At 53.7% G+C, this 139204-nt stretch overlaps 6 protein-coding genes across 22 annotated transcripts in view; 4 read left to right on the forward strand and 2 right to left on the reverse strand.

Annotated features, from left to right (window-relative positions):
• Nucleotides 1-875: 875 nt before the first annotated feature.
• Nucleotides 876-32098, reverse strand: SLC9D1 (solute carrier family 9 member D1). Of its 3 annotated transcripts, XM_022576689.2 has the most exons (14): nt 31908-32095; nt 30226-30305; nt 23476-23998; nt 21273-21452; nt 19553-19744; nt 18375-18503; nt 14712-14804; nt 11218-11404; nt 11020-11137; nt 5775-5970; nt 3005-3155; nt 2324-2403; nt 1474-1623; nt 876-1288 (listed from the first exon to the last, which is right to left on the reverse strand). In XM_022576689.2, the coding sequence occupies exons 3-14, from the start codon at nt 23917-23919 to the stop codon at nt 1175-1177; spliced, it is 2034 nt and encodes a 677-aa protein (XP_022432397.1). In that variant the 5' UTR covers nt 23920-23998; nt 30226-30305; nt 31908-32095; the 3' UTR covers nt 876-1174. The 3 variants fall into 3 exon arrangements, with proteins under 3 accessions (XP_022432397.1, XP_089755445.1, XP_089755444.1); XM_089899319.1 differs by lacking the exon at nt 19553-19744 and having other exon boundaries at nt 31908-32098; XM_089899318.1 differs by lacking the exon at nt 30226-30305.
• Nucleotides 31473-52946, forward strand: DCUN1D2 (defective in cullin neddylation 1 domain containing 2). The gene is given in 11 exon segments (XM_089899805.1): nt 31473-32401; nt 38274-38382; nt 38385-38489; nt 40869-40936; nt 40939-41002; nt 41005-41038; nt 41461-41513; nt 50701-50783; nt 51942-51967; nt 51969-52036; nt 52867-52946. Coding segments are annotated over 11 exon segments (783 nt in total). The 5' UTR covers nt 31473-32308.
• Nucleotides 52947-56476: 3530 nt separating this feature from the next.
• On the forward strand, nt 56477-80310 carry ADPRHL1 (ADP-ribosylhydrolase like 1). Its single transcript, XM_030762592.2, has 9 exons — nt 56477-56989; nt 59569-59733; nt 61825-61950; nt 63583-63723; nt 64701-64828; nt 66069-66201; nt 66664-66817; nt 76571-78174; nt 78250-80310. Exons 1-9 carry the CDS (start codon nt 56776-56778, stop codon nt 80202-80204), a joined length of 4620 nt encoding a protein of 1539 aa, XP_030618452.2. The 5' UTR covers nt 56477-56775; the 3' UTR covers nt 80205-80310.
• Nucleotides 80311-94387: 14077 nt separating this feature from the next.
• On the forward strand, nt 94388-116506 carry GRTP1 (growth hormone regulated TBC protein 1). Of its 8 annotated transcripts, none has more exons than XM_089899322.1 (9): nt 94388-94586; nt 94860-95011; nt 100078-100236; nt 101442-101507; nt 102695-102819; nt 104775-104871; nt 108579-108637; nt 108823-109008; nt 110574-114127. In XM_089899322.1, the coding sequence occupies exons 1-9, from the start codon at nt 94540-94542 to the stop codon at nt 110811-110813; spliced, it is 1131 nt and encodes a 376-aa protein (XP_089755448.1). In that variant the 5' UTR covers nt 94388-94539; the 3' UTR covers nt 110814-114127. The 8 variants fall into 8 exon arrangements, with proteins under 8 accessions (XP_089755448.1, XP_089755446.1, XP_089755453.1 ...); XM_089899320.1 differs by having other exon boundaries at nt 94389-94586; nt 108579-108751; nt 110574-114123; XM_089899323.1 differs by lacking the exon at nt 110574-114127 and adding an exon at nt 116281-116506 and having other exon boundaries at nt 94391-94586; nt 108579-108751.
• Nucleotides 116507-117670: 1164 nt separating this feature from the next.
• LAMP1 (lysosome associated membrane protein 1) lies at nt 117671-132274 on the reverse strand. The gene is made up of 9 exons (XM_022576693.3): nt 132073-132274; nt 126122-126243; nt 124059-124275; nt 123786-123944; nt 120290-120474; nt 119621-119743; nt 119025-119091; nt 118780-118950; nt 117671-118558 (listed from the first exon to the last, which is right to left on the reverse strand). Exons 1-9 carry the CDS (start codon nt 132122-132124, stop codon nt 118419-118421), a joined length of 1236 nt encoding a protein of 411 aa, XP_022432401.2. The 5' UTR covers nt 132125-132274; the 3' UTR covers nt 117671-118418.
• Nucleotides 132275-132326: 52 nt separating this feature from the next.
• Nucleotides 132327-139204, forward strand: part of LOC149746810 (uncharacterized) — a 7831-nt gene continuing 953 nt past the window's right edge. Inside the window, exons 1-4 of one of the 8 annotated variants that reach the window (XM_089899329.1) lie at nt 133315-134398; nt 136497-136572; nt 138329-138433; nt 138635-139204. The exon at nt 138635-139204 is cut by the window's right edge and continues 953 nt beyond it. In XM_089899329.1, coding sequence (XP_089755455.1) covers nt 134366-134398; nt 136497-136572; nt 138329-138433; nt 138635-138768 — 348 coding nt within the window. In that variant the 5' untranslated portion in view covers nt 133315-134365 and the 3' untranslated portion in view covers nt 138769-139204. The other 7 variants (XR_016388624.1, XR_016388623.1, XR_016388622.1 and 4 more) reach the window with 7 other exon arrangements.

The raw sequence follows: 139204 nt of genomic DNA on the forward strand, positions 1-139204 counted from the left end.
TGTAATCACACCTAACATCTCTGTCCCTCTACACCAAGTGTTCTGGACAAATCATTGGGCTCTTAAAGGCAGTATTTATAGGAAAACTCAACTTAGGTACCCCTTAGGGAAATGTGTGTAAGGATCAGATCTTCAGCTGTGTGGTTTTCTAAAATGGGGCACACTTTGGCCACAGCTGTGGCTGTCTTGCCAGAGCTGGGAGACAAGGAGGCTGTTGTAATTGCTGACCCCCCTGTGAGCATGTGAGACTGGATAATATATGGAATGCAAAAAAAAAAAAAAATCATCAAAAGTAAAAAAAAAAAAAGGGCACATAATCACCAACACACTTTTAGAATTCAGAGTCAGAACTCAGCCTATACAAATAGCTCTGCATTCATTTAGTCTCTATAAAAGTGAGGTAATAGGTGACACACCTTAATTTTCTTTTTCTTTTGTTTTTTTTGGCCACACCATGCTGCAAGCGGGATCTTAGTTCCCTGACCAGGAATCGAACCTCCACCCCCTGCAGGGGAAGCATGGAGTCTTAACCACTGGACCGCCAGGGAAGCTCCCGCCCACCTTTTTTTTGCATCTTAATTTTAAAATCTGACAAAGATTAGTTCAACATAAAAATCTAATTAAAAAAACAGGTTTTCAATAAATTTCAATTAATTATACTGATCATAAATGATTTTTATTAAGGAATGCATAGTCTTGTGATTCAAACCCAAATATTTTAAAAGAATGATTTACCTGATAAAAACTGACATGAAAGTATTGTTTAAAATTGTAATAAAAAGCAAAAGACATTTAGAAGAACTTGCCTCATTTTAGAAAACATAGACTTTAAGGATTAAAAGTAACTTTCCAAACACATTGTGAGAATTAAAAGCTCACGTCACAGAAACGTTTAATAACAAACATCGACCAACAGTTTACAAGTTGTACAATAAATAAAAAAGCCTCCTAGTTTTTCTCCTTACCAAAAAAACATGAACTGATGAAATAACAATAGAAAGTTGACATTAATTTCTGAAGAAAAGGCACATCCAGGCAAAGGAGTCAAGGCGATTTGTAAAACGCAGAGTTACATGTACACGGTGCATAATCACTGCGCGCAGAGGCAGGCTCCGGGAGACTCTGAGGTCCGGGAATGCGGTGCCAGCTCTGGCCAGTCACCTGGCCGCGGTCCTCAGAGGCTGGACCTTCTCTCGGGCCGCGGCGCACACCTGGCGACAGCCGCTCGCCAAAGCAGCGGGGCCAGGAGGAGGCTGAGCGTGGTCACACTCAGGATGAGGAGGTACACCTGCCAGGGGCGGGGCATCAGCTCGGCCGGGGGCGTGTCTCCACATCACGGTGTGCGAGCCTCTGGTGCCTGGCCTGGACGAGGGCACCCCCTTCCCCAAGAGGCCCCGGGGACTGGGGCACCCCCCCCCACCCCAGCCCTACTCCCCCTAACAACCCCGCTCCACCAGCCGGGCAGAGACTCACCTCCCGAGAGATGATACGTGCTCTGCGCGCCCGGCTCCCCAGGACCAGAGAGAACTCGCTGACCTGGGCCAGCCCCGCGGCCACGATCCACTTGACATACTGGCTGGTCTTGGGCAGCAACAGAGACAGGACCAGGGCTGCCAGGGCGAACTGGCAGAGCGGCAGGTCACGCTCTGCCAGGCCGGGCCCGGAGCACCGCCCGCAGGAAGCAGGGCGGGTCCGGGGTGGGGGGGGGGGAGGCCGCCCCAGCACCGCGTGGGAGGACGCACGGAGACACCCCAGGGAAAACCAAGGCCCTCCCGCCAAGCGAGTATCGTGCAGCGTTCAGAATGGAAACTTTGTTTTCAACGCAACGTAAGGAAAGCGCGGAGGAAAGCAGCCTGCGGCGGGCAGTGCAGTTTAGCCGCCATCGGGGCACCGCCCCTTCTCATCCGCAAAGCCAGTGGCCACTACCCAGGCCACGCCCACTCCCAGAATCCCACGCTGACATGGGCACCTCAACAATTTGTAGTCACAGAGATCAGACAAGTGGAAAGTGGCAAAATAGTTCTCAGTGGCCGTTAAAATGTACGTTTGAGTCACCAGAGCCGGGTTTGCGGTTCTTTAGACTCACTTAGAAGTCAAATTACAGAGCAAGGGTGTCACTGGAGGATCCAGAGAGCGGTTTCTCCAGTCCCAGCTTCTGAAACCCCCATTTTCAACACAAACTCTGAGACGAAGGGCCATCCCGATCCAAGAAGCCCCAGCTGCCGGGCTGCGCTGGGCGGGGGGTACACACAGGCAGGAAGGGAGGCACGTGGTGTGACAGGTGAAAGCAAAGGCAGGGTGGACTCGCAAGCAGGGGCCCTACCTTCATGGCCACCACCGAGAGCGTGAGGGCCAGCAGCACGGCGAGCTCGCGCAGCACGAAGGTGGGGAACACGTGAAGCCCTGGGGGATGGGCACGGGTGATCGTCTGGGCTGGGCGGCCGGCCTCCCTGCCGCCCCTACATCCACAGGCTCCTCCACCAGGACAGGAAGGGGCAGGGTGTCTCCCACCCACTCCACCCCGAGACCCCGAGCAGAGGGCCGGGTGACTCGGTGCTCCCCGCCCTGTTTCCACGGGCTTCAGAACCTGCCTCTCGAGGCACCCAGAGTCTCTGGGGCTCTTGGACCCACCGAGCAGTGCAGGGTGTGAGCGAGAGGCCAGATGGCCGTGCTGTGACCGCGAGCGGGACCGCCCCCCTCCACGGGGACATTCCCAGGGCAGCAGCCTCGACACACTAGTTTGATTTTTTGTATTAAAATTAGAATTTCTTCCTGCACTTGATATGGATGTGCTGAAGTGGGCCCGCCACTCTGCTGAGCGGTGGACCCTCAGGACCACCAGTCAGGAGCCGCCGTCCCTCAGCTCAAACCTTCCCTCCTTCTAAGGGAGAGTCCCTCAGACCCTAGCCGCCATGGGGACTGTTTCTGCAGCACAAGCTAAGTAGAAACACGTGTGAGCAGATGAGACCCAGTGGGAGCGTCACCCCTGGAGGAGGAGGGTCACCTATGGACGCGAAGAACACGATGGCCAGGAAGTCGCGGACGGGCTCCACACAGGACACAACCTCCTCAGCGACCACGTGGCCCTGGGAGGACACCAGGGCTCCGGCCAGGAAGCAGCCCAGCTCCATAGACACGTCCAGGAGCTCGGTGACCTGAGGGGAGGAGGACACAGGTCACGCCAGGTGCACCCGCCAGCGACTCTGCTGAGGACACACGAGAGGGCCTCTCGGACGCGGCGGGATGTCCCCATAAAACTGCGACAAGCCAGCTTCCCTGGCCCCACCCAGGCCCCTGCGGTGTCCCAGGAGAACCCTGCAGAAGGCACGGCAGGGGACGTCAGCTCACTGACCACGAGCGAGGGGAAACAGTCATACAGCAGTTGCAACCATCGTTCGTGTAGACTGCTGCGGACGTTTTGAGTGGGACTATTTTCCAAGATCTAAGAATTTGTGACACACTTTCTTTACCCTGAATCAATAAACAGCCCGACTCCCCTGGCATTAAACACGTGGCACACAAAACTATTCCCCCACCCCCACCCTGGCCAGCGCCTAGAGGAAGGAAGCGGACATGGCGTTTAACTCGGGGAGGTAAATCCAGTGACGAGAGCGGCAAAGACAGACAGACGATGTTCCAGGAAGCCCTGCTGACGACCGTGTCAGAGCCCATCAGATGCCTGGGAGCGGCTCCGACACAGCGCTCGCTGCCGCCACACACACATGACACACGCTGGGTAGCGCGGACACGGACGCAGGGAACCAAGGGCGCCTAGCATTACGGGAAGAGTCACAGAACTCCCTGTGCCTGGAAGCCGACCAGCCGAACCCATCCCCGTGACCCAGGAGACCACAACCAGACAGCCTGCGGAGAGGGGGCCGGGCTGGCCGCCCGCCCACCTGGAGACAGCAGGGCGTATGGGCCACCCATGCTCGGCCACGCGGCTTCTGTGCTGTGACCTTCGACTTCGACTTCACGGGGGTGAGGAGACGCTCGTGGAGAACAGGTCCTGACCACGGCCATCCACCCCGCGCTAACTCGCCTCCCGTGGATGGCAGGTCTCAGTGAGAAAAGAAAGCAGTGTGTTTCCAGAGGACAACACACAGCATCTCCGTGACCTGGAGCCGGAAAACACATGTCACGCAGGACCCTGAAGTGCTGCCCTTAAAGAACGATCACGGCACCACACTACAATTAGGAGCTTCCATTCAAAAACACGTCGTCAAGAGAGTGAAAGGCAAGTCACAAACTGCAAGATATTAGCAAAACTGTATCTGAAAAGGAATACTATTCAGCCGTGGAAAGGAATGAAGCACTGACACGGGCTACAGCTTGGGGTCAGCCTCTGAAACGTGCTGGTCGGGGAGAAGGGCACAGCCACCTGGGGAAACCAGCCGCGGTCACGCAGGCCCACACGGCCCGGGCCTAGACCCGCACGTCCAGCCTCATTCCCACGGCCCGGAACGTCTAAGTACAGACGGCGCGAGTGAGCGGCGGCCTCGGGCGCTAGACGCCTTCCCCAGCTCCTGGCACCCGCAGCAGGTGCTCCGGAGACACGGGCTGCAGAGCGAGGCGGCTTCGGCTCAAGTGCCGCTGGGTGGCAGCACGGAGCGCCGGGTCGGAGCGCTCTGCTGGGTGTCATTCCAGAGAGCACACTCCAGATGGGGTGGAGCAACGCACAAAACCGAAGTCGGTCACGTACGTGAACGGCTCTGAGCAAAAGCAAACCTGTCTTCTCCCAAGATTACGAGACACTAGCAGGCAACGCAGCTGTGTAAGGAAGTTCTTTTCCTCAGTGTCCTCTATAGGATTAAACTTTTCTCTTGACCTAACTGTAGGCTCACGTGCAGTTCTACGAAGTCATCCAGAGACCCCGGTACCTTCCCCCGGGCTCCCCCACGGCAGCATCTTCCGAGGTCACAGCACGAGTCCCGTGGATGTGACACCGTGGAGCCACGTGGGCCGCCCGTGACCTCCGGGGTCCTCCCCGCCGCCCTCCCTCCTCAGCACCCGGCCAGCGGCCTTCCCCCATCTCTGATCTGTCTTCACGAACTGCACGGAAGCGGAGTGACACAGCTCCTGACCTTGGGGACTGGCTTTTCGAGTCAGCACAGCTCTCCAGCGACTCACGGACCCACGGTTCAAAGCTGGGTGGCCGCCCTGGCGTGGAGGGCCGTGGCTGGCTGAACTATGCGCCTGAGGAAGGCCATCTGGGCGGTCTGGGCCGATGGGAGCACAGCTGTTGTCACGCTCACACGTCAGTTTCCACGTGAACACGGGTCTTCACTTCTCCGGCGCACGTCGAGGGGCGCAGCTCTTCCGTGCAGGTGATGCCCCCAGAGCTGGGACTGTTTACGGGGTCTCCGGCCCCTCCCCTGCTCTCCCATGAGAAGCCTGTCCCTTAACTGGGACGGCCGCCTCCAAAACAAGCCTCTATGGTGAGCTTTTCACGTTACAGAGAAAGAAGTTATGCTGCTCACTAGCTTGTTCTCATCAAACAGAACAAAAAGTCATTTTAAACTGTGATTCTTGCTTCGGATGCAAAGCGTCTAAGACACACTCGCACGGTTTCACACTCACAAACACCATCCCAGCAGAGAGCCTAGAGCGCGGGCAGAAGTGCCAGGCAGCACGACTGTGCACGGATAAAAACACCCACAAGTGTCTCACGTATGCCAACTGTTAGTAAAATGAAAGAAAAAGGACCGATCACAAGCTCTCGGTGAACAGGGGATAAGTCAGGCGATGTAAGTGGCGGGCATTTGGGGCCTTACCGTCAGCATGAGGAAGGTGAAAGCGGAGATTCCCAGGATGAGGACCTCCTTGTTCCCCTTGCTCTCCACGTGCAGCCTCCGGCAGTACGGTCCCACGAGGTAGGTCCTCACGACAAGACAGAAGAGGAGAACCGCAGCAAGCGAGAAGAGGACCTGCCCGACCAGGCCCAGGACCCGCAGGATCTCCATGGCGACGCTGGGAAAGAGAGGGAGACGCCTGATTCTCCTCAGAATACGCTCAAGTCCAACGAAATGACCTTTCATTCCTTTTTAACATTACAAAATAAATGACCCAAATCGCAGACATTTTCATTTCTAAATGTTAGAATAAAATCCATCAAACATTAACCTCAGAAATTAAGTTACTTAAATCGAATATAGAAGCTGAATTGTGTTGCAATTAATACTTTGGAGTAAGTACATTTTATAGGATGTAATGACTCGTGACTGACAGCTTATGTGTCTCCAGCAATGACAGAGGATAAAAGTCCTCACCAGGAATTAACCCCCATTTGAAATTCTTCATAAGGCAACAGTCGCTCTGTAACACAACACTGCAGGCTCCCCACCAAAGCGTGACTGGGGGATGCCAGCGACTTTCAGAAAAGCCTTCCCTCATCCCAAGCCAGAACTCTGAATTTTCTGCTACTTAGTCATGGAGAAAAGGCTTCTGCACGAAGCCCTTTTTAGAATATGCTACTCAGATCTCAATTTATTGTTAAGATCTCAACCTAATGACCTTCACAAGATAGGCATTATTGTGCATCTGTTGTGTTCATGGTAACATACACAGTTTTTAACCCCAGTTCCCCATCACATTTAGGAAACCCTTCAGTCCAAAATTCCGGTTTAAGAGCTCTTGATGGAAGAATATAAATCAGGTGGTGAGAGGACTCGCCCCTGCAGCCAGGCTTAGACCAGCAGCCCAGACACGTCCCAGGTGTGTGATGCCTCAGGGCGTCAGAGCAGAGCCTCTGTGAACACCCACAGCTAAGGCTCAGGAGGACAGCCCAAGGGAGAAGGCGGGGTCTGTGGCCTCGGCAGGAAGAGAAACCTGCGCGAAGTCCCAGCCAGGCCCCCAGAGCCCAGCAGCTGACGCCGAACTCCTCACCCACCGCACGCGGCGGGGCTCCACCGCCCGCAACCCGGACCCGGGCCTCAGGGCCGGCACCGGGCGCCCCTTCCCCAGCTGCCCTCTTCCCCCTGTACCCCAGTGACCCCTGACTCATCCCATTCAGTTGGCTGCAGAGGCCAAAGCAACACGTGGGGATGCGGTCTGACGTCCGCGACCCGAGGGCTGGGGCCACGTCTCCTGGGCTGGACCCGGGAATGGGTCGTCCAGGCTTAGCCACACTGGGGGCGGCCTGTGGGGGAGCTCGTGCGCCATCCACATCCACCCTTGACAGACGGCCCTGCCCAACAGGGAGAGGCGCCCCCGGACTTCCTTCCATGGGGGGCAGGGGCCGGGGTGCTCTCTCACCCGCTTGTTGCTGAGTTAGCCGCTCTCAGCGCTCACCTATCTGTTAACTGCGTTAGTCTCATTTTTCTCATTGATTTGTAGATCTTCATGAAATGAGAAACTTAACCCTCTGTCTTAAAATCAACTATACTTCGATTTTAAACAATAAGACAGAACGTGTACACATGTCTCTTTCCCATTTGTCTTTGGCCTGCTTACCTAATGTGTTCCTGTACATGTATGTGCACGTATACGTGTGTGCACACATGTATGTGTGCAGGTCTGTGTGTGTGTATCCATGCGTGTGCGTGGGTGGATGTGTGTTTGTGTGTATACAGACATGTGCGTGTATTTAAACATTCAAAGTATGAAACTTCAGTGACACTGATCGCATTTCTTGTCCTTTATGGCTTCTGGAATTTGTGTTCTGCTTGAACATCTTCAATATTTAGTAATACATTCATCCATACTTTCTTCTAGAACTTTCATGGTTTTGCAAGATTTTAATCCTAGTAAAATTTGCATTACTTTATTTTTTTATCATAGTCCCCGTGTTCTGTCCTTTACCTGTGAAATATTTGGAGGGAAGAAGATAGCTCTTTCCTTTAGGAAAGATCAAGACGAGTTCTGAATAAAGCTGAATTAACAGGCAAAGCTTATATTAACATTACTATTGATTTTATTTAATATTTTTTACTATAAATTTTCCCTGGTTATCAAAATTGGAAAAGAGGTTCTCCCAAATTATACAGAAAAGTAAATAAACAGTAAAATCACCATAATCTACTCCTCTACTGGACACTCTGTAATACACATTTCTAGCCCCCATCTTCTCCTTTACACAGTTAAAATAATATTGTATGTAATTTTTAACAGCTTTATTGACACGTGTCTCATTTCACACAATTCACCCGTTTAAAGTATACAATTCAACAGCTTCTAGTCACAGAGCTGTGCCACTACCACAGTCTCAGAACGTATTTCATCCCCGAGAGAGAGCCTGCACCCCTTTACACTCACTCCCCAACCCCAGCCCCCAGCACCACCAACCTGCTGTCTCCATGGATCTGCCTGTTCTGGACATTTCATATAAACAGAATCGTTTGTGGGAACCATGGTGTGGGCTTTGGCGTCTGTCCTCAGGGCTCATCCGCGCTGTAGTGTGTGTCAGCGCGTCATTCTTTTACGGCTGAATAACATTTCCCTGTATGTTTTATTCACCTGTCCATTAGCTAATGGACATTTGAGTTGTTTCCACGTCTTAGCTGTCACGACTAATGCTGCCATGAACATTCACGCACAAGTTTTTTTTATTGTGGTAAAATATTCGTAACATAAAATTTACCACCTTCCCCATTAGTGTGTAACTCATGGCACGAGGGGCATTCACGTGGCTGTGCTGCCTTCGCCCCCCAAAGGTGACACCTGTGGACAGGTGTTCCCTTTCCTGTAGGGTACGCACCCTGGAGCAGAGGAGCTGAGTCACGTGGCAGCTCCATGTTTCTCCTTCTGAGAAATACTATATGTGGTCTTGACTCTTTTTTACAACCTAACACAATGCAGGGCACTTTTCCACGTCATTAAAATTCTCGGTAAACATGGCTACTCATGACAAAACGGGAATTAAGTCAACAGGACCAGTACCAGTACTGGATGAAATTTTAAATTAGGAAGATAAAAAGAAAAGCTTTCCAAGTCTTCTGCCTGAGCCGTACCTGTCTACCTGGCAGGGGGCCTGGTTCCCAGGTGATACCCGTAGTTCCCAGGAGGCCCGGACACTCTTGGCCGCGGTTCGGATTCTGCCTGGGAAAGGGGGTTCCCGCCTCTCCCGGGAAGGACTTACTGCACATCCCAAACAGAACTCAATGACTTTCAGCTGAAGTTGCAAATCCTTTTTCTGCCTAAATGTTTGTTCAGTTACTTACCCTGAAAATCCATAGCCAGAAGGACTAATGCGACAAAGGTCGCTTTTCTGACAGTTAAAGACCTTTGGATCAAAGAAAAATGACAGACAAAGGGCCTTCCTGACCAACGGCCTTTAACAGCTGCACATACGAGGGGCGTGTCAAGTGCCTGACGAGTCTCTCCTGTTGACAGCCAGCACACTGTCCAGGTTCCACCTTGTTCCCATCCTACAGGTGAGAACACAGCCCACAGGGCTGGCAAATGGAGAGCTGGGGCTCCAAGGTGGCCACACACCAGGGCCGGAGCCTTCACCTCTGGGAATCTCAGTTAAAAACCATTCCCTCCTTCTACTTTCCCTGCCAGGCTGAGCTTCCTGAGAGCGGAGAAGAGATCTTGATCACTTTGGATTGCTGAAACTTATTACAATATCTGGCAAAAAGCAAATACTAACAATACAAAACGCTTCCACCCCGCCGGTCAGCAATGAGGCAGGCTGTCCACGCTCCCCAGACGGGGCTCAGCAGGAAGATGAACACACACCCACCCTCAACCACGCCTCAACATGGGGCTGCTGGCTTTAAAAAATAATGAAAGGATCCAGAGACTCATGTTATCAGATATAAAGTGTCCAGGATATGACTGGAAATCACTCAGCACACCAAGAATCAGGAAAACCACAACCTGAATGAGACTCCAACATCGAGGCCAGTCATCATTAGGGTTATCTGACAAAGATTTTAAAGAAGCCGCATCGTAAAAATGATTCAACAGCACTTAAAAAATTCTCTTGAAACAAATGAAAAAATAGAAAATCTCAGCAAGAAACAGAAGTTATAAGAAGAAGAATCAAATGGAAATTATACAACTAAACAGTACAATAACCCGAGCAAAAATCTTGCTGGATGGGCTGAATAGTAGAGAGGTGACAGAGGATGGGGCCAGTGGACATGAGGACAAACGGACAGAATTTACCCAGTCTGAACAACAGGCAGAAAACAGACCGAAAATGAAGTGTCTCAGAGCCCCGTGGGACAACAGAAGAGCCACGTGTGCATCACTGGGGTCCCAGGAGGAGGGGGCAAGCGGGACTGAAAAAAAACACCTGAGGAAACAATGGCCGAAATTCCTAAACTAGGAATAGACAAGAGACATAGAGCTACAGCTTCGAGAAGATGAACGAACGCCATACAGAACAAACCCAAAGGTATCACGGGCCGGAGGTGTGTGTCCCCCCAGAGTCATCTGGAGGTGGGGCCGGTGCTGGGACTAATGGCCTTTATAAGAGAGACCGGAGGGCTCTGCAGCCTCTCCACCTCCCCTACCGTGGAGACACAGGAGAAGACAGCTGCCTGAGAGGGCACCAGCACCCTAATCTCCGGCGCCCAGCCCCCGGGACTAAACGTCTGCTGTGTAAGCTGCCGCATCTGTGGTGCCTGCTGTAGACTAAGACCCCAAGACAGCGTAATTAAAGTTCTGAAAACTAAAGGAAAAGTCTTGAAAGCAGCCGGAGAGGAGCCGTGCGTTACTTGTGGAGAAACACAGATCTGAACGACAGCCGGTTTCTCACTGAAGCCGTCGGAGGCCAGGGAGAAGCAGCACAGCATTGCCAGGCACTGGAAGGAAGAAACGTCTGCTGCGGACCAACGCCCGGTGGCCACGTCCTCCAGCGGGAAGGGAGATAAGACTCTCAGATGAGGAAACCGAGAGAACCTGCCATCGGCAGCAGACTAACCATGAAAGAATGACCAGAGCCCTCCAACAGAAAGGAAACAGCAGAAGAAACCTTGTACTTGAGAAGGAAAGGAAGGTCGGTATTTCGATAAACAAATGATCTGAAGCCAGAAAAACAGACCGTGAACTGAAGTACAGCAGCAACCCTACCTGGCGTGCGCGCCGGCTCCCGCCTGGATGAGCGTGGGCAGGACAGCCATGAACAGTCCCAGCTGCACGTCCTGCGTCACCAGCATCCCCAGCAGCACCGCGCCGTAGTCGATGTCGCCTGCTTGGGGAAAAGTCACTAAGAGCGTGTGGACTCAAGTCGGTTAACCTTGGCACACGTCAGAACGCGCAGCCACCTACCTTCCTTGTCACTGCGAGCGCTGCCCACAAGGAACTTGGACACCAGGGGTGTGCTTGACAAGGAGAGGCAGGTGGAGATAAAGACGCTCTGGGTGGGTCTGATCTGTAGAAGGTGGCCCCACAGCAAGCCAAAGGCCACCATGAGCAGAGTCATGTAGCAGGGCCCCTGCAGGGAGATCTTCCACACCTGGGAGAGAGCACAGGGGCGTGCCACACCTCAGTGCCCGCGGCCCCAGAGAGCGCGTGCACGCCTGCCCCGGAACCGGCCGGCCCCGCAGCAAACACACCAGCGCAACACCACGAAAAGCGGGGGCGGTCACACGCAGTCACCGAGCGCTGGATGTGGTTAGGGACGAAGCACGCCCTCCACACTCCCCGCGTCGTGCACCGCCATCCTCAGAACACAGCTGGAGCTGGGGACCCCCTCTGCGCCCTCTTCCCGTGGAAACGGGACACACCTGAGCGGCCCAGGTGATACACGAATAAACGACAGTCGAGGGCGCGAGCATCCTCGGTGACAAGGCCCGGGAAGGATCTCGCAGACTCGGGCGTCTCTGAACTGTCTCTAATCAGGCCTCTAGGAGATTTCACAGAAGACTGAGAGGGGCCTGCCAGCAACTGCCGATACTGCAAAACCCCGCCAAGTAACCTCCCACCGTGACAGGGTCACACGGGTACCCCACAAGGCAGGAGAGCCACCGGTACCTCAGGGTGCGCTAAAGCTGTCAGTCACTTATCGCTGAGAAATGAAAGCAAAATAAACGTGGACTTACTAGCGTAGTTATCAATGGATATAAACTTTCTGCACACCGAGCCCATGGGCCTGCCTACGAAGGGGCGGGATGTGCTCCAGGTGCAGGTCAAGGGTCAGGGCCGCCAGGCGGGGAGCAGCCAGGTTCGGTGGCGCTCAGGGACATCGGAGCTAGGGGACATTAGAGACCCCAGCTCGCCCCAGACCCAAAGGCACCCAATAGGGGCCGGTCCCCGCCCAAGCCCCTGCCCTGACTTACGACACACACCTGCTCCCACGAGCCCTGACCCAGGCTGCATCCCCCGGCGCAAAATCCCCAAAGCATCACAAAAACGTATCACACTGATGCGGGCTCACAAACATCATGGTGAATGACGTTACTTCCTTACTTAACCCTGAACACCACAGTGCTGGGGAAGACAGCTGAGAGACTCTGGACCCAGAGGACACCTGAATCTTTCCAACCCCTCACAGCCCAGATGAGGACGCGCCGGCTGAGATGGCTGCACCCGGGACGCAGGGGGACCAGACGCTGCCCCTCCGCACTCCTAACCGCAAGGTAACACCGCTGCTTGCTGTGAACGTCTGAACGCACGTGAACACCGAGGGGTCCAGGCTGAGCTTTCACAGGGCTGCCTGGGAAGACCCTCCCGCTCCCGGGAGACCCCACAGGTCCTCGCCAGGCCCCTCTGGCCCAGCCACAACACACACCTCAACGGAATTAACAGGAAGAATTTGGCCACTTCCCTTAGGACCAAGAGAAGTGGCCAATTTTCTTTATAGTTTGGATTCAGAAATTAACACATGGAGGTGATTGTGCCCGAAGGATGAAAAAGATACCAGAGTACCAGGAGAAAACCCTGAACTGACTCAGGACACTGTATGAGGAGGAAAACTGACAGGAAGTGAGTCGTCAGTGGATGGACAAATGGAGCTTTAATAGAAAAAAAGGGGGAGGGACTTCCCTGGTGGCGCAGTGGTTAGGAATCCACCTGCCACTGCAGGGGACGCAGGTTCGAGCCCTGGTCTGGGAAGATCCCACATGCCGCAGAGCAACTAAGCCCGTGCGCCACAACTACTGAGCCTGCGCTCTAGAGCCCGCAAGCCACAACTACTGAGCCCGCGTGCCACAACTACTGAGCCCACGTGCCACAACTACTGAGCCTGCGCTCTAGAGCCCACAAGCCACAACTACTGAGCCCGCGTGCCACAACTACTGAAGCCCACGCACCTACGGCAAGTGTTCCGCAACAAGAGAAGCCATCGCAATGAGAAGCCTGCGCACCACAACAGAGTAGCCCCTGCTCGCCGCAACTAGAGAAAGCCCGCGCGCAGCAACAGAGACCCGACAAGGCCAAAAATAAAAATAAGTAAATTTATTAAAAAACAAAAAGAAAGAAAAAAGGAGGAACTGGGGAGAGGGGTGGGCAGGGCCGGGCACAGCTGCTCCCTGACGGCAGCGCAGGCTCAGGCCGAGCTTACTTCCCTTCCTGCAGGAAGCATGCTGGTGGTCAGAGAGGACTTGGAGAGCAGCATCCACGGGTGTCTGGCGCATTATTTCCTGGGCTCCTGGGCTCCTCCTGTGTCGCCGCAGTCACACTATGCGCTCACTTTGTCTTCGCAGGTTCAGCATTAACATTGTTTTCTTTGTCACTGCACATTCTTACAATACTTCTAGTGGCTACATAACAGACCATCCAACAGCTACATCCCAGCTTAACCTTAGACACTCAGGCTGCTTTGGATCTTTCATAAAATGCTACAATGAGGAGCTGAGTACCTTTTAGGGGCTAATTTTAAAAACAAAAACCAAAACTTGGGCTTGACTCTTCCCTTTGCCTGGAAACCCAGGAGCAGAACCACAGATGAAGGACGTGAACCTGGCAAGGCTCTCGAATCCAACTGCCAGACTGCTCCCCAGAAGGGGCACGAGCTGCCACTCTCATCAACCTGGTGTGAGGGCGCCCAGTGGCCACCCGCAAAGTCACTGAGACCCCTGCTGGCTCGACACCAGTGTCCTAGTTAAGTTGGTGGGCAAGACGGGGCCTGGATGGAGCTGCCCCTTCCTGTAACCAGCAGCTTCCCCGTCATTTCCCACACACCCCCCATCTGCTTTCTCATCAGCTTTTTCCTCTTCTGTGAGCTGTCTGTTCAAACAAAGTAGCTTTTCATGAATTCACTTCCAACCTAACTCCGTTTCCATTCTCGAATATTCCGGCTTTCAAAGTAATCATTCTAAAAGTCAACAAATTTAGGAGGAACTCTTGCTTCCACTACTTTAACATTTATTCATACATATGGTCCTAAATACTATTAACCTTTCAGATATTTTCATCTTACAGTGACACAGCAATAATCAAAATTTGCCACTTATTTAGGAAAACGAGGAGTTTTTCCCCAGAGTAACACACTGAACATTCCACCCCTATGATATTTCGGCCTCTACCAGTGTTGGACCCTCTTGGAAGGACTCAAAAATCAGTAAGTTTGAACACAGCACTTCTCAGACCTGGTTTGGAATTAGCCACTGAAAGCTAATTCCATTTATTCACTGAATTTTCACTCCTTTTTTTAAACATTTTATCTTCTGGAGTTTATGTTCCAGAAATAACATCAAACTACAACACCAAATTCTACTCTAAACAGATCCAATCTGCTGGGCAAGTCTCCAACGAACGTGGACGGTGGTTGCAGGGCACGTAATCTCAGTGGGGCAACGACACAAGTACAATGGTGGACTCACCTTTCTCAGCTTCTCTGGGGAAAATTCTAAGCCAACGAGGAAGAGAGTAAAGAACACGCCAAATTCTCCCAACGTCTCCACCTGCACAACTGACTGAAAAACAAGAAAGCTTTAAAACCGTAAGACTTAACGTATTTAAGATATCACGTGTACTTCACAGAACCATCTTGTCCTAACATACTCAGTGGGACTCCATCAAAAAGCCCAGTATTTAAAACAACAAACAAACAACGATCTGAATTTCCTCTATATCTGAGATACTCTGAACTTCCTGATGGTAGTGCCTTTTTTCCTTTTTCTTGATTAGCCGGAGGAATAATTTTATTTATTTTCTACGAAATAGCTCATGAATTCACCCGCTTTCAAGTTCATTAATTTCCACTGGTACTTCCATTACTTCCTTCCATTAGCTTCCTTTGGGGACGGAGAGGCATTAAACCTGAGTTTAACACGTAACTAACAGGAGTGCTTTACTTTCATTGGGTCTGGGTGAGACTGAGTGTGGGATTTTCTCCTGGACCCCATCTGGCCATCCCCCACAGGTCCTGACGTACAGTGCCCCTCATTTGCTATTTACCATCAACATTCAGGCACTACAGTAGACAGTGTTGTTCATACCAGTACATTTGGTACTACTTATATTATTTACAATTGAGGTTTGCATTATGGCCACTAACTTTTTGATTTTTTCAACGTTCCCTGAACACATGAAAATAAGAGTCCAGGCCTTCGTGTGTCGGTGTGCCACCCAGGCCCCACCGTGCCCCTCCTCTGTCTGCTGGCTGTGGACACCACTGATTTGCCCTCTTTCTATCAGCACATGTCCTCCTTTCACGCTCAACCTTTTAGTCACTTTATTTTTACTCAATCTCGTTTGTTGTACTTTTTTTCCTGACACCATCTGCAAACCTATATCTTTTCATAAAGAAGTTTATTCCACATATATTTGCTATAAAACAACATATTTGCTCTCAACCCTTTTATGTCTTCTGCTTTTTATGCTTCCTTACTGCTACTATTTTTTTTTCCCTTTTGAAACTTAGGCTGCAACCTGACTTCAAAGTAACATACTTAAACCTATATTTCTTGACTTAGAAAATGAAAGCCTGTTAACTCCCTACTAGAAAAGATAAATACTGAAGTACAATTATATAATTAGACTCTCTCCATTAACCACTCCCACTTTCAGCTAGTATGATCTTGCATTTTTAATTTGGTAATTTTATCTTGGTATTTTTGTTCGTTTGTTTGGGGTTTTGTTTTTGCTTTTTGTTTTTGGCCACACCATGTGGCATGCAGATCTAGTTCCCCGACCAGGGATGGAACCTGGGCCCCCTGCATTGGGAGCGCAGAGTCGTAACCACTGGACCGCCAGGGAAGTCCTGATCTTGGTATTTTTATCTACTGTAATTATATTATTTTTCCATGGTATAGGTAATTTATTAAGAAATACAATATTCATAGTATCCAGTTGGATCTATTACCTAGTTATTTAGCCTTAATTCTTTGCTTATGAGCTATCTTTGCTGTTAAGTAAAAAGGAAAAGGAAGATACATTTGTGTTTTCCAGTGTTTGCAAATGTTCTGGAAAGGGAGGGATGGGACAAGGTCAGGCAAAGATTTTTCACCTACAGCTTTTTACACTGTTTCAATCACATAAAGACTACCTATTTAAAAAGCTGAGAGAAAACCGTAATTGAAAAAGAGTCACGTACCACAATGTTCATTTCAGCACTATTTACAATAGACAGGACACGGAAGCAACCTAAGTGTCCATCGACAGATGAATGGATAAAGAAGATGTGGCACATATATACAATGGAAAATTACTCAGCCATAAAAAGAAATGAAATTGAGTTATTTGTAGTGAGATGGATGGACCTAGAGTCTGTCATACAGAGTGAGGTAAGTCAGAAAGAGAAAAACAAATACCATATGCTAACACATATATATGGAATCTAAAAAAGAATGGTTCTGAAGAACCTAGGGGCAGGAGAGGAATAAAGACGCAGACGTAGAGAATGGACGTGAGGACACGGGGAGGGGGAAGGGTAAGCTGGGACGAAGTGAGAGGGTGGCATGGACATATATACACTACCAAACGTAAAATAGATAGCTAGTGGGAAGCAGGCACATAGCACAGGGAGATCAGCTCAGTGCTTTGTGACCACCTAGAGGGGTGGGAAAGGGAGGGTGGGAGGGAGACACAAGAGGGAAGAGATATGGGGATATATGTGTACGTATAGCTGATTCACTTTGTTATACAGCAGCAACTAACACACCATTTTAAAGCAATTATACTCCAATAAAGATGTTAAAAAAAAAAAAAAGTTGAATTAAAACCAGGCTTCCCAGAGGCCACCCTGCTGGGTGGCGGCTACACTCATCTCCTCACCAAGGTCCAGGCTCTCAGTCTGCAGCATCCAGGTACTTCTCACCTGGCAACACAGTCTGCTGTGAGGATCAGTCAGCGTGAAGGCCGCCTTGACCCCCCGCGTGTTGTCCAGTGGGGGGATCCCTCAGGACCCTCCAGACCCGGTGCGGGTGGGCTAAGCCGAGGAGGGGATGAGGCTGCAGGTGGAGCCCCCGCTTCACCGACTCCCGTTCTACCCAAAGGGAAGCATCAGGCAGGGCGGGGCACACCGTGGCCCCTTCCCACACCCTGCGCTGCAGGTTCCTCTGGGGTGGGACCAGGACACCTCTACATGGCATTCTCTTTCCCTTTGTCCACATTGCATTTTCTTTTCAAGGACCCAGCTTGAAGCCCACAAGGCTTGGGACTCTTTCCTCACGGTCAAAAGCGCCACCAACACAGGACAATGCTCCCCTCAATCTGCTCAGCAAACAGCCTTCAGCAAGAGCAGCCTCAACACCCACATCCTCCCGGGCCTCCAGACACCCACAGCCAGGCTGGGTCACTGCTCACTACTTTACCAGCATCTCAGTGTGTTAAGCGTGGTTTTTGGTTTTTTGGTTTTTTTAATTTTTATTTATTTTCTCGCTGCATTGGGTCTTCGTCGCTGTGCACGGGCTTTCTCTAGTTGCAGCGAGCAGGGGCTACTCTTCGTTGCAGTGCGCGGGCTCCTCATTGCGGTGGCTTCTCTTGTTGCGGAGCACGGGCTCTAGGTGCGCAGACTTCAGTAGATGCGGCACGTGGGCTCAGTAGTTGTGGCACGCGGGCTCAGCAGTCGTGGCACACGGGCTCAGTAGTCGTGGCTCGCGGGCTCTGGAGCGCAGGCTCAGTAGTTGTGGCACGTGGGCTTAGTCGCTCCGCAGCACGCAGGATCTTCCCAGACCAGGGCTCGAACCCGTGTCCCCTGCCTTGGCAGGCGGATTCTTAACCACTGCACCACCAGGGAAGTCCCAAGCATGTTTTAAAAATACATTTAATCCAGGATTTTTAGTTCCTTTCAGTGTCCGAATAATCCAGTCCATAATATTACTGCAAACAGAATCTTTAAAACTAATATAATTTTAAAGACACGAAGAGGATCATTTGTCTGGTCAAGCTGCTCATTCATTAATGAACAAAATGACTTTCTTACACTTTAGAGATTCTTCAGTTAACTTTAAAAGACATCTTCTTTGATGTGATTTATAAGAAACTGCTGTCTTCATTAATTCAAGTTCAACAGACACGAAACAGCTCAGTTTTGTTCTTACCTTAATACTGTTGAGTCCAGAGGGCCCCAGAAGCACGCCACAGACGATGTAACCAAACATGGTCGGCAGTCCTATCGCTGTACAGAGCCAGCCGCATGGTAAGGACAACATCCCTATGGTGACGATGTCCTAACAGAAGGATAAACAGACAAAAAACACACACGTAAGATAACAGGCAGCAAGAGAAAGGAGAAGGTAGGGTGGGACGGTACCCTGGCCTCACTGAGGGGGCAGAAAGGCAAGTGCGGGAGCCAAGGGAGGCTTCTGGGAGCAGGTGAGGCTCGCTCCTCAGCGTCTAACGATTACAGCGATGTGTCTGTCTCGCGTGGACCCCGTGACAGTCCTCTGAGAACTGTGAGTACGAGGACTACTCTCAGGGCTCGAGTCCGGGAGCCCTTCCCCACTGTGCTCCCACGGCACGAAGACGACCTAACCTTCAGGGTATGAACCGGTCCAGAAGAGACTCGTGGACGGTGCTAAGGCTGCTGGCCCGAGGGTGGCGAGGAACGGGGTACTCACGTGGCCTCAAGATGCCGCCCCAGAAGCTACGCTACATACAAAAGGGAAGGGGGGCAACTGCGCAGTGGAGAGACCCTGCCCCTCGCCAAGGGCACGAAGTCGTGCTCTCAGACTCAGCCCCTCCCAGTCCCCACGTGGTCAAAACCAAGGAAGGCCACACACGTGCTGTCTTTTACCTCTCGATTCGAGACAGCAGTTCAGGGATCAGCCCCTCACGCGGGACAAGCCCGTGGGGACCACTTATCTACCTGCCCCTCGGCTGTCTGTCCTGGCAGCACCTCGAAGACTGAGCTCTTTGCCTCGGTCTCTTCTCCTGAATGGATCCCAGCGTCAGGGAGTTTAGCTGGAGACCCAGCGACTGATGTGGACCCTGCACAGGCTGCACTCCATCACTCTCACACCTGTCACTCACACGGTCCAAGTCCAAACAGTGATCCCGAACCACAACCCTGTCGACCTCAAGTCTAAAGAATTCCACGTCCTCCCACTAGACCGGCTCCCTCCAAGGGTGCAGGTGTGCACCTCAGGCCGCCCCCCACGTCGACACAGGCCACAGGTGAAACCACAGCCAAGCCCTCTCTGCCCCTTGAGAAGGAGCTACTTTAGCGAAGTCAACTTTTAGGCAGCGGACGTGGGTGCCAGGCGGAGGCGCGGGCTACCTTTATGAGGTGGGGGTCTGCCCGCGGGATGGTGGCGTCCCTGGGCTTGGTCAGGATGTACTGGTTATTCTGGGAGTCGATGAGCATGCTCAGGCCCAGGTCCTCCTCGACCTCCCGGTTCGTGAGGTTCTGCTTGGAGCTGGCCTCGTCCTCTTCCACCCGCAGAACTGCCTCAAAGTTGACCCCTCTGACCTGTAACAGCGACAGTGTTCTGTCACTACAACCAATTAGACGTGTTTAAGTTCAAGGTCAAATGTTAGAGTAAGTCCCACACAGAAGAACGACAGGAACGTCCTCAGCATTCTGTCAAGTGTGACCGAAGACCAATAAATTAGAAAATTTGAAAAAGCCTTTCAATTGAAAAGTGATTTAAGGATGGAAGTGTTCAGGATTTCTATTACTTCCAAACACCTACTCTACCTGATTCAGGGCGTGGCGCTGTGATCTGTAACAAGAAACACATATTTGGTCTTAGACCCCTTTCCTGCCCACAGCCCCCAAACCCGCAGGACTTCCTGAGTGATAAAGAGCGATGCAAACATCTTGTCCTATATTGGGTCTTTTGGCCTCGGTTCCCGAATCGCTCCAGAGCAGCAGAGGTGAAAGGAGTGTGCTGTCCTTCATAATAAGCCCCTTGCGACCTCACCTGCCCTTGGGTGAGTGAGGGGTGGTGGAGAGCCCCCGGGTACCCACGGGAGGGGCCGGTCACCAGAGGAGCTGGCCACGTGATGAGGGCTGAACTCGCAGCTCCACCACGGCCTCTGGGAGGGCAGAGGGGCTGAAGGCCGAGTTTGTCAGGAGCCTAAATAACGAAGCCTCCGTGAAGACCCTTCAGGCACGAGCTTCCGAGAGCTTCCAGGCTGCTGAACGTGTGGAGGTGTTTGGGGGAGGCGGCCGGGCCCGGAGCGGGCAGGGGAGCAGCCACCGTCCCCCACGCCCTGCCCCTGTACCTCTTCCATCTGAGCTGTGTCCTTCGAGCCAATCTGCCAACCTAGCAAACAGACTGAGCTCTGTGGGCAGCACAGCAAACGCCGGAGGAAGGGGCGGTTGGCATTTGGAGTGGGGGCCGTCTTGGGCTGGGCCTGTCCCCACGGGGTCCGCACCAGCCCCACGGGGACAGTGCCAGGCTGAACTGAACCACGGGAGGACCGGGGGAAGGCCAGTGTGGAAGAGCCCGGAGCCGCGGAGGGCAGAGTGCCTGGTGAGCGGGGTAAAAGCAAGGACACTCTTCCCCAGGCGCACGGCCCTCACACACCCAGAGCCTCCCCCGCCCCGGGGTCACTGCGGGCCCCACTCCCCTTCCCTCTCCAGCCTTGCTCTGGTTTGCTGTCATTACCTAACCCTTTCCTGAGTCCGTCCCAGGACTCACTCTGACATGCTGCTTGGGACCCAAAGGTGGTTTCCTGTAAGGAGCGAGCCTCTCCCTGGGCAGATCTGCACCGAAATGTGGCCATCCAGGGCCAGCTTCCTGAGACTGGAGCCAAGGCCGGGGAGACAGACGAGCTGCTGGGCGCGGGGCAGTCGGGGGGGTGGGGACGCTGACCAAACACAGGGCCGGGCGGGAAGCAGAGGAAACGGGGCACGTCTTCAGGGCCACACAAGTGCTTTAGCGTCATCTTCGTTTTCAGCCTGCGCTACCATACACCCACAAACAGTTCCAAGTGCACGTCCTCTCAGTGGCTCGGCAGGTGGAGGGGACCTTGCTGTGGACGCTACTCACCGACCTATTGTCGTCGAAAGCGCGTTCCTCCGTCTCCTTCTCCAGACGGTCTGCCGCCTTCCTCACGTCCTCAAGAATCTCGTCCAGGAGGGATAAACTTTTGTTCCGATGCTGCATGCTTTTAAGAACTTCAACCTGATGTTTTTCTGCTGCCAGAAGTTCCACATATTCCGTCTCTTCCTATTCATTCGTAAGAAATGAAGGGTGGTGTTTATTACGAAGGAAACCTGGATGACCTGCCCGCTGCGAACACGGCAGGGGAGGCCGGGTGCCCCAGGGTGCTGCAAACCCTGCAGGAAGGCTACTTACACACACACGGATGTAACACACCAGCGTAAAGAGACGCTGAAGGTCCTCTCTTCACATGAAAACCACCCGCCGACCCTGATGCGGTTCCAGCCACTGTGCCGACTGCGTGCGAAGCCTGGCTGTGGTACCTGATTATTTAGCTAGACGTTTCTAAGCGGAACGCAGTCGCATTCCAAGTTACCAAGGGGAGGTGTTCCAGGAGAATCTGACAGCACTACTTACCTGCACAGTGATGGGTGGTGCTGGGAACAGAGTTTATTTAACACGTGTATGGCACACAACCATACTCAAGCTCAAGGGATCTCAAATCAAATCCCTCTACTTGCTCACGTTTGAGGCGGAGTGGGCACCGAGCGGAGGGCGGCCCCAGGCACAGGCTCGGCCGTTTCGTGGCCTCTACTCAGCGCCTGGACCGCCTCAGAACCGTGAGGCCAGAACCAGCAGAGAGCAGGCGGGTGGGGTCAGTGCCGCTCAAACTCACGTTTGTTCTCTGCTCTACCATTAAACTACCGCAAACCGACACCCCTGCGACTCCCTCTTTAACGCCAAGGAGTTTAATGTCCCACCCGTGCGAAGGACCTGGTGAGGCGGTGATCCTGCTGGGAGGGGGCGGTCTGTTTCCAACAACAGGCAGGACGCCCGAGTCCAGGGGGCTACTTACCCCATCACCATATTCCTACCCAACTACCACACTTGGGCAAAACAAAGTTTAATAATTTGTATCTTCTTTACTTTTTAAGCTGTATAATATTGCCATAGCCTTTCCATGAAGACGAAATGACACTTCGTACATTTAAAGTGCCTGGCACAGAACAGATGGCTTAAATGACAGCTTTAAAGTGTTATATAACTATCACATCTGATGTAATAATAGTTTCTTCTCATCATTTTAAAAGTATCCTTCAGGGTAGGGCTTCCCTGGTGGCGCAGTGGTTGAGAGTCCGCCTGCCAATGCAGGGAACACGGGTTCGTGTCCCAGTCTGGGAAGATCCCACATGCCGCGGAGCGGCTGGGCCCGTGAGCCATGGCCGCTGAGCCTGCGTGTCCGGAGCCTGTGCTCCGCAACGAGAGAGGCCACAGCAGTGAGAGGCCCGCGTACCACAAAAAAAAAAAAAAAAAAAAAGTATCCTTCAGGGGCTTCCCTGGTGGCGCAGTGGTTAAGAATCTACCTGCCAATGCAGGAGACACAGGTTCGAGCCCTGGTCCGGGAAGATCCCACATACCGCGGAGCAACTAAGCCCGTGCACCACAGCTACTGAGGCTGTGCTCTAGAGCCGGCAAGCCACAACTACTGAGCCCACACACCGCATCTACTAAAGCCTGTGCACCTAGAGCCCGTGCTTCACAACAAGAGAAGCCACTGCAACGAGAAGCCCGCACACCGCAACAAAGAGTAGCCCCAGCTCGCCGCAACTAGAGAAAGCCCGTGCGCAGCAACAAAGACCCAACGCAGCCAAAAAACAAAAAAATTTATTTAAAAAATAATAAAAATTGAAAAATAAAAGTATCCTTCATCAAAATCCTTAATTCAAATGTATACATTTGTTTAAAACTACCTTTAATATTTTTCTTTTCAGTATGTGGGCCTTGAAGAAAGTCAGCCTTCACACTAAAAGTAATTCTTATCAGAAGCTCAAAACCCTGACGGCAATTACAATGGGCTTATTTCCACGTCAGTTCACTGGGGGAACATGAGTAACTCTTTTCAATACCCAGGGATCTCCACCATGGAGAAAGCATGAGAGACCCCTAGAAGTGCTCAAATGTGGCTCTGCTAAGTGACTGTGCAAAGGGACCGGCTCTCCTGCACCTGCTGGGTCAGATCGGAGGCCCTGGGCGGCTCCCACCTGCCGAGCCCCCTCCGCTGGCGCACCCCGCCCCGCCCTGGACCCACCTTGATGGCTGCCTTCCGCAGGGCCTCCAGGCGCTGCCTGCTGCTCTCCTTCACGTTGGCCACGTCCCTGTAGTCACCCTGCAGGGCTCTCTGGAGTCCATGGACGGCCTGGAAGACTGAGTTTTCACTTTCATTCAGCTCTTTCTGGAAAATCTCAAACATGTGCACCTGAAACAGCTTCTCTTCATCCGAAAGGCTGGCGTCTTTTTCCACTGCTCTGACTGCACTTTTCAGTTTGTTAAGAACCACAGCCTTTTGGCGAAGAAGCCCGGAGAGCTTTCTGCAACCGTCCAGGACCCACTGTCTCCTCTGGGTGACGGCTGCCCCTTGGCGCCGGTGCAACTCGATGGCGTGTCTCACCGCTTCTTCGTGCTCCGCGCCGCTGGCCAGCAGGTGAAGGAACGGGAGCCACACCCACAGGTGGCTTTTCCCCAGCACCTTCATGATCCGATTTTAGGGACAGGGCAAGGCAGTCCAAAGACTCCTGCTAAATCGGGCTTGCATTTGAGATACACATTTTCAGCTGAAAAAGAGATTTATTGACACACATAGTTGAACGATGACTCACTGCTGTTGAGACTAAAGTTTTAAATAATTACTAAAAACTATCACTTTTCCGAGGAAGATGTTATGTTTCGTAGAACAACATCTGCACTACCCGCTGCACTTAGGTTACAGTCAATCCCGAATGTAAAGTGTACCACGCCTGATGAAGGGCTGAGATTAAGGACCACACCCGAAGTCAAAAGCAACCTTTTAAAAACTCAGCCTCATATATCTACTAAATCGACCACGTACAAAAGACAAAAACCAATTCCATTTAATACGGTCCACATATCAAAGGCCAGGAAACACCACCTGCTTCCCCCATCACAGATGAGGGGCCCTGGAACCAGGTCCGAGGGGCTGGGAAATGGAGCCGAACTGCTATGAGCTGGCTGGGCCGTACCGTGTGCTTTCCTGAGTCACCTGGAATTCCGTCAGATTTCCAATGTCAGGCTACCTTTACGTGCTAACAAGATGTCAAGGAGAGAAAAAAAATCACAAACTACAACAGACACTTTCTATCGTGCAGATTCAGGCTCCTCCTCTTCTCCCTTAAGGAAGACTTCAAGCAGCGCCTGTGAGCTCATCCTGGCAGCGGGGCGCAGACAGGACCCCGGCCCCAGTAGCCGGGGAGCTGCAGCTGTGTCGCCCAGAGGAGGGCTGATCCAGGCGCAGATGGAGGCCGGGTCAGCAGGGTCACCAAGAAAGAATGACCTCGGAGGCAGGAAGATAGAGAACAAAGACGGAAGAGGTGACAAATGCAGGAGAGCCCAGTAAGACGCAGCCTGAAATACACCCACTGAGCCTGGCAACTAGGCCCAAGTCCTTATGCCAAAAAGAAAACGAAACAAAACAAAACCCACCGTTTCCAAGGAATCATGTTATTCTAGAATATATATATTTTCATTTCACTGGTAATCCCAATTCTAATGAGTTTAATGTGGTTTCCCAGGTAAAGTAGATTAGCACTTCTAGAGATAGAATGCTGACCAAACCAAGGAATGACAGCCAACAGAAAGTGGACACCGACAGAGCTTACAGAGACACACACGGGAGCGCAGCAAAGAGCCACGGCCGGTGGTCTGGGGGGCCGACTGCTCCATGCACCTCAGCAGCCCCTGCAGAGGCAACCGCTGAGGGCAGGAGAGCCACGGTGCTCAGAATGACAACCAGAAGTCACCCGTTAAAGACTGCACGCCGGCTCACTATTCTGGGTAAACAGTCAGGAAACTGTCCGATTTCAATACTTGTTTAGATACTCTGGGTCCCAGCATCTCCCAGAGGATCCACGGATGCAGGACGGCGCGCTCCTAATGAGGTGGGATAATCGAATAGGGCTGTCTGAGTTACTGAGTTCACTGGCACAGTTTTAATACAACCTTAAGTAAACGTTACCACCTTAAGCAAACAAACCACTGATCAATCACACAGACAGCGGCAATATCACTGATCTGTTATTTTATTGGCTCAGTTGCTAAGCTCCTACTGTTTCAAGGGAAAGAAAGAATTCAAGCGCTACTTCAGACGTGCACACATTTAGTATTCTTCAGAACCAAGACACAAATTTCAGGTGCTTTGTTAACTGCACAGACCTAGACATGCACATTTTCTCCAAAAGATCTCAGAAAGTGATTCTTCTACAGATTTCAAACTTCAGGAAAATAAACTGAGGCACAGCTGGTATGTAACACCCCTCTGTCCATCTCGGGCCCCTCCCTCAGACAAGTTCCTGAAGTTAGCTAACCCTTTCCCCAAAACACCGAAGACAGCTATTCACTTTTATGAAAAACCCCTGAGAATTTTAGTTGTAGTCATACTAATATTTCCACTGAAAAGAGCTTTTACCATGAACATGAAGTGATTTACAGACCTTAAGATATGAACCACTCCTTTTTCATAAACATCTCATTTTACCTTCAAACTCGGCTACCAAATCCTACAGACTACCAAACTGTAACATGTTTTTTTTCAGTAAATAGTGTTATTTTGTTATTGTTATTCTTAATTATAAAAAAAAGACACTCTGGATTTGTTGTGGTTTTATAATGAATTCTTAAAATTTCCACATCTTGAACGACTGACGCAGTAACCCGGGCGACCTCAAGGCCAAGGAGAGCCTGCCATGCTCACGCATGATGCCACTTACACAACTTCTTTTCTTTCTTCTTCTTTTTTTTGGCCACAAGGCTTGTGGGATCTCAGTTCCCAGACCAGGGACTGAACCTGGGCCCTGGCAGTGAGAGTCTGGAATCCTAACCACTAGGCCACCAGGAACTCCCTACACAACTTTCTTAAAATGACAAACTGCAGAGACGGGGAAGGGACAGTGGGGGTCAGGGCCCAGGGAAGGGGGAGGCGACGGCTGTGGACGTAACAAGGCAGCAGGAGGAACCCTGTGGGGTGGACGTGTTCTGTGCCCTGACAGTGGTGGTGGCCACACGCGTGTGCACGTGACAGAATCACACAGATCTACACACACACACACGAGTGCGTGCATGTGCCCTGGTGCACCCGGATCGGGCAGCGGGCTGTATCTCTCCCAGCTCCTGCTTATGATAGCTTTGCAAGAGCTCCCACTGGGGATACTGGGTGAAGGGTCTATAGGATTTCTCTGTATTTTCTGAATTTATCTAATTCTTTTTTTTAATTATTGGAGTATAACTGCTTTACAATGTTGTGTTACTTTGTGCTGCACAGTGAAGTGAATCAGCTATATGTTTACCTATATCCCCCCTACCTTGGACGTCCCTCCCACCCCCACCATCCCACCCTTCCAGGTCATCACAGAGCACCACGCTGAGCTGTGCTTCATAGCAGGTTCCCACTAGCCATCTATGTCATACATGGTAGTGTATTTATGTCAAACCTAATCTCCCAATTCGTCCCACCCTCCCCTTCTCCCGCTGTGTCCACATGTCTGTTCTCTACATCTCTATTCCTGCCCTACAAAGAGGATCATCTGTACCATTTTACTAGATTCCACATATATGCATTAATATACGATACTTGTTTTTCTCTTTCTGGCTTACTTCACTCTGTATGACAGACTCTAGGTCCATCCACATCTCTCAAAATGACCCAATTTCGTTCCTTTTTATGGCTGAGTAATATTCCATTGTATACATGTGCCACATCTTCTTTATCCATTCATCTGTCATTTGACATTTAGGTTGTTCCCATGTCCTGGCTATTGCAAACAGTGCTCCAATGAATACTGTGGTACGTGACTTTTTTTTTTTTTTTTTTTTTTTGCGGTATGCGGGCCTCTCACTGTTGTGGCCTCTCCCGTTGTGGAGCACAGGTTCCAGACGCACAGGCTCAGCGGCCACGGTTCACAGGCCTAGCCTCTCTGCAGCATGTGGGATCTTCCCGGACCAGGGCACGAACCCGTGTCCCCTGCATCGGCAGGCGGACTCTCAACCACTGCGCCACCAGGGAAGCCCTACATGACTCTTTTTGAATTATGGTTTTCTCAGGGTATATGCCCAGTAGTGGGATTGCTAGGTCATATGGTAGGTCTATTTTTAGTTTTTTAAGGAACCTCCATACTGTTCTCCATAGTGGCTGTATCAATTTACATTCCCAGAAACAGTGCAAGAGGGTTCCCTTTTCTCCACACCCTCTCCAGCATTTACTGTTTCTAGATTTTTTGATGATGGCCATTCTGACCAGTGTGAGGTGGTACCTCATTGTAGTTTTGATTTGCATTTCTCTAATGATTAGTGATGTTGAGCATCTTTTTATGTGCCTCTTGGCCATGTGTATGTCTTCTTTGGTGAAATGTCTCTTTAGGTCTTCTGCCCATTTTTTAATTGGGTTGTTTGTTTTTTTGATATTGAGCTCCATGAGCTCTTCGTATATTTTGGAGATTAATCCTTTGTTCGTTGCTTCATTTGCAAATATTTTCTCCCATTCTGAGGGTTGTCTTTCCATCTTGTTTATGGTTTGCTGTGCAAAAGGTTTTAAGTTTCATTAGGTCCCATTTGTTTATTCTCATTTTTATTTTCATTACTCTAGAAGGTGGGTCAAAAAAGATCTTGCTGTGGTTTATGTCAGAGTGTTTTTCTTATGTCTTCCTCTAAGAGTTTTATAGTGTCCGGTCTTAACATTTAGGTTTTTAATCGATTTTGAGTTTACTTTTCTGTATGGTGTTAGGTAGTGTTCTAATTTCATTCTTTCACAGGTAGCGGTCCAGTTTTCCCAGCACCACTTATTGGAGAGGCTGTCTTTCTCCATTGTATGTTCTTGCCTCCTTTGTCATAGATTAGATGACCATATGTGCGTGGGTTTATCTCTGGGCTTTCTATCCTGTACCATTGATCTATATTTCTGTTTTTGTGCCAATACCACACTGTCTTGATTACTGTAGCTTTGTAGTATAGCCTGAAGTCAGCGAGCCTGATTCTTCCAGCTCCATTTTTTTCTCAAGATTGATTTGGCTATTTGGGGTCTTTCGTGTTTCCATACGAATTGTAAAATTTTTTGTTGTAATTCTATAAAGAATGCCATTGGTAATTTGACAGGGATTGCATTGAATCTGTATATTGCTTTGGGTAGCACAGTCATTTTCACAATAATGATTGTATATTTCTCCATCTGTTTATGTCATCTTTGATTTCTTTCATCAGTGTCAGTTTTCTGAGTACAGGTCTTTTATCTCCTTAGGTAGGTTTATTCCTAGGTATTTTATTCTTTTTGTTGCAATGGTAAATGGGAGTGTTTCCTTAATTTCTCTTTCTGATTTTTCATTGTTAGTGTATAGGAATGCCAGAGATTTGTGTGCATTAATTTTGTATCCTGCAACCTTACCAAATTCATTGATAAGTTCTAGTAGTTTTCTGGTGGCATCTTTAGGATTTTCTATGTATATTCTATAGGATTTCTCTGTATTATTTTTTAAAACTTTATGTGACTCTATAATCATCTCAAAATAAAGTTTTTAAAACTCTATATAAGTGCTTCCTGTTTCCCACTACACCCTTATTGTGTGTAATGTGCACCGTTTACACTGCAGAGCATGGCAAACATGCCTGTGACATTTTAATATTTTAAAGTAGGAAACGCCCTAAAACCAAAGGTTTTCAGTATGACTCAGCTAAAGTGAAACCCAAGGTTACTTTTCATTTAGTGCGATAGCAAAAATCAATACTTTGAGCATAAACCCTCCCTCCTAAAACTTTCTATTTATACATATTCCAATATTAATTAAAATATATCTCCCCAACTTTGCCAAATTTCTAGGAGGTTTTGCTTGTTTTTATAAAGGCAGAACAGGAATCCAAAACTAACTTTAAAATCGATGAGATTATTTGATTAAGAAAAAAATTTGTAATAAATGATTCAGAATAAAAAGGCATATGGGTTCATTATTAAGCCTACTCAAAAACAAAGAAACTTCCAATAATTTTACATAAAAAGTCCAAGATCTGGGGCTTCCCTGGTGGCGCAGTGGTTAAGAATCTGCCTGCCAATGCAGGGGACACAGGTTTGAGCCCTGGCCCAGGAAGATCCCACATGCTGCGGAGCAACTAAGCCCATGAGCCACAACTACTGAAGCCTGCACGCCTAGAGCCCATGCTCCACAGCAAGAGAAGCCAGCGCAATGAGAAGCCTGCGCACCACAACGAAGAGTAGCCCCCACTCACTGCAACTAGAGAAAGCTCGTGCACAGCAGGCACAGCAGCAAAGACTCAACACAGCCAAAAAAAAATAAAAAGTCCAAGACCAGGTTTTTTCAGAGCAAAGTCACCAGGTTAAGATTTCTCTCTCGCCTCCACTCTGAGTTCTATCAAGACTGCAGGGTGTGCAGCACTCTCCTGGGACACCCGCTGCTGGACCACAGAGCCCTAGACCATTGCTGGAGGCCCTCCGGAGAATGAGGGGCGGGGAGGCAGCGCCCCTGTTTTTCCACTTTACACACTGGACTAAAATAAAATGCGAGAACCTGGCAGCCCTGCCCCCCAGCCTCCTGCACACGTGTAGCCAGAGGCCCCTCCGTCTCTCTTCCTCAGGACCTTCCAGACCCACCACCTCAGATTTAGCAGGTCCAACTGCTTAAAGTCAGTGTGGTTTACTGACAGCAGCCTCTGTCTGTGGGCAGAGGCCATCAGGACCAGGTGGGACACAGCTCCCGGGACAGCCCACCCTAGGGGCCGGCCATCTACCCAGCTGAACCCAGACCCTAAAGCGGGGAGGGTGGCTGACCTGGTATGGGAGTTCCAGGCAGGAATTCCAGAGTGAGCCACTTGGATGGGGCAGGATCAGGGTTAGCAGGTGCAGGACCTCTGCAAAAAGGAAAGCAGGAGGGTTGTTTGCAGTATCTCTTCCTGATGCCACCAGAACTTCCAGGCCAGGCACAAAACCGGCAACAAAGGGGGGAACTTGTGGAAAGATCCAAGGAAGCAAAGAAACCCCCAGTGGAATGGAAGCAATCTACCTCAATGTAATCTGTGGAGGGTTTTACTTGAAAAGCCTATTTTACACTTGAACAAGTTAGATGATGTAAAATCTAGTTCTTAAAAGATAAAGCACTTATAATACAATTTACGGTTCACTTCTAATCAGTAAAATGGGAGAATGAGTTAAAAAAGGGGGAGAGGAAGGAAAGAAGAAAATTCTTACGGACAATAAAAAGTTTTAAAGTATTTAATGTTAATTGAACTGTACAAAAACCCAGTATTCCATTAATAATCCAATCACTGAGACAGTCTTTTCAAAAATTTATATTATAAAAGAAATTTAGGACCAGTAAGACAGTACGCCGCTCTGGCCGAAAAACTGATCAGAAAAACGTATAAAAAGGCTGTGAACTCAGTTACGTTATTCGCCATCCGGTTCCCCCGGCCAGCCATGGGGCGCCGGGCGCACACAGCGCAGCCCGAGGGGAGCGCAGACCCAGGACGGGATGAGGCCTGGCGCTTTGGGAAAACAGGCCCTTCGACGGTTACACTTTAGGAACAACATTTACAGACCGGATCCTTGCATCTTCCCACCCTTAGGAAAGCGCTAGAGTCATTCACGGGGATACTTGTCCCCGTGACAGGCAGCGACCCTCCACGAGGCCCCCCTCCTCGGAGCGGCTCCCCAGAGCTGGATGAGGGGCTGTCCCCGAATCACGCGGAAACTCGGGGCTCACGTCGTGCGTCCTTTTCCCAGGGGACCTGGGACCTGGCAGGGCCGCCTGACACCTGGACGACAGCGTGAACGGGGACCACGGGTGAGGTCCGACGGGAACCAGGGAGCGGCGCGCAGAGCCAGGACCCCCAGGGGCTCGTGAAGCGGCGGCTCCTCCGCAGATCTGACCCGAGGATCAGGCGCCGGGAAAGTGTAGACGGTCCAACCGAGTGGCCCGCCGTGTCTGAAGCCTCGCCAGCTCCCGCCCGCACCCCCATCAGCCCTCCCCGCAACCCCGGGGCCGCCGCCAGGTGCGGGGTCCGGTAAAGGGTGCCCAGGTGCAGCACCGCTCTCGGCGCAAAGCCCGGAGGAGGAGAGAGCGGGCGGGGGCTGAGTGAGGCCGAGAGAACGGAACCTCGGGAGAAGGCGGAGAGACCCCTAGGAAGGAGGAGGGGAGACCTCTAGGGAGGGGAAGGAGAGACCAGACACCGCCCCCCCCAGGGAGGGGGAGAAGACACCCTCGGGAAGGGGAGACCCCCGGGGAGGGGAGACCCGGGAGGGGGAGGGGAGACCAGACTCCCGGGGAGGGGGAGAAGGGACCCCCAGGAAGAGGAGACCTTGGGAGGAGAGACCCCGAGGGGAGACCAGACCCCGGGGAAGAGAAGAACTGACATCCACGGGAAGGGGAGACCCCAGGGGAAGGGAGGGGAGGAAAGGGAAGCCCCGAGGGCCGCACTTCAGGCCGGACCCGGGGCCCCGCGCCGAACGCTCACCTAAACGTTCCCGCTGCGCCGCGTCCTGGGCCCGGCTTTCCAGAGGGGAAGACCTTATCCGGCTTAACCGCATCCCTTTCCGGGCGGCGGGGCCGCCCCCGGGGCGGGGACGAGGACGGGGACGAGGTCGGGTACGGGGAGGGCCCAGGAGGCCCGCAGTGCTCTCTCGAACGCCCGACGCGGCTCAAAGGGAGTCGCGGCCCCTTTAAGGAGGCGGGGTGTGGGTTCCGTCCTCCCCAGGGCGGCGCGGTGCACGCCGGGAGTCGGAGGCGCCGCGGGGCCTGCATCCCGGCGGCCCCGGGCGGCGCAGTGCACGCCGGGAATTGGAGTCCCGCCGGCCCGGCCTGACCTGTTGCTGCCTCCCTGGGCGGGTGTCCCCAGGGCTGAGGACAGGGACGGGGATGGCGCGTCCGGGACGGGGATGGCGCGGCCAGGCCGGGGCGCCTGCGCAGACGGCCGGGGCCGGCGACAAGCTGGGGAAAGCGGGGAGTATGGTAGGTGGCCCGCGGCTCGCCTTCCTCTCGGCCGCTCCTGGGCATCCGGGACTGGGGGGCGGCGAGGCGCTGCTGGGGCCGAGGGTTGGGGTCGGAGATCGTGGGTCGGGGACTGGCGGTCGGGGCCCAGGGCCGGGCGCGGAGTCCTTAGGCGCGACGGGGAGCACGCAGGTGGGACCGGACCGGTGGCCCAAGTGCGGCGGTGCTGCTTGACGAGACGGAGGCACAGAGCGGGCCGGGGACTCCGAGCACTGCCTCCTCGGGAGCGCGAGCAGCCGGGTGACCCCGGAGGGAGGACGTTCCGGGCAGGCGGGCGTCCTGCCGGGAGATGCGGTGGACCGGATCGCGCCTGAGCCTTGCCGGTGGTTCAGAGCGGCCGGAACGTGGATTTCAGGGTCGAGAATGGCAGGGCTCCCGGAGCAGGGTCTCGTGTTCCCCGCCGAGGAGGGCAGAGTCTTCGGAGAGAGCGGGAGCCTGTAAGGTCTTTGAGAAGGAGGGGTGTGTGCGAAGCGATCGCCTTTTGTCCGGAGAACAGGACTTGGATGGGAGGGGGTCAGGACTGCGGGTCGGGGAGGCCAGCTAGGAAGCGGCGGTAATAGCTCGGCAAGAAGAGAAGACTTGAACGAAGACTGTCGGTAGGAACAAGGGGCATGAGAGGAGGGAAGGGTGGGGAATTTCACAGAGCCATTCAGAAAAGGAGGAAAAGGAAAGGAAGGGCTCTGCAGGCCCTGGCTGGGGCGTCTGAGCAGACGGTCATGGTATTGACCAAAATAGGGATTGTAGAAGGAAGCGCAGGTTTGTACGGAAAGATGATGCTGTAAGGAGGGGGAGATAGCGGGATCTAGTTGGTTAGAGACGTAGATCTGGAGACCAGGAGAGGGCGGGCTTTCTGGAAACGTACAGTTACTTTGAAACGTCGTGGAAACCATGGTAGTTGAAGGGTTTCAGTGTTCATTCAGTACATTCAGTGGCTTCTGCGTGCAAGCGAGGTGGTGTGCAAGGTGCCGGGGCTTCGACGCTGAGCAAGCAGACGTGGGTTTGGTACTGATGGAGACGATGTCCCAGCAGGAGAGACGGGCACTGAACACGCAGCTACATTATTACAGCTGGGATAAGTGCCAGGGAGAGGCACCGGTTCCAGGCACCCGCAGGGTGGGGTGTGGGGTGTCAGATGCCCAGCCAGTGAAGGTTTGACCGCGGCAGCACGGTGTGAGCTGAGCTGAACTCTCGAGAATGAGTGGGAGTGGGGCAGCCAGATGTGCGCGGCGCACGTGTGGGGTGGGAGGGACAGGAATGGGAAGAGGGCCCCGCGGAGCCCAGAGAGCCAGGGAGCAGCCGCGGCGGGAGGCTGTGATGGGCACTCATCTGGTCACAGGGAGGAATGGCAGCCTTTGTCCTCGTGGTAGTGGGAGGCCGGGGAGAGGCTTTCAGGCCGGAGAGAGATGTCCAGGAGGAATGTGCCAGGAAGAGGGGAGGCGTGAGAACCAACCTTCTGGGTGGGAAGAGCAGGCAAGAAAGCAGATGGAGAAGCGCCGGTCAGAGGAACGTGAGGGCTCGAGAAGGTCGTCCCAGAAGCCAGGAGCGGGCTGTCTGCAGTGCAGCCGGGAGGCTCGTGCCGGCCCCGGGGCAGCAGCTGCACTGCCCGGCCGAGTGCGCCCGCCTTGGCCGGTGAGACCACACGCCCCAGCTCTTAAGGGGAAGGGGCTGGGTGGGCAGGAGCCTGACTTGCTGAAGAGGTTGGAGAGGAAGGAGAGTAAAAGGGGGCACTTTGGTGTGACTCCATGCACCACCCCCGCCTGCTGTACCTGAAACCGTCAAGGCGACTGAATTGATGGCACGAACTGGGTCAGTGTGGTTGCCCTGGCAGCCCCTTGTAAGTTGACCCTAAGAGGAGATTTTGTTGTATTCAGTGTCTCTGGAAGGGCATTTTAAGGATAACATTTTCATTTTGTATGTGGTCAGTTTTGGTGCCCAGATCACATGGGTGATTTTTTACAAGGTCACAATTAAAATGTTTGAGACTTTTTCCAGAGGTAGAGAATTTATCTGATGTTTTTCCTGGATTGTCCAGATTTTTTTTTTTTGCGGTACGTGGCCCTCTCACTGCTGTGGCCTCTCCCGTTGCGGAGCACAGGCTCCGGACGCGCAGGCTCAGCGGCCATGGCTCACGGGCCCAGCCACCCCGCGGCATGTGGGATCTTCCCGGACCGGGGCGCGAACCCACGTCCCCTGCATCGGCAGATGGACTCTCAACCACTGCGCCACCAGGGAAGCCCATGGGTCCCTTTTTTTACAAATTGCAACTTGAATCTCTTTGTCCCTTTTGGGCATGAAGCACATATAGTCTTTAGATTTAGCTATTGGTTGTTCTTTTAATCACCATAGGGGTCACATTGAATCATTGGAACTTTACTGACCACCCCCTCCCCTTTCATCCTGGCCAGAGACCTGCTGTGGGCTGGGCTTGGACCCACGGCTGCGGTTGCTCATGCAGAACAGTCACCTTTGTGCCACTTCGCGGTTCCAGGGGGTAGGATCTGTCTTGGGATAGACAGGTCCTACCACCTGGAATAGATTGACCATCTGCACTTCCCCCAAATAGATTGACCATCTGCACTTCCCCCACTTTGTAACTCACGCGGTGACAATTCAGAGCGCTCTGGGTGGCCTGGGGCCACGTGCTCCTCCTGCCCTCCTCCTCCTAGTCTTCCCGGAAAGCGTTCCCCGTTATACTGTCGTGTAGCCGCTTGGTCGCGGTTTAGGAGGGGCTGCGGGAGGCTGCTGTCAGGAGAAGGACCTCGAGATGGGAACTCGTCCTGTCCTCCAGGTGCTGGGCAGCATCTCCTTGGCGGGGATCTGCCGACTGAATGGTTGTCACCTGAGCAAATGTTGCTCTGTTGGCTCATCTTGGAGAGTCTCAGGGTGCTAAGGTGGATTTTTTTGAGGTGGAATCACATAACATAAATTTAACTGTTTCGAAGTGTACAGTCCAGTGGTGCGTAGGACCTTCACTGCGTTGTGCTACCGCTGCCTGTGTCTAGTTCCAGAACATTTTCATCCCCCGAAGGAAGGCCCACACCTGTCAGCAGTCCCTCCCACGCCTCCCTCCCCCAGCCCCTGGCCACACCGCCCGCCCTCCGTCTCAGGACTTACCTGTGCTGCACGTTTCACGCGAATGGAACCTCACAGCGTGTGACCGTTTGTGTCCGACTTCCTTTGCTCAGCATAATGTTTTCGAGGCCCACCCATATCGTAGCATATATCAGTACTCCATGATTTTTTGTGGCTGAATTTCATTGTATGTATGTACCGAATTCTGCCTTTACAAGCCTGACAGAATGTTAAAATCTAGCATTGAGGGCAGTTTCCACAGTGAGCATGTCATGGGTCTTCTGAACGGTGCACCATTTTGGGGTCGAACACCTGTCACTGTCTTAAGGTGTCTGAGGTAAGCCTTGGCTTTGCCCACCTCCCTTGGGGAAGCCATCGGTGTCATCAAAGATGCCAGCATTGTCTTTTGTCAGTTTACTGTCAAAGCCTTTGGCATCTGACCGCACTGAGCAAAATTTAATCTTCCCAGAGAACAGAACCTTGAACTCTTTGGTTTTTCTCAAAGGCTCAATTTCAGGAAATAAGGTAGAGAATATGCACTCTACGTGTGCCCCTGGAACCCGGACAGTAGGCTGCAGTCGCTGGGTAGCTGCGGGTTTGTAAATGCAGCCGCGTGGAGCACAGTTCGCCCACCTGTCTGCGCGGCGCTCTCACTGTGGCAGAGCACAGCACCTCCTGACCTAGCTCCGGGGCTCTTAGCCCGAGTTCCACCTTCCCCCAGCCTCTGAGAAGCCAGGATCGTCCTAAAAGGTCCGTGAAAACCCTGAATTTCTGTGCCAAACCATATGCCCACGTGTGTACCACTTACGTTTTCCAGGAGAAGGGATCCATGCTGTCATCAGATTCCAGAAGGGCCCCAGGACCCCAAATGATCAACAGTCATTGTTCTAAGTAGCCAAGATATTAATTCCCTGGGTTACTCTAGATCAGTGTTTCTCAAACTTCTAAGTCCCAGGCCCCCTATACACTTTAAAAAATTATTGGGATTTTAGCCATTGGTATTTACCATATTAGAAATTAAAATGGAAAGTTTGAAAATACCTGTGTTTAAAAATAACAGTAGTAAACCCGTTATACATTCACATTACATTTTTGCAAACATCTTTAACCAAAGTCAGGCTCTCCAATCTGTGTTCAGTCTGTTGTGGTGTCGCCAGTCAGGCAGCCTCTGGAAGCCTCTGCTATACACCAGTGAAAGTGAGAAAGGTGGGTAACGGCCTGGGGGCATTTGGAGATACTTTTGTGACCGCGGAACCCCTGAAAGGTCTTAGGCCCCCGGTGTCCCCAGCCACACTTGGAGAGCAGTGTGTGTGGACTGCAGTAGCGTAACTTCTGCTCAGTTGTCCCCTGCTCTTCTGGCACCAGCAGGCACTGAGAGAGAGGCCTTAGCAAAAAGCTTTGCAAGCTTGCTCTGCTGTTCACTGGTGGCATTTGGTGAGGAGCTGGTCTGGTACAAAGGGAACATTTCATGTCTCCAATTCCTTCCAGTCTCAGCGCCAGGAGGGGCTGGGCCACTTTTGGGCCACTGGTGGGTCTTTAAATCTTATGAAAACAGATTTTCCTAACTAATCCTCTTTTCTTCTTTATGTTGGCAACTGAGAAGCTCAGAGCCTAATTTTCAGCTCACTTTCAACTCTTATATATGGTGTGCGTGTCTTATCTGGCTTTCTTATTTTCCTTATTTCCTCTTCTTGATTTCCTCATCTACAGTTTGTTTTCCAGTTAACATATTTCTGTAAATTATAATTTATTCTGTGTGCTTCTATAAACTCATCTTTTTTTTGAACAAGACTGAGTATAAATCATTTTAAGTAAAACTTTTCCCCTTATCATATTATTTTGTAAAGTGTCTTTTAAAGTATTAGCACCCAGTAGATTACAGACTCTGTTTTGATTTACAGAAATTAGTGAATGACTGTCATTTCTGCAGTTGTTTTCATCAGGCTACCTTAGATAAATAAAACCTTAACCATCCGATACCTGGAAACATGAAAATGCTATTCGGTTTCATTATATGCTATATATAGTACTGTTACATGGCAGTTTTGTTATTTACTACCTCCCAACAGCCTCTGCCCTATCTTTCCATCTTATCTCTGTCTCATGTACACAGGCATTCTCATTATTAGTATCATCTTCATTTAACCATAACAGGCTTTTTGCGCCTGCTTCTGGAACTTGTATAAGTTATTTTTCACACAATTCTTTGTTGTGTGTGTTTGTTTTCATCAGTGTTCTGCTAATTTTAAACGGAGAAAAACTTAAAATAATGATGTTTCCAACCATGAGGTCCTCCTCCTGGCCATTAGGGCCTGAAATTAATTGAAGCCAAGGAGGACCCACAGGTGGGCTGTGGTGATGTGGTCAGGCCTCGGGTTAGCCGCATTTCATCAGAGGGTACATATGTGTTATAAAGAGGGATTTCACTGAGACTTAGAAAAAAATTAACATCCTACTTCTTGCAAAGTGAACCAGATAGAGATCAAAATGTATTTTGTATAAGACACTGATGCTTCTAATTTGGGGGAGATGAGACTTTGCATATTTGTTACTGTGTAGATGCTGTCGTTTGAATTTTCAGAAGGCTGTGCAGTCTTTTTAACTCATGAAAAACAAGGCTTTGTCTTCCTGTAATTCTGAAGTGAAGTCCGGTCACCCAAGGAAAAGTTAAGTCCAGTTACAATATAGGAGTTGGTGATAGAGCTGAAACAGCTCTCTGGACTGGCCTCATTGGCTTTCCTGCTTCTTTTGCTTCCCACAGCATAAGCTTAAATCATCTCAGAAGGACGAGGTCCACCAGCTCATGGCATTCACTCAGGCTGGTGAGAGAACTGTCATCCGGCGCTCAGCCCAAAGTGAGTGGAAACTGGACGCGCCACGGGCAGCTTCTTCCAGAACCCGGCCTCGTTCCACAAGGACTCCATGCGAACCTCCGTGGACAGGAAGACGCTGGAGCCGCTGTATAACTGGTACAAAGGTAGGGGCGCAGTGGCGAGTGCGTCCGTCTCCAGGGAGCAGGTGGCTGTGCTGGAGCCTCCGTGCTGCGTCCCAGGCCCCCGACGTGCATTCCCTTCCCGTGCAGACGTTCAGCTGCACAAAAGTCTGAGGACTGATGAGCAGCGAGCCCTCCTGCACGTGGCCTGGGCGGGAGGCTCGTGTGCCCACGGTCAGCTACGCACGGTCACTGCTTGGAGGCTTGGTGTCCAGGCCAGGTGGCTACACTCGTTAAGACAGTACTTCTCCCCAGCACTTGCACGTAGGCAGGAATACGTGGTGAGAAGGCCATTCCAGAACGATACCAACTCGTAAGAGTAGTTCTGACGCAAGGGTACAGGTATCCTGCCCTTAACACCGTGTGCTGGTGTTGGAGCCCTGGAACAGCTCCAGCTGCAGAAGCTTCTGGAAAAACTCTTGGCAAAAAAACCTTTGTGTTGTCAGCTGGGGACAGTTGTTAGTTTCATTGAAATTGGCACTTAGAATGGAGCTTTCCCTATCAAAATGCAGTCCTGCTGCAAAAATAAGTCTGCATGATGAGTCTGTGCAGATCCGGACTGCTCAGCAGGCTCTAAATTCCACATCAAATGTCAGGTCTGTGCCGTAATGGGAGAGGCGGCAACGATTCAAGAGCTGATTTTTTTTTTTTCTAGCAGTTTCTAAGGTTAATCTTATCTTTCCAAAACTTAAAAAATAAAATCCCTCATTTAAACAAGTATTAACACAAACAGAGTAACTCCCTTGGCTTTAAGTTCTTGTTTATTTATTATTTTCATTTTTCACTTTTGAAAATACTGTGTATAATCTGTCTATCTAGATCCAAAAAATCAATTGAAAATTGCATTCCATTAAAAAAAAAAATCTTGGTTCAGAAACATGTTCTGTGGTTTAAAAAACAGATTTGTACTTGTTGTAGTTCTCCAAAAATGAACATTGTTTTCAGTGTGCTTTAAATTTTTTTGGCTAAGTTAATTACTGAGCTAATTTTGTAAGTCATATGCTATGCAGATTTTAAAAGTTATTCAGATATGTGCAGCTGCCTTTGGAAAAATATTTTTATGTGAAAATTATCTTTAGTCTTTAAGCTTCATCCCTTATCATTTAATTTTATTCATGCGATTCTAGTCATTTAAAGTAGACATATGGTACAGTCATTTTGGCCCCTAAACATAGATGTATAGTTCAAAGCCAATTGACAAATAGAACAACCGTTGTTACACAATGTATACAAATGAATGAGTGCTTCCAGACTACTTTAAAGCATTCTAAATTATTATATATGAAGTTTATCAGGACGGTTATTAGGTGAGGGCATCGTAGACCCACTTTTCTGTTATCCTGAAGGTCTGTCGTGGTAGGAGCGCAGGCTTGAGTCAGGAGGTGTGTGGGAACCTCTGCCCTATGAGCCCACGGCGGCAGGTTCTCTCGGACACAGGAACGTAGAGTTGGAAGGGTCTGTGTGATTTTGCTCATTTAAGGCAGGTCAGCAGTTCTTCTTTGGTAACAACATATGTATATATGAATGTGGCATTGAGCACTTGAGAGTGCGATCTCGTGTGATGGAAGGAGAGTTCGTTGCACTTAACCTTCCTTTGCGGGAAGGTGCCGCGGGCCTGCTTCTCCCACCTTCTACGGCAGCAGGTGGGCCGTCGTTGTGATGCCCGTCAGGAGACACAGGCTGAGGTCACAGGGCCTCACTTGGTGAGGCCTTGCTGATTCTTTTAATGGATTTCACGGTTTGATTTTCCCATGGAGAAACGCTAAGTTCCTTAATTTTATGTCTAAACTAGAAATTGGCGGGGGGGATGGGGGGGCGGGCGGGGGGAGCCTGAATTTCTAAGCTGTTAAACGTGGATGCATAAACTAAATGACTGAAAAATGAGTATTGTGCAGTAGTATTAGCACTGTAGCAAATGAAGTCACTTTTAAAAGAAAAACATCTTTCTTTTGCTTTGACAAGGTGGTGATAAACACTTAAAATATTTTGAATGCTTTACAGTGTTTTTCGTAGCAGTTTGCCTTTGGGCAAGGTAAAATTCTGTAAACTTGAAATTTTATTTTACTTTAGGGATATTAATTAATTTTTTCTTAATGATGAAGTCTTCAAAGAAGTTTCAATGATTTCCCCCCCCCTAAAAACCCAGGAACCTAGATTTTAAAAATAAAGAGTATTTTCTGGATAAATCATTATTTATTGCTATTTCTTTCACATATGGTAGAACACTGCAGTGCATTGATTGATGTATTTGAAACACACTTGCCAAAACTATGTAGTAGAGGTATGATTCTTACCACCCATTTTAGTAATGCTTTTCAAAATATCCAAATTTTTAACTTCTTTTCCCCTTAACTTTAACTACAGACCCACAAGATGAAAATAAAATTGGAATTGATGGAATTCAGAAGTTTTGTGATGATTTAAGCCTAGATTTAAGCCTAGTATCACCGTTTTGGGTATAGCGTGGAAATTCAGGGCCACGACTCTATGTGAATTTAGCAAAAAGAATTTGTAGATGGCATGACAGAGCTTGGGTAAGTAAATTGGTCTCAGTTTAAACTTTTTCAGAAAGGAAAGTACTTTCAACATTAATTATGTTTCAGCAACCTGTAAACTTCATATCAATTTATGTCCTTTGAATATTTTACAAATTTCTTATGCATTTGTACTATTAAACCTTTGGTTTTCTTTTAAATTCCAGTTAAAGTTTTGTTCAGTGTTTTTATTCAGATTAATTTCTTTTGTAACACTCTCTCCTTTTAACTTTTTTCCTTCCAGTTTTGAATTGACGGTAAACATCCAGGTGATTTGCTGGTTTGTTTTCAGCCATTTAATTTACTTCATAATACTGTGTGCTCCACGTATAATTGCTGTGTTGCTGTGTTAAGCATTAATAAAATGTCATTCTGTCTCTTTGCTTGTAACACCTCTCTGTTCTACTTACAGGGTTGGGATAAAAGCTTCATCCATACCGTAACGTGTTTCTGACTTGCTGGATGAGTCGGAGAGGTAAATGAAAGTACATAAACTTCTTCTAATCACTGAGCTTATTACTGTTTCAGGAGGTGTGTAAAAGCTGACTTGCTGCTACTCTGATAGCTCAGTGTTGACAACCTAAACTCACTTATTTTTAGCTCCGGAAGGAGCTCAAAAGCCTTAGGTAGACATGTTCTAAGGCTGTGCTGACAGCGTGCTTGTTTTCACTAAACCCATGTGTGACGTTAAACTCTATGAGACTTTATTTCTAATATCTTACCACATCCCTGGCAGCTGAATAAAACCAACCAAACAAAAGGTATCATTGTAACAATTTGTAACAGCATATGTGTTCCGCGTTCTCTTCACCTAGGAAAGCCTAGATGAGTTACCAGTAGTTTTAGAATAGGAAAGACCTCTTAAAGAAGCGTTCCATTGGCATTGGACTACAAGTTGTCCCACCTGTTAAAATCTCCCCAAAATGCGACATTTTGGAAACAAGTGCTTCTTATAGAAACAATTGATGGCATTTCTTAGACATTGTCTAGAAATATGCTGTACAAGTAAACTTTTTTTTTTTTTGCGGTACGCGGGCCTCTCTGCTGTGGCCTCTCCCGTTGCGGAGCACAGGCTCCAGACGCGCAGGCTCAGCGGCAATGGCTTACGGCCCAGCCGCTCCGCGGCATGTGGGATCCTCCCAGACCGGGGCACGAACCCGTGTCCCCTGCATCGGCAGGCGGACTCTCAACCACTGCTCCACCAGGGAAGCCCACAAGTAACATTTTTTAATTCCTATTATCCTATGAAGTAACATAACTTAAAAAATATATTTTAAAGATTTTGAGAGTGAATCTTCCCAAAATGTTTTAGATAATCTCACGCCCTCTTATTTGGAGTATACAGAACATAACTTTAGCTTACAAGTTAATGATGGTTGGTGGACTGCTCTCTCTCTACACCTCAAGGAGCAGTTAAAGGTGAAGCTATTTTTCAAAATATTAAACAAAAGTATTATGAATGTATTAGTGAACTATATTGTGGAGATAACCGATGTTTTTAGAGATGTGAAGGACTTTGCTTCTAGTCTAAATAGCACTAACCTCTAGAAGCACTTTGGCTTTCGTGTCTGCTCTGCTATGATTTCTTCACATGTTTTCCTGGCCATTAACTCTTGACTGGTTAGAACACCTGCCTTTAACAGTTAATTCTACATCCTTTCCTTGGGGGCTTCAGGATTCTTAGGTAAACTGAATAAACTTTATGAAATACCTTGACATCTTTTTAAAAACAAAACACTGTCTGTGTGGATCTTCTCTCTTGTATTCCATGGGTCTTTTTATCTGTCTTTAACCCAACACCATATATTCTTAATTGCTGTAGCCTTAGAGTAAGTCTTGAAATGAATTAGTGAAGTCTTCCTACTTTGTTCATCTACTGCAAGATCGTTAGTCAGCTTTTATTATTTCAATGGGGGAGAAAAGAGCCTTGTCAACAAATGATGCCAAAACAACTGGGTAAAGGTGAAAAAATTTAACCTCAGTCCCTCTTTCACATCATATATGAAAATTAATTGGGGCTAGATTGTAGACCTGTACAAGATACCGACAACCATAAAGTTTCAGACAAAACATTAAGAGACTATCTTTGTAACCTTGGGTTAAGCAGCACTTTTTCAGGGAAGACATAAAATGCACTAGCCATAAGGAAAAAATTGATAAATCGGACTCCATCAAAGTTAAAAACTTCTGCTTATCAAAAGATGCTTTTAGGAAAATGAAAAGGGTAAAACAGTGGGAAAATATTTGTTCGCTCTTTGTATGTGTTATAATGACTATAAAAACAGTAGGAGAATTATAATTTATATATAATTCCTAAATAAGAGAGCAAGGAGTAAAGTTATTTTAAAATTCAATCCGAAAGAATCCAAGAAAAAAAAAAGCACACAAGGAAAATTAGTTTATGGCAGGACAGATAGCAAGCACATGATAAAATGGAGGATTTAAGCCTAAAAATGTCAGCATTTACATAATTATATTAAGTGTAAGTGAATTAAATGTTAGATGGATTTTTAAAAATCAACTACCGTGGGGCTTCCCTGGTGGTGCAGTGGATAAGAATCTGCCTGCCAATGCAGGGGACATGGGTTTGATCCCTGGTCCGGGAAGATCCCACATGCCTCGGAGCAACTAAGCCCGTGCGCCACAACTACTGAGCCTGCGCTCTAGAGCCCGCGAGCCACAACTACTGAAGCCCACGTGCCACAACTACTGAAGCCCACATGCCTAGAGCCCGTGCTCTGCAACAATAGAAGCCACTGCAATGAGAAGCCTGCGCAACGAAACGAATAGTAGCCCCTGCTTGCTGCAACTAGAGAAAGCCCGTGCGCAGCAACGAAAACCCAACGCAGCCAAAAATAAATAAATAAAATTAAAAAAAATTTTTTTAAAAGTCAACTACCATGTGTACTGTCTACAGTAGATACAACTAAGACATAAGGGCACAGAACAATTTGAAGGACAGAAGCTGATACATTATGCAAACGTTAACCAAAAAAAGGCTGACGTGGCTGTTAATATTAAAACAAACTTTGAAGCAAATAGTAATTCTAGAGATAATGAAGGGCATATCCTTTTCTTTTTTAATTTTTTTTTTTTGAAAAAATAAAAGGTGCTTTATTCAGGAAGCCAGCAACCTGGGAAGATGGTGGACTAGTGTCCTCAGACCATCTCCAAGTTGCTGGTTAGGGGACAAAGATTTTAAAAGGGAGTCTCAGGGGTATACAGGCTGGGGGGGTGGGCGGCTACACGCAGAACAGCACAGCCAGCTCCAATATTCATCTCAAACTGGTCCTGCAATGATCTGGTCAGCATCATCTCCATGGTTTTATGCACAATTAATCTTCTATTCCAGGGTGGGTCTGCTTCCACCTTCTTAAGGCCCTGGAATTCTGTGTTCCTGGTCATCTTCAGCTGTGGATGCACATCCCCTGAGTTCTCAGTGCCCCCAACTCCAGCCCAAGGCAGGCGGAGCAGGGTGGTACTTAGCAACGGGTATCACATTTCCGGAAGACCTCACATCATGTCTCAACTAGAGACATTTTGACAAAGAGGAACCAACCAGTATATACATGGAGGGGACAACAAGGAGGGGAAAGTTATGTGTTAATGAATTAAAGAGCAGAGGAAAAGGGGAAGGAAGGAAGGAGGAAGGACAGGAAGGAAGGAAGGGGAGAAGGAAGGAAGGAGGGAAGGAAGCGAGGAGGGAGGGAAAGAAGGAAGGAGGGAGGGATGGAGGAAAGAAGGAGAAGCAGGAGAGGAAGGGAGGGAGGGAGGGGGAATCTGAAGGACATTTCTTAATGATAAAAGTTTTATTTCACCAAGAGGATAATAGTTTATTTAAAGCAGAAGTTAACACTCTAAAGAGAAAGAGACAAACTACAAGCAAAGTGGGGAATTCTCACTCTTACCAACTGGTAGAATAAGTAGATGAAAAATCAGTAAGGAAATAGAAGATTTGGAAAAGGAGATAGAACTTTGCCCTTGATGTTCAAGAATACATATTCTTTTCAAAAAGACATAGAACATTTATAAACATTGACATTAAACTGGGCCGTAAAGTAAGTTGAACAAATTTCAAAGACTTGAAATGATACAGAGCATGTTTTCTGACCACAATAGAATTAAACGAGGAATATAACAAAAAGATAGACTGAAATAAGTGTGGATATTACACCTCTGAATAACCCTTGGGTTGAGAAAAGTTACAGTGGAAATTAGAAAGTATTTTGAATGATAAAACACTGCATATGAAAACTTGCAGGATTCAGCTTCTTAAATGCATACTTTAGAAAGAAAGTTGAAAATCAGTAAGGAAAGCATCCATCTTTAGAGAAAAGAGCAGGAAGCTAGAGTGTTGACAGAAGGAATTAATTTTTTTAAACAGGCAGTCATTTCATGAAATTTTTGAAAAGTTGTAAGTAGAAAGGATTTGTAAAGCCAAAAGCTTGTTATGTGAACACTTTTAAGTAATGAATAACAAATAACCAATATAGAATGAAAGGGGGACATCACTATAGACCCTACAGATTAAAGGACGAGAGTATTAGGAACAACTTTATGTTAGGAAATTTGAAAACCTGAATGAAATAGAGATGTTCTTTTAAAAATGACAACTTACTGAAATGGGCACATGAAGAAATAGTTCCATAACTCTTACAGAGTCTAAACCCATAATTTAAAATCTTTTCAAAGAGAAAACTCTTGGCCAGAATTGGTTCACTGGCACATCCTACCAAGCTTTTAATAAAGAGAATAGCACCAATTTCACACCACCTCTTCCAGAGAATAGTACAGGAAGAAACACTCCGCAATGTTTTGAGGCCAGCACAACCTAGATAGTAAGGCCTAGAGAGGACATTTTGAGAATGGGAAATTATAGGCCGCTCCCAGTCATAAGAACCAAAAGACGCTTATGATGAACATGAGATCCAAAAATCCTAAACAAATTTTCAGCAAAATAAATTAAGCCCCCAAAACACCAGGATAATTTGTCATGACAAAGTTTGTTGTAGTCCAGGAATGCAAGATTTTTTAACATTACAAAGTTGGTCAATGTAATTTATCACAGTAACAGAAAAGTGAGGGGGTGGATATTATCTCAGTGCATAACATGGGACTTTTCAAGCTACAGTAATTAAGAGTACATGACATTGGGGGCCAGATTAGATGAATAGGCCAGTGGAGCAGAACGGAGAGCCCAGAAACAAACCCATGTTTACAGGAACACTTGATTTATGGGAAAGGTGGCCCTTTGGAGAAGTGGAGAAGGGACAGCTTTTCAGTAAATGGTCCTGGGAGAATGGTCTACTCGTATGGAAAAAAATGCATCTTGATCTCTGCCTCACACCGTACATGAAAGTCAGTTCAGGTGGGTTGTAGATCTCAGTGTGAAAGGCCGAAGGCAGAAACCTTTAGAAAATAATGGAGGAGAATATCCTTATGGCCACGCAGTAGGACAGGTTGTAAAACGCATGAAAAATCACTGTAGAGAAGACTGTAGAGTGTACTACACTAAAATAAGAACTTCTGACCAAGAAACAGCATCGAGAAGTGAAGAGGCATCCACGTGAGGGGTGGGAGCCATGAGATACTCAACTGACAAAGGCCTGTGTCCCTGATACGTAGAGAATTCCCACAGAACAACAAGAAAAAGATCACCTAATTGAGAATGGGCAAGAGACCTGACCGAGGCCTTCACGAAAGATGCATTCCATATGGCCAGTGAAGATACAAGCAGGCGCTCAGCCTCATTCATGGCAGTGTGCACATTAGAATACACAACTCACTCTTCCAGGACAGCTCCAGAACGGCGCTGGTGGGCAGTCAGCTTGGAGAACTGTTTAACAAGACTCATGAAATCATGGGTGGGTGTCTGCCTCAACACATTCACTTGTGTGCCAGGATACATGTCCAGAAACCATTCAACAACATTCTTTGTGACCAGAAAACAAGAAACAGCCGAAACATTTACCGTCAGCAGCGCATAGAAGTTATAAAATATGAATACGGTGGAGTGCTGCGTGACAGTCTCAATTCATTACCTAATTGAAAGTTTAAAAATTTACTTTCTTTCTGCATGAATAATTTCAAAGAAATTCAGTATGAGGGTACGGAGCATTTTGAAACACTTTGGCAATACGGAGCCTAGTACGTTTAGCCTCTATTTTAAATAGATCTGCCGTAGCATCAGGCAGCACAAAAGGTGAAATTTATAGTTTATCCTGTAATTCCTTTACTGAGAAAAAAATCATTGTCTTATTTATTTTTATGCCTATAGACACTTAAATAACATGTTTATAAAAAATCATTCACTAGGGACTTCCCTGGTGGCGCACTGGTTAAGAATCCTCCTGCCAATGCTAGAGGACACGGGTTCGAGCCCTGGTCCAGGAAGATCCCACGTGCCATGGAGCAACTAAGCCCGTGCGCCACATCTACTGAGCCTGCGCTCTAGAGCCCGCGAGCCACAACTACTGAATCCCGCGCGCCTAGAGCCCACGCTCCGCAGCAAGAAAAGCCACCGCAATGAGAAGCCCGCGCACCGCAGCAAACATTAGTCCGCACTCACTGCAGCTAGAGAAAAGCCCGCATGCAGCAATGAAGACCCAACACAGCCAAAAATAAATAAATTTATTTTAAAAAATCATTCACTAGAGAATTAGAGCAGTTACTGATTTTGTTTCTTTGCTTCGTGAGACTAGCTGAAGGAATATAAAATTGTATTAAAGAAAATAATAGCCTCTACAGGAAAATGATTAGATACCTGAACATTTCACATACATTTTATTTTATAAGGTTTTCTGAGGGCTTTTTTAACAAAAATAAAGCAAGATGAGGAATTTTATGGCTGCGAACCCCAAATGGAGCAATTGATTTTACAATTTCCAAAGTATATTACATGGTCTGTCCTCTGAAGGGTTAAATATAAATTAAAGAGATTGATACAAGTGTTCCTATAATTCCTAGAAAAAGCATGGACAGCAGTGGAAAGGGGTAATCAAAAAAAAAACAGCAGAAAAAACCACAGATGAACCCTTCCTTTCCTTCAGGTTTCTGTGTCTGCTTATGTGTGTGTTAAGATGTGCATGTGCTGTATTGTTCTGTGTGTGATGATTCCTTAGCCTGTGCTTAACTGATAGGCTAAAAGAGGAGATAATTAAAGCTCCTTGACTCCGTGTTTTGATGTAAGAAGCTTAGCATGGTTTTATACTGGCTAGAGTCTGGAATCAGTTGGCTTTGAAAAATCATAATTTTTGAGGAAGTAAAGTTTCATGATTATTAGCTAATTTTTACATTGGCCCAAAGACCCTTTTTTGACAGAAGGAACATCTTTATGATCTAATTCTAAAGGGAGTATCACAGATAAAAATTTTAAGTAGGAGTACCTTCTAAACATTTTCTTACTCAGGAGGTAGGATTTTTCAGAGGTTATTGGAAAGAATATAGGTGCTATGAAGATTCCTTTTATGGTCACTGGAGTAGCTTTTATTCTTGATTTCAGCTCTCAAGTTCTGTAATTTTGAGTTTTGTTGTTATTTTGCAAATGGCCAAGTCCATCAGGACAGCACTCGGCGTGTTTATGTAAGTGATGCTAGGTCTCTGAAAATGCACACTTCTACTTTAGTTGTGTGGTTTGCAAACATACAAATCGGGAACTTTATAAGAAGGGTTTCTAGGACCAAATGAACCTAAAAGTAACTAGATTTAATGTCTGCCAAAAAACTTATTTTTCTTTCTTCCCCAGGTTTACCTCCATTTCTCAATGTGACACTTTTCATCATTAAGATGCGTTGAGTATAGATTTCCTAAGTGATAAGGATGCAGACTTAGCAGGACGGGACTAATCGTCTAGGCGTAAATGCCGAGGGCCCCGTAGGTAAGGTCCAGCCAGCCTTCCCTTCTACCAGCTCCTGAAATTTCCTGACCATTGCTTTCTTTCTGATTAAGACTCCAGGTTATTTCAGACTGAGAACATCTCATGCACTTTAAACACACAGGGAACAGAGGCATTTTATTTAAAGTTGGCTGCTGCTCATAGATTCTTTTGCTCATCCCGTGTTAATGATTGACCCTGGAAAGCTCAGGTCAGAGCTCCAGCTTTAATAGTTTTTTGTCCAGGTGGGACCAAACCAGATTTAGGTAAATATCTGAAAAGGGATTAGCTGAGTATTTTGCATTTAAAGGAATCTGTTGCCTTAAATGTTTATTCATCAGCTTCTCGCATTAATCTAACAGGTGCGCACGCATAAGCATTACTGCAGTATGACTGTTTGGTCATCTGACAGCGATGAGCGCTAGCCGACATGGTTAAAGGTTGTCAGCTTTAGGAAGTAACCTTCTCAGCCCCTTGAGTACTTGTGTATCAATCATATAGAAAGAAATCAATACTAACCTTGCAGTGAGCAGAGAATGAGCCTGTATCCCAAACACGGTGGGTCGGGGAGCATCCTCTACGGCAGCCCTGAGATGGCGCTCGTGTTGCATTAAGACGCCATCTTATGATCGAGCCCCACAGCGTCGGTCTGTATAGAAGTTGTGAAATCATCGCTACCTTCCAGCCAAGGAAAGATGAAAACTGAGGACGTTGACTTTGACTAGTGACCAAATAAACATGCTTAATTGTCTTGACTTTAAATTCCAAGTCTTTTTTTTTTTTAGCTTGTTGGGTTTTTAAAATAAATTTATTTATTTACTTTTGGCTGCGTTGGGTCTTCATTGCTGCGCACAGGCTTTCTCTAGTTGCGGCGAGCAGGGGCTACTCTTCATTGTGGTGCGTGGGCTTCTCATCGGGTGGCTTCTCTTGTTGTGGAGCACGGGCTCCAGGAATGCAGGCTTCAGTAGTTGTGGCACGTGGGCTTCAGTAGTTGTGGCTCGTGGACTCTAGAGCACGGGCTCAGTAGTTGTGGTGCATGGGCTTAGTTGCTCCAAGGCATGTGGGATCTTCCTGGACCAGGGCTCAAACCCGTGTCCCCTGCATTGGCAGGCAGATTCTTAACCACTGCGCCACCAGGGAAGTCCCAAGAAGTTCCAAGTCTTTATAGTACTTATGTGATCGACTTTTGAATCAGATTCTGTTTTAGTTCTTTAGTGGCAAGGCAGGTCTATTTGCAAAGCACTGTGTCCCTTCCTTTCTAAATGAGTTTTTAACTTGTAGTTCATCACTTAGTGCATTGGGCTATTTTTTAAAAATAAATATGTGTTAATAGTATCCAGGTCGGTTCAGCTTTCAGGAAAGCCCAGTACATAAGAAAATGAGAGTCTTTGAAATGGTTTAATTAGGGGATACTTATTTACATGTCCAAATAACATAGTACACAAATCCTTTTTTTTTTTTTTTTTGGCTGTGCTGTGTGGCTTGCGGGATCTTAGTTCCCTGACCAGGGATTGAACCTGGGCCACCGCAGTGAAAGTGTCAAGCCCTAACCACTGGACCGCCAGGGAATTCGCAACAAATCCTTTTTAAAAGACATTTCCCCCGAGTTACAAAATTAGATTACACACAACTTGAGGGACGCTTCTGAACGCATTAGCCCTCGTGTCACTTCTAGGTGAGGTTGCTGATGGTTATTGAGTAAGTGAATACCAGCGCGCTGAGCAGTGGTCAGTGTGCAGCGGAAAAAGAAACTGGGATTCACTAACTGCTCTTTCCCTTTTTTTGCCAGACTTAGAAATGGCTGTCGCATATTGGAATTTGGTATTCTCCGGAAGGCTTAAGTTTTTAGATCTTTGGAACATCCTTTTGTTGGTAAGTGGCTTCCTGCTTGCCGGGGCCCCGCGGGAGGGCTCAGTGGGTGCGGTGGCCTCCATACTAACTGTGGGGCCAGGGCCTCGCGCAGAAGTCACCAAGCAGCAGACCCGCGGCCACGCTCTGCCACCAGCTGAAAGCGGCGCCCAGGGGCTCTGCCCCGGCTGCTCCGAGGCCGCGTCCTCTGGACGGCCCACCAGCGGGCCCCCCCCAGCTGTGCTCACGGGGGCCACCCCGGATGTCCTGTGCATCGCTCGGGAGGAGTGGGGGGCTCAGCTGGCCCCGGGGGGGGGGCGGGTCCTTCGGGCCGGGGTCTCAGCTGTGGCTGCGGGGAGGGTGCAGGGTGCGGGCCGCCCTGACCTCGGGCAGTGGCCGTGCTGTCCTGCTCAGGGCCCCCCTGCATGCGAGGAGCAGCCCTTCCACCGGGTGGCGGGGTGGGGGCTGTGTGGGAAAGCCCTCCTGGAGCAGCCTGGGGAAGGACCCCAGAACGCCACGCGGCAGAGGGACACAGGGCTCACGAGGGACGGCAGGTGCACAAGAGCACGCTGTGCTGGTCACGCGCGTGTTCTGAGGTGTGAGACGAGCTGGCGAGCCGCCTGTGAACCGTGTGCCTGTGACGTGTGCAGACGGGCCCACAGCAGCACCTGCTGCCTTATGAGCTGGGAGCCTCTGGGAGATAAAGGGGAGGCCGGGCCGGGGCCGGGGCTGCCCCTTGAGCTGCGGGCGGGTATCCTGCACATGTTCGCTGCACCTGAAGTACCGAGGAACAGAGACATTTCCGGAAAAGTGTCCCATACCACTTCAAAGAACTCCCTGGTATTTAGGAAAATAAATGTATCAAAATACTACTTGCCCGCCCTGTTTCTGAATTGGTTTGGGGCTTAGGTGAAGAGATTAAAAGTGCTGCCTCTTGATTTGAAATAAGTTTATAATTTTTGTATTTTTGAAGTTTTATTTTAATTTGTGTTTAAATAAGTCTGCTTTCTACATCTGCACATTGGCATTTTGTAGCTCTTAACGTTTACCCAAAGCGCTATTATTATTTTAACTTTTGACAGTATTGTTCCGGTACTTATTCCTTATCAAATTCTGTTCTGAGATAACCTGAGAGCTAAGTCTGTATCGTAAGTCTGGTGGTTTTTTTCTCTTGTGTATTAGGAGCATCGCAAAAGATCAATCCCAAGGAACTTGGAGCCTTCTGCTAGATTTTGGAAATATGATTGCAGATGACGTGTCCAGCTATGATGAAGAAGGTACGGGAAGTAGTCGGAATTCAGGCGATGGCCAGAGGCACTGACGCGGGCGCGCACGTCTCTGCCCCCGGACCACGGGTCAGTGATGGCAGCGCAGGCCCCAGGGCGGATGGTACCTGCTGACTCCTGGCCCGACCCCGTCCAGAGACGGGGGTGGTGATCACAGTGACTAGTAGTCACTTTATTATGTCTTGTAAATCACACAAAAGAAAATACAGCTTCATATTTAGTTAAAGTCAGGAAGACAGTTGTCCAAGCTAAGCCATTTCAGAGTGGACGTGCAGAGGCCCTGAGGCAGACCTCAAGCAGGACAGTCACTGGGGCCCGCTGCCCCGCGTGTGGCTGCAGCGGCTGTTCCATCGCACGGCCGAAGCTCACGGAAGACTGCAGCCTCCATTTGCTCACCTGAGCACGACCACGCCTGCTGCGGCCCCCACCCCAAACATTTCAGGACTCGGGGAGCGTTTGCCTGCCTGCTGAGCTGTGGGCGCTGCCCCGTTAGGGAAGGATGCCCACCCCCCCGGCCCCACCCACCGTCGGCTCCTTCTGCCCGGCCAGGAGGTGACTGCGCACATTCCCGGCGGGGTCAAGGGTGGGCGGTCCTCACAGGGCTGGCTCCACACAAGCACACCAGCACTTGCCAACCCTGGTCTGGCTAGAGCAGAAGAGGGTCACTTTAGCCGATTCTTTAAGTGGAGCACAGGCTATAGAAAGTTAAAATCATTTGAGTTCTTGAAATATAAAAGTTGGATTGTGAAAAAATGCTTTGAATGTAAAAATATTGCTCTAAATCGTTGATATTTAAAAAAATTCTATTTGCTCTCCTTCAGGAGTGTGGCCTGTTCTTATAGGTGATTTCGTAGAATATGCACGGCCAGTGGTCACGGGTGGTTAAGGCAGCCCTCTCTAGGCAGAAAATCGAGATGGCTTAAGGTGAAAAGGGAGCTGTCCTGCAGGAGACACTGGCCAGCCATGCCCGTTGCCCATTTTGGAAGTCATCCTGACCAGTCGTGAGACTGGAGACCCTCTCCTGCTGCTTAGAGAAGACGCCGCTGACTGTGGATGCCGCACGGAGACCCTCTGAGCTCGCTGCTGGGGCGTCCAGAGACGGGGCCCTGGCTGTTGCTGTGAGAGACCTCTGCATGATTTCCGCGTTTACGGAGGAGCTGGGGCCTGTCTGCAGGCTGCAGGGTCGCTGTTGATCATGACCCAAAGCGAGGCTGTGCTCACCACACTCGCTGAATTGTCCGTAACCACCCCTGAGAAACCACAAGTCAGGCTGCTGGAAACCTGCCCTAAAGAGGACGAGTGTCGTGGATGCTGGCGGTTTTGAACTTGGTGCCAGGGTTAAGATTTATATTTTTTGAATCATCAAGTGTCTAGATTTATCAGCTCTATTTTCATTTCACTTTTCTCTGGATGCTCATCTGGGAATCATTTTACAGGTTAACGCACCGTTGCAGTTTGCACAGCGATGGTGTCATCGTGATTCCAGAAAAGTTCTTTTAAATTGCCTGCAGGTCAGTGGGTCTGCTTTACTTCTGATAACGGCAGCTGAGCTTCCTAAGAGCGTCATAAAGTAGGCTTTAAAAAATGTAGTTAAGGGCTTCCCTGCTGGCTGAGAGTCCGCCTGCCGATACAGGGGACACGAGTTCGTGCCCCGGTCCGGGAAGATCCCACATGCCGCGGAGCGGCTGGGCCCGTGAGCCGTGGCCGCTGAGCCTGCGCGTCCGGAGCCTGCGCTCCGCAACGGGAGAGGCCACAGCAGCGAGAGGCCCGCGTACCGCAAAAAAAAAAAAAAAAAAAAAAGTATTTAAAAGGACATTTTTCCATGAAAAATTGTTTCTTTCATGATAAATTATAGATTTAAACATCAGCGTTCTCTCCTTTCAGCCGTCTGTAATATGGGTACTGTTCACCCACCCGCCCTCATACGGTTGTCACGTTTGGGAGGTAAAATACACATTGTTGTCCCCAAAACCCCACACCGGAAACCACGTCACATGCAGGTGGATGTGTGTGTCCGCGTCTCGTTGCCTGGCCTCCTGGTGCCCCCCTGTCGGGGGGACGCTGTCCAGAATCGCTGTGTGGACCCCACCTCATACTGGGAATGATCTTCACACCACAGGCGTGCTTGCTGCCCAGCCCGCAACCCCGTTTGTGAGACAGATAAATCGGGGTAATTTCACAGGAGAGGGGAATTCACTCAGATTTCCAGAAAGTGTGCCTAAAATGTGTAGTTGGTTTGGCGTTCAAAAATGTGACCCACTCAGGCCTGGGGCCTGGAGACCCAGTCTGGGCGGGGTCGGCCTGTCACAAGGTGCAGGGCCAGGGAAGTCACCTGATCTCTCCCAGGCCCCGCTGCCCCGTCCTCTACCTGTAAGACTGGAGTTCTAAGAGGCTTTAATAGAAACTTCACCAATTGTAACACGTCGTTCAAGGCTTCGTGGGTTCTGACATGTAAGAGTTCTGTTCAGAGAGGTTATGGAACTCGGACGGGCCTGTGAGAATCATGAGGTCTGTGGCACTGTTTCATTCTTGAGATTTAAGGTTATGTGGAGAAAAGGTGTTCTATGGAGTTGTTTATCAACAGATACCGAAACAGTGACAAAGGCTCTTCCAACACTTGTAGGTTTCCCTTCTCTAATACACGTTTAAGTCGTGCGTGCTGTGAAAGTGCTGAGGACTCTGGAAACACTAAAATTCTCTTCCTGGTGTCATGGTGCCTCTCAGGTCTGTCCTCGGACGCTCGGCCCTGGATGTCAGGGTCCTGGTCCCACGTCAGGGGAGCGGCCACCACACTTGGGACCCTCCCAACCTGTGTCCAGCCTGCTGCCTTGTTACAGGATCACGTCCCACACGGACGGCCTGGGTCACATACTTTCCTTTCTAGGTATCACGTAGTATCTGCTAAATAAACCTGCTCCACGTGGGCGGTCACAGATCTCATAATACACGAATTTCCTTGAACTGACGGGAGTTACGTACCTAACTGATCCACTGAAACGCAAACTATAAATACAGTGGAGACATGCGGGTTAACCAAATGTGAGAGGTTTAACACACGTGGCCTCCCCGTGCCTGCCGGGAGTTCCTGGGCTGGACAGCATCACCTCCTTCCATGTTGGTGACATCGCACATGTCAGTGTGTTCTTTTACCTTAGTAAACCCTTAAGTGGGATATTACATATGTCTCCAGCTCCAGGCTCTGTGGGGACAGCCATACCCACAACTCGTGGCACACGGCCGGGGCTTGGCAAAACCTGCAGGAACGATGCAGTGGGCTCGCCTCACCTCTTCCTCTCGCTGGCGTCGGCCAGATAGTGTGGGATTGCTCTTAGCGTCTCGACGAGAGTGTCTGCTGCCTCAGATTCAGCAAGAGAAGACGGTACCTCTGCCTCAGCGATAAACGGCTTCTGCCACATGGTGCCTTTCTCCCCACGTGGGTGGCTGTCTGAGGGGCTGCCCTCGGGGAGGGAGCCTGCACCCTAGCAACCCGGGCCAACTGCACTGGTCATAAAGGACTTTTGCTTTAGGACCTCTCAGACTGTGCCAGCCGGAGTCGGGTTCCAGAACCTCACTTTTAATAAGTGCTGTGATGATACACATTTACCTTTTCTTTTTTTTTTCTTGCCACGCCACGCAGCGTGCGGGATCTCAGTTCCCCGACTAGGGATCCAACCCGTGTGGAGTTGTAACCACTGGACTGCCAGGGAAGTGCGACCCGTTCATTTAAAGGCATCTTAGTATCTTGTTATTGAAAGAAACTTAAGTTTTATCAGATGTGTTTCTTGCATCCCGGCGTGACGCCCTCCTGCTTGTCCTGGTCTGACGTGGGACCAGAACCTGGGGGACAAGGGGCCTGGAGACAGAGGTGGTAGCTCTCCTGATCCCTCTTTTCAAGTCAAGGTCCCTGGTTTGCAGGGGTTCCCCCCACTCTCAGTGTCAGCACGGCCGTGAACATCCTCCCTGTGGAACGGGATCAGTGGGAGGACGCTTAAGGTGCGTGAGCCTTCACGGGGCGCCCTCGCCGACCCCTCGGGGCTCCGGGCTCTGCGCACACACGGAGCGGCCGGGAGGCTGGCTGTCACGGATCCTTCGCTGACGCTGGGCCGCGGGGACGCCCGTGATCACGCACTCGGCGGCTCCACGTGCTTTCCCCCTTCGCACGTGGCAGTTTTCTACCATAAACACGCTTTATAATCAACGAGTCCTCCGGAAAACAGAGCCGTGCGTGTGACAGCCGAGTCGCAGCATGAAGGCCGCCGAGCGCGATCCCGTGTAATTGAAAGTCCCGGAAAGGCAGAGCCACAGAGACCAAGTGGGTGGGTGGAGGCCCAGGGAGCAGAGGGGCCGCGGCTTGGGCGGGCTCTCCGCCCGGGCCGCGGGGAAGGTTGACGCACGCCGCGTGACTGGACCGAACGCAGTGAGCCCGACGGTGCGCGAATTACACCTGGAAGCTCTAGAAACGTGTGCATCTCCCCAGCGCGCCGTGCAGACCTCCCTCTGAAGCGGTGCTCTGAGCCGCAGGTGCCCCCACTGAAGAGCCAGCTCTGGGCGCACCACGTGGCTGCGGGCTGCGTGCCCAGACGGCTTCCTCATTGGTGCCGCCCGCCCGCCCGCCCGGGACAGAAGAGGGCGCCTGGCCGATCGGGGAGGCTCCCGACGGCGACGCGGCGACCAGAACAGGGGCCGGCGGGGCGGGCTGAAGGCTGGGCGTCCGGCAGCTGCCGGCAGAGATGGAGAAGTTTCAGGCTGCGATGCTGCTGGGGGCCGTGGGCGATGCACTCGGACACGGACACGCCTTCGGGGAGGACAGCGCCTCGGGCCCCAAGGTCCAGAAGGAGCCGGGAAAGGTGGGGGGACTGGACCACCTGGTGCTCTCTCCAGAGAGGTGGCCGGTGAGCGACAACACCATCATGCACATGGCGACGGCAGGGGCCCTGGTCACAGGTGAGGCTCAGCCCCGGCGTGCTGGCGGGCGGGAGCGCGGGGTCCCGCGGGGAGGGGGGGCCGGGGGTCACCCACTGCCGCTGCTGAAACAAGCTTGTCACACCCGGGTCCCCAGCGAACCGGACGTGCCGTGGTTGTGTTCCCACGCAGCCTCTCGGGTGACAGTGTCACTCTGCTCATCTGTGGCCTCAGGTTCTTAAACCGGGACTTTCACTGTTTCGTAAACAGTCACTCGGCCGAGCCTCTGTCTCTAGGGTTAAAACCAACCGAATGGCTCGCTTCGCGGTTTGGAATGAGGGCTCAGCTTTTCACTGCAGGTAGTAAGCCTGCGTCTGAGTTTATTTCAACAATACATAAAATAATAAGCCAGTTTGAAGTTTGGACCCATTACGGTGATATTTGGGGGAATTACTTCTAAATTCCAATGAACTGTGGTTAAAACGCCACCTACCAAAATAGGATTTAGCTCGGAGAGTTGCTGCTGTTTCCCAGTTGTCCTAAGAAGATGCTATGACTTGAGGGGAGACACGCTTCCTTAAGAAGCAGGTTGATTTTAGGAGCAAGTCTTCACTGAGTTTCAGAGAAGCAGCGGGTGTCTGTGAGGCGCAGCTTCCCCACAGGTATCGAGTGGTGAGCACGTCACTGCAAAATTAGAACTTACGGCAGCTCTGAAGTGGCTGGAACGTACGTGTCACCATGTGCTCACCCCGCGGGCTGGTGCCAGCAGCCGGGTTTAGCTCTGCTGTCACCGCACAGGAATGCCGTCTGCTCTGCCGGTTCCCAAGTAGCCGGGGGGAGAGCTAAGGCACCTCAGATAAGACAGCGTCACGGCAAGCTGGCGCAGCAAGTGTCCTTCTGAGTCTGCAAACTCCGAAACTGGGGGCAGTGAGGCTTTCAGGCAGGTTCCCGTGTCCCTCCGTGTCAGTCCATGTGCCCTTGTGTTGGTCCTCACCTGGCAGAGCCCACGGCGTGTCTCCGTCCCATGCGGCAGCCCCCAGGACAGCTCCCGGCTCGGCCCCCGACGAGAACGTGCTCCCCCGGGTTGGATCGAGTCCTGTCCCCTTGGCAGGAATAGGGCGGAATCCGCCCTGGGTGAGGATGGTGGCAGTGGGCCCAGTTCCGACGGCTGCGGGCGCAGCTGGACAGACGCACGCCCTCTGGCCAGCGGGTCACCAGGGCACGCCCGGGCAGGCCTGCGCCCCCAGAAACTCGGCAAGCGAATGTGTTTTCAGCTCCCTAAACATACAAGTTGGAATTTCATTGACGTTTAGTTTTCAAACAGCCCAGCTTTTTTCTTTAATAACGAACTGCAGTGGGTGGAAGGGGCCTCTGAGCCCCCGAGTCACAGCGACAGCAGACTGACTGTGGCCGGGTGCTGTGCTAACTGTGGGCGGCGTCATCAGGTCCTCGCACCGCCCTGCAGGTCGGCTTTATTACGAGGGGCTACAGATAAAGGAACGACGCACAGAGTGTGGTTCCAATCCACACCCGCTGTTTGGCGCTGAGTAACCTGCCCAGCGGTGCAGAGTGAGTGCGGACCGGAACCCAGACAGCTTCGTGCCTGCATCTGAAGCGCCATCCCGCCTGCTGGGGCTGCTGGACACGCGATAGTTCAGGGGCCCCGATGGACAACGACTCTTCACGCGATTTCCAAAGACAGGCAGACTCCCGGAGAGGAGGGCCGGTCCCCGAGGCCTGAGATGCAGCCCCGCACAGGCCGGGTTCCCGGTGCCCGTCAGCTGTGTTGGCAGGTGCGCCCTGCCCTGCAGTGTCCGGTCTGCTCTCCGTGTGACCAGGCACCTTGGGCCCCAACTTTGGAGGGTGTGTGGCCTCTGTACACCATGCTGTGGATTCATTTAATGGCAGAAGTGCTCAGGCTTTGCGATTGAAATCCATTGGCCAGCTCTGGCCTCGGCAAGTGACCGCCCCTTGCTGAGCCTTATCTGGGAGGAAACAGTAGACAGACAGGAGCCTGACCCTGCAGTGATGGGCGCGTTGCGGGGGCGGGGGGGCGCGTCACGTGAGATCACCCAGTACAGGTCAGCCAAACCCGGTGCCACCCAGGTGACAGCCTGGGCGCCCCTGTCCTGTGGCCCATGATCTCCGAGGGACTCGAGACCACGCCTGTCCCCAGAACGCCTTCCCACGAAGAGGCAGTGGGGACGGTGGGCAGCGGGCACTTGGCCGCTTCGCTGACAGGGAGATGGGAGAGGGTCAGCTCCCTGTACCCTGGACGTGGGTCCCCGAGGGCCCGAGGAACAGGCAGGTTTCAGGCCAGTTGGGCATCTCACGGATAGAACCGCGAGCTGTGTATGAGGATCCTGGGTTTTCCTAGATTCTGGTGTGTAGCTAGAAGAGGCACAGCAGCAAACTACAGCATCTGAAATTCAATGAGATCCACAGTGCATTGTTCGTCTGCGGTCAGTTTTCTCCGGGGAGCCAGGGTCCTGTGAGCCGACCCCAGACTCTCCCTCCTCCTGGGGGAATGGGGCCGGACGCCGGTCGTCGCTTCCCTTGTCGCTGCCTTCCACCCGCCCCTTGTCTGACCCTGCCCCCCACACACCCCCTTTCCGCCCCAGATTTCTGGTGCCTGGACGACCTGTACCGTGAGATGGTGCGACGCTACGTGGACGTGCTCGAGAAGCTCCCGGGGCAGCGGGTAGACCCGGCCACCGTCGAGGGCTGCTCGCAGCTGAAGCCCGACAACTATCTCCTGGCCTGGCACACGCCCTTCAATGAGAAAGGTCAGAGCATGAGTTCCTCTCCCTCCAAGGCCACGGGGCTACAGGGCCCCACGACACCACCCTGCCTGTCACCCCACTGACCGGCCGCCCAGGGAGCCAGCCAGCCTGGGCGCCGGCTTCAGAGTCACTAGCATGCCCAGCTCCTCTGTCACCATCCCTGGTTTATTTTAAGGAACATTTTCCCACTGCTTTCCCTTTAAATGTGTTATTTTTAGCCAGTGCATCAAGGAAAGCACACACCGCCTGCATAAATGTCTGTCTCTGTGATGATCTCATGTGTCCTCGGGGTGATGTTATCAGGCAGCTGCAGTCTCTGCCCCCAGGGCCTCTGCTCCTGGGGTCCTGGACACGCCCTCCAGGTTGACTCTGAGGGCATACCTGTCCTTCTGGGTTTACCTTGAAGGATGCCATCAAATCAAACGTTACTGGCACATAAAGAAGCAGGAGACATGGTCCATAACAAAGAGAAACAGCAGTAAATCAGAACTGACGAACCCTGACACCACCACTAAAGTTACCAGGTAAGGATATAAAATAGTGTGGATTCGATATTTTTGAAAGGTTAAATAGAGACATGTAGGTATAAAAAAGATCTACATCACAGTTCTAGAGAAAAACAGTACAATGTCTGAGTTTAAAAATTCACTGACTGAGGGGCTTCCCTGGTGGCGCAGTGGTTGAGAGTCCGCCTGCCGATGCAGGGGACACGGGTTCGTGCCCCAGTCCGGGAGGATCCCACATGCCGCGGAGCGGCTGGGCCTGTGAGCCATGGCCGCTGGGCCTGCGCGTCCGGAGCCTGTGCTCCACAACGGGAGAGGCCACAGCAGTGAGGGGCCCCCGTATCGCAAAAAAAAAAAAAAAAAAAAAAAAAAAAATTCACTGACTGAGATTAACAGCAGATTAGACATTTCAGAAGAAAAGGTTAGTGAGTTCAAAGGCACAGCGATAGAAACTATCCAAAATGGGACATACAGAAAAAAAAAAAGAAGCGCAGAATGTGAAAAGGGCACCAGGGAGCCACAGCACAAGTCAAAGCACTCACGAGCACTCACGCACCTATAACTGGAGTCCTTAAAAGGGGAGGGGGAACAAAAAAAATGTGAAGAAATAGTGGCCAAATTTTTCCAAATTTGATGCAAAACATAAACTCACATGCCCAAGAATCTCAATAAATTCCAAGCACAAGAAACACAAAGCAAACTACACCAAGGCACATAGCAATCAAACCGCTCCAAACTAATAATAAAGACAGGAACGCGTCTCCAGTGCCGACCACCAAGGCAAAGACGGCAGGTTCTCGTCAGAGGCAGAGCCATCCGGGTGCAGAGAAAGCACCAGCCAGACCGACACCCAGAGGACGCCTTCCCGAGTGAAGGCCAAGTGGCCTTTGCAGACAAACGAACTGAGGAGTTCATGCCGGGCAGGTGCCCAGGGAGAGATGCCCAGGACGTCCTTCAGGCAGGATGACACCGCCAGTGGGGCAGGGAGGCGGTGAAAACGGTGAGGACGCGGGTGCTGACTTATTATTTAACCCTCTCTAAATGTGGCATTAAAAGGAATAACGATGTGGGCTTCCCTGGTGGAGCAGTGGTTGAGAGTCCGCCTGCCGATGCAGGGGACACGGGTTCATGCCCCGGTCCGGGAAGATCCCACATGCCGCAGAGCGGCTGGGCCCGTGAGCCATGGCCGCTGAGCCTGTGCGTCCGGAGCCTGTGCTCCGCAACGGGCGAGGCCGCGGCAGTGAGAGGCCCGCGTACCGCAAAAAAAAAAAAAAAAAAAAAAAAAAGGAGGAAACATATCATTGAAAGCATACTGTGTGTGCAATTCTCTCTCCTACGTTTTCCCAGAAGGAGCATTTCCTCATCCCATCAAAAATCCTGTTTTTAATGGCTGCTTTGCAACTTCTTTCCTCTCTTTTCTTTGTCAGGAGTGTGGGCAATTTCCCTACTTTTGACTCATTTAAATGACCCTGTGATAATCATGGTAGCACATAGTTTTTGTACATCTTCATATGGTTTGTGAAAGCTAGACTTCCAGAGCCAGCGTCCCCGGCACAGAGGTCTAAGACCAGGTATCCCACGTTCCACGCAGGCTCCGGGTTTGGCGCTGCCACCAAGGCAATGTGCGTGGGCATGCGGTACTGGCAGCCGGAGCGGCTGGAGACGCTCCTCGAGGTCAGCGTGGAGTGTGGCCGGATGACGCACAACCATCCCACAGGTGAGGCAGCCGCGGGCGGCAGGGAGGCGTGGGGAGGCCGGACAGGAAGGCCTTCTCCCTGCTTCAAAGTCGGTCACGTCACAAGAAAAGCAGGACGGCACCGGTTCCGAAAGAGCCTGGGGTCTGGCTGGAGCCCCAGGAGCCGGCACTTCGGCTGGGCTGTCCAGCGGGGAGCCGGCGCCGCCGTCAGGCCCCGTGGGCGCTGTGCGCCGCGCCCTGGACGGGTCCGGTGACTGTGGCGGCAGAAGCCGCCCCCCCGTGTGTCAGGACAGAGCGCTCCGGGTGCGCAGGGGGCCCACACTCCAGGCTGCCCCCCCAGGGTCAGGCTCCAGAGGGAGGGCAGGCCTGCCGACCCAGTGCCCGCCGGTGAGACGTGACCGGGGAGCAGCCAGCTCAGCTTCAGGAAAGGAGAACCCTCCTGAGTTCTGGCTGACCTCGGCTCCCGGCCCCCGGGGTCGAGGGTGCCAGCTGCTCTCGGTGACTGTGCTCCTTTCAAGGTCACCTGCAGGGTCCGGGCTTACTGGTGTCGCCCCCTGAGCCGCGAGGGCCACCCTGTGCCCTCCAGGAAGCAGCCGCCGTGGGCGCCGTGGCACCTGAGGCGTGGACGTGGTAAAACACGCCGCTGAGTCCACAGCAGGCGCGGCCGCTGAGCCACGGACCCCACGGATGAGCCCGTCAGATCTCTGAGCACAAAGCCATGTAATTCAGCCGGGCGGCAACGTCCGGGTGGTGGGGAGGAGTTTGCTAACCCCCGACTCAGCAGAAGTGAATTAAACATAAACAGCCTTCCAACAGGAAAATGTTGAACGTTTGGAAACAATGCCATGAGTACGAGAGCCTGGGGTGAGAGTTTAAACATCTATAACATTGGTTAATTTATTGCCCACTCTTGTTGTGGCCTCTCCCGTTGCAGAGCACAGGCTCCGGACGCGCAGGCTCAGCGGCCATGGCTCACGGGCCCAGTCGCTCCGTGGCATGTGGGATCCTCCCGGACCGGGGCATGAACCCGTGTCCCCTGCATTGGCAGGCGGACTCTCAACCACTGGGCCACCAGGGAAGCCCTGCCCACTCTTATTAAAGAAATGTTGTTTCGCATGTTTAAGAGCTGGGTAATTTATATATTACTAGGCTGGTGACTAGGGTCGGACAGCACACACTTGATACCGGGAAGCGCGTTTTAACTCCACTCTCCTTTGCAATTTTTGAACTGCCTTTGGAGGCAAGTGTCAGTTTTTCTTACCTTTACTGCCTGGGAGTGTGCGTCCCAGATCTGGAGCTGAAGTACCCCGTGACGGGAGGTGGGCGGTGGCAGGTGGTCAGGACGGCAGCTGGACCCTGGGCGCCAGAACCAGACGCTCGTCCCTGCCCCAGAAGTGGTTGCGGCTGACGCCTCCCTGGGGCCCCGCTTCCCGTGGCCGCTCACGGGGCAGCTCGGCAGGGGCTCACCTGGGCTTGGATCCCGTGCCCACAGCAGCGCTTGGAGGCGGGGATCGTGCTCTCCCCACCCCGCCGCTGCCCCCTTGCAGACGGTAACTGAAGGTCAAATTGGCAAAGCCCAGGGACACAGCGTGTCCAGCGCCTGGGAGGGGGCGTGGCTAGTGCCAACTTTGACCCTCTCTCCTGCCACCCCAGGCTTCCTCGGGTCCCTGTGCACGGCCCTGTTTGCATCGTACGCCGTTCAGGGCAAGCGGCTGGAGCGGTGGGGACGAGACATGCTGAGGACAGTCCCGCTGGCCGAGGAGTATTGTAAGAGGACCATCCGACACCTGGCAGGTGAGCCTGGCCTCCCTCCCGACACCCTCCCCCGGCACCTTAGAAGGAGGTGGGCTCCAGCCACACCCAGAGCAGACTTGGACAGACTGGGGGGGCCGTGTGACAGGCTGACCCCACAAAGAAGGTCTGCAGTATCGCCTGGCCAGAGGGCAGAGGGTCAGGCGAGCACGGGGATCCCCTCTGGGTTCTCGAGACGCGGGCACCCCCCCACACACACACACCCGTCATCCACGAGCCGTTGCAGCTGCTGCTCCAGACTTTTCAGCAGCATCTTCCTAAAATGACTTCAGAAAAGTCGCTTCAGCGCCTCTGGGGCTTGGAGGTCAAGCTGCTAGTTGGGGATAACGAACGTCCTCTCTCCTGACTTTGCAGGCACAGTGTTGGGTTAATAAAAATACACAGGTTCAGGGCTTCCCTGGTGACGCAGTGGTTAAGAATCCGCCTGCCAAGGCAGGGTACAGAGGTTCGAGCCCCGGTCCGGGAAGATTTCACATGCTGCGGAGCAACTAAGCCTGTGCGCCACAACTACTGAGCCTGTGCTCTAGAGCCTGTGCTCCGCAACGAGAAGCCACCGCAGTGAGAAGCACGCTCACCGCAACGAAGAGTAGCCCCCACGCAGCAACAAAGACCCAACGCAGCCATAAATAAATAAAATTAATTCTGAAAAATACACAGGCTCAGAATTTTCAAGAGAAGCCACTTAAAAATAAAAATACTGCGATCGCTGCCTTAGTTCAGCGCATTGTCAAGCAATTCTTTGGGTTGGTTTCGATCTCCATCTTCCTTGCTGGTATTTCAAAGTAGCTACAATGTGAGCATTTTCGAATTTCCCGAGCCTTAGCCGAGGCGAGGCGCCAGCTCCTCCTCTGCCCCAGACTGGGCGGAGGGCGTGGGCTCTGCCTCCTCCCTCCCGCCCGCTGCCCACAGCGCCCAGCTAGACGGCCGCCACAGCCCACTCACCTGATCTCTGTGTTTAGAATACCAGGAGCACTGGTTTTACTTTGAAGCTAAATGGCAGTTTTACTTGGAGGAGAGAAAAATCAGTGAGGACACGGAGAATGAGGCCAGCTTTCCCGACCGCTACAACGCGGAGGAGAGGGACAAGGTAGGTCTGCCGGCGACATGGGTGGCGAGCAGGAGCTGTCGGGGCCGCCGCCTGCTGCCCCCGGCTGTACGGGACCCCGCGGTGGAGGTGGGCTGAGGGAGCAGCTGGAAGGCGGGGCCGTGGAAGGCTTTTCGAAGGAAGCCCATTGGAAATGGATGGTGCTTTTATCTTTTCATTTTCTCTGACTATAAGCACGATTTGTGCTAGAAAAGTTGAAAATGTGAAAATAGTCCATCTCACTTCATCTCTTCTAGGGACTGGGGATAGAGGGATGAATAAGTCTGTGCAAACCACCGGCATTCCCCATGCTGAGAAACCCCCCCCCCAAGTGGCTAAAATTGTCAGGATCGTGTTTGGTAGCATAAGAGAAACCGCTGTAACTGCGGTTTAACCAAGACAGAAGTTCATTATCCTCACATCAAGGGAATCAGAGCTGAGTCAGAAGCCCCTTGCAGTGAGGAGCTGAGGATCCTCTGTCTGGCTGCTCTGCTGTTCTGTGAGCACGCCTCATAGTCCAAACTGGCTGCTCCCACTCCAGCCAGCACATCTGCATTCCAGGCGTCAGGAAGGAGCAGGGGGAGAGGAAGGGTCCACCCTTCCCTTTTTAGGTGCTTCCTACCACCCTTTCATTTATCTCTCATGGGCCCCCCGACGCAGAAAGACTCAGAAACACCGTTCTTCCTGTGGAGATGCTGTTGCCCCAAACCGACACTGACTCTACTGCTAAGGCCCAGGGGTGTGACCTGCCTGCGTCCACCTCCCCGGCCCAATCTGGCCCCTGCCCCTCGTCAGCCTTCGCCACAGACCCACAGGGACCTGCTCTGAGCCACCAGCTGCTCAAGCCACCGTGGCCTCCCCAACCATGTCCTCCGGCCGGCCTGCGGCCCTGACCACACGCGGCACCCCTGCCCGGCCTCGCTTGTCCCTGTGCCCCACGCAGACCTCACATCGCGCAGTGGCGCCCAGCTGTGCTGTCACAGCAGCCCCATCACAGCACTCCAGACCCCTTGACGGCTGTCTCTGTCATAGAGTCTGCTGCCCGGCAGCTGGCGTGTTTGCTTATCTGCGGAACGGCTGGCGTGAGACACACAGGAAGCCAGTGCCCACCCGCAGCCCTGGGGCAGTGCACGGCACACAGGGGCGCCACGTCGGCGCACAGATGAACCCAGAAGCTCGTGCTCTAACGCACGGGACGTGGTTCCCGGCGGCCTGTGCCTCTGACCTGTGGTGCTTTCTCCAGACCTACAGGAAATGGAGCTCGGAAGGTCGAGGGGGCCGGCGGGGCCACGACGCCCCCATGATTGCCTACGATGCCCTTTTAGGAGCCAAGGGCAGCTGGACGGAGCTCTGCCACCGGGCCATGTTCCACGGAGGTGAGATGCACCTTCTCGTGAGTGTGAAGTAAGAGGCCACCAGCCAGACCCTCCTGCCAGGCCCCGGGCTCCCCACCTACACTGCTGGGACCTCCGGGTGCCCAGGTGTGGAGACGCGACACTTCCCGGGGCGGGGGAGTGGAGAAGGGGCAGCGGGCCAGGGCCGCCGGCGGACTGGGTGGGTAGGAGGCTGAGAGCCTGAAGCGGGGGCGGCGGGGGTGGTGCGCAGCGCGTGGGCAGGATCCGCGGGAGGTGGTCACCCGAGCGCACCAGGGTGTGCGGCTGTCCCAGGAGGGGGAGGGGACCCCCCCGCCCCCTTCCCCGGCACCACCCAGAGCAAACCTGGGCTTTGGCTGAGGCCAAGGGCGGAGGCTGAGGTGGCCCGGCCTCCTGGCAAGGGGGCAAGGGGGCAAGGGGGCCAGGGACCGCCGTGCAGCCCTGAGGGCCCGTGCTTCGTTCTAGGTGAGAGCGGGGCCACGGGGGCCATCGCCGGCTGCCTGTTTGGGCTGCTGCACGGCCTGGACGCCGTCCCCGCGGGCCTGTACCGCGAGCTGGAGCTCAAGGAGCAGCTGCGGCGCCTGGGCGAGGAGCTCTACCGCCTGTCCGCGGAGGAGAAGTAAAGCCCTTTCCCCGCCCCCCGCCCCTGCCGGCCCGCTGGTGCCTCTGGGGCCCCGGGGGGCCACCCGCAGCTCATGTGACATCTTAACTTTCCTCCCGATTTCAGAGGCCTAACTGCTGTATAAAACACATCGTTTGTCCTATGAGAATAGTCTTCCCGTCCTGGCCAAGCCAAGTGCCTCACTGACGTCCCTCTGGAGTCAGCAGCCTCCACCTCCAAACACAAGGTCACGGAGGGCCTCTGGGACACTCGGTGTATTTTATTCTGTCGCAAAACTAACGCATTTGCTCACTGATTCCAATAGCAGCCATAAGCACCATGGCTCTGCTCGGCGGCCTCCTCGGTCTGCAGGGCGCCCAGCGCGGTCTCTTTCTAGCTCTTAGGCGTGCGGTCCGACACCTGCACACCTCGGGCTCCCAGCCTCACGGGGCCGCACCTGGCGCTGCGTCTGCGTCCTCGCCGCCGCATGCCCAGAGCAGCTGGAAGAGCGGCCGGCGCCTGCGCCTGCGGGGCCATGCGCTGTGTTTAAGCTCCAGCCCACGTGTGTCATCTCACTAGATTTAACGCCAGCCTCTCTCAGAACGACTAACTGATGCAGCCAGGAAACGGGGGCCTCGTGCGGCCCGCATCCTCCCACGTGCCGCCCTGCCCCGGGCTCGCTGACGAGGACAGAGCTGGCCCTGTTCCCCGTGGCCGGGGCTTCTCCACACTTGCTCTTGTTAAAAGTAACCTTGGACACAAATCTCTTTGAAGTAGCCTCTGGTGTGAGTAAAGTAGCGGTTGGTGATTGACGTGTAACATGTGCTTTGGCGGCTTGGCTGGGCCCGTCTTGTGACCGCAGGCCCTGCGTGCTGAAGGCTGGCCTTGGAGCACAGCCAGGCCCGTCCCTGCCGGACACGCAGACACTCAGCCCCGAGGCACCTCCCGGCGTCCTGGGCGAGGGGACGGGATGGGCATGTTTTCCACAGAATCCATCACTTTGCACTCCTTGGGCAAGTGAGGCTCTCAGCTGTGCTGGACAGAAACCTCGGGCCATCCTGCACATGGTAACACAGTGGGCTCCACGCCGTGTTTCTGGATAACTGAACTAACCTTTGCTGCTCGAGGTGCTTTGCAGTCAGAAGAGGCAGAGGGGGGGACGCTCCACCATGCGGGGTCCAGATAGGTTTAGGGGGGCTGGGAGATTAATGACAATTGTCTTCCAGGAACAGAACCCAATTAAGGTAAGTCGACACTCTCCCAGACACACACGACAGGCTGGGCTTCCTGTGTGGAGTCTGTCCCGTGTCCCCGGCTTTCCCTAAAAGCGGCCCTTCACAGTCTGCTGTGCGGAAGGGAAGTGATCGGAGGAATGGGGGTGGCTGGATCGGAGGCCACTTGGTCTCCACCTTTGGTGACGATGTAGGAGAATTAAACCCATCCTGAGAATCAGGGAATGAGTCTCCTTATAGGCTGATTAAATTAAAACACGTGAATAGAAATTCACCAGCATCATAAAATAAGAGTGGAACTATCTCCCCATTTCCTTTTCCTATTCCAGAGAAAGGCAACAGTTGAAAAGAAAAACAAAACCATAAAAAGTAATGACGAGAATTCCATACCTACTCAAATTTTTAAAAGATTTAACACTTGCTGATTTCATTTTTATTAGAAAAGTGATACCTGCACACAGCTTCAGAAACTCAACCCCGTAAATGGGGCATGTGGGCAACAGGGTTCCTCCAAACCCTCACCCCGACTCACATCACCAGGCACCAGAGAAACCGTGGGTCACGATTCCTTCGTGTCCTTCCAGAAAGTTCTCTACACATACGGCCGGGGAAGGGGGGGGTTTGCATACATGCATTTCTGTGTTACACACACACACACACACACACACACACACACACACACACACACGACTTCCCTCCACAAATAGGAATGACACATTACCTATGATTTGCTTTGGGAATTTTTCACTTGATGGTTTTCTGGTATTTTTCTGTGTAGTCACACGTGTGCCCCTCGGTTTTTTTAACTCTTGCCTGAAATTCCGTTGACGCATGTGCCATCATGCTGTTTTCTTCCTGCACCTCTGGCCACACCCCCGCCTTAGCGATGCCCGGCGGGAAGGGTTTGCGTCCCCAGGGACAGGTGCACGGCCCTGCCCTGTGGCGAGCTTCCAGACTTCAGGCCTATTTCAATTAATTCCTGTCCCCAGACTCTTTGCTTAGAGATTGTGCATTAGATTTCCCATCATTTTCCCAGCGTTTTCATGTCTGGAAGCCAGATGATGTCCCCCCCCAACCCTCCGCGGTCGGGGGAGCCACTCGGGGCTGAATCGCGGGGCAGGATCAGAAGGGCCCCCTCGGAGGGTGCAGCGGCCCCACCACCAGGCGTGCCCCTGAACCCGGGCCTCCTTAGCGGGAGGCTCCGCGGCGGTGCTTGACCGCCCCATGCTGTGGGTTCAGGGGTGGGAGAGGCCGTCCGACAAGGCACTCCCTGAACGCCCCACCGGCCTCCGGGACCCGTCGAGGCTTCACCACAGCCCCAAATCCGCAGGCAGAGCCCTCGGTGAATTATGAACCCAGCACCCGGAGCGGACGGGATGGGAAAAATGGACCAGATGCCACGTGATGGAGCAGGAAATACCCAACTTGACGTTTCACCCAAACACGGGGTTTAAAAACCTCATCGCCGAAATTCACCCCAAAGGTGGGAGTAACTCTTAGGTAAGAGCACGGACACCGTGACCACTTGAGTTAAAATCTCTCCCATGTTGATTCATTTCCGGTTAAGAAGTAGAAATATAAGGCAAGCACCCCTGATGTTACAGGGAAAAACCAGCATGGGGGAAATGGCAGCCTCGAGGCTTTCGGGGGCTCCACGCGCCCCCGTCACTAAGGGTGGCTCCGGCGCGGGGCCACACACTAGGCCGTGGCTTCCTCTGGCTGGCGCTCAGGCTCTAGTGCCCGATGACACCCAGCCAGAGCCCATGCCTGGCCCCAGGGGCATCTCCCCTCAACTGCCAGGCCCCCGGGGACGCAAACGAGGAAACACTTGCTAGCGGGAGCCTAACCACAGGGCCCTCTCAGAACTGCAGCCCCCCCTGGGGGCACAGGACCAGGGGAAACCCAGAGACACCCCCCCCAGGGTCCCAAGTGTCCCCACTGGCCCAGGGCCATCTGTGCTTTCAGGTTGGCTTTGCTTCATCCCTGTCCCATAATCGTTTGTTTTCAAGTACTTCAAACACACAAAACTCACAAAAGAGCTCAAAGAATCCATATACCCTTCACCCAGTTTTACCCACTGTTACTGTACAAATACCGGGGGGCCCCGTTTGCGGCGTTGCTTCTCCCCCCACTACACGCGGGCGCGCGGAGGCGCACAGACACGCGCAGACACAGAGACACGCGGAGACGCGCACAGACACAGAGACGCACACAGACACACAGACACGCACAGACACAGAGACACGCAGACACAGAGACACACACACAGAGACACACACACACAGAGACACACAGACACGCACAGACACGCACAGACAAAGATACACAGACACAGAGACACGCGGAGATGCGCACAGATGCGCACAGACACGCACAGACACACAGAGACACACAGACACACAGACACACAGAGACACACAGAGATGCACAGACACAGAGACGCACGCAGACACGCACAGACACGCACAGACACAGAGACGCACACACACAGAGACACACACACACGCACAGACACACAGAGACACACACACGCAGAGACGCGCGCAGACACGCGCAGACACGCACAGACACAGAGACGCACACAGACACACAGACACACAGACACACAGAGACGCACAGACACGTACAGACACACAGAGACACGCAGACACAGAGACACGCACAGACACAGAGACACACACATAGACACACAGAGACACACAGAGACACGCACAGACACACAGAGACACGCACAGACACAGAGACACGCAGACACAGAGACGTGCGCAGACACAGAGACACACACACACAGAGACACACAGACACGCACAGACACGCACAGACACGCACAGACACAGAGACGCACAGAGACACACAGACACGCACAGACACGCACAGACACAGAGACGCACACAGACACACAGACACACAGACACACAGAGACGCACAGACACGTACAGACACACAGAGACACACAGACACAGAGACACGCACAGACACAGAGACACACACATAGACACACAGAGACACACAGAGACACGCACAGACACACAGAGACACAGAGACACGCACAGACACAGAGACGCGCGCAGACACAGAGACACACACACAGAGACACACACACACAGAGACACACAGACACGCACAGACACACAGACACACACAGACACACAGAGACGCGCGCAGACACGCACAGACACGCAGAGACACACACACACAGAGACACACAGACATGCACAGACACACAGAGACGCGCACAGACACGCACAGACACACAGAGACATGCACAGACACGCACAGACACATAGACACACAGAGACACACACACACAGAGACACACAGACACGCACAGACACGCACAAACACAAACAGACACATAGACACACAGAGAGACACACACACAGAGACACACAGACAAGCACAGACACGCACAGACACAGAGACGCACACACACAGACATAGACACACACATACCCACACAAAGAGACACAGACACACAGAGACATGCACAGACACGCACAGACACAGAGACACAGAGAGACACACACACACAGAGACACACAGAGACAGACACATAGACACACACACAGAGACACATAGACACGCACAGACACACAGAGACACGCACAGACACATAGACACACAGAGACACACACACACAGAGACACACAGACACGCACAGACACGCACAGACACACACAGACACACAGAGACAAAGATACACAGACACACAGAGACACACAGAGACACATAGACACACAGAGACACATAGACACACAGAGACACGCACACACAGAGACACACAGACACAGAGACGCACAGACACATAGACACACACACACAGACACGCACAGACACGCACAGACACACACACACAGAGACACACAGACACGCACAGACACACACAGACACAGAGACACGCACACACAGAGACACACAGACACGCACAGACACACAGACACGCACAGACACGCACAGACACACAGAGACACACAGAGACACACAGAGACACGCACAGACACGCACAGACACAGAGACGCACAGACACATAGACACACAGAGACACACAGACACGCACAGACACACAGAGACACACACAGACACACACACACAGAGAAGAGATACATAGACACACAGAGACACAGAGATACAGACACACAGAGACACGCACAGACACACAGAGACACACACAGACACACAGAGACACACAGAGACACACACACACAGAGACACATAGACACGCACAGACACACAGAGACACACACAGACAGACACACACAGAGAAGAGATACATAGACACACAGACACACAGAAATACAGACACACACAGACATGCACAGACACACAAAGACACACACAGAGACACAAATAGACACGCAGGCACACATAGACACACACAGACACACACAAATAGAAGGGCACACAGACACACATAGACATGCACAGACACACATATACACACAGAGAGACACAAATAGAGAGGCACACAGAGACACAGACACAGACACACAGACATGCACAGATACACACACACACACACAAATAGACACACACAGACACGCACACCCAGCAGTAGTTGTCACTAGACATGAGGGGAATGTCCCCAGAACACTCTGCTATTTAAATCTCAGGTCCTGAAATAGCATCCAACACTCAGGGCCTCAGGCAGCCCGGTTGGATGGATGGCCCTCTGTCCACCATGACCAGGGCCAGGCAGGAAGGAGCGGGACCGTGGGCCCCGGCCCAGAGGACACCCACCAGCCTTTATCCAGGTTTATTTCCAGGAAACACAGAGGTTCAGGTTGTCAGACTCTGATGCATTGGCAAGTTTCAGCCGGTAGCTCCCTGGCCACTAAAATGTACAGCGCAGTCGACGGATGTGCATTTGTGCTGCGGTGGGGGAACTGCTACTTATGAGGGATGCGCAAGCCGGGGCCTGCAGTCAGCGTGAGAGCCGCCCGCCAGCTCCCCGCCAACGGCCTGTAGAGACGGGGGACGACAGCCTCTCCTCCTTCCCGTCTCTTCCGAGTGGAGGCGAGGCATTTACGGAGCGCCTGCTGCGTGCAGCCCCACTTGGCGCTGGGGGAGGGGTGGCTCGGAAGGTCGCTGTGTCCTCCTGGCCTTCGCGGCTCCATGGGGACGCGGGAGGAACCGCAGCTGGAAGGACAGAGTGCGCGGTGTGTGCCCCTTCTGCACCCCGAGTGAGCGGCCACCATCTCTGCCCCAGGCCGGGAGGACGAGGGGATGACCTGTCCCTGTCTCTGCCCCCTGACCCCCAGGCCCACAGCTGGGGGAAGAGTGTTCGTGAGACGATGGTAGATAGCATGGCCGCGTGGCAGATGTGAACACACTGTGTGTCCTGGGGCAGCACACGTGCTCTCGGGGCGCAGGGGATCGGCCTGGAGGGAGGTCACGGCCGAGAGTGGGGAAGGGGGTCTCAGTGCCACAGACAGTGCCCCTGCCAGGGCGGTGGGACGGCCAGACCTGTGCCCCAGGAGACCCCGTACCTCAGCTGGGACACGGGGGCCGGGGGACATCCAGTCGCTGCCCCAGGACACGTGCTGACGCGTGGTAGAGCAGGCCCAGGCCAACCAGGCCCTCGATGAAGCAGGAAAGGCTGCCCCCGTGGAGGGGACAGGCCCCCAGAGGTGCTGGACGCTGCTCCCGTTTTAGGACAAGGATGGAGTGGAGGACCTCTGCTGGGAACGCAGGGTCTGCGTCCTGCCCCATCTGTGACTGCCAAGGGGGTCCGGTTGGTGACCGGGGTGGGAAGGGGTGTGTCGCCAACAGTGACTCTGATGTCCCTGTATTTTCAAGTGACCTCTCGGGAGCCAGAGTTACTGATGGGACTAAATGAGGAACCTTTGCTGCAGCGCTACTGTTTAGATTGGCCCCTAATGTTCCACTCCTGTCCCGGGGTGGGCTCGGTCACGTCCACGCCGCCAGGGGCTGGACATGAAGCCACGGGCCCACCAGTCCTCCAGGCAGTGCTGACCAGGCCGAGATGGGCTGGGCCGACCCCCCGTGATGGGCAGGAACTCTCACCCAGGCCCGAGGTGCCCTGGGAGCAGGGAGGTCCCAAAAGAATGTGCTGGGCCTGCCTTCAAGTCTGGCCGGACAGGCAGACTTGAAGTCTGGACAGAAGGACCTCGCCTCCCCAGGGGAGCTCGCCTGCCGTCCACTCTCAGTGACTTCGGGGTGCAGAGGTCGGGACTGTCACCCTGCAGGGGACACTAAGAGGCCTCACAGGACCAGTGGGGACAAGGCATCCGGGCCACTGGGAAAGCAGGGGCATCAGAACCGGGTCCTGAGGGATGGATAGGAGCTCGTCAGGAGTGTGGCTGTGCCGGGCCGGAAGGCTCAGCACGGGGAAAGTGTAGAGCTGGGACAGAGCCCAGCACGGCCAGAGTTCGAGGGGAGTGGAAGACAGCAGGGCAGAGAGGCTGGCGGGCGGGCGCAAGGTGCAGCAGGGAGAGGCGCTCAGGGGCGCACCCGGCGGCCAGGGCCCTTCCACGGGTGCTGCTGTGAGCCCTGGGAAAGCAGGGAAGAGACGGTCTCCCCACGCAGAGGCTGTGTGCCACTGGGGGCCACGCAAAGCCACACTCCGCATGCTCTGTGCTGCACCCAGGCCTCTGGCAAGGATGAGAAGTGCACAGCGGGAGGCACTCCGGGGACGTGCTGGGGGCGGCGCCTGGGAGCTGTGTGCTTAGGCAGGGACCCCAGCAGGGGACACGAGACGCCCCACGCGCAGGCTGCTCAGGCCCTGAGGTGGGAATGAGCTGGGACCAGTCGAGGGCCAGTGCACTGGAGCCTGGCTGCCCAGCGAGCCCAGGGCACATCCCCCTCTGGCCAGGGCTCAGCACAGCCCGACCCCCTCAGATGCTCGGCGCAGCCCCAGATTCAGCGGTCATGTGTTTTCGGCTGTGGCCATCCCGCAGCCATGCCGGACCTGCCACCTCAGAGCTCAGTAGGTTCAGGTCTGGGTTTGTTTGCGGAGCCTCGTCCACCACGTCAGGGTCAAACCCACAGTGGTCTGAGGCTGGAAAGTTCTCGCTCCATGCCGGCCGTTCTCAAAGTGGCTCCCAGGACCAGTAGCTACGGCCACTCAGGGGACTTGCTGCAAATGCAGGTCTTGGGTCCCTGAGACGTCCGAGCTGGGGCTTCTGGTGGGGTCACCTCACTGGGCGCCCAGGTCCTCCGGCATCTGAGGATAATGGGAGCAGCTGCATTCTGCGTGGGTTCACTGCGTAGGAGCGAATTCGGGGTTCTACGGAAAATTCTGCGGTTACATTCACTCTCCTTCGCTCCTTGAAAGGAGTAATTGTCCGTCCGGGATCCACTCCCAGGCAGTGGACGGGCGCCCGGCTCACCCAAGGGGCTCACCCGTCAGGGGGTGAGGCCAGCAGGGGCCCCATTGCTGTCCTCCCATCACGGAAGCGCGCCTAACGGCTCTTAAAAGAAGTTTGTGTGCAGCTTCCAGAAACAGAGCTCTCTCTCCTGCAAAGTACAGAAAGAAAAGTATGTTCGCACGTTCCCTTCCAGCCTGCTTTCGGTCTGTGTCTCCGCCGGCTGCGTCCTGAGCACTTTCCTGCTGTAGATTGCCTTCCCTCAAACTCAGATGTGACGTTTCTTGAGGCCCCTTCCCCGTGCCAGGCACTTAAGATGTGCCCCGTTTTCAGTGTCACACGCGGCACACCAATCTTTGCTCTGCGACCTGATCGTCTCTTTGGGATAAACAGCAAAGCCGTGCTGATGGCTGGGCTGCAATTCTGGGCACGTCTTTGCCACACTGCCATCTGGAGAGGTGGAAGCCCCAGCAGGGAGGAGGCTCCGGCTTTGCCAGTGCTGGGCAGACGCGCCCTCAGGGGACAGCCTCTCGGCCTGGACCCGCTGGGCTGGGGCAAAGGGGTCTGGGGACAGGGCCGTGGAGGGTGAGGGCTCGGGCCCCTCAGCCTCGGGGTTTCCCGGAGAGCATTCCCGAGGGGGCTCAGCAGGGCAGGTCCCGGCCGGTGCCCCCAGCCCTCTTCCCCTCTACTGGGCAGTGAAGCCCACGCCCTCCTGCTCCGGGGGGGGGCCACGCCCCAGCTCCCGCCCCACAGCTGAGTCTCCCGCTGCCTGACCCGCCCAGGGCCTGGGTGGAGACGGTGCCCTTGGGGCTGAATCAGAATATAATGCAGTACAGTTAGAGGAGAGCAGAGAACATACAGAGAAGGTGAAGCCTTTATGCTTTTCTCCTAACTTATGCAAGAAAAACATGCCCACTACAAAAAAAAATGTAAATACCTTATGCTCTCCAAAGCCCTGCAGAGGGTACAGTTCAGAAAACATGGCCAGTTAACAGAAAAGGAAATAGTGGCCCAAAGTGCTAGGCAGTGGGCGACCCTGACCCTCCGGCGCTGCCACAGGGATTCCCTAGAATCCAAGCCGCTCGGCGCCCAGGCTTCTCTTCCTGGACTTCTTGGGCTACTTTAAATGGGACTGTCCCATAAGAAATGTTCCAAGGAGCCACCTTGGAAAAAATGGTGATAAAATCTGTGACGATTCATTCTTTTCCCTACAGCCCCAAGAGCGGCAGGATTTGCAGCAATAAGACACCCATTGATGTCCAAGCCCTAAAGAAGAAAGTCAGCAGGGTGACATGCGACCCCGCGGCCCGAGCCATCCTCAGCAGTTTGCTGCTCTACATCACCGACCGCGAGGACGGGCCCCAGGGGCCTCCTCCCGCCAGAAGGGCAGAAGGCGGGCTGAGCAAGACCGGCCGGGCGCCGGAGCCCCAGGACGCCCCGCGGCGACCCACACGCTTCCAGCTCCTCAAGGCCAAGTTCATGGGCACCGGCCGGGAGCCGCGCCTCAAGAGGACCCGGGAGGTGGGGCGGCTGATCTTCAAGGACAGGCAGGGCCCCGGCAGGAGCCTGGTGACGGCCACTATCCACAAGCTCCTGGAGAAGACCAGGGAGGGAGCCGGCCGCCCCGCACGAGGCCGGGAGCCGCTGGGTCGCGAGAGGCCCCGGGGGCTCCCCGCCGGGAGGAGCTCCGTGAAGAGCATCCTGAAGGTGTTCTTGGCCGCGGAGGAGAAGGAGGCCGCGGAGAAGCCTTCCGCGGAGCCGCCCAAAGCCGCCAGGGGCCCTCCGCCGAAGGCGGGCGTCAGGCGGAGCGCCGCGCTGGCCAAGCTGCGGGAGACGTTTGAGCGGAGCGGCTGCCTTTGTGCGGAGACCGGCCTCCTGCCGCTGCGCGCGCACGAGCACAGGAAGAAGCGCCTGCCGCGGGGCCCGCTGCACCGGCCCGAGCGCCGCGTGCTCCGCTTGGCCACCTTGGCCAGCACCTGCATCCGGGCGCCCCCCGCCCGCTTCCTGGCCGGCTCGGCCGAGCCCCTGCTGCCCTTCAGCATCGCCACCGTCGTCTGCGGCCCCCGCAGCTGGATGTCCCACGGCGCCAGAGTCACCCACGCGGATCTGCGCTGCGCGCCCAGAGGAGAAACGGGCACGGCCCCCCGCGCGCGAGAGACGCCCGGTGGGAGCCAAGCACCAGGGTGGGGGCAGCCCCGGCAGCCCTCCGCTCCCCGGGCGACCGCCCCCAGGGACGGCCCGGAAACACTGTTCCCAGGTGCGGGGCCCGAGTGTGTCCCCAGGGCAGCCCCCTCTCCCGCCTCCCTCTGGGGTGAAGTCCTTCCTGGCTGCGAGCCCGAGCTGAGCCCACGGGGACCAGCCAGCCCGGGGGGCACGGCGGCATTGGCAGGCGACAGGACGGGGGCTGCCCAGGGGGCGAGGGGAGCAAGGCTGGGCCCCCCGCCGGGGTTCGTGGGGGGCAGAGCCGGGGCTGCCCCCGAAGTCACCCTGACCGTCTGCAGTTCAGAGGATGAAACGGAAAGAATGACTGCAGACTCGGAGCCAGACCCCCTCTTCGCTGTCCAGGAGAATTGCCCAGAAGAGAGAGCGCCAGGACAATTCCCTCCGCTCGCGGCGCACGCAGCCCAGGCCGCGCAGCACACACAGCCAGCCATGGAGCCTCTGCAGATCGCGGCCAGACTGCCGGCTGTCCACACAGTGCCGCCCCCTCCTGCCACCCTGCAGAGGGCAGCAGGCCCTGAAGACCAAGGCTGGCGTCTTCTGCGAGGAGAGGGTGTGACTGGAAATACAGGAGCCCCACCTACCACTACGGCCGAGAGTGGAAGCAGGGGCGCCCCGTCGAGGGCAGGACGGAGCCCGGCAGGTCTGAGCCCGCCCACCCTGCCACAGCAAGGCCCAGGGGCACAGCCAACGCTCACAGCGCCTCCGCAGGATGCTGCCTGCCATGGTCCAGACGTCCCCGAGGCAGTTCCCACGACGAAACTGCAGAAAAGTTCCCCTGGAGGAAAGGAAACCAGACGCAGCCCTGGGACTTCACACAGGCTCCCGAAGCACCAGGACACTTGGGGAGAGGACGCTTCCCAGCTAAGTTCTAAGACACCTCTGCTGACAGGACGGGAGGAAAGGCCGGTTGATGACGCCAGCACCTCATCACATCGGTCTGCGGCCTCGGAAAACCGATGGAGGGGACTCGCCGGCTGTGCCCCCGGCGGTCAGCAAGTGCTGGCGCCCAGGGTTCCCGGGAGGAGCGAGGTGAGTGTCTCCATGAGGCCAGAAGCACCGGCCCAGGACGGGAGGAGGCCTGAGAATCTGCCCTCGGTGGACAAGAGCCCCCCTCGTGAGCAGGAAGGACACAGGGGGCCCCCGTCGTCCCCGGAGCCAACCCGGCCCCCGCTGACGGCTGAAGGGAGCGCCAGCCATGATCCTGGTGAGAACAGAGCAAGCTCCTTAACTGAACGAACACAGCCGAGGAGTGTCAACGCCCCCGGGCGGGTGACGGCTGCAGGGGCCTCCAGGAGCCCCCCAGCCCTGGTGCCAGGGGACGCCCTGAGCCCCGGAAACAGGGCGGCCAAGGAGCAGGAGGAAAGGGGCGCCGCCCGGCCCACAGGCCCAGGTCTCGCGGCCGAGAAGCCTGATCGCCAGCCCAGGGGCGGCAGCGTGTGCGGAGCCTCGGGGTCCCCACCCGCCCCGCCTCGGGAGGCCGCCGACACCCAGACCCTGCCTGTCGAGCCCCGCGGGGCAGCTCCAGGTGAACTGGCCGCAGGCAAAAGGAAGGCGGCAGCTGGGGACAGAATCTCAGGCGCTGTGTGGCAGAGCCCTCAGGGGGGCAGCCCAAAGCCCCCGACTCCAGCCCCAGATCTCCCTGTGCCACAGGGGAGCCACGTGGCGGGGACTCCAAGCCACGCTTTGGGCACTAGGCCACCGCCGTCTGAGAACCAGCAGGCCAAGGGCGGGACGTGCGTCTTACCCGGGGAACAGCTTCCTCCCAGTGCTGGGCCTTCCCACCAACCTCCCCCCACGTCCACAGTGGCGGATGGGCTAAGGGCAGACCGGGTGGCCCAGAAGCGCCTCGACCTCCAGGCCCCCAGGGAAGTCGCGGGCGGGGAGAGGGCCGGCCTGGGCGGCGGAAGAAGTCACCGTGGGCAAGAGGAGGGGCCCCCGGGGGCTGCGAGGCTGGACGGTCCTGGAAGGAAGGGAGAAGGCCTTTGGAGCGAGAAGGCCCGCTCGAGTGGGGCCGAAGAGGCTGTGGACGGTGACCCGGCGGCCCCGGTGGAGGCTCCCGGCCGGCGCATTGGGAAGAGCCCAGAGTGGCCGCAGAGGCAGCAGGCGAGGCACACAGAGGGCCCCCCTCGGGGACATGGGGCCCCGGCTGCAAAGAACCTAGCTCCTCCCCACCCAGGGAGCCCGGCACACCCTGCCCAGGCCCAGGCTGGCAGGACGGCCCCCCCTAACTCGGCTCAGCCTGAGAGCAAGGCAGCAGAGGTGGCGCCCCCCGCAGGCAAAAATGAGACGTCCCGGAGACCAGCAGCCTCCAGGGGTGGTCAGGGGGCTCGCGGAGAGCCATGCGGGCAGGGCGAGAGCCCGACGGCCCCCGGCCCCCGGCCAGCGCCAGCCTCTGCGGTGCCCTCGGCCGTGCTAGGGGGCTGCCACACGGCCCGCGCCCCCGCCCCAGGGGGGCCCCCGGACACCCCCGGGGCGGGGAGGGGCACGCAGGAACGCGGACGCGGCGGCAGGGGCGCGCACCTGGCCAAGTACAGAGCCCAGAGCTTCAGCGACCAGAGGTCCTTCGAGCTGTCCTTTAGACCAGCCATCCTCAGGGCCAACGACACGTTCGCGCTTCCAAAGTGAGGCCCTCACGGGAGCCAGCGGCCCGACGCCTCACTCCCTTTCCTTCCTCCCGGTGACCCTCGGCTCTGAGCGCCGGCGCCCGGTCTGCGGGGTCGTGTCCTCTGTCGTGAGTGGCCCTGGGAGGACGGGAGCCCTGTGGCCAGTACACTCCGCCCACACCTGGCGTCTTCACGGGCGTCAGGCTCACGCCCGTCTCTGCACAGGAAGTTCTGACCTTCGGTGCTGGACTTCCTGTGCATCTGTCCCGTCCCCTCCTGGGGCGCGGCCTTGGGTTTTGAGGGCACTCTGCCTCTTGCGGGGTCACCAGCAGGTGCCGACATGACCCCTCCTGGCTCAGACACGGCCAGGGTGGTGAGTGGCCCCGACTGGCCCTGCCGGTCCTGGAAAGAGTCAGAGGCTTCAGTTTGACATGGCGACCACCGGGGGGCGGGGGGCTGCGTCCATGACCCCACAGCCGCCTGACAGTCAGGGAGCCACTGGGATCCGGGTGTGACCTCTCTGTCCACCCAAGCCTGGCCGGAGCCAGCGAACCAGAGGGAGTCGACTCCAGAGAACAGCGACCATCAGAGCCGCGAAAAGGCTGTTTTCAGGTGCACGATTCCCAGGACGGTTTCATTCAGAAACTGGTGAGAAAAGCAACCCAGTCTCGTCTGACCCACCATCATCACAGCAGCCTCGTCGGGGTCTGCAAGTCCTGCAAGGCCCTGGACGGGGCACAGGTCGGTGACGGAGTGCACTCTCCAGCCCCGCTGCCCTCCCGCACAGCGTCCGAGTGTTTCCCGCCAGAGACGTTGCTCAATTGCAGCCCTTTCCGTCACTTAGACGATGCACTTTCTGTCTAGAATATTTGAACACTGTACAGAAGGACAAGGACGGAAATAAAAACCACTGGTCGGTCATCGCACTGCCTGGAGGTGATTTTGTCGCTGTCTTGCTGTTAGTTCTCCGAGCGGTTCCCTCAGCCTCTGTCCTGAGGCACAGACACAGGGTCACACCGTGTGCAGCTGAAACCTTAGTCGCAGCCATGAAGCAGACTGAAACCTGGTGTGGGGGGGTGCTTAGGGGCCACGGGGGTCCAGGCCGAGCCGGGTGGGGCTCCCCCAGCGCCTAGGCTGCTTTTGATGCTTTTGATGACATCCCTCTGCGGAAAGTGTGCCCTGCTCTTTGAGGCTCCATGATGCTTGCTGCCCTCACAGCTGAGTGATTCCCCGGAGGATCCCTGCTCGTCCTGGAGCAGCTCCCCTGACCGGTGCCCACCCTCCCTTGCTCTCCGATTTGAAGGTTCACTTGCAGAGACAAGGCTTCTGACCTGATCTTTGGTAGGCACTGAGTAAGAACCGGCTCTGTCCCATCTCATCCCAGGACAGGTCTGCCTAGGGTATGAGGGTATGAACGGGCGTGGTGGCCCGAGTGGCCCTGAGCTCGGCAGGGGGCCAGGTGGAGGCAGGAGGTGTGCAGCCAGCTGTGCTCTGTCACTCCTGCCGCCCCCCCTTCTCCAACCAGGCCATTAACTTAACATCCAGCAGACTGGAAACGTCCTCAGCGTCAACACTGGGCACATTTGAGGGTCGCAGCTCCAGGGGGCCTCCCTCGGTCACCCCTCCAGGTATGCGTCCCCCCCTCTATAGAGCAGGCAGTGCTCGGGGCCCAGCCAGGGGTGTCTGCAGCATGAGAGTTACCTGCACCCACAGTGCTGCCCCGTGTCCAGTGTCTGGGCAACTGGATGAGGACCCCAACTTCTGGGATGGGGACCCTGGGGTGGGCGTCTCACCTGCTGAGTTTCACTCCCACCAGTTGAGAGCTGGAGTGGACAGGACCGAGGTCTCTGGCTCCGGGGCCGGCCCACCTCTGGGAGGGTGGTCAGCACGTGGGCTGCAGGGGTCCAGGCTGCCCCCACCCCAGGAGTCTCGGGAAACCTACACCAGGCTTGGGGTCGGCCCCCTGGAGCTGCAGAACCCAGGAGGCTCCTTGGACAAAAGCACAGGGAGGGGTCCCAGCAGAGGCCCGGACCCTGGGCCTTTTCCGTCGTCCCTCGACCACACCTGCTCACAGCCGGCATCTCTGCTGGAGCTGGAGGTTCCCTTCCCGCTACCTACCGCACCTGGTGGCCCCATCTGGTTTATTCTCTTTATTTATTTCTACTTTGTTCCACAAAGTATTTGAGGCAATGTTTGGCAAAGAACGTGATGACAGATGGAGGAGATAAAAGTACTATATTCACCGGGTGTTCCCTTTTTAAAATAAGAAGCAGGAGCGTTCTGTTGCGATTTTTAAATAGACCCGAACGTCCACGGGAGATGCAGCCGGTGGCCTCACTTCAAGTGGTGGAAACATGACCAGAATCCACCCGGGTCGCAGCCTCGGAGAAGGTGTGCACGGAGCTCCCCTCGACGTTGGCAGGCGCAGGGCGAGTCTGCAGCCCCAGGGGCCAGATTCCACGATCGCGGCTGCAGGCTACACCGCCCTCCGCTTGCCCACGCCTGGCGACCCCACAGGAAAGAACCGAGAGCGATTTTTCCTGAGGATTTACTGGGAGGTCAGCGTGCGTCACATTGTCCTCGACCGTAAAGTCGGAGAGCGACAGTCTTCTCTACAAAAGAAAGACCCTCGAGCCCCCCGGGTTGAAACAACTGTTGCAGAAGTGGGTGGGCTGATGTTTATATCAGCGTTTTAGTGGACGTTCACTTTCGCGTATTTGAGTAGCTCGTTGACCTTCACCTCGATTCAGTGCTTTACAGCTCCGACTGTTTACAGAGCTGTCCGCGAGCCCCGCCTGTACACACGTGCAGCTCACAGAGGAGACACCATCGCCGGAATCACAAGAGTGCGTTTTATTTCAGACGCTCCATCGGGAACAGCATCGTTCGGAAGTTTACAAACTCAGCGTCACTTCTTATTTTTGTAATGAGGGCGTCTTTGCCATTTGGTCATGATCTTTTAATTATTTGATTACGTATAAACCCTCGGCTGTTGATTCAGTGTTCCTTGTTTTATCCTCCTGTGTGTGCAAATAACTCTAAAATGATTCATTAGACAAAAATTACTAAATATATTTTGCGGTATTCTCTCCTTTGAGAATTCAGCTGGAAATAATTTCAAGATAGGAAATAAAATGTGTTGCTCATCACACACCTCGTCCTTGCCTCTTTGAGGCCTGCACGAAGGGGGCAGAATTTCCCGTCAGGAAGCAGCCGTAGGGCCAGGAGCTGCGTGCGGCGAGATTCGGTCAGAGGCCTGCGAGGAGAACCCCTTGGGTGGGCTTGGGGCGAAGCCAGCGGCCTCCCAGGACGGGTAGGTGCCCGGTGGGTGGGAGCAGAGCTCCCCGGGGAGACGCGGGGCCGCCACGCGGACAGGAGGCGGGAGGCACGGGAGACAGGGCCCCAGCACGGCCACCCCCGGTGCCCGCTGCCCCCAGGACGTCCAGGGAAGCTGCCGTGCCTGCAGCAGGGCCTGCAGCTCAGCATCCGGGGGGGCGAGCGCCTTGGCCTCCGGGAAGGGCCGGGAGGCCGCCGGCGGGGGAGCCACGCCCCCCAGAGCAGCGCCGCTCGTGGGGCGGGGCTGGGGCGGTCCAGGCTCCTCTCCTCCTGACGCGCTCCTTGGCGCACGGAGACCCAGGAGATGAGGTCACCGTGTCCCCTCCTTCTGCCCAGGAAGGACTTCTCAGAAGAGCAGAAGGGCTGATCCCGAGCCCACAGCCGTGTGTTTCCTTTACTGCGAGGACTGGCCGGGCTCAGGTGGGCGCCACTGGATACGGGTTTGTGGATCCACCTTCGACCTGTGAAAGCATCGGGCATTTTCCCTAAGAGAACTAAGAGCCTAAGGAAATTGCCTTTTCTTATGTCGACAAAAAACCTATTCAGTTATTGATCTAAGAAAGAAATGGAAAATTCTGTGTGAGCCAACCTAGGGGAGAGTCTCAGAAAATTCTAAAGGCTGTTTCGCCCGTTCGAGGTCAAAGCACAGTTAGGTTCGTTTTTGAGACGAAGGGTTAGAGTCGAATGACATATTGACGGTTCACACAGTCCAGGTCTGCACGTCCAAAGTGAGTAGTGGGTCACTGTGGCCCCCTCACACAGTCAAGAGGGAAGGTTCTCTCCTAGAAGGTCTGGTCAATGCACATGCACAGCACAGACTAAAGAGGAGGGAGGAGGCCCAAACGGGCAAAGAAAAATGTTATGTTTAAAGTTTTCTTGTCTTGCCATAAAATATGAATTCTATTCTATTTCATCACTTCTCACAACACTCTGACAGCGGACATGCCCCCTGTTTCCCTGGACACCAGCCGGGTCCTACGACTGTAGGACCAGTTCAGTTCGGCCACACCATCCACCCCACAGATACAGGCTCAGCCCCAGTCGCAGTGGTGGGTCCCCAGGTCACCCCCACTTCTTTCTGATGTGGCTATAAATCGGGGTTCCCACAACCCCTCCTCGGCTTTGATAATTTGCTATAACTGCTGCTCCCAGCTTATTACAAAGCTTACAGATGAACAGCCAGGTGAAGAGGTCTGTAGAGTGAGGTCCCGACAGGTCCTGACACGGGGGCTTCTGTCCCTACGGGGCTGGGGTGCGCCACCCTCCGGCACACCGATGTGTCCACCAACCCAGATGCTCACTAAACCCTGTGTCTAGGGTTTTTATGGAGAGTCCCTTACCAGGCAGGGTTGATTAAATCAGGCCATTGGTGGTTAACTCAACCTCCAGCTTCCCCCCGCTCCCTGAGGTCGGGGCTGAGGCTAAAGGTTCCAACTCTCTGATGAAAGAACCATTCACATACTAGGTGTGGGGAGGTCATTCTGGCTTAGCTATGAGTTAACGTGAATTTTATGCAACTAAAGTAGCCTGTTTTTGGCCTATCAAACATACATTGTACATTTGCTTTAATTATTAGAGAAAAGGGCACAGCGACCGGAAGTCAGGAATGTCCACGTTAAAAATAAAGATGAAATGCCTCCCTTCCCGGTCCTCCTTGGAGGGTGAGTCCCTTCCCGGTCCTCCTTGGAGGGTGAGAGTCCCTTCCCGGTCCTCCTTGGAGGGTGAGTCCCTTCCCGGTCCTTCCCGGTCCTCCTTGGAGGGTGAGAGTCCCTTCCCGGTCCTCCTTGGAGGGTGAGTCCCTTCCCAGGTGCCAAGGCCACGCTGACTTGATGTGTACGTGCTGGTCTGTTGTTTCGGGTTTTTCCAGACGTGAAGGAAGGGATCCCTGACTTGTTTGATGTCCTTTGTCCGGACCAGACATAAAACCGTGCTGGCAACCCTGCTTCTCCGGAGCAGATCCTCAGAGTAAACTGCGAAGCTGTCTTCCGGGCCACAGTCCTCAGTTTGGCTCACGGGAAACTCTCTTCTGTTCCTCTTACAGATTGTGTGTTGGTTATTTTCGGCACCGCTGACCACGGGGTTGGTCTCCCTGGCAATCAGCCCTCAGCTCCCAAGTTGCCGCCTCGAGGTCCAAAGGGGCTTGTCACGAACGACAAGAGCAAAGTCCGAGGGTTGTGGGCACTCAGAGCCAGGAACCCGGACCAAATACGCGCCTGTTGCGGGCCATGTGGGGTCGTGTTGACAGGCAAGGGCCCGCCCTGGGGACTGCTCCGCGGCGAGTCGTGTTTTAACCCCAAACCTGCAGGAGGTGTGGACCCGCCAGGAACCCACAGCCAGAGGAGAATTTTAAATCTTCCAGAAACAAGGCTAAAGAAATCAGCCGACAAATGCTGTTCCCACGCTCGCCCCGAGGGCGGATGACAGTAAGTAATGAAACAAGCAAGTCCTGACGCCTGTGGGCGCTGGCGGCTGTAGCAGCGGCGACAGTAGAGAATTGCAGGTACTTTTCTTGTTCTCGTTCTTATGTGTCACTGTTTCCTAAGTTAATCTAAACGCATCTGAGACACTTTTATTCCTGTTTCCAAGCGCCAGGGGACAGGGGAGGAGCTGCCCCGCTCGAGTCCTGGGGACCTGGCCCCAGCTCCCACACGTCCGGGCCGCGTTTGCCCGTCCCCAAGTCGCGAGGCCGAGGTCACCGGGTGGAGGGCTCCAAGCCGTTTGGGCACAGACTCGCTCAGTCCTGGGAGTGACGGCCGGCGTCACCGGGGCCACCAGAGGGCACTGCGGGCCCGGGAACCCGGCGCCGGGATCTGCGCGTGCCCGAGGTGTGCAGACCCGGGCCGGGAGAACTGGGATGGGCGCGTGGCTCAGCTGCTCATCACGCCGAGGCACCCCCCGTGTGCCAGGCGGGCACACGGTGCCCCCAGCCTTCCCGCACCAGGACCCGGGCCCGACCCTCCCCTCGGAACCAGAACCGGCTCCCGCCTGGGCAGGGTCCTCTCCTGGGTGGCCGCGGGGCGGGGGGGGGGGGCGCGGGCGCGGGCGGAGCGGGGCGTGCGCACAGGGAGGCGGAGCCGGGGGCGTACAAGGGCGCCTCGGCCGTCTCCACCTCCACAGGTAGCACAGAGTTACTGCTCCCCTTTCAGTCACTGTGGATTCGATTCTTGTCCTTAATCGTCACGTAGATGAACCGTGCAGGATAAACTCTCGGGTGGGGTCCTCTTATCGAGCACCATGTGTTCAACTGCAGGTTTTAACTAAGGCACATGGGATGCAGCTTACCTAGCAACATGTATTCCTGGTCTTAGAGGTGGTAGAAAGGGCAGGACTGGGTCACCGAGTGAGGGTGGGTTGAGGATTCAAGAAAGGCTCCAAGGTTATGCGGAACGAGAGCCTTAAAGAGTGTGTGTGTGCGCGCGGTGTGTGTGTGCACACGTGTGTAGGTGTGCGTGTGTGTGCACGGAATGTGTGCACACGTGTGTAGGTGTGTGTATGTGTGTACATGTGTGCACTGTATTGTGGGGGTGTGCACACGTGTATAGGTGTATGTGTGCATACGTACATGTGTGTGCACACGTGCGTGCTGTTCTATTGCCTACACAGGTTAGAAGGTCTGGAAGGAGATGTGCACAAAAGTGTAACCTGTCGGAGCCCCTGGAAAGCAGGAGTAAGACAGCGTTGTAGAAGACGCAGGACCAGAGCCCACAAAGGGCTGGGGTCTGGGCGTCGGCAGGTATTGGAAGAAGGAAGGTGGTCTCAGAGCTACCAGAAGCTTTAGGCAGAGGCATCGCTCCCCTTGGACTGCGAGTCTATGCTCCCCAGTGGGGCCGCCTCCACCCAAATCCCCAAGCGGCACGCCAGCCTCACAACAAAATGAACAACCAAGCGTCTTCTAGCCCAGAAAACCTGTCCAGAAAGGCGGAAGGCAAAGAAAACAGTTCTCCCCTCCAACGAGCTTTGGGCAGAACGTACGCCTCCCGGTAATCCACTGAGCTCTGGGAAGCAGACCCCAGACGGCACCCTCGACGCATGGCCGGAGAAGTGAAACTCCTGTCTTCTCCACAAGAGGAAGTGGCATCTCGCAAACCTGCTCCTGGCTGACGTTCCCCAGAGGGGACTTTCCTCCACATCCACACTTCAGAGACCGCCGGCCGCAGCCCAAGAAAGACGTTGCGGGTGCAAACCTGCCTAGAGGCTTTAGAGTTTTACATCACATCAAAGAGGGAAGGGGCGCACCCTCTTTGCACTAGGGAAATTTTATCTTATTTATTTTTTATTTAAAAAATTTATTTTAGGGCTTTCCTGGTGGCGCAGTGGTTGAGAGTCCGCCTGCCGATGCAGGGGACGCGGGTTCGTGCCCCGGTCCGGGAAGATCCCACGTGCCGCGGAGCGGCTGGGCCCGTGAGCCATGGCCGCTGAGCCTGCGCGTCCGGAGCCTGTGCTCCGCAACGGGAGAGGCCGCAACAGTGAGAGGCCCGCGTACCACAAAAAATAAAAATAAAAAAAAAATTATTTTATTGAAGCATAGTTGATTTACAATGTTGTATTAATTTCTGCTGTACAGCAAAGTGTTTCATGTATACACACACACACACACACACACACACACACATTCTTTTCCATTGTGGTTTATCCCAGGATAGAGTTGAATAGAGGAGTTCCCTGTGCTCTGCAGTAGGACCATATTGTGTATCCTGTGCATACTAGCTCGCATCTGCTCATCCCAAGCTCCCAGCCCACCCCTCCCCCACAGGGAACACTTTAAATTAAGATTTATGGTTTCGATTTGCATTTACCTTACAGTGACCACAGTGTCTTGAATGAAACCGGGTGAGTGACGCACTGCACACAGATCCCTCAGCAGTCTGCTCCTGCTTCAATAGGATCAAGCATGACACCGTTCTGGGTCTGGCCTCCAGTGTTTATCTTAAAGTTAATATTGTAAAGATCAGCCTCCTAGGGTAGGTTGTTGACATGCATCTTTGTATATTCAGAACATTTCCCACGGCCTCAGAGATCCTACACCTCACCACTTCCTGACCTGGGGAGTCCTGAGGCCTCTCACCCTGAGCCCCGGTTGCAGAGCAGAATGGAACCCGCTTTGCATCTAAGGCGGAGGTGCTGTCAACTCTGTGGGCGACAGAAGCTGTGCTCAGACTGTCAGAAACAAAGGATGTGATTGTTCTTTCTGGGAGAACAGCCTCGAGAAAAATTCTCAAGGGAAAAAGATCTCCCTACTTCTTGTTCAAAGGAAAGCAGGTCACAGTTTCACAGGATTTCGGGACAGCGTTGCCAGCTGGAACGCCGGTCACATCTGAAGTGCAGACACAAGTGAACACTTACACGTAAGTGTAAGCATGTCCCACACTGGGTGCCCCGAGTGTGTATTTTATTTGCTGAATCTGTCAGCCCTGTTTTGGTTGGAAGTGAAGTGGGTTTCTCTGGATGTGTAACTTTTGGAACGTTTTCTCTTTATTTTATTCTCTTAAATCCCAAAGTTGAGAGTGCTGTTATTTTTCAAGACTAGAAATATTTTTGAACGTGACCATATTTGGAGACAGGGCATTTAAAGAGGTGATTGAGGTCAGATGAGGTCACTAGGGTGGCCCTAATCCCACACGTCCTAATAAGAAGAGGAGATCAGGACACAGACACGCACAGGGGATGACCACGTGGGGACACAGGGAGGAGACGGCCGAGTACGGCCCAGACATAGAAGAATCTGTCGCCACTGTGGCCTTGGGCTTCCAGCCTCCAGGACGGGGAGAAATAAACTTCTGTTGTTTCAGCCACCACCTGGTGCTGGGAGGTGGGGCTGCTGTTACAGAGGAAGGGGGCACCTGCCCAGCCTGGCATCCTCCAGTCCTTCTGCCTGTCTGCCTGTCAGCCCCCTCAGGACAGGCTCCCAGCTGCCCCCGGGGGCCTCCTGCACCTGCTGCCTGTCCCGTGTCACGGCGTCTCCTAGGAAACCTTGTTGTGGGGAATTCACTGGCCGTCCAGTGGTTGGGACATTGTGCCGTCACGGTGAGGGCCCAGGTTTGATCCCTGGTCGGGGAACAAGACGCCACAAGCCACACAGCGCGGCCGGAAAAACAAACACAGGAACTTATTGTGGCCACTGTACACGCCCGGTGGCTTCACAGCCCTTGTTCCTCAAGACGCTCATCTCATCTTATTATAAAAATGTGTCTTATTTACAGGTTACACTCTCCTAAAACTGTCTCCTGAAGCAGACCATAAGCTTCCTCCGATCCCAGAGCCTGCAAAGCGCCTGACACTTGAAGTCGGTATTCAAGGAGTGGGGAGGCCAGACACACAGCAGGCGTGTGAGGACAAGCGGCCTCAGACCCGCCTTCGTGCTCTAGAACCACACCCTCCCCACAGGGTAATCACCGTAATCACCCCGCCCGGAGCAGGGAGACTTTGGACCTGCCGTCTCCCTAGACCTGTTTTCTTCTTCAAAGGACAGGGATGTGACTTCCTGCGGGGCACATGGGGCCCCCGAGGGTGGGGGTCATCGCAGCACTGGCCAGCAACCCCAGCACCCCTGAGTCCGAGGTTTTCTCCCTGAGCCCTTCTGTGCACTAGGTGACACAGCCCGGCCAGGATCACCCACCTAAGGGGCGAGCCTCCAGGACCCGAGCGCCCACCCCTGCAGCCACGGGGAGGCCCACATAGGGTGATCATGTGTCCTGGTGTTCCTGGGACAGTCTGGTGCCAGCTGTGGTCCCTGCCTGGACCTCACCCAAAGGGATAAGAAAAGGGCAGGAGGGTGGAAGGGACATGATGATGAAACCGTCCTGAGACCCAGGCCTCCCGCACTCGCTGCCGGCCTGCGTGGGAGACGCGGGCACCTGGCGGGGTCACTGGAAACCTCAAGACCTCCCCACGTGGGTCATTTCTATGCCCCCCCCCAGGTCCTTAATTGTGTACCCGTGACTCTTCACGTGGCCCTGCTTGCTTTCCGGGAAGGGTAGGAGCCGTGTAGGAGTGGATGGCCTTGTGAGGACCCTCTGAGTACATTAATCCCGCTGTGCCCGTGGTGGCTCCAGACCAGGAGCCCAGGTGGCGCACAGCGGGCGGACGGTGCGCCATTTAAAACTAATTATCGGGCTTCCCTCGTGGCGCAGTGGTTGAGAGTCCACCTGCCAATGCAGGGGACACGGGTTCGTGTCCCGGTCTGGGAGGATCCCACATGCCACGGAGCGGCTGGGCCCGTGAGCCATGGCTACTGAGCCTGCGTGTCCGGAGCCTGTGCTCCGCAACGGGAGAGGCCACAACAGTGAGAGGCCCGCACACCGCAAAAACAAAACAAAACCAAACAAACAAACTGGGCTTAGTACTTTACTGGAAACGGTGTGAGCAGCACTGCTGCAATTCGGACCGTCCATCCGACTTCCCCGTGGCGAGGCCGCAGGGCCTGGAGTCCGGCCCACCCTGACCCCCAGTGACCACCAGGTTTGGATGTTGTTACCATGGTCCTTTCATTACCCTCAGGTCTTCACAGTGATAGATGACGTTGTCTGGACTTTCCATTAGTCTTGGGGGGACCGGCACCCCCAGAACTTAAGAGTTCTGACGGCACGTCTTACTTCAAACAGCAGCAGCTCTTACAATCAGGCGACAAGAACAGGGAGTCCCTGCAGGAAGAGGGGCGTCCGATGGGTGCTGAGTGGACACTGGGCTGGGGGTGGCCAGCCTCCCCAGAGGAGCCAGGGCCCCTGGGTGGGTAGTTCCCACACAGGGCCTGAAGCTTTAGTGCTGCAGGGCAGGTTCCTCAAGCAGCCTGACGGTGGGCAGCGGGACACCAGGAGCTGGCAGCACCCCAGCCCGGGCATGCCCTCGCCCTGAGGGGCCGTGCCCAATTTGGTTCCCTTCCTCTGGGTGTGACCTGCCTGTGTGGACACCCACAGGCTTTGGGGGAAGGGCATCTGGCCGGTGAGGGTGCCTGGGATGCTCAGGGCACCGGGCATCTGGAGGTGGATGGAGGGGCACCGAGGACGCAGGGGTCCGGCTGCCTCTTGCTCCCAGGTGGGGGGCTTGGGCAGACGCTGCAAGGCGGGGGCCAGCAGCCCACAAACCGCCCTCTGGCTGCGGACCCTCCTGGCCACCTTGGACACGGGTGCTTTCTCCCTGGATCGTTACTTCCACTTTCCTGGAGGGCGGCCCCCTCTTATCTAACGATCGCCCTCGCTTCATGTGGCCCCAAATGCCCTCGGTCGGGGGTACTGCTAGCACACTCAAGTCCAAGTGCCCGTATCCGTGCTCTGTGTTTCCTGTGGGGGCCGGGACCAGGGAGCTGTGAGGACACAGTGGGAGACGGAGGCTGGAAAGCGCCTGAGAAGGGCAGGAGTTAGGAAACGAGGCCGAGGGGGAGCAGGAAGTGCCCGCCAGGCCCGCCAGGCCAGGGGAGCTGCTGGGCTGGGCCAGCGGTGCTGCGCGCTGGGCCACTTTGGGGCACAAGAGGAGTGAAGGCAGCCGTACCGGATATGCTCTTGGAGACAGGGAGTAGGAAATGTGGTTTGGGCCCCAAAGAAAGGCCGGAACGGGTGGGGAATTCAGGGAGTCACTTGCCGAAACTGGGAGCAGCCCTGTCCAGGGTGGCAGAGGCGGCTGCCAGGGAAAGGGGCGAGGCAGAGACAGGAGGGCGGGGCGCCGGGGGCGAGGCAGGGCTGGTGCTTGATGATTTGTAAGACCGGCACCGGTGGGCGCCGCCTGGGCCGAGGAGCCCCCCCGCGCTGGTGGGAGGGTAAGTCACCCTGCCTGCGGACTGGAGTCTGCAGAAGGAGGCACCCTGTTGGCGGGAGGGCCAAGGAGGTGGGTCTTGAAAGGGATACTGTGAACTGAGCCGAGGGCTTGGAAAGTCTCCCCAGAACCAGCAAATGGGGGGCATTTGGGGTCATGTTCAGTGGAGCACTAATTTCCTACAGACTTCCATGGAAATGGACAGACAGATGTCCCCAGCTTAGGGACAGGTATGTTCCTCAAACTACTTTCCAGGCTCCTTGCTTAGCCCTCAGATGGAATGTTCCAGAAAAACCAGTGTTAAGGGCCAGGCTGGTTCACAGCGGATGCTGGCAATCCCGTTTCCACCACGCCCAGCCACGGCTTATGCGCACTTGTCACGAGAAAGTACATCTAGATCCCCAGTAAGACACTGTCTCCAAAGTTGCCAGGCCCTGGTGGAGTAGGCCCTGCACAGCCAGGTGGCCACGTGACGTCTACAGAGATGGTGTCTTTTCTGATTTGCCTGATCTGCCTACGGTCTGAACCCACTTCTTAAAAAGGACCCTTGGCACGTGGAGGGCTGAGGCTAAAAAAGTGCCGTAAATCTTAAATTTAAAGAATCTTAAATCCCCTTTTACCTCACCACATTTCCAAGGCAAAATTCAAAATGACAGTTTGGGCAAATCCTCGATGGCCTCCCAAATACGAAAAGCGGTTTAGACATGGTTTTCACGCCACGATATTGAAATGTGGGGACAGTGCAGTGGTGAACAGGGACCGAGAAAGATGCTGTCCTAAACCAGGGCTGTCCTGCAGTATCAAGGGGAACAGTGGACACTCAACATGGTAACCACGGTGCTCACATCTGCTGGTGTTTCCCTCAAAGTAAAAGGCACACAAGGCTGGGATCGCATTTCTGTTCAATCGCGGGCGGCGCACAGAGGTGACTCATGCTGCCAAGATGTGCGCAGAAGTGGGAAGAGGCAGTGGGAGGAGGGAGCCCCTTTGGGGAGCAGAGCAGACGTGTGGGCTGTTAACCCCAGGTCACCCCAGATGGCAATCCTTCAGGGCCCAGCCCACCCTCCATCAACTGGGCTGGAGGAGCCCCAGCCAGCCAGCTCTTTGGACGTTGTGGTTCCGGCAGGGCTTGGCCCAGGGACAGGGTTGGAGGCAGGTGTCTGTGGAGGGGCTGGACCTCCTCCCCCAGTCTGGTTTGGGGAGGCGGGGAGGGACAGGGCAGATTTCCCTGGGGGTGGGGCTGCAGGGATGAAGACCCACTTACTTGGGGCTTCTCTGGTGGCGCAGTGGTTAAGAATCCACCTGCCAATGCAGGGGACGCGGGTTCGATCCCCGGCCCGGGAAGATCCCACATGCCGCAGAGCAGCTAAGCCCGTGCGCCACAACTGCTGAGCCTGTGCTCTAGAGCCCACAAGCCACAACTACTGAGCCCGCGAACCACAACTACTGAAGCCCATGCGCCTATAGCCCATGCTCCGCAACAAGAGAAGCCACTGCAATGAGAAGCCCACGCACCAAAAGGAAGAGTAGCGCCCGCTCACAGCAACTAGAGAAAGCCCGCGCGCAGCAACAAAGACCCAACACAGCCAAAAAAATAAATTAAAAAAAAATCCACTTGTTTATGTGTTGCTCTCAGGTCTTAAGTGTAGGTTGAAAAAGACCAAGTAAAAAATAAGACGATCTTTTTCTGCAAAAAGAACATTAAAATAGCAGTCATAGGTCAGAACGCCGGCCTTTGGACCTGCGGGGCACTGAGGTTTGGAGTGCTGTCAGAAGAATCCAAACTGGATTGATCTCCTCCAACCTTTGCTCCAGGCCCGAAAGGCCAGGGGGTGGGGGATGAGGGGTGGTACCCGCCGCACCTGTCCGGCCAGCTTTGCCAGGTTGAGTCCCCAGTCCCGCCCCAGGTCCCGCAAATCCCACCCACCCCGGTCTCCCCATCCCGCCCCCGGTCCACCATCCCCCATCCCGTGCCTCCTCCCTCCCAGGCTCCGGGCTCCAGCTGCTCCTGGCGCAGGAGCAGGTGCAGCCCCTCCCGCCCCCTCATCCCTTCGGGCCCCGCCCCGTCCCTCCCGCGCCAGCCGCGCCCCCGCCCTCCCCCTCCCCGACATTCCCATTCCTCCCCCCCGCCCTCCTTCCTCGCCCCTCCCCCGCCGCCAGCCCCGCCTCCCGGCGCCCGCGGCCCGGCGGAAAGACCGGAGGCGCTCCGAGTCCCGGGAGGTGGACTTGGCACTCCCGGCCCCGCGGCCCGGGCGCCCCCTCCCGCCCCTTTCGGCATGGAGTCCGCGGGGCGCGCGCAGGCGGCGCGGGACCGCGTCCCCAGGTAGGCGCACGAGGCCTGGGCGACCCTGGCCCAGCCCGGGGGAGCGGGCGCGGGTGCCGGTGGCGTGGAGCCGGCGGGGGCGGTGGTGCCCGGCGCCTGCGCGCCCCTGGGCGGCCCCTGCGCTGCGCACGCGCCCGCGCTCGGCCCGCCGCCCCTTTCTGCACCCGGGAGGGGGGGGGCGGGAACACGCGCCCCCCACGGGGGGCCCGGGCGCCGCAGGTCCCACGTTCCACGTGCGCGCGGAACTTTACTCTGGGTCTTTTTGTGTCGTAGGATCGATCCGTACGGGTTTGAAAGGCCTGAGGACTTTGATTATGCAGCTTATGAAGAATTTTTTTCCACCTATCTGGCGATACTCACCAGAAGGGCCATAAAATGGTCCAGACTTCTAAAGGGAGGCGCTGGTGTCCAGAAGAGTATGACACGTAAGTTTGGAGCCTGATCCTCCAGGCGCGCAACAAGTGACCCGACCGACGGGTGACGGGCGCGCCAGGGAGGTCAGGGCTTGGGGTTCCTTCGGGTCTCGGATCTCGGGGGGAAGGCTGCCGCGAGCCCGCGCAGGCTCGCAGGTGAGGGCGCTGCACGGTCAAGGTGCAGGCCCTCTTTTCTTCCCTCCGGCATGAGGCCTGCTTGTCCTTTGAGATGGATGGAGACCATGGCCTTCTTTCCAGAAGAAGGTGGATTTCCTGCTCCTTCAAATGAGAGTGGCCAGGGCTGTGCCCTTGCGCGGTTCTGGGCAGAGCTCTCCCTGACCCCCGCAGAGTGAAAGCGGGGTCCTTCCTGCACCCCCCCCCCACCTCTTCCCCTGCTCTCCTTGGGGCTCTTCCCCAGCCCCAGGCTGTGCCCTCGCCTCCTTCAGGTTTGGATTGGAATGCCACCTCCAGGAGGCTTTCCCGTCTCACCCCACAGACCCACACTTCCTGTCCTTTCTTTGCCTATTTTCTGTTCCTCCCTGTCTTATGCGGTGTGGGTCCTACTTATTTTATCCTTTGTTTCCCCTGCTGGGATCAAAGATCCCTCCCTGCCGGCTGGATTGGATGGATGATTGCTTCAGTGTTTGTTGAATGAATGAATGGAGTGTTTGCCTGCAGTGTTCCTCACGCTGTGGATAGAGGATAGACCGTGGGTACCTGCGGGCAGGTGGTGAGGGGTGGACGGGAATGTGCCCCGGGGAGCTAAGGAAACTCAAGTATGTGGGGCAGAGGGGCTGCTGGGCCTTCCTGACATGGGACATTAATGACAATTAAGGGGTGAGGGTGGGGGTCCCAGTCACCAGGTACTGAGTTGTGACCAGAGTATTAGGGGTGTGGTGAGGAGGGCCCGGCGGTGGAACAGGGGCCCTGCACCAGGTCACGGGTGGGCACACGTTGCACCACCAGGCAGAGAGAAGTCAGTGTTTAAGCAAGGGGGTGACAGGTCAATTTTTGCCTTTAACGGGGCCCCCAGAGGGGCCCCAGTACGCAGGAGATGCTTGGGGAATACTTGTGGGATTAACACGGGGGGGTGGGGTGGAGGCAGGTGGACCTGGACCTCGGCCTCACCCTGGGCTTCACCCTCAACCAGGCCCTCCCTCCTCAAGCCTGTTACTGGTGGGCAGTGTTTAGTAAAAACATGGGTAAACTAGCGTTTCATATAATCAGCCTGAAGGGACCTCAAAGGTTGACCCTTCTTGTTTCCCAGACCCCGAAGCTAATATCCTGCATGATTGTACGCCGAGGTCCATCCCTGCGTTGCTGCTGGTGTTAACGTGTTTCCAGCAGACCTCGGCTTCATTTTTTCCCTTTTGATTTGTTTTTAAACGTTACACCACACAAATATATAAAAATAAACTTAATTTCTGCACATGGGAAAACATCGTAATCACACTAAAAGATGTGAATTGAATTGAGTTTCTCTGCTGCCCAGGCCCCAGTCTCCCGTAGAGGTGACTGCTGGCGACTGTCCCACGTCCCCCCAGGAACAGGGCGCACTCTCGGGCTGTCATTTGCTTTTTAATGCAGGAGAAGACTTCCTGTCCAACCTAGACCCAGGGGTCCAGCTGACCCACAGGTCAGTTAACGCAGAGAATCATGGCAAGATGTACATGTGCGCATAAGCCTTTGTTTTTATATGAAACACACGTGCATGTTTATTCCTCTTTGATTTTGTCATTTGATTCCAGCCTGTCATCTCTTCTTTGAACAGGGAGGGTCCACCAATTCTGTATCTTTCCTGCCGGAGCGTTGTATCTATTTTCCAGTGTCGGGGTCTTTTTTTCCAGGTGGATCGGGAGTAAAAGCACTCTGAGTGCAGAATCCTTCCAGATCTCTAGTCTTTTCCTGGACTTTTGAGGTTGTCTGATTTAAAGGTTTTGTTTTGCTTTTGCTTTTGCCTTTTGGAGCACTTATCAACTTTTTCTGAAAATTTAACTTGCTTTTATTGAAGTAACAATTATTTCTTTTGATGCTTTAATTTTTTTTTTTTTTCTCGGTACGCGGGCCTCTCACTGTTGTGGCCTCTCCCGTTGCGGAGCACAGGCTCCGGACGCGCAGGCTCAGCGGCCATGGCTCACGGGCCCAGCCGCTTCGCGGCATGTGGGATCTTCCCGGACCGGGGCACGAACCCGCGTCCCCTGCATCGGCAGGCAGACTCTCAACCACTGCGCCACCAGGGAAGCCCTTTTGCTTTAATTTTTAAAAAATATATGCAACATTCGTTAAACTGTCTGATCATGGCAACGAGTATACTTGGCGTACAGGTTTAGGAGCAAATATACTTGATCCCTGGTGAGCCTTTGGTCTGGGGACGGGGTTCACCGTCGAGCTGAACTGGAGAGCATAGTGACCTGAAGTTCTTTCAGGAAATCCAGCAAGAGGCATGTGGGCTCGCAGGGTTCTGTGGGCCAGGGCGTTGCCACTGGAGCTGGTGTGGCTTCCGGGTGTGATGGCTGGGGAGGCTGCAGCACCCACAGGGCTCCAAGGGAGGGGCAGTCGGCGTAGACAGCAGTGGACGTGTGATCCAGGAAATGGACATCCAGTTTTTTCCTGCCAGACGTTCCGGGCTGGCCGTAGTGTCGTCGGGGGTGTGGCATCCCAGGGAGGGGAGGCCGTGTGAGGGCTGTGGGACCCAGCTTGCGCGGTCAGAGCCAGGCAGCCGCGTTTGGAGCCCTGCCCCTGACACCAGCAAGCACTCCCGAAGACCACCTTTGCTCTCGTGCCTTCACCGTTTCTGGCTTTTTGGGTCCTACTGTGTTCGTTCTCTTTTTTTGAGAGGACTTCGGTCTTGTCTCCAGTCACACGATTACCCACAAATCCTGGCATCCAGCAAGTCTTCAGATGACAGCTGAAACTCACCCTGCTTGAGGACGCTAGCTATGGATACGATGAAGCTTTTCTTTTTCTTTTTCTTTGTCTGTGGCGAGTATCCACCAGGAGCCTGAGATCGCTTGCTCTCAGTGCTCGACCTGGAAGCTACCTTTACGTTCCTTTCCGCCTTGGTGTAAAGGCACTTGGTGAGGGAAAAACTCCGTCCTGTTTGCTTCTTCTATGTCTCCTGCCCGGTGGGCTAGGGTATTAGCACCATCTAAATGAGAATGAAGTTGCAAAACATATTTTAAAGACAAATATAAAAAACCTGGGAATCTGCTTAACTTTTTCGGGGCAGACAGCTGGGAGTTAATTCTTTGCGGTTTTTACTATATATTTTACACTCCTCCAAATGTCCAGGAGGACGCATGGGTTAGCCCTGCCCTTGGGGAAGCGTCAGTCTCTGAGGATGGGAAAACCGTTTTCTTTCTCTTCCAAAGAAACTTCGTAAATTCAGATAACAAACAACGAAAATAACAAGTCTTTATTCTGTGAAACTCCTGGGTGTTGTTACTGCTCTTAAGGCAGCCGAGAGCCCCGAGTCCTGACTGTATTTCAGGCACTGGGCTGTGCTTTGTTCCCATTTCACAGGTTAAGAAACTGAGGCCTACTCAAGGTTGGGGCTGGTGAGGCACAGTGTGAGGGGTTTAACCAGTGTGCACTTTCCTTTTTATACTTTATATTAATTTTTAAAAATTTGCAGTGACATTCGCTCTTCTTGGCGCACTGGTCTGTTGAGTGTAGACAAATGCACAGTTAGGTAATCCCCGCCACAGGTAAGGTTCAGAACAGTCGGTCGCCTTCAGGAGCCCCTCCTGCGTGATCCTGGGCAGCGGACCTGCAGGCCTGGGCGTCGGCAGAGGCCTGGGTGGGTGTGGCGGCAGCTGCAGGGCAGCGGGAGGGATCCTGAAGGTTATCGGCGTCTCTCTCCGTTTATGTAGTTCTTTGATTTCTCTTTGCAGACGTTTTGTTAGATTTATACCTGAATATTTCTCCTTTCATTTTTGCTGCTATCGCAAGTGATACCGTCTCAGTGTTTTTATTTCAGCGGTTTGCTGTTCATACGTCCTTTCCTTTTGCTCCGTCTCAGTGGGAATGGCCCCTTCCCAAGTTAGGCCTGACCTGTCCGTCCCCTTGCTGTTGCGTGAAGAGGATTAATTCACTCTGGGTGCGGCTGGTCATGCTGACCCCTGAGGGCTCCTGTAAATCGTACTAAGTTGGAGGGTAGACTTCAAAACGTCACGTCCCCATAACAGAATGACCAGACCAAGCCACGCTGGCCAAGACGTTCTGGCCCAGACGCGATCCTACAACATGCTTCTAAACTGGCAAAGGGTTTCTCGAGTTTTCTTTGCCTTTGGCGGATGGTGTTAAAATCTGTCCTTTCCTTCCTCTGGGCATCCCTCGTCATCCCGCATCTTTCTGCACACGTTTGCCGTGCGTTTCCTGTCCCACACGCCCTCCCAGGAGCAGGCAGGTGCTCGAGGCATGGCCTCCGGGAAGCCTCTTTTCAGGTGCTCCCGTACAGGTGACCGTCAGTTTGAGTTACAAGGTTTTAGCGATACTGCTTTTCTTGACCATAGCCTATAATCTTTTTCCGTTAAATACGGCTGGTGCCTCAGCGTCTGGCACAGGCCGAGGAGCGGGCAGGGTGGGGATTGGAGGTGACCCTCACAGCCCGTATTCTTGTGCTGACAGCGAGCTAGAGGTACCAGGGCTGCTGTAGCCTCCGGACTGTGCTTAGCTTGGGGACGGAGAACGGAATTCTTTAACAAGCGCATGTATCTATTTGGTGGAGGTGCGTGAAGTTTTGCACCTTTTTTTTTTTTTTGTGGTACGCGGGCCTCTCACTGTTGTGGCCTCTCCCGTTGCGGAGCACAGGCTCCCGACGCGCAGGCTCAGCGGCCATGGCTTACGGGCCCAGCCGCTTCGCGGCATGTGGAATCCTCCCGGACCGGGGCACGAACCCGCGTCCCCTGCATCGGCAGGCAGACTCTCAACTCTCAACTGCGCCACCAGGGAAGCCTTGCACCTTTTTTTATGTCTGGTTGAATGATTTCGGCGAGAGCCAGAAGCAAACTCTGTGGTTTCTGGCCTCGGGAAGCGCCCAGCGGTCTGGGTAAAGCTGCCCCTTCCCTCCGTTTCAGTGAAGCGCTACATCCGGAAGGGCGTCCCGCTGGAGCACCGGGCCCGCGTCTGGATGGGGGTGAGCGGAGCCCAGGCCCAGATGGACCAGAACCCCGGCTACTACCTCCATCTCCTCCAGGGAGAGAAGGATGACAGCCTGGAGGAGGCCATCAGGACAGGTGACGCACGGGGTCCGTCCCCCGGGATATGGGGGCTGGGCGCCACCCCCAGAAGGAAACTGTGTTAGCGCCCGATGATGCTGTTATGTTGATGAGGAAAGTTACGTGGTTAGAGATGCACCAGCCGATTCCAGTTTTCTGAAAGGAAAATCAAAACTCAGGCGTTCGCGAGGGGAGGAGAGTGATTTGAACTGGCTCAGGAAATATTTGTGTGTCTAGCTAGGTGGTAAGGAAAATGGTACCGGAAAGACCACGTTTCTGAGAAGAATCCCTCGAGGGACGCGAGGCCGCTGAGCTAGCAGTCAGTACAGGAGGGACGTGGGCTGGGTGACCCCCGCGGACTCGCAGACACAGCTGCGCGCGTGCAGGAAGCCACACACCAGAGACCTCTCTTTATGTCATACTCTGAGTGTCCAGGCTCTTCAGAGTTCAAAGTACTCAAAGAAATGTTTAACCTGGATTGAATAATTAGATTTTTAGAAAATACATCTGCCTTTCTGACTGTAACAGCTTTTGAGAACTACAGATTTAAACACAAATACTTCATTTAAAAAATGTGATTACTTTAAATGTCAGAGAGGTCGGACTGACTTGTAACGTTGAGAAAGTGGTGTGTCCCCAGCGTGAGGAGTAGGGGTCTCAGATCCCAGAGCTGGAGACGGGGTGGGGGGCACTGGGGCGCTGAGCCTGCTGGCTGCACCCTGATGCCACAGCAAACCCCGGCCAAAGGGCTCAGAACAGACGCTGCCATGACCCTGCGGGCACACGTGCGGGGGTCCCTCCGCAGGGCCAGACGTGCTGATTCAGGGTGGGAAGAGACCTCAGGTCCAAGCGAAGGCCGATCGTGTTAAATAAAGTAGAATGTGGCTGTTTGTTTGAAAAATGAATTTTAAAGGATCTATTTAGTGCAGAGTTTTTGGATACATAAAATTGACCTTTCTGTCTTTCCAAACTGAACCTCTGTCCCCATTAAACACTAACTCCTCATCCCCTCCCCCGCCTCCCACCATCCACCCTCTGTCTCTACGAATTTGACGCCTCTAGGGACTTCATATGGCTGGAATGACACAGTATTTGTCCTTTTGTGTCCGGCTCATTTCACTGAGCGTAACGGCCTCGAGGTTTGGCCTCAGGGTTCACCCACGTTGAGCGTGTGTCGGGATTCCCTTCCTTTCTGAGGCTGAACAGCATTCTGTTATGTGTAGAGACCGCGTTATGTTTATCCAGCATCTGTCAACGGACACTTGGGCTGCTTCCACCCTTGGGCCACTGTGAGTTATGCTGCATGAACGGGGGTGTGCAAGTAATTCTTTGAGACCCTGCTTTCAGTGTTTTGGGTACATGCACAGAAGTGGAATTGCTGGGTCCCGTGACGATTCTAGGTCTATTTTTGAAGGGTCTGGATCAGTCATTTTATAGGGACAGTAGAGCGGGTGCTTCGTGCCACATAAGTGCAGACCAAACGTCCCGCTGTGTCTGCCTCTAGCATGGCAGTGGGGTAGGTGTAGAGAGATTTCAAAACACGGAGAAACGTCTCATCATAGAAGACATTATGTAGCGACGAGCACTGATCTCTCTAGTCTGAATTAATGAAAAGCACACATTTCCCTGCGGCGGATGCCAGTTTTTGGAAGGTTCAGAATTCCAGGAAAAAACTCTTCTTTGTAACAAACATACAATGAAAACTTACGTGCTTTGAGGCAGGCAGCGTGCTGTTCGGCTCAGAGCTGGTTTTCGTGGGCAGAGACCAGGCCTGGGCCAGAGCCCGGGGGCAGAATTCCTGCAGCAGTGGGGAGGCCTCCAGCCGTCAGCTGTGTCGGAGAGTCCCGCTGTCGCGTGGACACGCTGCTCTGATCCAGGCAGGGCCAGCGGTTGTTAGCTGACCCCCGCCCTCCTAGCTCTGCCCGCGTCCTGTCCTCGCTTCACAGGATAGCAGCTCCTTAAGGCAGGCGTCCGGCCCGGGCGGGGAGGGGCCAAGCAGCAGCAAGAGTCTGCCGGGCTGTCCTGCAGACAGAAGCCGGCGGCGATGAGTTTATCTCGGGCTCACTTTTTCCTTTTGTCTGTTTCTCTCTAAACGGGAATCTCGGGGTGTCCCGCCTCCTTATGTGTTCAGTCTTCAGAACTGGGAAAATTCTCCGAAGTTTTATGTAACCTGTTCACCTGTCACCCCACCTCATCCCCAGCTAAGCGGGGGGCGCGAGGGTGGCAGGAGCCGCCAGGGCCCGAGCAGCCCGGCCTTATCCAAAGATCCCGCTCTGTCGTCCTTGCTGACTCCAGAGGAAGGGCTGCTGTGCCCACCTGTGTCCCCGGGCCGGGCTGCCACGGGACAGGGGCCCCGGGGGGCCGCCTCTGTGCCCCCGAGGCCGGCTGATGGTGGAGGTCAGGAAAGGTCCGGGTCCGTCGCAGAGCCGTCTCTGTCCCCAGCCCTGAGCGGCCTGCGCCGCGGATTTCCTCACAGACATGAACAGGACCTTCCCTGACAACGTGCGATTCCGGAAGGGCTCGGACCCCTGCTTGCAGAGGACCCTGTACAACGTGCTGCTGGCCTACGGGCACCACAACCGTGGTGTGGGCTACTGCCAGGTGAGCCCCCGGCGCCTGCAGCCCCGGCAGGGACGTCAGCCTGGTCCTGGGCTGCCAGGTCCTCCCCGACACAGGCTGGGACTTCACCGTTTCCCAGCGGTGCCAGCCCACGGCGACGGGGCGGGGGGAAGGGGAAGCAGCTGAAGTGAACACGGGCTGTGGTGACCAGCATCTTCTCGTCTTGGTGCAGATGGTGGGCACGTGTGTGTGTGTCTGAGCGTGCACGCGTGCGGTGGGCCAGCCCTTCGAGGCTGTTCCCGGAAGCCGGATCAGCCGGCAGTAGGAGGTGACAGGGGTCGTGCTTCCTGCTGCGTGGAGCTGCCCGTCAGGTGGCAGGAATCAGTTCTTGTTCCTCCCTGGAGACTCTCCTTCTGGAGCATCGAAGGGACAGTGTTCACGGCCTGGAAAGCGAGGGGAGCTGGGTCGGGAGGTGAAGGGACCGTGCCCTCCCGCTGGTCACTCCGGAGGCTGCCGGGTCCTGGCGGGTGTGGGCAGGGGCCAGGGGCTGCGGTTGGGGGCTCCTGTCTCTGCGTGTGAGGCCTCTGTGCCCCCCGAGCCGGAGGCCAGGCCAAAGCGTCCCCGAGAGGAAGGCAGGCCCTGGGCGGTAGCACCTACGGTCCCCGGTGGCTCCAGGGCTGGGACCACGAGCGCCGGGCCGGGGGCAGGGGACACGGACGCCTACTCGGGGTGGCCCCGGCAGCTTGTGTCCCGTGTGGACGGCACGTGGTGTGGCCTCGGCTCCGGGGGGACGGGGGGTCGCGGGAAGGAATGAGGTGGGAGTTTTGAAAAGACCAGCAGCAAAGACACATGAGGACGTCGTTCAGAGCGGCCGGTGTGATCCCCAGGTTGTTTTCAGGCCGCTGTTCCGCAGCGGGTACCTGCAGAAAAGACACAGCTGGGCGGATCTGTTCTTCCGAGGTAATCCCTGTCGCTGTCACTTGTTACGACTGCCCTTAACGTCCTGTCCTGGGGCAGGAGCTGGCCTTCAGGAGTCGGGGAGACAGGGTGGCTGAGAAACTGTCCTTAGATTATTCTAGCTGCTGTTCTTGTGGGTCTTAAAAATAGGGTTAAAAAATAACCCACACAATTTTAAACATGAGCCTGATGCCAAAGCTCTGCTGGCTTTTGGGAAATACACGCATGTATGTACACACACACACACACACACACACACACGTATGAGCTTCCTGCGGGTGCCGTGACATTGTGCCGCTGGCTGAGAGGCGCACAGGACAGGAGTCGATTGTCTCTCAGCCCCGCAGGCAGGAGTCCGAGGTCCGGGGGTCGGGGAGCTGGCCTCTCCCTGGCTGTCTCGCTGGTGACCCGTAGCCTCTGTGGGGGGTGTGTCTGGGTCCAAATTTAACTTGTTGGTTGACGAGAGCTGGATTTTCCCCTTATTGCTAGAGAAATACGTGTTTATTTTAGAAGTTGTAGAGAAGCAGCAAAGAAGAAGTGGAAGTCACCCGAAACCCAGTCTCACAGGAGGGGCGCTGACTCGGCGCTCGGCCACCGCTGCTACTTTCCGGGTCCGCCCGCCCCTGGCAGCTGAGGGTCCTGAACTGTGTGTATATGGCAGCATTTGCCCCCTTGGCGCTGTGTGCCCTGAATTTCCCCAAATGGGCTCTATCACGAGATTCCACTTAACGTCCCTGAGCGTCAGACCACGCGCCTTACCGCTCTTAGGAAGTGTGGTCGCTGGTGTAGTTTCCCCCCCGATCGTTTCATGAACACGAGGCCCTGGCCTGCTCTGTGTCAGGAGTCGTGGGCCCAGCTACACGTGTCACTAGACGGCAGAGCCTCAGACGCCATAGCTCCACTGAAAGGTCGTTCCAGAATCAGGCAAGCTTTAGGGAAGAGCCAGGGAAACGGAAAGTTAGCCGTTAGCCAGGCGATTACAGAGTCTGCGGGTGGTCCAGACCTCAGTGAGTTCCTTTGGTTCTTTTGTCTAATTTCAGGGAATGAACTTTCTAGCGGGGTATCTGATTCTGGTGACAAGGAGTGAAGAGGAGTCCTTTTGGCTGTTGGACGCCCTTGTTGGCAGAATACTCCCGGGTACGTTGAGTCCTCGCGGTAAGAGCGGAACTGTCGCTTTCTGGTGTTGCCGAAACGATGTCACTGACAAGTCAAGACGTGACAAAACGGAAGGAACTGTCTGAGAGTCGAGGTCGAAAACCTTCTTGCAGTTGAGTTGAGACAGGAGCGCACGAGATGCGGGTCCCAGCAGGCGGCGATGCGTCTCAGGGCCCGGACGTGGCCGAGCGGGCTCTGAGCTCCTCGTCCGGGTCTGCGCGGCTGGCGTCTGGACCGTGGGGACTGTCGCGGCCGTAGTGAGCAGACCGGCGAGCGGCCGGGCTTCTGTAGCCTTCGTTGCTGGGCTCGTGAACGGCCATGGGCACAGCGACCATCAGCTGTTGTGGCTACTGCTTTCGAGGTGAAGATGATTCCTCTCGTGCATTTCTACTTTTCCGTTTATTACTGAATGTTAATTGTTTTAGTGAGTCAACCACCACCGATTTCTGTGATGCGCCACGTAGACGGTGAGCTGCAGAGTAGGGTCCCTTTGGGACAAGAAGTGGCCAGAGCCGTCTGGGGTGGGAGAGGACTTGGGCAGATGTGACCCCCCACAGCCACGATGGCGGTGATTGGTCCAGCCGCTGGCAAAGTCCTGGTGACTGTGGACAGGCTCCGGCTGCCCACGCAACGAGCCCTGGTGGTCTTGTCTGCTGTGCCCGCCTCCCGTTTCCTTCCCCCTCCTCCCCCACCCGCCTTCCTGGGTTGGGCCGGGCTCAGCCCAGGACCACCCGGGAGAGCAGCCGCCTGTCCTGGGGGCTGTGTGTTCAGATGCGAGGGCAGCCGGGGCCCGTCCAGGCTCCAGGCTCGCCTGCACCCACTCTCGTCTGGTCCATGGAGCAGCCACACCACACATGCCAACCACTGAGTCCCCTTCACGGATGGCAGCACGGAGGCCTGGGCTCAGATCCACAGCTCTGTGCCCCCAGGAGGTGAGCCTGGGCGGTGCCATGAAGAGGGGCCCTCTCCTCGGGCTTGTGCCGCTGTTAGCAAGGGCTGGGGGGATGCCGCCCACAGGGACGGAGGACGGAGAGGGGCAGCTGCCCCGGCTTCATGGCGGAGCCTGAACAGCTGTCAGGGGAGACGATGGACAGGCTTCCAGACAAAACGCCAACACGGCTCCGTGGTCACCGTTTGCTCAGTTAGGTCAGAGGCTGTGTTACGATGAATGTTCCCACCGTGACCAATCCCAGGTGCTCTTTGGGGGTTTGGGGAAGCCTGGTGGCGACACAGCAGCGGGACCGAGATCAACAGAAGCCGTAAGGGCCGACCTAGAGAAACAGAAAAGCAACAGGTGGCCCCCCGGGGGTGGTGCGTTGCACAGACTTATTTTAAGGCCATAAAATGTCATTTCTGATAATTATTAGGTTCAGTCAGACTAAACTACAGTGCAGATAGGCCCATCCTTCTGCAAGGACAGGGCGTCGTGGCCGGGCTTAGATCACAGGATGGCCCAGACCGAAAATGGCTTCTTTTACGTCAAGATAGTTATGTCTGGGTCTCTTCCTCTGGGGAACCCCTACCCTATCTGCCCTCAGACTGCCGAGCCTGCAGAGAAGGGACGGGGGGTGGGATGGGCCGGGCCAGCTCGGGATGTCACATTGGTGATGAGTCAGCCCGTTTATGAACGAACACGCTTGCGTCCTGAGAGCTGGTCTGACCCGTTTCCCCTTGAGACACAGGGGAGCCGGGCGACGATTGCCCCTCCCTGGAGCAGCCCTGCTGAAGCCAGAAGGCGTGGCCCAGACAAGGGCGGGCAGGGCTCATTGTGGGGGCGATAGTACCCGGGACCCCCGGCCCACCTGCCCCTGCAGCAGCGCTCCCCTCTCCACGTGCTGACACAGCCGTTGGGCTGTTTGCAAAGTGAGGCGACCCCGGGAGTGGCCTGACTCGGGGAGAGGGTCCTTGGCATCTGTGCACAGGCCGCAGGCTGAGGGGGGCTGCAGGCGGGGCCTGGCCCGTGGGGTTCGCCATCAGCGGCTCACAGCAGACGGGGGCACGGGGGCGTCAGCGACCCTTCTGTGACTGGCTCAGGCCTGTGGCGGGTGTGGGGTGTGACCTTGACATTTTGGGAGCTGCCCTAAGCCTGTCTGTAACCAAGAACGAGGCCGTGCTGTGCTCTCGGCTCCGCAAATCCGCTGTCTCTGCCGCGCTCTCCTGACACGGCTCAGCACCCTGCAGGACGGGAAGCGGAGCCTGCCCCTTGCCCCCGGGACCAGAGGCAGAGCGCTGCTAGTTGAGAGGACAGGACAGCCAGCGGCCCTAGGGTTTAGGACCAGAAGTGAGAGGAGGGTATGGGAGGGAAGGAAGCTTCAGTCCCAGGTATTTATAACCGAACAGGCTTCTAGTAACTGATTTCTGGGGTCTTTAGTACTGAGCATGGTTTGGTGTGTGCACGCGCTCTGAAAACCAGTGGTGTGACTGTGATGTCGTGTCGATACTCATAATGATTCTATTTTAACCCAAATACTTAATTAACAAGAACGTCTTTCCCTTTGCTGTGGTGAATGACCAAACTGTGTGTGGCAGTGGGCACAGAACGCGTACCAAGTTTTCCTATTTTATTATTTTTAAAAATTTTTATTTTATTTATTTATTTATTTTTGGCTGTGTTGGGTCTTCGTTGCTGCGTGCGGGCTTTTCTCTAGTTGCGGTGAGCAGGGGCTACTTTTCATTGCGGTGCGCAGGCTTCTCATTGCCGTGGCTTCTCTTGTTGTGAAGCACGGGCTCTGGGCACGTGGGCTTCAGTAGTGTGGCCTGCGGGCTCAGTAGTTGTGGCTCGCGGGCTCTAGAGCACAGGCTCAGTAGTTGTGGCCTGTGGGCTCAGTAGTTGTGGCTCACGGGCTCTAGAGCACAGGCTCAGTACTTGTGGCACGTGGGCTCAGTAGTTGTGGCTCGTGGGCTCTAGAGCGCAGGCTCAGTAGTTGTGGCGTGTGGGCTCAGTAGTTGTGGCTCACGGGCTGTAGAGTGCAGGCTCAATAGTTGTGACACATGGGCTTAGTTGCTCCGCAGCATATGGGATCTTCCCGGGCAGGGCTCGAACCCGTGTCCCCTGTCTTGGCAGGTGGATTCTTAACCCCTGCGCCACCAGGAAAGACCCCCTGTTTTATTATTTTATTTTATTCCTGTTTTTACAGCAAAGTTTAAGCTGTCATGTATTATAATACATGACATTAAGCTAGAAAATTCCTTGGCAAGAAAGTGTCCATTCAAAAGACAGTCACGCAGTTGGAAGCATTGGTCTGTCTGATGCTCTCCTGTAACGTTCACCTGCATCTTCTCCATGAGAGGAAAATAGGACACGTGACACAAGAGGGGTGGTGTTCGGTGCTGGGGGGGTGCCCGGACGCTCACACATTCGGTTTTCCCTTCCACCCATCGGCGGACACTTGGTTGCACCCACCGTTGGCTGCCTGATCTTGGGTTGCAAACGTCCCTGCTTTCCATCAGGTTGTGACGGATGCCCAGTGGGGCACTGCTGTCCGGAGTGCTGGGACCCGGGGCCCCACTCTGGGCATTGCTCCCAGGAGTTCCTGCATCCCTGTGGCTGGGATCTTGCCCTGGGTCACCCTCTGGAAAGGGTCGCTGGGTGTGGCCCCCCTCACGGCTCAGGGGGAACGAGGGTCACGGGTGTCAGGGGCTATGGTTTGTGGGGTCCACGTCCCCGCTTCTCCCCTGTCCCCGTGCAGATTACTACAGCCCCTCGATGCTGGGCCTGAAGACGGACCAGGAGGTCCTCGGGGAGCTGGTAAGGACCAAGCTGCCGGCGGTGGCGGCCCTGATGGACAGTCACGGCCTGCTGTGGACCCTGGTCGTGTCGCGCTGGTTCATCTGCCTGTTTGTGGACGTCCTGCCCGTGGAGGTGAGGGCGCCTGGCTCGGACTGGGGCCGACTAGGCGGCTACGCGCTGACCCGCTGTCTCTTCCTCTGCAGACCGTGCTTCGCATCTGGGATTGTCTGTTCAACGAGGGCTCCAAGATCATCTTCCGGGTGGCGCTGACCCTCATCAAGCAACATCAGGCCTTGATCTTGGAAGCCACCAGCATCCCCGACATCTGTGAGAAGTTCAAGGAGATCACCAGAGGGAGCTTCGTGACCGAATGCCACACTTTCATGCAGGTAGGTGTCAGCGCCCTGCCGCCTCCCTGCGCGGGCTGCCCGGCCCTCCACCCTAAGCAGCCCAGGGAGGGGCTCCAGCCCTTCCAGGCCAGCTTCTCCTGGAGCCCAGGGTGCCCAGCAGACCCAGGGTGCTCACCCTTGCTCCCCTCCTGCGCCGTCAGCCCAGGGGTGGGGCCGGGTGCCACCTGGGGCCCCCCAGCGAGCCCCGTCACATCCACACCTTGGTTTCTCCCGGGCCTGGGAGGTGACCGCCCCCATCCCAGGCTTTCCCGATGACCCGGTCTACACCGGGCCCCCCATTTCTGTTCAGCCTTACGCCTGTTGACTTCTCTCCGGCCTTGGTGGGGTCACGCCTGTCTGTCCCTCCCCGCTGGGTCCCAGGCCTGGCGCAGGCCGTGTGGACAGCTCAGATCACCTGAGTGAACGAAGTGGATGCTGCGTCCCACAGGCCCAGGGGGGCGGGGTTTACAGGGACACTGGGACACTGGGATGAGGGCGCGAAGCCCAGGCCTGGAGTGACCCTGGGAGGGGGGAGCGCTGACCCAGACGCCCGGCCCGTTGTGTTCTTCAGCTTCCCGTTTGAAACAGCTGCACTGATGGCGTGCCACCTCCCCCGCCCCCCGGGGTACGAGGCCCTGGCGAGGAGGTCCTGCAGCCTAGGGCTGTTTAGGTGTTTGGCTTCAGTGAGTGAAGGCCCCGGTACAATTCACCCTTTACCTGGAGATTTCAGAGCTCTTCAGTGCCTTCCACTCAGCGGGTGGTGCAGCTGCGTCACTGGGCCCAGACGTTTTCTTCTCCCCAAAGGGCGCCCCAGCCCCAGCTAATGCCCTGCTCTGTCCCCGTGGCTCGGCCTCCTGGACTTTGGCACAAATAGAGTCAGACAGTGCAACTTTGGCGTCTGGCCCTTGGACTCGGGCTGATGCTTCCGAGGTGGTGCGAGTCTGTCTGTGTGGAGCAGGGCCCCCGCACACAGTAGGTGCTCAGTTAGTGCGGGCGCCTGGCCTGCTTGTGTGATGGCTGCAGGCGGACGTGTGTCCACGGCGGGTGTGGCCGGTGTTCCAGCCCAAAGGTGTTCTGGGCCCTGTGAGCTGAGTGGACGCAGAGGATTGGCGGGGTGGTCTCCCCACACAGCAGAAAAGCCACTGCGTAAAGACATGTGTCTGCCCATGACAGGTGTGGCCATCATGGGACGCTGGCGGGGAGGTGGCCCTGGTCTTATTTTCTCAGGGGTCGCTACAAAGTTGTATATGCATTTCAGCAAAACTGCAGTTCATAGGTCAAACCTCTCTGAAATCCTGTGTGAGAACATCTAGAATTTCCTTTGAGAATGAAAGCCATGATCTCATTGGCAGCTGAGAGCAACGTAACGGGAAGAGGACAGCTGAACGCATCTGAAGAGTCTGTTCTCAGGTCATCGCCCACTCAGAACTTGCTCCCAGGTGCTCCCACCCCGCCCCCCAGGCACCTTCTCTCCTCCTCGTTGTGAAGCAGTTTCTCTGTTACTGGAAGCAAGTCTGAGTCCCTTCCTGCTGCCACTTCTCAAATCTGGTTTCTTCCTTGCTTAGTCTGCTCACCGACGGCCCCGACCGGCTTCCGAGTGGCTGCGGGCAGAGTCAAAACGAAAAGAGCCCACGCAGGAAGGGCAAAAGCAAAATCAGGGCTTCTGTGCAGCAACGGACACCAGCAGCAGAGTGAAGAGGGAACTCACAGAACAGGAGAGACTGTGCAAACCACGGCTGCTAAGGGGTCAACATCCAGACACACAGAGACCACAGCGCAGCAAGGAGCCAAGGAATTACATTTAAAAATGGGCAGAGTGGATTTCTCTGGTGGCGCAGTGGTTGAGAATCCGCCTGCCACTGCAGGGGACACAGGTTTGAGCCCTGGTCTGGGAAGATCCCACATGCCGCGGAGCAGCTAAGCCCATGCGCCACAACTACTGAGCCTGTGCTCTAGCGCCTGTGAGCCACAACTACTGAGCCCACATACCACACCTACTGAAGCCCGCGTACCTAGAGCTTGTGCTCCACAACAAGAGAAGCCCACGCACTGCAACGAAGACCCAACACAGCCATAAATAAATAAATTTTTAAAAAAGAAAAAGAAAAATGGGCAGAGGGACTTCGCTGGCGGTCCAGTGCTTCAAACTCCACGCTTCTAAAGCAGGGGGCACAGGTTTGATCCCTGGTCAGGGAGCTAAGGTCCCACATGCCGTGCAGTGTGGCCAAAATGTTTTAAAAAAAGTTTTAAATGGGCAGAGGGCCTGAGTAGACCCTATCCAAAAAAGACATACAGGTAGCCAACAGGTACACGAAAAGATGCTCAGTATCACTCGTCATCAGGGAAATGTAAGTCAAAACCACAATGAGCTATCGCCTCACACCTGGCAGAATGGCCATCATCAGAAAGACCACAAATAACAAATGTTGGTGAGGATGTGGAGAAAAGGGAACCCTATTCATACATTGTTGGTGGGAATGTAAATTGGTGCAGGCACTGTGAAAAACAGTATGGAGGTCCTCAAAAGACTAAAAATAGAACTACCATAAGATCCAGCAATTCCACTACTGGGCACTTATCCAAAGGAAATGAAATCAGGGTCTCTAAGAGACCCCAGCCCGTCCACGTTCATTGCAGCATCACAATAGCCAAGGCATGGAAACAACCTGAATGCCCATGCAGATGCATGGATAAACAAGGTATGGTCCATCCATGCAGCGGGATTTTATCCAGCCTCGAAAAGGAAGGTCCTGATACCTGCTACCACGTGGATGAACCTGGAGGACATTATGCTTGGTAATTTGTCACAAAAGGACAAAAACTGTCTGATTCCACATATGTGAGGCCCCTGGAGGAGTCAGATTCATAGAGACAGAAGCGGGGTGCTGGGGACAGAGTTGGGTTTGGGAAGATGAGAAGGTTCTGGAGATCTGATGCCCAACATGTGAACATAGCTTACACCACCCAGCCACACACCTGGAGTGGCTAGGATGTAAATTATTGGGTGGGCCAAGAGGTTCGTCGTTTTCTCCGTAAGATGGCTCTAGTAGCACTTAATTGTCTTTAACTTCATTCAAAACAATTTTGTTCAACAGAGTTTTGGAAGTCCTAGCCACAGCAATTAGAGAAGAGAAAGAAAGAAAAGGAATACAAATTGGAAAAGAAGTAAAACTGTCACTGTTTGCAGATGACATGATACTATACATAGAGAATCCTAAAGATGCCACCAGAAAAGTACTAGAACTAATCAATGAATTTGGTAAGGTTGCAGGATACAAAATTAATGCACAGAAATCTCTGGCATTCCTATACACTAACAATGAAAAATAAGAAAGAGAAATTAAGGAAACAATCCCATTTACCATCGCAACAAAAAGAATAAAATACCTAGGAATAAACCTACCTAAGGAGGCGAAAGGCTTGTACTCAGAAAACTTTATAAAACACTGATGAAAGAAATCAAAGATGACATAAACAGGTGGAGAAATATACAGTGTTCTTGGATTGGAAGAATCAATATTGTGAAAATGACTATGCTACCCAAAGCAATCTGCAGATTCAATGCAATCCCTATCAAATTACCAATGGCATTCTTTACAGAATTAGAACAAAAAATTTTACAATTCGTATGGAAACACAAAAGACCCTGAATTACCAAAGCAATCTTGAGAACGAAAATCGGAGCTGGAGGAATCAGGCTCCCTGACTTCAGACTCTACTACAAAGCTACAGTAATCAAGACAGTATGGTACTGGCACAAAAACAGAAATATAGTTCAATGGTACAGGATAGAAAGCCCAGAGATAAACCCACCCACATATGGGCACCTAATTTACGGCAAAGGAGGCAAGAACATACAATGGAGAAAAGACAGCCTCTTCAATAAGTGGTGCTGGGAAAACTGGACAGCTACATGTAAAAGAATGAAATTAGAACACTCCCTAACACTATACACAAAAATAAACTCCAAATGGATTAAAGACCTAAATGTAAGACCAGACACTATAAAACTCTTAGAGGAAAACATAGGAAAAACACTCTGATATAAACCACAGCAAGATCTTTTTTGACCCACCTCCTAGAATAATGAAAATAAAACCAAAAATAAACAAATGGGACCGAATTAAAAGCTTTTGCACAGCAAAGGAAACCATAAACAAGACGAAAAGACAACCCTCAGAATGGGAGGGTTTCATTTGCAAATGAAACAACGGACAAAGGATTAATCTCCAAAATATATAAACAGCTCATGGAGCTCAATTTCAGAAAAACAAACAACCCAATTAAAAATTGGGCAGAAGACCTAAATAGACATTTCACCAAAGAAGATGTACAGATGGCCAAGAGACACATGAAAAGATGCTCAACATCACTAATTACTAGAGAAATGCAAATCAAAACTACAATGAGGTATCACCTCACACCAGTCAGAATGGCCATCGTCAAAAAATCTAGAAACAGTAAATGCTGGAGAGGGTGTGGAGAAAAGGGAACCCTCCTGCACTGTTGGTGAGAATGTAAATTGATACAGTCACTATGGAGAACATTATGGAGGGTCCTTAAAAAACTAAAAATAGAACTACCAAATGACCCAGCAATCCCACTACTGGGCATATACCCTGAGAAAACCATAATTCAAAAAGAGACATGCACCACAATGTTCACTGCAGCTCTATTTACAATAGCCAGGACATGGAAGCAACCTAAGTGTCCATCGACAGATGAATGGATAAAGAAGATGTGTCACATATATACAATGGAATATTACTCAGCCATAAAAAGAATGAAATTGAGTTATTCGTAGTGAGGTGGATGGACCTAGAGTCTGTCACACAGAGTGAAGTAAGTCAGAAAGAGAAAAACAAATACCGTATGCTAAAGCATGTATATGGAATCTAAAAAAAAAAAAAAAAATGGTGTTGATGAATCTAATGGCAGAGCAGGAATAAAGATGTAGACAGAGAGAATGGACTTGAGGACAAGGCAGGGAATGGGGAGGGGAAGCTGGGGCAAAGTGAGAGAGCGGCATGGACATATATACACTACTAAATGTTAACCAGATAGCCAGTGGGAAGCAGCCGCAGAGCACAGGGAGATCAGCTTGGTGCTTTGCGACCACATAGAAGGGTGGGCTAGGGAGGGTGGGAGGGAGACGCAAGAGGAAGGGGCTGTGGGGAGGTATGTGTGCACGTGGCTGATTCATTTGTTGTGCGACAGAGGCTAGCGCAGCATTGTGAAGCAGTTATACTCCAATAAAGACATGTTTAAAAAAAAAACAATTTTGTTAGATTGTATTGTGACTGCTGTCATATCAGCATCCTTTTAAGACATCAAAATGGGTGAATTTTTGTGTAACCATTTTAATATTGAAGATGGAATGAAAAAAGCAACATTTTCAGCATATTATGCTTTATTATTTCAATAAAGGTAAAAACGCAGCCAAAATGCAAAAAGATTTGTGCAGTGTATGGAGAAGGTGCTGTGACTGCTGGAACGTGCCAAAAGTGGTTTGCCAAGCTTCGTGCTGGAGATTTCTCGCTGGACGATGCTCCACAGTCGAGTAGACCAGTTGAAGTTGATAGCGATCAAATCGAGACATTAATTGTGAACAATCAATGTTATACCACGTGGAAGATAGCAGACGTACTCAAAATCTCCAAATCAAACGTAAATCATTTGAACCAGCTTGGTTATGTTAATCGCTTTGATGTTTGGGTTCCACATAAGTTAAGCGAAAAAAATCCTTCTTGACCATATTTCCGCATGCAATTCTCTACGGAAACGTAATCAAAACGTTCCGTTTTTAAAACAAATTGTGATGGGCGATGAAAAGTGGATACTGTACAATAATGTGGAATGGAAGAGATTGTGGGGCAAGTGAAATGAACCATCACCAACCACTCAAAAGGCCAGTGTTCATCCAAAGAAGGTGATGCTGTGTATATAGTGGGATTGGAAGGGAGTCCTCTATTATGAGCTCCTTCCAGGAAACCAAACGATTAATTCCAACCAGTACTGCTCCCAATGAGACCAACTGAAAGCAGCACTCGATGAGAAGCGTCCAGAATTAGTCAACAGAAAACAACACATAATCTTCCACCAGGATAACGCAAGACCGCATGTTTCTTCAATGACCAGGCAAAGGCTGTTACAGCTTGTTACAGTTTATAAGTTCTGATTCATCCTCGGTATTCACCAGATGTTGCATCTTCGGATTTCCATTTATTTTGGTCTTTACAAAATTCTCTTAATGGAAAAAAATTCAATTCCCTGAAAGACTGTAAGAGGCACCTGGGACAGTTCTTTGCTGAGAAAGGTAAAAGTTTGGGGAAGACGGAATCATGAAGTTGCCTGAAAAATGGCAGAAGGTAGTGGAGCAAAAGGGCGAATACGTTGCTCAATAAAGTTCTTGGTGAAGATGAAAAACGTCTTTTATTTTTAAAAACCGAAGGCACTTTTTGGCCAACCCAATATGTGGGTTTTACCACAAAAACAAAGAAACACCAAAAGAATTAAAATTGGACAAGACGTTACCGAATTTTAATTCCAGGAGCTCAGAGCCTCAGACTTCAGAATCTGAGACATTTTATGGATTGGATTCAAAATTTTTAAAGTACTAAACGTGACCCAAGTGTAACGAAGCAAGACCCTGTGGGCCTTCCCAGGGCAGACCCCTCCCCCATCTCCTCTGCTGTGGCTCCTCCGAAGTACCCAGATAATCGTATCTCACGCACGTTTCCTGAGTTTTTCAGATGCTAAAACCACCAAGGAGTGTCGCCCCCAGCCCTTCTGGCGCCTGAGGACTGATAATGTGACCCTGTGACCTCACCGTCAACCAGAGAACTGTGCAGAGCTGATCACACATCCTGGGACCCCCTCCCCCATCTGGTCTTGAAAATGCTTTGCTGAAACTCTTCCGGGAGTTTGGGCCTTTTGGGGGCACAAGCCGCCCGTTCTGCTTGCTCGGCCCGCAGTAAACCCTTCTCTGCTCCAAACTCCGGCCGCCCCACCGGGCTCCCCAAGCCCCTGCCCTCCTGGGGTGAAGGTCAAAGGGGCTTTGCGTTCCCAGCGCGTGGGGAAGCCGCAGACTCTTCGGGCAGCGTCTGGGCTGGTGGTTGAGTTATTCTGTCACTATCATCCTTTCGGTTTTAAAAAGTGATGGAAACAGGTGACCTTCCTTCGCTCACTGACCAACGGGCCTCAGCCCAGCCTTTACAGGGGCAGGAAGCGGAAACGCGTTGCGGGATCTAAACTAATCCCTTTCTGTTCCAGAAAATCTTCTCGGAGCCTGGGAGCCTGTCCAGGGCCAGCATCGCCAGGCTGAGGGAGCGTTGCCGGGCCCGGCTGCTGGCGCAGGGCTGACCAGCCTTCAGGGCATCGGGCCGCCACCCTCCACACTCCAGCCGGGAGCAATTTGTCATTCTGTAACGTAGCTCTTCAAGTCTAGCTCTTTGTGTTTCTAAATATATATTTTTACCTGAGACACTGATAATATACACGTGACGTGTGCGATTGTGTTTATTCCGTCGGCACCTGTCAGTCTGCATCGGCTCACCAGCCACTGAAAACTAACCCCTAGCAGTGACTTTTGCATCAGTGTCACTGGCGCCAGTACTTACCGTCCTTCCTGCAGGAGAGCAGTGGCCTCCAGGGGAGGTTTGCGCACGTGACCTCGCTGTAGAAGGTAAGTTTTTCAAATGATTTTTTTAAATTATCGTGTTACGTGAAGAATAAACCAGATGTACGTGTGTAAGATTTAAGGCCTGCAAGTCAGATCTGGGCTGCGTCTTCCCGGACCCCTGGAGGGAGAAGATGCCCCCAGCCAAACCCCTCTGCTCAGGGCTGGAAGCCCTGAACCTCCACCCTGGCCCCGCCTCCCTCCCTCTGGGGGCTCTACCTCTGGCTGAGAAACCCACAGCCCGGGCAGGCTGTCCTGCACAGGACACACGGGGACAGGTGGGCTTTTCCTGGAAGGAACCACACGACGGGTTCCCCTCCGTGGGAGCTCACCAGCAGCACTGCTAGGGCCTGGGGCGCGTCACTGCCCAGGGCTCCACGAAGGCAGACGCACCACCTCCACGCTGGGTTTAACTTAACGTGTTCCTACTGTGTGTGATGCTACAAATCCCACCACGCCTGCCAAGACGTGACCCTGCAGGACGGGCCAGCTGCTGGTCTCTCCGGGCTCAGGCCTGTACCACCCACACCGCAGAGAAGCGGAGATGGACATGCAGGACGATGACGCAGCTCACGCCACTTGCGGCTGGGCTGCTGCTGGGCGGCCGCATCCTACCCCACCTCAGCGTCCCTCACGGCCCTGCTCCGCTGAGCCTGGTCTCAAGGGACGGCTGCACAGTACAGGCCGCACAAGGCCACCCGCAGGCAGGCTGCACTCGGCCTCAGCAAGGCCTGTGGGTCCTCCGAGGGCGCGGGCCTCTTCTAACTGGGGCCCCGGCTCCCCCTCGGCGGCCGCTGACCCGGGGGAACAGGTAAGGGCCTATCTTCCATGGGGTGATCTGTCCCCTGAGCCACTGAAGACTGGCCTTTCCTCAAGTTGCCACCCAGAGGACCAGCCACACGGCAGCCCCCCAGGCACACCCTGCCCACCGCACACCCATCGTGACCTCTCGCCGGGAGCTGACAAAAGCATGAGGCCCAGACAGACAAACAAAGAGACATTTTATTAGCATTGTTACGGCAACGCGTCCCAGGAGGGGACGGTCCTCAGCACACAGCCCACCGAGCTGCAAGCGATGAATCAGAGTGAAACGATTATTGTACACAGTGCAAACAAAGGATCACCCCAAACCTCCAACAGAAGACGGAAAATCACTTCACAAGAAAGTAAACGCCCACTTTTCTGTCTTAAGAAGTGCCAGCTCTGAGTGGCAGCACGTGGGAAGCCCGGGACCCGGCGCCCGCGAGCCCTGATGCTCCTTCTTACGCCTGCCCCGCGATCCTCGTTCCTACTCATTTCTTCGTGTCAGGCTCACAGCCACCAGCCTTCCTCAAAGCATTAAGACCAGACTCTCCCTTTGTAAGGCTTACATCTGAGTAAAGAGTGAAGACACCAAACACCGGACTCTTAAAAAGCCGAATGACAGCGGAGCCAGTGCCCATTTAGAAAAGCTCTCTTACCCCCCACCCCCCTTAGAGTCCTACTTTGGTAAATATTAACGTTTAACCAGTCAGCAAAATATTTAACCCAGTTAGCAAAATTAACACCGTCATTTCCATAGTTACTCTTTTGTGCATAGTAAATGTGGCCGGATGAGCTTCACACTGGACGAAGCAGATTCGAAAACCAGTTTGCAAGGAAGGGTGCCCCCCTGGCAGCAACCTAAGCCCAGGGAAGGGCCCGAGGCTGCGCAGCTGCTGCTGGCCCGCGGCGGGCGCGGGTGGCCGGCCGGCTAGATGGTCTGGTAGCCGGCGTGGCTCCTCTTCCGGCCGATGAGGTAGGCGATGAGGACGACGAGAACCAGCGCTGCCAGGGCACCGCCCACGGCCACGGGGACCAGCATGCTGTGCGCGTCCCGCTGGCACTCCTCCACTGTGGAGACACACGGCCCAGCTGCCCACCTCCGCCCGCTGCCCACACGCTCCCGCGCGGAAGGGTCTCAGCAGCCCTCTGCTCAAAGGGCGGCGTGAGCACACCCGCAGGCGGGCTGGAGCGCACAGAGGCCAGGTGGCGCAGGCAGCGGAACTGACGCTAACGTCTCTGACTTGAAAGGGGTCCCCCAGCCGTCAGCTACCACGCCCTCGCCTACTCACCAGGCCCAAACCTGTCCCCATCCACGTGGAACGCCTGGACCCACACTCTGAATATGTTGAGGAAGAACGCCTCGGTGACCTGCACGCGCTCCTCGGCGTTGCACTTGTAGGAGTTCCCGGCGGCAGCCTGCAGCGCCCTCAGCGAGCTGTTGGTGGCCCAGAAGGTGGGCTCTGCAAAGGCAGCAGGGGTGAGTGCCTTGGGGCACCCGCACAGGCATGCCGGTTGGCGGGGGGTGCGGTCTTACCTCTGGCATCGGGCAGAGTCATATTAAGCTGGACTTCCTGCAGGAAAACCCGGCTGGAACTTGCATTCTAGGGAGAAGGCGACAATCAGTCACCACCAGGCCCGGGGAGGTGGGGGGGCTGGTGATAAAGGTGGCCTCCCGCGCCCGTAGCTTCAGAAGGAAACTGCAGAGCGCCCAGCCCATAAAAGGCAGCCTGTCGTCTCGGGAACATGAATCCTGATCAGCTCCTTACAGACCTTGTTACAGAATCAGACTCTGATAAGATGCGGACTGAAGGAGCTACGTTCCAGAAAAGTCAACATCTAACTTCCTAGGGAAGTTGAACTTCATCAGGAGAAACCCAGCAGCTCACCTGCAGAGTGTACCACGGACACCCACCAGGGGCTCTTCCCTCACTCCTTTGCTAACCGCACACGCGGCCCTTCCCAGGCAGGCATGAAGAGCAGAGGGCGCAGAGACGCCGCCCCCAGGACGGGTGGAGGACAGCACCTGAGGCCCCGGGTCGCCCCTGCCCCGTCTGCGGGATAAGCGCAAGGCGTCTGCTGACAGACGCGGGTGGGGCCGAGGGTCCAGGAGGCAGGCCGGGGGGCCCTCACCATCGCAAACTGCAGCACCAGGAGCAGGTTCCCGCTGCGGAGCGCCAGGGTCACCAGCTGGGCTGTGCAGCTCCCCCTGAAGGTGGTCTTGTTGGGGTCGATGTTGAACTCTCTGGTCACCGTCTAGTTAGAAGAGCCAAGAGGTCGGCTTCCCCTCCCCCGGGCCTGCACTCCTGAGGGGACACAGGCAGCCCCGAAGCAGCGGCTTCAAAGCCACGTTCACGTGAACCAAACCCAGAAGAAAACATGACAAGTTCCCACGGGCAGAGTGCGGATGCCAGACGGTCCTCCTGGTACTTCCGGCTGCTTTCACGTCCCTGCAGCAGCAGGCGGCCCCTGTCTCCATCCCCAGACTCTCACCCTCAGGGAGAAACGTCATATCTCAAGGGAAGAGTAGAAAGACAACCCAAGTGTCTGAGCAGTAAAGCGTCCAAGAAAATCCCACCACCTCCCAGGCCAGCACACCCGTCCTGTGGTGGCAACACACTTGAGGCTTTGGGGCCGCACAACAGCCTGGGTCGGGAGACTCAACCCTGCCGTTGCACATACAGTGGCCCAGGTGGGACGGGGGTCCAGCTGAGCAGCTCAGGACACGCAGCACCCGCGACCCACCCCGGGACGCCCGGTCCGCAAGGCTTAGGGCAGGGAGAAGGGCTCCGGCCGGCCTACCGTGTTGCCCCTTGTCCTGTAGGTGATGCTCAGCTGCAGCCCCATGCTGGCCAGCAGGCAGGTCCCGTTGGTACCACTCACGTTGTACTTGGACACCGAGGGGCTCTCGGGTGCCGGAGCGGGCGAGGGCCGGGGTGGCGCCGTCGGGGTGGGCGGCGAGGGCCCGTCTTGCTCGCAGTGCGTCTCTGTGGGGACGGTGGGGTGAGTCGTGCCGCCGCCTCAGGACCTCCCGGAACCCTGGACCCCGAGCCCACCCTGGGCCCCAGCTGACGTTCTCAAGGGCCCCCGCCCCACAGAACACAACCTCCGGGCCTCCCGGCAGACGCGGGCTAACTAACGCTGCTCTGGAACCCTGGACGGGAGCAGGTCACCTCGGCGACGCTCGACCTGGCCCCTCGTCTGCAAGGACACCCTCCCTTGCAGGACAAACCTTCCCCCCGTGAGGTCAGAACAAAACCTCAACTCCCTCCCGTGCTCTGGGGACCCAGGCCACTTGCAACGGCAACAATTCACATATATGTTCTCCGAGCTCCTGTGCCAGGCGCTGGGCTGGAAACGGTCCCAGAGACAGCAGCAGAGCGGCCCCAAGTGCCTGGCCTCCGCGGGGACGGACACCGGACACACACACCATCGCCAGCCCCGGACCATCGGCGTGGTGCCCCCAGGAGAATGACAGCGGCCCCGGGAAGGACGGGCACCAGACGGCCCTACTGGTCAAGGATGGAGCCGAGTCTCCGTGCCCGGGGTCAGCCAACTGCTGTGGGCGCTCACCCGGGGCAGGCGGAGGGCCCAGCGAGGGGGCGAGTGGGAGCCCAGTGGCAAGAGACACAATCAGGAGATGGGGGCGGCCCCGGCTGCACAGGTCCGACAGGGGAGGGCACAGGGCGCCCCCGGAGGACACACTGAGGGTGTGCATACGACCCCGTCCCTCAGAATCTGACCCACCATGACTGCTTACGACAAAAATTTATATTCAGAATCAAAGCTGACTGAGGCAAAAGCTTAAAAGTAACTGTACGTGTTCCACAGGGGCTGACGGGCCAGACACGCCTTCTCTGAAGGTTAGCGAACGTCCCGAACCCCAGGGCCTCCGGCACCCCCAACCCAGGCTCTTCCTTATTTTTGTTTTTTTTTTTTTTGCGGTACGCGGGCCTCTCACTGTTGTGGCCTCTTCTGTTGCGGAGCACAGACTCCAGACGCGCAGGCTCAGCGGCCATGGCTCATGGGCCCAGCCGCTCCGTGGCATGTGGGATCCTCCCGGACCGGGGCACGAACACGTGTCCCCTGCATCGGCAGGCGGACTCTCATCCACTGCGCCACCAGGGAAGCCCAAGGCTCTTCCTTTTACCACCTTGTTTCCGTGGACAGTGGGCAAGCTTAGCACTCATGGTCATACATGATCTCCATCCAACTCCGACCCTTCCCACGGGTCTCCTAGGTCAAGCCACGGAAGCCCGCCCAAACCCCCAGGGTGGGAGCCGCTCGGGAAGCGGCTGGAACCCGTCCACCAGCAGAAGCTCAAGTCCAGCTTTCACTCCTTTCCAGCTGCGGACTCCACGTCCACCCCAGAGGACCGGGACACGGGTAACTCAGCCCACCCTGAGGGTCACCTTGCCCCGCCGGCCTTCACACAACTTGTAGAGGAAAGTGCATTATTCTAGAGAAGAAAGAGGGCAAAAAAGGGAAACAAAACCCAAGCTCTGGGAGGTGGGCTCAGCTGGGTGAGCACCCCCAAGATGCCTGGCCCCAGGGGCCCCGGCTGGCACTGCTGCCTCCCTCCTGGAGCTAAGCTGCAGGTAGACGCTGGGACACCAGTGCTTTTAAAAGCAGTTTTATCAGTTACTTATCGATTGTCACAGGACACAAATGACTAAATGCACAAACCACGTTAAGACAAACGAAGAGAACAGGCCAGTCTCCAAGTCCTTGTCTACCCGACCACTGAGCCATTGTAACGTGTGACCTGCTGTCTCCACGAAGCTCTTACTAACCGCCAGTCAGAAAACCTCAGGAGTTTAGAATGTGTGTGGGTGACAGCCCTCTCCCTTCTACCTGTATTAACCAGCCTGACACCTACGGCAGATACCAAAGTCCCTCCCACAGAGGGCTCACACAACCTGAGAGGATCACTTGGGGACGTGCGTGCTCCCCCGGGAAGGCCTCTGGGAGGCGGGGAGCCCAGGGGTGGTGGCAGGGGAGGAGGGGGAGGGGCGGGGCTGTGCACCCTCCCAGTGCCCTTCTCACAGCTCTCAGAAGCTCGTGTACCACGAAGGCCCCTGCTGGCCTCCCGGCAGCTGCAGATACTCAGATAAACCTGCACGTTGCACTGACGAAGTTTCAAGTGGAAAGAGACGTTCTAGCACGGCCCGCACCTGAGCTAGACTGGGAGTGAGACTCAAGGCTCCCAAGGAATGAAAACGTTAGTAAGGCCAAACTGGGCAGGAGGTGAGACGTGTGATAAACTTCACTGAAAAGCAATTTCTGTTCTGAACTTCTAACTCTCTCAGAAGAGCTGACAAGAATCCACACATCAAACATGAAAGACGGAAAGATGAATGCACGTCAATCCTGTGGCGGGCCCGGGGCTGGCATCCGATCCTGCCAGACACGGGGGCCGTAGCGCCTGTCCCAACCAGGCTCTGCCATGTGAGAGTGAGACAGCAGCCACAGGAATGGGTGAGCGAGTGGTCATGGCTGTGTCCCAATAAGATGTGCTTATGATCAGTAAAACTTCATTTTACATCATTTTCATGTGTTGTGAAACGTTATTTTTTAACGTTAATCTATAAGCAAAAACACCATTTTTAGTTGTTGGCCGTACAGAGCCCAGAGGCCCTTGCCAGCCCAGGGCTGCAGCTGGCCGCATGGAGGGCGGTGGGGTCAGCAGGCACCCCAGCTGCTTCCGAGCCACCAGGGAAGGCCGCGGGGCAAGGCTGAAACACAGAGAACGACAGTGGGGACGCCTCCCTCCCCTAAGGAAATGACAGTGAGCTGCCGGGCAGGATGTGGGGAACCGCAGTCAGCAAACGACACCCTCCACCACAGACTCCGGCCGGCACCCAGAGATGCACTCGGCAGGAGCTTCCCGCGAGTCCTCACACCCTCCGCAGACAGGTGAGCATCCTCACTTCGCAGGTGAGGAAACAAGCGGTCGACTACCTCACCCGAGACCACTGGGTCTGGTGGGTGCACCCCTGAAAGGCCCCCCTGGTCGCTCCCACCCCCGCCCCCGGCCTGCCCAAGCTGGACTGAGGTTAGGTGAGGTCTCTGTGTAGAGACAGAGGCTTGAGCTGAAGGAGAGCCTACAACCCTGACCCCGTTAGCTCTGTAACAAGGGAAGAGAGAGGGTTTGAACTGCTTTGCCCCTTTAGCCTGTTTTAATCCACCCTCACCGAAAGAGGTAACCTTCTCTGAAGACCGAGGGGCAGGGGCAGCTCTCCGAGGACGCGCAGGTCTCCCCGGGCACCCACGGGGGCTGGGCCGGGGTGGTCCTCACCCTCCCTGCTGAAGTTGCCGTTGGAGAGGTAGGCCTGAATGGTGGCGTCACGGAGCGTGAGGGTCACGTTGTGCAGGCTGATCTGCTTGCCGCTCACACACCTGTACTTTTTATTTATGTCTGCCTTGATGTCGGTTACGGATTCCACAGTCTTGGTTTCTACACGAAAAAAAAAAATCGATCTTTAACTCCTGGAAGTGCTTAGAAGCAATTTTAGATACTCCCCCGACCCAGTTTTTTTCCACCCCATAATTGGTCCATATTGGTTCTTACCCTTGGAGCTCGAATCGGGGAAAATCCCTGTATCTGACAAGTTATAAACAAAACGCATCAGCTGGACACTGTAACGTGTTGCATTTCTTGTGAAATTGAGGGTCAGCGTATGGCCTCTTCCAAAAGCGATCACGAGACTGGAGTCAGAAGCATTTCCTTTGCCACAAGAGCTGCTATTTAATACTTCTGCACTGGCCGGCAGCTCAAAGGTCACGCTCTGGAACAAACATGATGACAGTGGAACACAATTAGGGTGCAGGTTACTAAAGGGGTTCAGAAACACCAAAGATCTGACACATGCCCCGACCCCAGCTCCATCTCAGATGTCACTATTAATGCATTCATTTTCAATAAAAACGAAAAACATGAGAGTCAGTATTACATGTCAAGTAATAGTCCAGAAAGTAACTCAAGTGCAAGGCAAGGATGACCTAATTACTCACTAATTTAAAACTGTTCTTCGTTAATATGATTTTCATTTACAAGAGAAGTAAAACTACAGTTATCTCAGTAAAGTGAAATAATTCACGCTGGGCTTCAGGATGAGCTGATACTTTTATCTGAAAAAAGCCATTACCTCATGTTTGCCATAGAAAAGTGTATTTAAAGAGTATGTCTCTCTAAACAAAGAGAAGAGGGAGTTTACTGCAGAATTGTCTGAATTAACTATTATAAGCAAAACAAACAACTACAAAACCACCAGAGCTCATCCCGATGAACCGGACTGGGTGAAGGACCCGTGGGAAGCTATCCTAGCACTGTCCTGATGAAGAGACCACGCCTGTGACAAAGACACACTGTGAAGCGGGAAGGCACATTACAGCAAACGGATGTTCCCATTTGTGTACGCGATTAGTATATAATGAAACAATGTTTTAAAAAATCCAAACAAAAACAAGTGAAGTAGAAATTAGAATAAAAGGTGCCTAGGGGACTTCCCTGGTGGTCCAGTGGTTAAAGACTTCGCCTTCCAATGCAGGGAGTGCGGGTTCAATCCCTGGTTGGGAAGCTAAGATCCCACATGCCTTGTGGCCAAGAAACCGAAACATAAAACAGAAGCAATATTGTAACAAATTCAATAAAGCCTTTAAAAATGGTCCACGTTAAAAAAAATAATTAAAAAAAATTTTTAAATAAATAAAAGGTGCTTGGACAAGTCTTTACAACTGGAGACATTTCTGTGGAATGAAGTTTTCCCTGCTTTCTCCTGTTCCGATAGAGACCACATTTCTATCAAGACAGGGCCAATGAACTGAGGAGGCCAGGCAGCCGGCATGTCCAGAAGCTCTGAAGAAGCCACTCGTCCTCCCAGCAGCCCTGGGCCCCCACTGCCCTCCAAGTGCCGGAAAACAGATATGGTGCCTTGGATGTGGAGATGGGTAAGGAAAAACACTGCTTCAACAAAGCACTGAAAACAAAATATAAGAGTATGTTTACAAGAACAAATGTTAAATGGAAAGAGAAAGTGAGAAGTCCACTAACAGGTAATTCACGGAGGAAGACTTAACAAAGAAATGCTGCTTATTTGTTAGGGATCTGGTAAATGCAAAAAGCCTTTCTCATCCTGCAGAGGCGCAAAGCTGTTTTAACAAAACCAAAAGGGACATTCTAATCAAACTAGTACAGTGGCACTGCACCTCGAGCACCTGTTTACACACGATTCTTGGAGCGTAACAGTTTACCTATAGCAGATTCAACAGATCAAAAAAGCCATATTCACAGAGCTGTACACCGGGCATAAAAAGAATATAAGGAAACTTAGTTACAGGGGATGGGTTAGTAAATTAGCGTGATTAACATAATGAAGTACTACGTTGTGATTACAAAAGATAATCGAGAAGAAAACTGGAAAAATGCTCACAATAAAATAGTGAGCATGAAACGGTTCGTATAATATGACTGCATCCTCAGCATATAAAATGCATAGACTATTACAGGTACTAACAGCCTGTGAGACACAGCAGTGTATAACATACAAGAAACACACATACGTGTAAGACTGTCAAGGCAGGTTAAATGATCACACACACAAGCAAGGCATGAAGGGCCCTGGTGTTTCCTACCTTAGAACCGTTCTGGGTGTCATAGCTGGTCAGGAAGGCAGCAGAGAAGTCGGCCATGATACAAGCTGTCCCGTTGCCATCTTTCACCACAAACACAGCTGACGCACCATGCACGAGGCCTGCTAACTCCAGGAAAGACAGAAATGACCAAACACCTTTTAGAAAATTTTGGTTGTCTACAGCTGCGGCAATACAGTTGTTATTAGGAAAGCTACTTAAATCGCTGAAGAACTAGACACACAGGTCCTGCAGGTGGGGCTCAGCTGGGCTTCTGTCCCTCCTGGAGACTGGTCTGAAAATGTTCTCTCTAAACCCATCCCATCAGTTTGCCAACCTGTCATTAGCTCTTCAATGCTTTTCTTCAAAATACGTACCGGCAAGTCACAGGTCAATTTCTGAGTCACCCCGGGCCCAGGCTGCCCACGCTTGTTCCTCAGAGGATCTCGGGGACGCGGGGTGGAGTCCTGAGGGCAGGACTCAACATAAACTAAATGCTGACCTTCTACAGAAACCCCGTGGACCCAAATCGCTACTTAATAAGAGTCGGCTCTGCTCTTGCCTCTCGTGGACTGGCGACGTGGCAAGAAAAGCCGCAGACCCGAAGATCAGAGCCCTTTGCCCGTATCCAGAAGGTCCTCAAAATACAGTAATTCCACTGGACCTGGACTTGGCTGTGTGACCTAAGGACACCACTACGCCTCTGTAGGTATAGCCGCCAAGTGCCTGAGGGAAGGGGCGGAAGGCAGCTGTCACAGGTCCTCCAACCTGGGAGTGGCCACCACTCTGAGCTAGTTCTCAGGGCCAGGGCCACACCCCGAAACCCCGAGCAGGCAGCTTAGCAGCAAATGCACTCCGATCTGAGTCAGAGAAGGTAAGTGACAGCCACACACCTTAGCACAGGGTTCTTTCACAGACGGGCAGGTGTCCTGACCATCCTAAAGCCAAGCAGCCACCAACCAGCACCGGGCACTGCCACACTCCCAGGAACACGCCTCCTTGTTTCTGCAGCTAAGATCCCTGCACGCCCTTCATCAAGCAGCGGCACATCTGGCTATGACGGCTCTAAGGGTACATGTGACCCAGGCAGCACGCTCCGAGGACAGCCAACTAGCTTTCATTCTGAAGTCCCTGTCGCTGACGTGGTAAAATGACTCCAGTGAACCCAGTTCACTTCACCCTTGGGACCGTCACCAAATAAAACCTTCAGAGCAACTACTACTTAAGCCTAAAGCGAACAGTATAGACAGAAACCCTGCACACCCTCCTGTAAGCCTCAGGTAAAGGAAATACCAAAATCTGTGTTCATAAAGAAAAACTGCTACAAATGAAGCAAACTAGGGCAGACAAGAAAAATGTTGTCTGCTGTGCTTCGCAAATTTTAACCTCCGCCCACCCCCCGAATACTGCGGCAAGATTCCACTAAAGTCATTTCCAATGAATGAACGTTCCTTTTAAAAACCTAGAGAAAATCCCACAACTCATTTTTGACACAGTGAAGTTTTTTTTTCTTTATTAATTAATTTATTTTTATTTTTTTGGCTGCGTTGGGTCTTCGTTGCTGCGCGCAGGCTTTCTCTAGTTGCGGCGAGCGGGGGCTACTCTTGGTTGTGGTGCGCGGGCTTCTCATCACGGTGGCTTCTCTTGTTGCGGAGCACAGGCTCTAGGCGTGCGGGTTTCAGTAGTTGTGGCTCATGGGCTCAGTAGTTGTGGCGCATGGGCTTAGTTGCTCCGCGGCACGTGGGATCTTCCCAGACCAGGGCTCAAACCTGTGTCCCCTGCACTGGCAGGGGGATTCTTAACCGCTGCGCCACCAGGGAAGCCCTACAGTGAAGGTTTTTAAAGACATGTCTCTGAGAGCGACAGAGTTAAGTACACAAGAGCTATAGAGATGCCAGCCAGGCAAACGCAGGTTCAGCAGCAGAAGCAAAAGCCTGGGCGCTGAGGCCAGAGAAACACCGGACACCGACCAGCTCACAGTGCACATGGGCGCCCCCAGGCCTGAGCTGCCCTCAACGGCCCGGGCGCTGGAGCCACAGGCTGTCACACGTGCCACAGCACAGCAGGTCAGGTGGCCACCTCCCACAAGGGCCCGCAGAGGCCAGCTCCTACCAAGCCACCCTCCTATATAATAGGTCCCTAAGTCACCAAAAAAGTTCTACTGACTCAAAGCACTTAACTAGAAAACACTTCATAAATAACTTTTCAGTCAATTTTTTCATTTAGTAAACATGCTGAAGGTCTGAGCTTTCAAAGGACAACAAACTAGTATTACTAAAACAAACTTAAAATAAGCATCAAGGACTTATCTGGCAGTCCAGTGGTTAGGACTCTGCGCTTCCACTGCAGGGGGCACGGGTTCAATCCCTAGTCGGGGAACCAAGATCCCACATGCCGAAAGGCGTGGCCAAAAAAACCCCAGAAACACAAAACAAACAGCGTCGGCAGCACTAGAGGCCCCCAAATTTTCCACTATTAAAACAAGAAACCAGAGCCAATTTTGGTCACGAGAAAAACGTCTACAAGAGCGTTACAGCAAAACACTGTAAGAGAAACACGTAACGAGAAAAACGTCTACAAGAGCATTACAGCAAAAAACGGTAAGAGAAACACGCGTGCTAAGAGTCAGAAATTAGTGTTTAACTCTATAAAAGACAACCCCCATCTCAAATCAGCTAGGATGTGTGCAGTAATCTGAGAGGTGTCCCTCCCGAAAGCCAGAACCCGCACCACCGGGAGCTGCTCCCCTTCGGCACGGGCGCCAGACTCACGCCAACCTCTCTCCAGGGGTCCCGCAGAGGAATGAGTGGCTTATTCCTTCAAAACACTCCCACCTGGAGACACTCCAGTCTCTAAAACAGGTGCAGCTGTGGGAGCACGCCTGCCTGAGATGAGAGATCTCAGTCTCCGACAGACTCCATCACTGACTGACTGTGACCCCGGGCCCAGAGGAAGCACCACGTCCCTCGGTTTAGGCACCTGTGAGACAGAAATGAGCACCAAGGGAGCCAAAGCAAGGGGAGCGCTGGGTACAAGGCATCAGCCTGCTTTCAGTGTTAGCTGTTACTATCGACGCGTTCAGTGCCACACGGCCCTCATCTATTGTTGAATCCTTGGTACCTGACACAAACCGTCAAATAAGCGTTTCATTTAACTAGCACCTGTAGCGCACCTTGCAGGTAACTATAAACTATGGTGACAACTTTAACAGGCGGACACTATGACGATTTCCTTTCACAGATGTGGAGTCCAAAGCACAAAGTTAACTACTGTGCTCGAGGTCACACAGAGAGTGATGGTGCAGAGCCAGATCTGGAACTGGGTCTGCTGACTCACAGCACGTGCCCGCCGAGCTTGCCATGGGCCGGCGGCACAGTGAGGTCCACACCTGAACCACACTTTCTCTCCAGCACTTGGTAAGCAAGTGAATATGCTTCAAATTACGACACGCTCACTTCCATGTGAAAGAAACTGCCATCTAGAGGAACAAGTCAATACATTCTTTGCTAAACTGTTTAAGAAAAATCACTTTCTAATTTCTCTTGGCTCGATTTTCTTGAACCCAGGATTTTTATTCTTCTTAACCAGTGATACATAATCACCTGTGAAAATGTGAAGGAAAAAAAGAAAGACCAAGGCTCCATCCCAGACACGGAGTCACAGACTCTAGAGACCATAATGTACGTTTCTGAACAGCTAATGTGCATATTCGGTTAGGGACCACTGGACATCTCTTCCTGTACGTGCTGAGCACTTACGGTATGTGAGGCACGAGGCAGGCTGTAACATAAGGAAGACACAGGTGTGAAAACAATCACAACACAGCAGAACCAATGCTCCAGTAGAAGCGTGTGCTGTACATGCACATAGTCAAGTCTTCCGGACGCAGAGAGGAGAAGGGACTAATACAGCCTGGGATGGATCTAACAATGTAAGTTCAAAATTATGGACCCAAAACATTTGACCTCAAATCTAGTGAAAAATTAGGTCGCCAACCTGGGCAACTGGCAAACTCCCACAAGCGAGGGTAACATTAATCGGTATACAACATTTTTTCAAACTTCCTAAGCAACAGTTCTTCATTCGGAAAGGGGAAGGAGGTCATCCCGGTGACATCAACAGTCAAGAGCTCCGTTATGCAATATACTTAATCATATGTATCAAGAAGTTTCAGTTCACACTTGTCTATGCTTTCTACCAAGTATTAAAACACAAAGGAAACTTTACTTTCTAATTATCAAAGCAGGATGAACTTGTGACTCAGAAGTTTGAAATATTTTTAGAAAAGATGCTTTTTGGTGAAATTGTGCATTAAAACAGACATTATTTTAAACAGACCTAAATACAAGCTCTTAACAGAACTTTTTAAAAGTTGGATTTTTAAATGAACATAAAACTTAAAAGATATGATGGAATGGACATTAAAAAGCTAATTATGGGAACTCCCTGGCGGTCCAGTGGTTAGGACTCCGCACTTTCACTGCTGGGGGCCCAGATTCAATCCCTGATCGGGGAACTAAGATCCTGCGAGCCTCGTGGCATGGCCAAAAAAAAAAAGAGAAAAAGCTAATTGCATGCATACTCCAAGCTATCAATGTAGAGAAGTATGGATTTTTCTCTTCATTCAGGTGAGTTTTTAAAACATGAAACAAAATGTGACAGTTCTAATGCACGCGAACTCTTCTAATAAAGAACAATGAGCCGCCCTGACACGACAAGGCTTGTCCCAGCAGGCCCTCTCAAAACTCATGACACCTGCGGGGGAGAGCAAGGCTCCGGGTCTGCGGCTGGGATAAGAGCACCCCCCCACGCGGCTCCTGCAGCTCTAAGAACTCATTTTACGCAACAGGCAAAACAAAATCCTGAAACCAAAATTCATTCTGTCACGATAAAAGAACTTCAGAGTAGATATTTCGAGAATTCTCGGCAGGTACTTGGGAGACTGCTTCTGTGTCTGAACTCAAGGGAGCGCCCACCAGTGAGCTCCGGTACCTCTTTTCAGTTCCTGGCACTTTAATCTTCCCGTATCATGGGGACCAGGTGAGAAAGTGCCGCAGAGAGAGCTCCCAGTAGCCATAAAAATCAAACCACGCAGTGATTCTTGTTTAAGTCAGCACAATTCCTTTCTCCTTAGGACAGATAAATGACAGCAAAATTCCTCAGTGGATAAAACACCGGCGCCCACGGGCAGCTCCCGAGTTCCGTGGGCCCAGCGCGCCCGCGCGCGCGCGCGCGCACACACACACACACACACACACACACAGAGGCAGCGCTCCTGACGACTCACTAGAAATGGAGACGACCCTTGGGAGGCCAGGCCTAGCCCCCCCTCTCCTTCTGTCCACTGTGGGCTCCCCGAAACTCTCAAGGGCAACTTTAAGTCATTATAACGTAATTAAAATTCACAACGACATAAACACACGCGTCAGCGCTCTGTGCCATGCTGCTGGGGGCGAAGGTTAAAAGCCCGACGGACGAACTCTCAAGGCCGGGGTCGCCGCCCGTCCTATTCTCCTGCGCGGACATCCGCGTCGGGCGCAAACCGAGTCCCATGCGGTCCCGCGTCTCCGGCTGCAGCCGCACGCAGCCCTCCGGGGCCACCCGTGCCCCCAAATAAGGGCGCGAACCACGCCGCTCAGAAACCACCAAGTCACTGCCGACTGACCCCACAACCCGAGGTCTGGGACCCGAGGGCCGCGCCGGGCCCTCCCTCCGTCGTCCACTTCTGGGCACCTGGACCGACCCCTCCCCCCGCAGCAGCCTCGGCCGGTGCGGGACGACTCGCCTGGAGTCCCCGGGCCCGGCCCGACCCCAGCCCCGCAGCTCCCGGCCCCCGAGCAGCCCCCCGCCTCTCACGCCGCCCCACATCCCTCTGGGCCCGCGCAGGGCCGCACACCTGCCCGACCCCTCACCCCGCAGCCCCTCAGCCCTCAGCCCCCAGCCCGGCCTCTCACCGAACAGCAGCAGGAGCAGCGGCCATCGCCGGGAGCCGCTGGGTGCCGCCATGGGCGCGAGCGGGAGCCGGGCGGGGTCGTGGGCGGTTGGGCCGGGGCGGGCGGGCCGGGGTCTGACCCGGCCGGCGTGATGGTAGCTGGTCCCGGTGTTGCGCCCGCTGCAGGAAACAAACCCCGCGACCGGCAGCGCCTTGTCACGTGATGCCGCGCCGCGCCCGCCCCCGCCCCGCCCCGTCACGTGATCACTGTGCATCTCGCGAGAGTGAGAGAGCTCAGACGTGCGCCCTGCTCCCGCCTCACACGTTACCTGGGCCTGACACGTGACCGCGACGCCACGTGACTCGGGTCTCGCCTCCGACCCCCGCCTGGTCTCCGGCCGGCGGAAGCGGAAGGCGGGCGGTGGGTGCGGCTGGTCACCTCGTTGAGGGGCCTCTGGGTCCCGCCTGGGGCTGCCGGATGAAAAGAGGGGTTGGGACCGGACGTGCGGCTCTCCGCCGCGGGCCGAGGGTGGGAGTCCCACGGCGGCCGCCCCACGGGAGACGAGAGGGCGTTTCCGCAGGGACGCTGATGCTAACGCGTCTCTCGGCCTCGGGGCCCGGAGAATCCGGGCTGGGGGGTAGGAAGGAGGGGGATGTGAACACGCGTACTGTTACTCCTCGTGCTGGAAAAACACACAAGGCACAGGATGTAAAGCTAGACACAATCTTGATTGAAGGGGCTTCAGAGGGTTCGGTGGCTCCCGGCTGTCACCTCGTCCTGGAGGCCGTGGGGGACTGGGCGGCCTCTAACCGGAAGGTTCAGAAAGGCCTCAAGCTGCCCAGGGAAGGAAATCGCAGCCTCGCTGCTTCCAGAACCTTCCTGAAGTGCCTCTCACTCACTCCCCAGTTCCTGATTTGCTTCTAGGCTCTGCCCGGTTCTTCTCTTTTCTCGACTGCTGCCCGAGCTCTGGCCACACGGGCCCTTTGCAGAGAGAGGTGACGCCCTCCTGCCCTGCTGCTTCGTTGAGCACTTCCAACCCCACCCCCTGGGGAAACGTGCCTCCAGTTCACCTTCAGTGCAGGTGTGTTGGTTACTACCTGTCATAGGCTTTGATTTTTGTGACTTTTTTTGTTGTTCTTACATTTGTTTGCTTTTTGTAGATTTTGTCTTCCTTGTTCTTTCTTCCTGTCCAGTTTCCCTTCCCCGCCACCTTCTAACACCGTCAGCTGAACAAGTCGTGACACTGAAGGATTTCAAGTAAGAGGAAAGCAAAGAGGCCGAGGAAGTCCCAGGCTCGTTGGGTTTTGTCGACTGAAAGTTGAGAGCTGTGTTTTATTCAGGGATCGTTCTTAGGACTTCAAGCCGGGTCATCTCCCCCCCCCCCCCGAGAATCCGAGGGGGGAGGCAGGATACATAGGAGTTTTTGCAACAAAGGGCAGGTAGTCGGAATGTCAAAAGATTGTCGTTAATTAAGGAAAACCAGATATCTCAAGTTAAGGAATTTAGCGCTTTTCTATGTATGGAGAGATGCAAGAGTCTGGGCTCACTGAAATCATTCCTTTGATCTGCACCTCAGCTCTCTGGGGCCAGCGTCCTGTGCTCTCTCACCCTGAGTCCCCTCAGGGCTCACCGTCTGGGGTAGTTGCAGTGTGATGACTCCGTGATGGCAGGCATTCCTTGTTTCCTTCGTGAGTCTTCTCAGGCTGCAGGGTGGGGAGTGGCTGCCGTTACTGATGACTGATGGCTGCAATGTCCTTCCTTACTGACATGGCAGGCAGCATTCTTAGTCCACAGGTTGTTCAGCTCTCTGGGGCAGAAATCTACTGTTACTACAGAGTTGATTTGCTGATGTTTTGTTTAGGTGTTTAGGGATCTTTCTGGATTTTTTGTTTGTTGCTGTTCCAAATGGCGAAGAGTCTCAGCGGGATCCCATTTAAGAGAAGTGCCGTCTGTTGAAGTGTGCCGTGGGAAAGAGGAGGTGTTGGCTCTGCGGTCTCTGTGCTTCACTGTGAGGTCCTTTATCAGCAACAGGTTGTTAACATGACGTTTGTACAGTAGGTTATTATCTGAGCCTGAGCTGTCCCTATGAAGTAGAGTGTTCAGTTCAGATGTAACTGGAAAATTCTAAAATATTTCCCTTTTCTCTTGAACTTTCTGATGGTGAGAAACTACCAAAAAATCTTGAGTATGGAAACAAAAGACCTATTAATTTTGTGCTTCCCAGCCTTGGAAGCCCCTTCCTCTGTTGAGAGAACGCCTTACCCTCTGAATATGGTTGGCAGACAGAGCACCCAGCAGAAGCTGAAAAAACCAGATGGTCACTTTCCCAGCCTCCCTAGCGGCTAAGGTGCGAGCTCAGCCCGAGTTCAGCCCATTAGACGGGATCAGGAGCTAGTGGTTGCCCCTGAACGTGGTGTTTGGTGGTGACGGCAGCTGTAGCCACAGCAAAGTGGCATTTCTCCAGGCGGTGGTGAAGGGTCTTCACCGGGTTGTTTGTAGTGTCTTCAGCCGTGGCCCTTGCTGCCCCCTCGCGCCTGCTATTTCCCTAGCGTCATTCTGCATTCCTTTTGGAAATTCTGTGAGCTGCTCAGAGGCCTTTCAACAGGGGATTTTTCTGCTTAGATCCATCAGAGCACATTTCTACTGTGTCCAACTGCCCAATACACGCTGTTTGAAATCTTCTCTTTTTAAAGACCAAAAGGAGTTTGTGTGAGCAAAAGAACAGGGTGTAAAAAAAACAGCAGAAAAATGAAAGGTTTAGCAAAAATTCTATGAAGTTATATTTTAATAGAGTATGGAAAAGTAATATGGTGGGATTTTCTTGTTTGGTATTCTTTTTGTTTGAATTCTTAATGAAGGCTGGGTCTGATCTGGTTTTTTTTTCTTCTTGGCCGCGCCACGCGGCTTGTGGGATCTTAGTTCCCTGACCAGGGATCGAACCCGTGCCCCCTGCAATGGAAGCACAGAGTCCTAACCACTGGACCGCCAGGGAAGTCCTGGATCTGAACTATACTGATTGAAGGAAAGATGGGGAAAACCACGCACAGTGAAGGACTCCACACCTTCTGAATTCTTTTGGAGACTTTTTTAAAGCCTTTTTAAAACAAAGCAGTGAGGGCAGTAAGTGGAGAGGCCTCTGCAGAGCTGAGCAGGGGACTGGGGACCCTGCTTTGGTAATAATGAGCGGGCGAGTTCACAGGTGAAAGGTGGGGCCTTTTACCTGTGAAATGACCTCGTGCCGCTAGGAGGGTGTGGGTTCAGTAGCTAAGGAGGTAAGTGATGGTTGATGGAAGGTGAAATCTAGAGGAACGGACTAGCAGGCAGTCTGTGCTTTTTTTCCTCTTTTGCTCCAAGTCACACTTTTTCTTGAGACTTGGTAAGCAAAACTAGTAATAGTGCTATCGTTTTTAAAGCTTGTTTTATGAAATTTCTAAAAGGGAAATTTTGAATAAAATTAGGATAATCCAGTGAATCCTGTTGTACATTACTTTTACCATTTTTCCTCCCTCCTCACTTGTTTTGTGTTTTGGTTGGTTTTGGGGCTTAAGTGTTATAAAACAAACCTCAGACATTATATTTTTCATGTAAATCTTTTACATAAACAGAATGCCACTATTGTAGCTAATATAAAAACAAAACCTAATAATTCCTTAGTAACTAATTTCCAGTTTATGTTCACACCTCTCCAATTGTCCAGAAAACATCTTTTTACAGCCAGTGTGCTCCCTGTGGCTCCAGCGAGGTCTGCACATTGCCCTTGATGGCGTGTCTCAAGTCCCCTTGTTGGGGAAGGGGAAACGAGGTCACTTGTCCTGTAGGACACCCACACTTTGGGTTGACCTGGTGAGTCCTTGAATGGCCATGTCTTCCTCTGTTCCGGTAACTGGGTAGTCTGATTGAGGCTTGATTGGGTCAGGCTCATCTCCCCCAGGTACCACGCTCCATACGTGGTGCTGGACCCTCACCACGCAGTGTGGAGTGTGGGTCTGCAGCACTGGCTTTGTCTGGGGCTGGTCAGAAGTGCAGAGCCTCAGGCCCCTCCGTGGACCCACTGAATCAGAACCTGCGTTTCAGCCAGGGCCTCGGGCCACTAGTGTGCATGGAGACCTGAGAAGCACTCTGCCCTTTTTTTCAGGCTGTGGGGCTGCATTGGGGTGGCCCCAGTGGCCCCATCCACTGCAGAGTCCCTGTCAGCCTTTAACCTCTGACCCCACGGCTTCGCATACATCCCTGGTGAGTCAGTAGGTCCGTACTCCAGCGGGCTTGGCAGATTGGCGATATCTTTGCTTTGCTTTTTTGGCCGCGCCGCGCAGCACGCAGGATCTTAGTTCCCCGACCAGGGGTCGAACCCAGGCCCCTGCAGTGGAAGCGCAGAGTCCTAACCACTGGACCGCCAGGGAAGTCCCTGGCAATTTCTAATTCTGTCTTTCCTATTGTGTTGTCAGCTGGAGCAGACCTGTAAGGAAGAATTTTCCATCGTGGACCAGTTGGTTACTCCAGAATACCGTCCCTACAGGAAAGGTGGGATCCGTGCCTGATTCGAGATTCTTTTGTCTGGCTTCAGAGTAAGAACTCAGTGCTGAAGCAGCTTCCAAAAGTGAACTGCCGCACCCGGCGTGAGCCGTGCGCTCTGGGGGGTGATGACCTGTCGGTGTGGGTTCCTCAGCGGTGACCGACGCCCCACCTGGTGCGGACACTGATGGTGGGGGAGGCCATGTGTGGCGGGGAGGTAGCAGAGGGGCTATGGGAACTCTGTACTTTCAATTTTGCTATGAACCTGAAGCTGCTCTAAAAAATCCAGTTTATTAGAAAACAAAGTGAACATCACATTTTTAAAAATGTCATGTTAAAGTGCTGTGTCACCGTGGATTTCTGTATAGTTGATATGTCTTCAGTCTTTGTAGTTATTATCATTTTCAGGTTAAAATTGTGTGGTCTTGGTAGTGCAGCCTCCTAGATGTGAGTAACTGTGATATTTCTCTCCACGTGGGCTGCCCCGTTGCTGTCCCACCAGCGATGCGTCAGCAGAGAGCCTGTGTGCCCACAGCCTGACCCTGACCTGTACGAAATTATGTCCCTGTAGTTTTCATTTGCCTTTTCCTTATGAGTGGGGCACCTGCCTTTTTGCCCATCTTTCTATCAGATTATAGAGATATTTGCAATACAAGTCACATTTTTAAAGTCAGCGTATCATTTTTAGAATCATTTTGTTTGCTTATGGCATGTTTTTTGTGGAAGTTCTTTTGTTTAAACGTGGGTGAACTGATCACTCTTCCATAGCATTTGGGTTTTAAGTCCTTTCTAGTCCTAGGTTAGAAGACTCCGTCTCTTTTCTGCCGGTGCGTGTGTAGTTTCATTTCTGCATTTGTATCTCTGATGCAGGATGCCGACGGGCAGGGCAGAGAACGGGTCCGTGTCACCCTTCCCACGCAGGTCTCTAGGTATCCTCCTTCCACTTATCGAAAGCTCCCCTTTTGCGCACTGATTTGAGATTCCACCTCGCCCTGTGCTGACGTGAGAACATACTTGACTTGATTTTTGGAGCTGCCCCAGCACCACTCTTTTGAAGTTACAGATGCTGTATCTGCGGGGCCAGCTCCCTCACTTTTCTCCTTCAGGGTTTTTCTGACTATTGTTGTCTATTTTGCCATATGATCTTTTGCAATCAAGTTGTCTTTGAAGATAAAATTAACGTTCACCCAAGAGAAATTCTGACTTAGGTTGGCAGTGTTTACGGTAGCTGTAGCCATCATTGCCCCAGGCTGCACGCAGGCGGTGGCGGGGGATCCTCCAGGCACTTGGGAAGTGCAGGGCATTCTGGAAAGGGCAAAACTGTCGGGATTGGCAGGGCTGGGGTAGCCTGAGGGGGTCTGGGCTGACGGTAACGAGGGGGTGGGGATGGGACTTCGAAGGTTTGCCAAACCCATAGAAACGTGCACCCCGAAGACTGAACTTTATGTTAACTTTAAAACTATCAAGCAGGATGTAGGGGGTGCAGTCCGTGACAAAGGTGACTGTCCTGGTGGTCCTGTGGCCACACCGCTGACCCCAGGAACTCCGTGTGTGGACCGGAGATCTGTGTGGACACTGTCCTCTGGCTGGTCAGCTCATTCTCCCTGGGGTAGGTTAGCGGTTCTGAAGCTGTACGTTTACCGGTGTTGAACAAATAAGGAGATATTTTGCCGATAATGAGAACTCGCAGGTTCCTTGCTGTGGGAGAGAGAAGCTGCGGGGGGAAGAGGGGACCCTGTGAGCTGGAGCTCATATGTGTGTTTAGAACACAGATCGACGGAGAGTCACGGAAATCCACAGAGCCGGGTGTTGGCGCGCGTCAGACTGTCTCCCGAGTGCCCGCTGAGGGCCGAGAAGCACAGCCCTGCAGGTGAGGGTCCTGAGGACTCTCCCTGGGAAAGGAGCCAGGCGGTGCCCACGCGGGGCCTCGGGGACGCAGGTGCCAACCTGAGCTGCCAGCAGCCCCGGGCGCTGGATGAGGAGGTGATGCTGACAGCATTGGGGCGGAATCCAAAGGGTGGGGTAAATGTCGCTGAGAAGTGAGGGAACACAGGGCACATCCTCCTCACAGAGCCTCCAGCACGGAGGGCCGTGGGCAGTGACCGCTGTGACCGCTGCTGGCGCCCCGGGGGACTGGTGCTCGAAGCTCAAGGGCAGACGGCGTCCGTATGGTCTCAGAGACGTCTCCAAATAGCTCTTTCTTAACTACAAGGAAAAAAGGAGTCACTGTGCAGTGGAGACGCCACCTGCCTCAGCTGTGAGGGTCCCCGTCCCTGGTGACACCGCTGTGCCCTCCTGTCCTTCCCAGTGACCTGTGCCCCAGGCCAGTCCTCAGAGTATGGAGCAGGTGGTGGGGTGGCTGGCGATGGCTGACCCTGCTCTTCAGAAGCCTCCAGGTCACGGAGACAGGGACCAAGGGGACTGTCCCAGGTGGGGGCCTGAGGATCCAGGGTCAGCTCCCAGGACAGAGATGGGCATTTGCAGAAATACTGGTGACGTCCTCGTCCACCGCGTGGCGTAGCCAGTAGCGTCGGGGCAGGGCCACCCTCGTTGCAGACGGTACACGCTTTCCTTCCCGGAGGGACTCATGTCCCGGGAAGCATGGAGACCGGGGGAGGGGACTCTGGTGCCCCTGCAGCTC

This window comes from Delphinapterus leucas, chromosome 18 (assembly GCF_059928025.1).
Source record: "Delphinapterus leucas isolate spDelLeu-1000000601 "Yukka" chromosome 18, BTC_Dleu_Yukka2, whole genome shotgun sequence".
Classification (NCBI taxonomy): Eukaryota; Metazoa; Chordata; class Mammalia; order Artiodactyla; family Monodontidae; genus Delphinapterus; species Delphinapterus leucas.

Excerpts from the sequence above, each read along its gene's own strand:
- ADPRHL1 (XM_030762592.2), top strand. The coding sequence starts at position 56,776 with ATGGAGAAGTTTCAGGCTGCGATGCTGCTGGGGGCCGTGGGCGATGCA. Across the intron at positions 59,734-61,824 it reads CACGCCCTTCAATGAGAAAG|GCTCCGGGTTTGGCGCTGCC; the intron begins GTCAGAGCATGA and ends CGTTCCACGCAG. Across the intron at positions 78,175-78,249 it reads ACCTACCACTACGGCCGAGA|GCCCAGGGGCACAGCCAACG; the intron begins GTGGAAGCAGGG and ends TGCCACAGCAAG.
- GRTP1 (XM_089899320.1), top strand. The coding sequence starts at position 94,540 with ATGGAGTCCGCGGGGCGCGCGCAGGCGGCGCGGGACCGCGTCCCCAG. Across the intron at positions 101,508-102,694 it reads GCTTCCACCCTTGGGCCACT|ACATGAACAGGACCTTCCCT; the intron begins GTGAGTTATGCT and ends ATTTCCTCACAG. Across the intron at positions 108,752-108,822 it reads TGGACGTCCTGCCCGTGGAG|ACCGTGCTTCGCATCTGGGA; the intron begins GTGAGGGCGCCT and ends CTTCCTCTGCAG.
- LAMP1 (XM_022576693.3), bottom strand. The coding sequence starts at position 132,124 with ATGGCGGCACCCAGCGGCTCCCGGCGATGGCCGCTGCTCCTGCTGCTG. Across the intron at positions 126,244-132,072 it reads GCTGCTCCTGCTGCTGTTCG|CAGGCCTCGTGCATGGTGCG; the intron begins GTGAGAGGCCGG and ends TCCTGGAGTTAG. Across the intron at positions 118,951-119,024 it reads GACTCTGCCCGATGCCAGAG|AGCCCACCTTCTGGGCCACC; the intron begins GTAAGACCGCAC and ends CTGCCTTTGCAG.
- SLC9D1 (XM_089899318.1), bottom strand. The coding sequence starts at position 23,919 with ATGAAGGTGCTGGGGAAAAGCCACCTGTGGGTGTGGCTCCCGTTCCTT. Across the intron at positions 3,156-5,774 it reads TCACCTTCCTCATGCTGACG|GTCACCGAGCTCCTGGACGT; the intron begins GTAAGGCCCCAA and ends TCCTCCCCTCAG. Across the intron at positions 1,289-1,473 it reads CACGTATCATCTCTCGGGAG|GTGTACCTCCTCATCCTGAG; the intron begins GTGAGTCTCTGC and ends CGCCCCTGGCAG.